The following is a 144,179-nucleotide window of genomic DNA, read 5'->3' as shown; positions in this document are numbered from 1 at the left end:
TCCTATCTGGAACTGATGCTTACTCATACAAATGAATTTTTTCTTCAGTTAGATGATACTTTGTTGTCTTGAGTTTATAATAAACACACAATCAAAAAATAAAATAAACATTTTTTTCTGTTGTATACATAATCAATCTCTTACAAAAGAGACAGGTGCAACAAATATTACATGTATAATGTTCCGCGCATTATACTTCCTATACACGTACGTACATTTGTACCTTGTCCCTTTGGGATACACACATAGATACATATACATGCATATACCTACATTTGTCACGCATAATATCAGTAGATAAAATGTATTATTACATTTTCAACAGGGAAATACTGTAATAAAAGTGATATCCTGTCACAATGTGAAAGTATATCAAAATGATATTATGTCACAGTACGTGTGATAATATCAGAAGTGCGGTAAAACTGTCGATTTGCCTTCCCATAAAGAAGAGTGTTGCAAAAGTATTCCTTGGACTATTAAATTTATAATATATAGAGAAACTAAATAACCAATCTGACAGAGAACACATGTAAGACTGCCAAAGTCCTCAAATATGTTGCCTAAATTCATATTAATGTACAATGTTTTAATCTCTTAGCTATGACGTCTCAACCGTTCAACTATGATGTCATGTACATGTACATGTAGCATATAACTGTGTATACATAAAAAGAGAAATTAATAAACAGAAAATTCGATGTTTGTAGTTGAATATGGGATTTATTTCACTCATGAGACAGGGTTTTTTTATATATCAAAATTCCATATTCAACTACAAATTAAACATTGAATATCCTCTATTTACATGTAACATCATAACCTTATGAATATCTATATTTTCAGACACAGTGATGTTACTTAAAAGAGTACCCCTTTCTGTAAAAATATAAGCCATCGTTATGATAACATACAACAATAATAAAAACAATGAGCTCAATAAAACAGTTTTCTCCAACTTCACAGTGTCCATTTTTTCCCGGCCAAAGGTATAATTTCATCCAAATTTAACAAAACATAGAATGTGCGTGGCACCAGCAAGAAACTTGACTGTTTAAACGCACACAAGTTTTTTTTGAATGTCGTAAATTATTTTCTAAAACTTTTAATAAACTTTGCCGTGGAATGCATGGAGATAACTACATGTAATAGCGAATATCCATTTAACAATACAAATGTGATGCAAAACAAACATAGACCTCCGAAACTTCAGAGGTGGAATCAGGTGCCATAGGGGATTGAGTATCTCCTGTCGAGTCTTCACACCCTCCGTGTGCTTCTTGTCATGATCGAAAAATAACGAAAAAATCTATCGACAATTTAGTTCAGTCATCAATTTTGCCGACTGAAATTCGTACAACATAATACCGTAAATCTGGACATCTTTACTGTAGATAATTTTTTAGCAAATTTGCGCGTGCATTGCATTCGCAAAAATATTTTTCTTAAAAATAAAGCAACATATGAAGAATTTTTTTTCTGAGAGCTCGTGTCTTTTTTTTAACTCGGAGAATAGGCGTCGGTAAGCACTCGTCATTTTTAAAAGAAACCTGTTTATACTACTATAACTACAAGTTTAATTACCGGTGACTGTAAATTGCCCTTATTATGTGCAATATCGTCCGATGGTTTGACAAGCACTGAGGCGGTATGCCCCTTTTAAATTATTTTACCAATTAAGAGAGAACTGATATTTTATCTAACCGTGTATCAACACGGGCGATAACTCGAACTCAGTGCATTTACTAAAGAGTTCCAAATCAAAATGTAAACACGGCGTGTAAAGAGGAAGGTATAGTTTTAGCTTTATTGTGCCCTAAAAATGTGATGACATAAAAAAGTTTTGAAACTGGCTTAAATATTAGTTAAATAAATCACTATCATAAATCAGGAAAGAATATGGCATGAAGGTTTACCATTCTGCTAATATGACGTCATTAATGTGAAGCATTTCTCTATTTTCAACAGAAAGAGCCTCAAAATGGCACATTTCAAGGGTGATTTTCCTTTAGGAAACAGTGTCCACAGCCGTCGCCCACGTTAATTTTTTGATATTTTGTGCAAAATTCAATAACAAATCACATATCTCAAGATCTTTGTGGGCGATGCCTGTGGACAATGTTATCTGAAAGAAAATTCCATTGAAAAATTGGTGTCTTCTGCAACTTTTTAAGAAAATACGGGAAAATGCACATGTTTATGACGTCATAATTAGCATTTAAAAGCACATGTGAGAAAAATGATTTGTATGATTTTTTTGCATTGAATTTCAATTATTTAAAAAACATGAGTTTTCAACTTTTACACCAGTTTCATTTTTTAGAAAATCACAGGGCAAAATTTGTATGGAAACCACACCTTCTTCTTTAGGTGAAAAAAAACCAAACGTTGAGAAATTAGTTAGATTTCTTACTTCATTTGGATTATATTTTAGGTTAAAAGGCATATACAACCTCTAAAATGTTTGTTATAATCAATTAAGAATTTTTTTTCAGTGCAAATCCTTTTACATGTATTTTATCAAAATTGTTTCAGAGCGATTCTGCAATTTCTTGCCACGTTACGAGTAAATTGGTGGCATTCTAACTGTGCATACTAATTCGAAACAATACCTGGTTTGAACATATTCAGTGATTTTTATTTTTAGCGCCAGTGAGATTTCGCAAAAATTTGAAGCGTAAAAAATAATCAACAGGTTTTTGACCCAAATTCGCAAAAATAAATCGACGTAAAAATTTCCAGATTTACAGTATTTCTATCATTACATAGAAACGTTATATAGAAATATTAACAGATTTTACATTGTTGGAATGCAAATAAGGCAGAAGGTGCCAATGAAAACTACAGACCCATTTATGATTTATTATATGTTTTTAAAGTTTATCCTGCAGTCATCTTCTTTCAACCAAAAATCTGAAACAAATAATTGTATAAGATAATTGCTATTCACATATTTTAAACTGGTTTTTATTGTATATTTTCAAAAAACGTTCTATAGATAACGGATGTCTTAGCAAGAAATATCCATACATCCATTCAAAAAGGTGCAAATAGATATGGATTGAAAAGAATCTTTTAAATGTGACTAAAACATTGAAATTATGAAAAAAAAAAGAATACTTCTCTACAAGAATACCTTTTTAAGAAAATAAAAATACCCGTGAAATGTCAATTTCATTTACTACTGTATCATAACAAAGAAAGATAAATGAAACAGACAGGTGATAATTTTTTAAATCATACTTCAGGACTTGGGTCTGATCTAGGAATTATTGTGTCTGTTTTATATATTTTTCTAACCTACAATGTCACCATCCAATTTTTATATAAATATTTTGTTTTTCAAGCCAAAAATACCAGCATTTAATGAACAAGTTGAATATTTGTAACACATGTTATATGTAAGAGTTATAGGGAAACATACCTCTCTTTCCTGTAACCATTTTGCATAGAATAACTCACATGTACTTACTTTTTGCTCAACTCTTTTAATTTACTTACTAAACATAGGTAATCAGAGATTACAAACGTCACTCCAACGAATTTTGTCTTTAAGTAATGAAAAGTCCCACATTAACGGTCCTCCAAACCATGTGACTTGTGACGTATATAGATAAAAATACATACATGGCATGATCATGTAGTGACCGATAAAAAAATGTTCGTTTTTTTAGTAAAAGAAGAACAGACGTCTTGGAATATGTTACATCATGATTAGTACACAACAGGTTCCGGGTATGATGAGAAACGTTGAGGTTATTTTTACGTTCAGGCTAATCAACCGAGTCTTTTTTGATATTTGAAATTTCGGCACACTAATCTGCGCGTTTTAATAATGCATTATCTCATTGTATTTTTATATATATTGATAAAATAGTGTGCGTTTCTAGTTTCCCTCTTTTATATCTGTCCAGTTCAGTGGCCAGTAATTACTTCATATACATGTAGTATGAAATTTCGCATTGAAATGACTTACCAAAGTTTTTGAGTCCCTGGCAACAAGAAAGATAACTCTAAAAAGGAACTTTGATATCAAAGATTTTGATTTTTTTTCTACATCAGTGCATTTAATTTTAATTCAATTTTTTGATGTAATCTAATAAAGTAATGTTTTTTCTCTACAAAAGTCCTTATTGATTTTTCTCGAGATGTATTTTAGAGAAAATGAGTTTTATGTACTTTTTATAAATAAAATAATTTATGTAAAAAAATATTGATCGAAGTTTTTATGGTTATTTTGTGAGCTTAAAAATATACGAAACGGTAAGACAAATTATTATTATTGAGCATTACTTTTAATAAGAACATAATATAAGAACATAAAGCTGTGGGTATGTGGAGGACCCTTAAATTTATAAACTAGTTAAGTACATCCCAAGATGCATTTTTATGCAGTTTTGCAGTTTGGGAATAAAATTATATCAAAACATTCAACTTGTTATCGTTAAAAATGTGCTTCAATCGTGTTAAATTACTGGCCGCGACTGATCTAAGTAAAAAAAAAATAGGTGGCAACTCTTTCTACTCCAAGCACTCAGAACTTTTCAGTTAAAATTGTTGATGTCTTGAAAAAGACATTAAAAACTGAGCCTGTTGTCACGACGTTAGAATGATAAAAAAAAAACCTTAACTGCTAAATGGCCCCGAATGCCACATAAAGGTCTAAATTTGAAGCCCTAAACCGGTTTTATGGTGAAAACCCTTCACAAGTGAAACATTCAAAAACGGGATAACATTAAATCATATTTGCAAATTTGCTTCATATGAGCCTTCAAGTTGTTAGTGTTCGACTTGTGTCCAACCCTTTAACGTGGTCAAACAACTGGAATATGCAGGCAAAATCCAACATCCAAAGCAGATCAGGTAATGTGCATCATCCTTAGATGCTTCATCCATTTTTTGTCAAGGTTTAGATTGATTGATTAATTAGTTGTTTATTGTTTAACGTCCCTCTCGAGAATTTTTCACTCCTATAGAGACGCCACCACTTGCCGGTGGAAAGCTGCAAATTTTTGTCCTAAGCTCGGCACTTAAGGCCATTGAGCAAGGAGGATCTTTCTCGTGCCAGAACCTATTGCGGCACGAGACTTCGGTCTATACGGTCTCATCCAAAGGACCGGTCTTCACGTCCCACAGTGGGATTCTAACCCACGACTTAAGGATTGACTCCTTACTTCGCGACTCTAGAGCAGACGCTCTAACACTGCGCCAAGCTGGCGACGTCAAGGTTTAGAAAATAGTAATTAGAATAAATTTGATCCTACAGCTTAACCATAGTCTCTCATTTGGAAAATGTATGCCAGTGTCACTATCTGAAGAAAGTCCACTGCATCCTTTAATGCATCGTCTTTGTAAAATTGATCGAAATAGGACTCATAGTTACTTTAGCATAAAGATGCTCCAAAACAAGTACCAATTGGGTAAATATACTGTAGGTATTACCAACAATCATTTCCAAAATTATAGATCTAAATTCATATTTTAAAATTTCCCTTCCTTATTACCTCAAAACTTGAAATCTGAAAAGCCAAATTTTCCTGACGAAGGATAAACATTTTTTCATTAAATGATTACCTTCTTTGTTAGTTGAATCTTGATCATACATTTCATAAACGTCATCATACTCCAACAATTTTGCTTCTTCTTCATTACACGTGTCACAATCTGGAAACCAAATACAACAGAATATACCAATACTGTTTGCATAAAAAAATAATAAAAACTAATTACGTTTTTGGATGTGTCCGTTAGGGCGAGCACAAATTCACTTGTAATGTTGATCCGAAGCTTCAAGCTTCAAGTCGCACAGGACTGTGATGTCACAAAACGTAAAGGAGCTCGTCAGAGTTTACAGTTGAGCGTCTGGTTGCATGAACTCTACATGTACGCATACAGGCCTAGTGCGCTTTTTTAACGGAAGATATTGTAGGGTTTTTTTTTCTTTGAAGCTTTCTACAAAGTCTTTTAGTGTTTCGTTATTTATTCATTAATAATTATCACATGGAATCCTGGTACCAAAGGAATTCTGACGAATATTTTATTTTAAATTATCTCTTGTTCTTACACATTACTCTACCGAGCTCCTTTCGCGAGCAGCAAATACTTTTGAAAAAGACATATTTATTCTATATAACTATTGAAGTAATCTAAAGTGTCATAATGCTTATCATTAAACAAGAGGCTCCTGGGCCACATCACTCACCTGCAGAACCTGGGTGATGCAGTTCTTTATCAGCTTTCCCGTCTTGTTATACCAATTGCGACCCCCTACCCCCTATCCTGTCATGATTGTAATGCTTTAAAATCTAAATTACCCCCAGGACGCTTCCACAAAAGTCTCAGTTTTCCTGGCGCAGTGGTTCTTGAGAAAAAGATTTTTTAAAGATTTATTCTGTATATCTCTATGTTAAACCAGGACTCCCTATTGTGACCCCGCACTTCTGCTGGGGTCATGATTTCAACAATAAAAAAAAATTACACTCCCCAAAAATGTCTCCACATAAATTTTAGCTTTACTGACCCAGTGGTTCTTAAGAAGGTTTTTAAGGATTTTGTTTTTATATTTCTATGTAAAACTTGGATTACCTATTATGGCCCCACCCTACCCCGGGGGTCATGATTTTTTTTTAAATTTTAAATCTGTACTACCCAAGGACGCTTCCACATCAGTGTCAGCTTTCCTGGCCCAGTGGTTCTTGAGAAGAATTTTTTTAATGATCCCGCCCTATATTTGTCTTTTCTTGATTATCTCCCCTTGTAATGAGTCTCGGTCCTTCATTTTTAACAACTGAAATTTTCCTTTACGCAAGGATGATTCGAACCACCTTTGATTAAAATTGGCCCATTGGTTCTTGAAAAGAAGGCAAAAATATAAAAAGTTTACAAACGGACAAAATGTGATCAGAAAAGCTCACTTGAGCCTTCGGCTCAGATGAGCTAAAATCATTAAAAATCTAATTTTTGAAATTAAATTGTGCAAAACTATCATACAAGCTGCAGACAATTATTGTTTGGTTAATTTAACCCAATTTTGGTTTAAATCTTTAATTATTTAAGCATGCAGTGTTCACCTGATAAATATTTGTAGCGAGATTCCTTATCTACAGAAATTTTCAACCATCTTTCAGCATCAGTGTCTTTTGGAAGAAAGAGAGTAATCTTGTTTTCGCCCCGATTAAGAATCTGATTAACATATATTTTAATGTTGAAGATTTCTGCAGCAGCTTGAATACCAATGTCTTCATGCCAGTTTCCTGTAACGTTCATTACCGGGGGATTTTTCTTTGCTAGGTATTCAACATATTTAACATAATAAGGTGATTTACGAATTTTTTCTTTGAGCGCATCAATTCCATTTTTACAGTCCTCCATCTTGCAGATACATGTCATAAGGTCTGTATTTATTTGAAGGTGCTGAACTTCTGTTTTTCTGTCTTCAAAAAAATTAATATTTTTGTTATTCAATTAAAAAGCATAACAAAAGACAGATGGTCTATTATTTCAATTTCAAATAGAAATGATCATGATACAAATTCGTATTTGAATAATGAAAAATGCACATTCTGTTCTTATAAACCTTATCTAAGAAATTATTAAATTTTTGAATTATGAAATATATCTTTCATAAAATTTCATTTGATAGGCTTAAATTCAAAGAAATGTGAACACAACTTGTGATTACAATAATACGCCTTTTTAAAACACATTAATGGACCTTTTCTTACAATCATATAGGTAGATCCTGGTCAATAATATCAGCCTGGGAGTTAAATATACTTATTTTCAAATATGTGTTATAATGGCTTTTATATTGGAATAGAAATTAAAGTCAAGCAGAATTAGAACATTCAGAAAAAATGTATTTCTTCCGTGTGAACTTCTTATTCTCCGTAATAGTAGTATTCTGTGAATGTACACACATGTATATCAAACATTAAGTACATGCAAAAAGTAGCTAACACATAATTCTTATTTGTTTATCAAATGATAGCCTTCTTTTTTCCGACAGTAATATTCTTTTCAAAATATTTTAAAAATAAATTATACATTTGTATATTTGTTCTTATTGTTATCCTTTATATATTACAGTTATCTGTTTATCTAACTCAGATATATCCCCTGCTTTTAGGCAAAGATTTTTACTTACCCCCCGTTTACACAGAGCTGCGATTCTACGGCGATCATACCGATCAAGTCACGATCTGAATAAGTTCCGGATCGGGGCAGATCACAGTCGATCGGTGTCTAAACTGAGCAATTTGGCAAATTATGGTCTTCGTTACGACCGTGCTACGATGTCCCTACGTCAAACGCGTTGCTAACACGCTTCTATTACGATGTTACGCAGACTGTTGCCGTGTTTACTGCGTTTACGCTACGCTGCCACTACGACATTGAAGACCATACTACGAAACTACACAGACCTAGATGACTGTACGGCGATGTCGCTACGGTGGTGCCGATCATATTACGATTGCATTACGCTTCTAGTAAGATTTTGACGGTGATGGAATTTTATCGTGCAACCGCAGATTTTTGCGGCCTTTTCCACATTATTTACGGGCATTTTCAATTTTTACTGTAACAAGATGTGAAAAGTCTCAATTGCAAATGATCATCAAGTATAGTGTCACCCCTTACATGTAGTTTTCAGATGATAATTTGTCAAATATCAACGCTATAAGAACAAACTTCTGCCTGATAGGTCGTGATATGGTCGGCGTAATGTCATTGTAGGTCTTTGTAGGATCTCCAGGAACGTAGAGATATCGTAGTGAGAACGTAGTACAAACGCAGAGGGAGCGTTGTATGAGCTTGCTTGTTAATTTCCTACGCTCTTACGTCGTTTTTACTACGATCACGAAGATCTCTCTACGATGATTTCGCGCTGCTTGCATGATTACGGCGCTTCTACTACGCTCCTTTCACGACTTAACCCCGATTCATGTTGGCCACGATCCCGCTACGCTTGTTTTGAACATGTTCAAAGTAAGCGTGATGAGAGCGTAGAGCTCTCCGATCATGAAGACCCTACTGCGATCATACTACGCTTATGACGACTCCACGACGTTTCTCCTGCGATTTTGTTACGATCGGCCACGCTTTCGACCAAGGTTTGGTTGTAGTAGAAGCGGCGTCTATGTGTGAACGGGGGGTTAATATGTATAGCAGTAAAGGTGGTATCGATATTAGATCTAGCATTTAACGCGTTTAGCGCCTACTGTGACATGAGACCCCTTCTTTTATTTGCATTAAAAAACTCTGAATTCACTTCTATCTTAGTTTCGTGCGCTTGGCGAAAGAGCAGTTACTTACCTTTATTTAATGTCCTGTTGTGATTCGGAACAGAAATAATTTTTAAAGCAAAAACCTTCCAGATAAACATACCTTCTGATCTAGAAGTCATTACTTCATCAGTTGTATTTGTAAAAGCATCATCTTTTGTATCTTTTATTAAACTTTCATTTCCTGGATTAAGTTAAATATATATATATATATATATATATATATATATATATATATATATATATATATATATATATATATATATATATATATATAAATATATATATGAAATAATTTAATCAATTCCAAGAAAAATCAAATTAATTCTAAAGAGTACATGTACAATTCACAAGATACATAGTTCAGATATATGCACTAATCTGATTCATAATATATTTAAAACACAATTGAAATTTCTATTTTCTTTCAATATTGATAAAATTGTGTTTAGGTTATGTGTTTTAATTATAAATATGCATAAACTATTTCTTTCAGATCTAATAAAAGATGTATCAAATCCCTAGACTGCTTTGTTGAGGAAGAGTGTATATGCTGGTTGGAGAAAGATTGATTGATTGTATACTGTTTAACGTCCCTCTCCAGGATATTTCACTGATATGGAGACGTCACCATTGCCGGTGAAGGGCTGCAAGTTTAGGCCTATGCTCGGCACTTACGGTCTTAGAGCAGGGAGGGATCTTTATCGTGCCACACATGCTGTGACACGGGGCCTCGGTTTATACAGTCTCATCCGAAGGACCGCCCCAGTTGAAGAAAGAAAAAAAATTACAATAAATGAAAAAAGTTCCGGTTTCTTTCCAAGGAACCCTATCCAAGCAAATTGAATCCTATAGCTGGAATAAAACATTCAAAACGTTACAGCCTTTCTGCAATTTGATAAATCTTACTGCATATATATATTTTTTCTGAAAGAAAGTTCCGATAAAACTTCCTATGTCTAACGTCTTGGCTAAGCTTAAAACTCAGAGCCTTTTTACACCAACATACCTTTTGATTCCAAAGCCCTTACTCCAGTTTCATTTGAAATGTCTTCATTTGCTCCATTATCTAAGAAATTCTCGTTTCCTATTTCAGAAAAAAAAAGAAGTATAAATAATTTTATCGATTCCAAGGAATTTACACAAAAAAAAAAAATATGTTTAGTGGTTAAAAATCTAAAGAGAAATAGTACAAATATAAAACGCAATCACTACTGAGATAACAATTACTAAAATGAAAATCACATAATTTTGAAGAAAAAATTAATTCCTGGATCCAGCCAGAAATATCTAACCAACGGCAATAAAACCAGTGGAGTCTAATGGCTTTAAAAATTTCGCATTCAAAACGTTATAATTGTTATACATATACTATATGCATTACAATGTACTCTGAACGACACTTTTCACTACATTGACTTGAGGCTACTCGTATATAAAATGCTGATACGATTTCTAACATGTTTTCACCTTTTTTGACATAAAAGCTTACTTTATTTATATATACTGACGGAAAATTAATTGATCTTTTCAAGCTGTTTCTATTAAATATATTGCTTTCTTACGTACAAAAACATTTAAGCTTACAAATACAAATGTATTTTCAAAAAACATTTCTCAGCATGACGTGTTATAATATTTACCTAATGCATTCCTTTTCCTCTTTCTATACTTTCGAAATAATAGAAATAGCGCCAGAACAATTATAACTATTATACAGATCGGAATTATGATTTCCATGAACAGCTCTCCTTCTCCATACCGGTATCCTGTCTCTTGCTCTTCATATCCAAAGATTTTTTTTTGTCTGAAAGAAGGAAATTCAATAAGAGGTACTGATACGCTATATTTCGTAAACAGCTTGAATTCATATACATGTAAAAATGCAACATCGGTAAGAATTAGTAAAGACGAAACATTTTATTAAATCACATATTAGTTTTACATACCATCTCGTCAATGTAAACTGCGAATAAACTGGCTAATATACATGCTTGTTGTGTGTATGAAACAGTTTTTATGCCCCCGTAAACGAAGTTTCGGGGGCATATAGTTTTTGTCGTGTCTGTCTGTCTGTCTGTCTCTCTGTCTGTCTGTCTCTCTGTCTGTCTATCTGTCTCTCTGTTTGTCTGTTTGTCCGCAAAAACTTTAACCTTGCCCATAACTTTAGATTTAGTGGAGCTATGACTTTCATATTTCATATGTGTATTCCTTGTGACAAGACCTTTCTTTGGGTACCACCAAATTTGACCTTTTGACCTTGACCTTGGAGTTTGACCCACTTCTACATGAAAATTTTAAAATTTTACTTTGACCATATCTTTTAAACAGTAGACACCAGGACATTTATACTTCACATATGTAATGTTTGTTAAAAGACCTTTCACTGGATACCAACAACTTTGACCCTGTGACCTTGACCTTGTAGATTTCCGTACTTGTGAAAAAACTTTAACCTTGGCCATAACGTTTGAACGGTAAGGGATAGAGCTTTCATACTTCATATATGTAATCCTTGTGAGAAGACCTTCCATTGGATACCAAGAACTTTGACCCTTTGACCTTTGAGATTGACCTACTTTAAAAGATCAAACCTTGACTATAACTTTTTAAGAGTTAGGGCCAGTGCTTTCATACTTTACACATTTGATCCTTATGACAAGACCTTTCTTTGGGAAACACCGAATTTGACCTTTTGACCTTGACCTAGGAGTTTGACCCACTTTTACATGAAAATTTTAAAATTTTACTTTGGCCATATCTTTTGAAAAGTAAATAACAGGACATTTATACTTCACATGTGTATTGTTTGCTAAAAGACCTTTCACTGGATACCAATAACTTTGACCCTGTGACTTTGACCTTAGTAGATTTCCTTACCTGTGAAAAAACTTTAACCTTGGCCATAACTTTTGAACGGTAAGAGATAGGGCTTTCCTACTTCATATATGTAATCCTTGTGAGAAGACACTTCATTGAATACCAAGAACTTTGACCCTTTGACCTTGATCTTTGAGATTGATCTACTTTAAAAAAAGCAAATCTTGACCATAACTTTTAAAGAGTAAGGGCTAGTGCTTTCATACTTTACATATTTGATCATTATGACAAGACCTTTCATTTGATAACAATAACTTTGACCATTTGACCTTGACGTCGGAGTTTGACCTTCCTTTTAAGAAATTGAACGTTGACCATACCTTCTGAACGGTGAGGGCTAGGGCTTTCATGCTCTACAAAAGTATTTTATGTGGCAAGACCTTTCATTTGATACTAATTACATTGACCTTTTGACCTTGGAGATTTTTATAATTATTAAAAAAACTTTAACATTAGCTTACTTTCAATTTCACAATTGTTTTCCAGTGAGAATACCCTACTTTTGGTACCAATTAATTAAATTTGAATTTAAGAAAAGCTTAATCTTTGCTATGTTGCCATACGGGGGATCAGTGTTTTACAAACACATCTTGTGTTTCTTGAAGCGGGGGCACATATTTTCTGAATTAGCGTGTTTCTGTTTGTGATGTGTGTTTGTTTGATTTTTCTCAGTCAGAGATTTACGAGATCAAATGTAATTTTTATGCCCCCGTAAACGAAGTTTCGGGGGTATATAGTTTTTGTCGTGTCTGTCTGTCTGTCTGTCTCTCTGTCTGTTTGTCCGCAAAAACTTTAACCTTGCCCATAACTTTTGATTTCGTGGAGCTATGACTTTCATATTTCATATGTGTATTCCTTGTGAGAAGACCTTTCTTTGGGTACCACCAAATTTGACCTCTTGACCTTGACCTTGGAGTTTGACCCACTTTTAAATGAAAATTTTAAAATTTTACTTTGGCCATATCATTCAAACAGTAGACACCAGGACATTTATACTTCACACATGTAATGTTTGTTTAAAGACCTTTTACTGGACACCAACAATCTTGACCCTTTGACCTTGACCTTGTAGATTTCCGTACATGTAAAAAAACTTTAACCTTGGCTATAACTTTTGAACGGTAAGGGGTAAGGCTTTCTTACTTCATATATGTAATTCTTGTGAGAAGATCTTTTATTGGATACCAAGAACGTTGACCCTTTGACCTTGACCTTTGAGATTGACCTACTTTAAAAAGCAGACCTTGACCATAACTTTTAAAGAGTTAGGGCTAGTGCTTACATACTTTACATATTTGATCCTTATGACAAGACCTTTCATTTGATAACAATAACTTTGACCCTTTGACCTTGACCTTGGAGTTTGACCTACTTTTTAAGAAATTGAATGTTGACCATAACTTTTGAACGGTTAGGGCTAGGGCTTTCATACTATACATAAGTATTTTATGTGGCAAGACCTTTCATTTGATACTAATTACAATGACCTTTTGACCTTGACCTTGGAGAAACTTTAACATTAGCTTACTTTCAAATTTCACAATTGTTTTCCAGTGAGAATACCCTACTTTTGGTATCAATTAATTAAATTTGCGTTTAAGAAAAGCTTAATCTTTGCTATGTTGCCATACGGGGGCATCAGTGTTTTACAAACACATCTTGTTTTTTAAATAATACATGTCCCAGTAGAAGCAAAACTTCAAATGTCTGTGAAAGAAAGAAAATCAGCTCGTCAATATATACCGTTATAATTTAATAACTCAATTTTCTTTGTATCCCCTAGTCAGAATAGGGTCAAGTCTCCAATACTTTTTCCAACTCATTTAGTTTCATAGAAATGCAAATCTGTTACAGTTCAATAAATATATAATATTTCACATAAAAAATAACTAAAATACTTCTATTGTGTTTTTTAAAAACCGGTTTCTTCACCATCTCAACTGATTGTCAAAAAAAAACATCTATTTCCCCATGCTTATGTTGCTTTTTGTACTCTCAGACAATGCTAATGTTGATCCTAAAGATAGATGAATGCCTAAGTCTACTTTGTGTTATAGATATTAGTTCCCTGTTCAAGATGATAATGTCACATATGCATGAAGAATTATTGAAAAGCACCTACAACAAACAAACAATTCATAAATTTTTCGTGAAAGAGAGACCCCTGAGAATATAATTGAAATATACCACCACATTTAAGCAATTCAAAATTCCCTCAAGCTCCGCAAAGAGGGCGTGGCTTTTCGCGGGACAAAAATTTTCCTTTTTCATAGGGTGCTTACGTGAAGGCAGTGATAAACTCTATCTTGAAAGGTCTACTCAATAACAATATTAAACTTGAAAACAATAATTATATAATATAAAACTAGTGATAATGTGAGCTCATGTGATATCCCGGCCTCTCATATAAATATAATAGCAGTGTTCATGTTTTGCAATGGAAAAACCAAAATGTCAGATCAACATTTTTGTCAAGTAAAATAGGAGGTGCACAATGGCAACAAATAATACAGATTCCGTGAAAGGCTCATAAAATTATATTCTGTTGTAAGTAAGGAGTTGCGGATGAGAGATGGATACCCCAAAGCGTTACAGACGAATTGACAGCTATGCAGACGGACTGACTGACATCCTGATTATCATATACCCTTCCGCCTTTCAAGCGGGGGTATAAGCAGGGGGCTCATAAAATGATATATCACTTCACATATTTTTATAATAGCAAACTCCATGTTTTGCTCTGGGATACCCAAAATAAGCCTCAGATAAAAAAAAAAAGTAAAATAAAAGGTACACAATGACAGTATGTAATAACATTCTATGAAAGTATCAATTATTTTTATTCAGTGGTATAGAAGGAGATGAGTATAAGAGATAGGTGCCTTTCAATATGATAAATACTAGAAATGTCTACGTTTTGATATGAGAAACCCAAATTGTGCCTCCGATCAAAAAGTAAAGTAAGAGGTGCATAATGGCATTATGTAATAAAAGATCTGTAAAAGTATCATTAAATTTCATTTATTGGTATTTGAGGTATCAGAGGCGTAGTCACAAACTTAAAAGTGGGGGGGCACAAGTCCAGAAATTCTTTAACAAGCAAAAAAAAAAAGAATTAAAGTTCCCCAAACACGAAAATCCTATTTCGTGGGGGGGGGGGGGGGGGGGGGGGGGGGGGGGGGGGTAGTGGCCAACTTTTTTTTCAAATGCAAGTTACTTTCAATTTCAATTTTTGTTCTTCATTAAAAAGTGGGGGGGGGCACAGACATACTCTTGCCCCCCCAGATCTGAAAGTGGGGGGGGGGGGGGGGCTAGTGCCCCCGCTGCCCCCCCTGTGACTACGCCTATGGGTATTCTGGATAAGAGATGGATACTCTTTAATATCATATTTATAAAATGCAATTAAATAGTGGTATTAGAGAAGTTGCAGATAAGAGTTGGGTACAGCAAACTGTAACAGACGGGCGGACGGACGTACAGACGGACTGAAGGACATTCCGATCAGTATACATGTACTACCCCCCCCCCCTCCCTCCCCAATTACCAGGCAGGTGCTTAATGAAAATAGGATAATTGTCAACATAGATGTATTTACAACACAATAAGAAGAACAGAATTGATTATATTACGGTATCATACGTTTGATTTGTGGTATTCCTGATGTATTGGTCTTCCCCTGCACTTGAAATTTTAAACCAACTGGTATGCGATGTTTTTTTCATAGTTGACTTCTGTACATCATCCATTTTATAACATTCTTGATCTAAAATGAATTTTTTATTTATCATTTATAACAATGAACTTTTGCAAAAGATATGAAAAAAAGAGGACAGTAAACATTGACTATCAGTTAAGTTTAACTAATTCGTCAAGTCTGACTTTTCTGATCATTTTCTGAACAGGAAGTCTAGACTTTTCATTTCAAAAATTAAAAAGTTAGTTGAGAAAACGTAGTCATAACGCCCTTCGTGTGGCTTCTATATGTTTCCACGGCAACCAAGAAATGTATTTTTAGAATATTGCAAACACATGTTCATCTATGACTAAAGGTTAGTTTTTCATTGAATTATTCTTTTTATGATAGATTTTCAGGCTTGAAAATTTGACTTTTGATACGATGTATAATTGAAAGGTTATTTAATAAGTGGCAATAAAGTAAAAAAAAAATGGAGAGTGGTTTGTATAATTTTGTAAGTCTAAAGTGTATCTAAAAGGGCTAAATAAAGATTCAAAGAAGCTGAAAATCCAATCTAATTCAAAGTAGTAGTACTTTCATTTCATTAGAATTTTAATAGGAAATGAAAGTACTAAGTTTCCACTTTATTTGATGTTTAAACATAGGTAATCAGAGATTACAGAGCTCACCTCAACGATTAAGTCACACAATTAAACAACAAAAAGTGTACATCCAAAAATGCAAAATTTATGAAATTTTGATTTGATACTTTGGAATTAGCTGCAGAACTGTAGCTCTCCAAAATATATATATATATTGATAGACTGGAGAGCTACAGTGTCACCCACTAAAAAAACTGTATATTTATTGCGCACGAAAAAGTGCGCTCAATGCGGTTCTCGACTTATTTCTCCATGTGTTTAAAACTATCATCTCAAAACATTACTAACAGTGTGTTACTTACATATTTTTCACTGTTTCCACAATAAAACATTCTTTGTAATTGTTTTTAATTGCCTCCTGGCCCTGAAATTGAGATCATCGGAAATTTTGCCTACTTATACTGCCATTTTTGTTTGCAAGATAATTCTGTCAAAACGCTTCCTACATATGTAAACAACAAATGTGATTGATAGAGGAATAAGGAATTATTAAAATCTAGCTTTTTTGCAATTGAGGTAAGAATTTGAAAGAATGAATCCAGAACCGATCGCACTTTTTTGTGCGCAATAAATATACAGTTTATTTAATGGGTGGCACTGTAGCTCTCCGGTCTATCAATATATATTTTTTCGGAGAGCTACAGTTCTGCAGCTACTTTGGAATAGGCCTATATAAAAACTTCAAACTAGTTCTTCGACATAAAAACCTAATTAAAAGCCAGCTTCTGAAGCAACTTTGAGAGTTTTCATCCCTTGATGCATCATTTGTGCAAGTTTGGTTTATATAAGCCTTATAGTTTCTTGGTAATAGACCTGCACCCATAACTTTAACCAGGTCCATTATCTTGAAAATGTAGAACAAATTCAGCATCTGAACATAATTGTGCATCCTAAGATGTATCATCTATGCAAGTTTGCTCTAAATATAGCTCAAAGTTATTTGGAAATGAAACCTGTATAAAAAAAAAATTACCTTTTCACTAATCCAGAAAATGTAGGTCAGATTCAGCATCTGAAGCCAGCCTTGTAGAATGCACCCTTAGAATTATAATCAATGCAAGTTTGGTTATCGAAGAGCTCAAAGTTACTTGTAAATGAATCCTGGACCAAAAACTTTAACCTGGTTACTCAACCGGAAAATGTAGTTCAGTTTCAGCATCTGACGCAAGACGGTGGTATGCATCCTAAGATGTACCATCCATGCAAGTTTGGTCTTCATAGGGCTCATAATATCTTTGAAATGAAAACAGCACCAAAAATTTTAACCAGTTCACTCAACCGGAAAATGTAGGTCAGGATCAGCATCCGAAGCAAGTCGGTAGTATGCATCCTAAGATGTACCATCATGCAAGTTTGGTCTTCATAGGGCTCATAGTATCTTTGAAATAAAAACAGCACCAAAAACTTAAATCTGTTCACTCAATCGGAAAATTTATGTCAGATACAGCAACCAGCAAGTCGGTAGTATGCATCCTAAGATGTACCATTTATGCAAGTCTGGTCATTATAGAGCTCATGGTATCTTTGAAATGAAAACTGTACCAAAAAAGTTAACCTATTCACTCAACCGGAAAATGTAGCTCAGATTCTGCATCCGAAGCAAGCCTGGTAATGTGCATCCTTAGATTATTATCCATGCAAGTTTTCTACATAGGCTTATGGTTACTGGGAAATGAGACCTACGCCAAAAACTGCACCAAAAATGTTAACCTGGTCGTTCCTTTGCTGAAATTGCAGAATCTGAAACTTTTACTGGTACAATGAAACCCACTAGAAACATCTTCCATGCATGTCTAATCAATATAGGACATAGAAGTACTTAAAAAGAAAACTGCTACAAAAAAACTTAACCTTAAGGGGACGACCATTTGATCCTGAAAGGGGGGGGGGGGGGGCTGGCAAATTTTTTAGAGACGAATTATTTATTTTCATGCCTGTCGAGGACAGATTATTTATTTTCAAGATTATCAAGGACAGATTATTTATTTTCTTCTATATTATCCCACCGTACCTTGATCAACTGATTCTAAAAGACTAATCATTTATATACCATATTCGGATACAGAATTTGGGGAGGGGACAGGTATAACTTTGTTTAGGCAAGAGGTCTTGGGCCGCCGTAAGGAGCCCAGTGGGTCCTGGGCGAAGCCCTCGTGGGGGCCGAGGGACTACATCCCCCCAAGCTCTTGGGGTTTCGTGTATTTTAAGAGTAAAACCAGGCACTATTATAGTGGTATTGGTTATTATGAACCAAAGTATGACATAATTAATACTGGTCATACCGTACTTTGAATGAACTTCAGGGAGCAAAGCCACCTGAAGCTCTTTGGTTTTTCAATATGTATAAGAGCAAAACTTTTGTAGGAACTGGTTAGATGTGCACCAAAGTATGACATTATTAAGTCATATCATACTTTGAATGAAAAGGGCTTAGGGGCGAAACCCCCTGAAGCTCTTGGGATTTTGTGTATTTTAAGAGTAATACTAGGCACAAAATCATTGGTATTGTCCCAAAGTATGGCATTATTAATATTATTATTATTCGTATCATACTTTGAAATTTTAAGGGAGGGCCGGGGTTCATACACATGTACGTCCCCCTTAAATATGCCAGTGTATATTTTGTATTAATTTATCTGGAAAGTATAATTATTTGACGAGAAAATATATCTTATGTGGTGTATAAGAATTGGTTTGTATTTTAAGTTATTCATCACACCAACTAAGTGCAAATTGTCATGTTGATACTTAAGTATCCAGTCTGGTAATCTTATTTTAAATACTATTTGGTTCTAAAATGGCGAGCGAAGCGAGCCAAAAAAAATTGAAGACTTTTGAGATTAAATTAGACGTAAATAAAAAGTGTATTTTTATAATATTTAATTATGAACATAAGTCAGGGTCAGATTATATATTTTCTCTGTAGTGGAGGACAGATTATTTATTTCCAACATTTTCAGGGACAGATTATTTATTTCCAAAATCTGCCAGCTCCCCCCCTCAGAATCAAATGGTCGTCCCCTAACCCGGGACGCCGACGCCGACACCGACGCCGAGGGTATTACATCAGCTCCCCCAACTTCGTTGAGGTGAGCTAAAAAGGAACATAAAGTGTTAGCCAATAAATTTGTATATCTTCAGGACCGTTTTATGCGTAAGGTGAACCGAGCTCTTTGGTAATCATGCTTGCCAAAATGTATAAAGCGGTTATAGAAAATAACTCTTAAAACAATTGCATGTTAAACTTACATTTGTAGCCCTCAGACGAATAATATCTCTTTTGACATAACTGACATGTTCTTTTGTAATTTGTTTGTACACGTGCACCACCTATGTTGAATTCAGCACATTTTTTACCTGCAATGAACGAGATTTGATTATTACACATTTAATTGAAACGTGTGCGATCTGCGATTGTAAAGGTTTGAAATTGTACGGTTTGAAATTAGAATGACACAATGAATTCGGAAAGGAATAAGGTATAAAAATACTTGGTTCGAGGGCAACATTCATTTGTCGAACACAAGAATTAAACAGTGTGCCCGATGATATTAGGTTGGAGGCAAACATACTGGTTGTGGTCGACCATACGAAGATGCTCGAGACCAGTCAAAAAATATTTGATTGTACCATTTACTTCTAATAAATAGATCTTTACCAAAAATTTTAATTCTTGGTGCACAGACTTCTATTGTGCCATTGGACCATGGATTAATAAGACAATGGTAAACGAACAACGACTTGTCCGTGCAGTTCTGTGAATATGTTTCACAATGGAAAACTTGTGCTCGTTTTTCCCATTCGGATTTATTTACTGGACAAACGAAACCTTCTTGGACACTTTCCAAAGAATGATCACACACCCCTATCTGAAATAAATAAATAAGTAATTTTGTTACTCATTTCTAAATACATGTATTTTTAATCCCTTTATATTCTAGTCCTTAATCGGTTACTTTTTTTTTTGTTTTTACGTACATTATAATTATAGAGTTTTATCTCCTGTACAAAATCTTGAGTTATATATTCTACACTGAAATCTATAGTGTTTCATATTATGCATTTCTAAGAATCACCGAAAAATTATGTAGGAGATAAAATAAACATTTACAATAAATACATGTTCATATGTATCTGCTTACATGTAATATGTATATAGCTTTATATAATTATACGTTATACATGGATGTCAGTTAGAAAAATGATTACAGCTGCCCTCCGAATCTGTAAACATGAAATGGTTCCAGGACAGGTTAACAATATAACCCTTAACAGAAACATGGAATCCATCTTCATCTCAGACCCAGTGTGTACCCTTTACACAGGCACTGATGCCGTGTTTCGGACACTTCCGCCTGTCCTCGTCAGAAGGGTGGCCAGCTAAAATATAAGAATTATTAGATTTTATTTGTAAAAGTACGTGTACATATTACCTTAATTAACAATATATTTTTTAAAAAAATATATATATACAATGGATGGGTATTATATTCTAGACTACATATAACATTTATTTTTCCTCAGAAAAGGAGGATTGATTTTGTTTGTTTTTGTTTTTTTTTTTTTTTTTAAATTGAAATCATTTTCAGTTAAGTCTGATTATGTATATATAGTTAAACATTAAAAAATGGCTGAAATTATATGTACTAATAATTACTCACTCAAACGTTACTCTTATTTTGAGGATTTTCTTTTACCAAGTAGAAGGAAGTTTTCTGTGTCTTAACAAAACCAATGTTTATAGTACCTGTATTCATAATTTAAAAATATATATTTCCCAATTTAATTTTTACAAATAGACTTCTAATGGAATTGGCTGATTGAGCTTTACTTTCAATGTTGTTAAAATACTATTTCTATAAGTAAATCTTTATCGCAAACTTTATGATAGCTGATTTACATTAAAAGTGGCAGATCATCTTTTTTTACTCCATGAGGTGAATGAAGTACACCGCAACGCACCTGCATATATTATAAAATGCATAACGCTTCATCAAAAAGAGAGGTAGATCTTGTAAGAGGAAGGATGACAAGTTGGTATATTTGCCTTTCTTCTCTGATTTAAAAAAAAATGCTCTTAGTCATAAGTATGTTACTCAGTACTCGTTTCCTAGCACATCCCTTCCAGATCTATAAGAAAATACAATTGGAACAGTTAACAAAAGGACAAAAAACAATACTAGTCATTTGAGATACATAAGTTCGCCTGTTCTTGAGATTTTTTTTTTCTTAATTGCAATTATAAGATTTCCACATATGTTGCCCCCTACATCCCAACAACCAGGCTTTGTGATTTGCCTTAACTTTAATTTGCACTATCGATTTGAAGATGTTTGTATAAATAACATACTAAAAATGCTGTTGCTGTTCTTAATGAATTTTTTTTATCCTATATAAACATCCAGAAGTTGAACTTTCATCCCCTACTTCAGATTACATTTGCAATTTGTTGTAACACTTCGATTCGTTATCAGGTCCTCATCATATCCCAAGACTGCATGGATTAAAAAAATTTGAATTTACTCTACCAAAATGTTTCATGTATTAAAATTTACATTTCCAATGTCTTAATTTGAGATAAAATTACAAATACTCAATGTACTTTATTTCTCAATCAATTAATGTACTTCTTCATCGATAGGCGCAGTTAAAAAAAATCACGTGCAGGGCGGCACAAATAGCTTGAGAGAATTAAGCGGGGCTTGTAACATGTGGATTGGTGAAATCAATACCATGTATATAAGAAATAACTGTCAGATTTTTCAAATTTATGAAATTTATGAAGATGACCAATCGATTGGCTTGAGTGGTAATTTTATGCATGAACGCCTTAGGCAATTATGCAAATCATCCCGAAAGTCAATCATGATCACATCAAGAAATCGAAAACTAGACAATTATTCCTTAAATAATCTGGACCACCCTTGGCTAGAGAAGATGAAAGATCTGTAGCTACTTCGATTCGATCTTGAGATTATTCTTTTTAATTCTATACACATATCTTTATATATTTTCAAGTAAAACATGTCATTGATCGTCTGGATGAAAAAAAAAAACATTATAACTCTCCTTCACAATGATACATGTTTATGAACATTGGTAATTATTCACTGCCTGTGGATGCTCAATTATTTTATTCAAATGACCTTTTGAACTGTTCTTACCTGGTTCTTACCTGGTACATGTATCAAAACGATTTAATGATATAAGACTTTATCTGATCCTAAACGATCCCCAGTTACTCTATCGGTTAATTTTTGTTTACCGACAAATTCCATTTGAATTTACCCCCTATAACCAGCCAATGAGATTAATGAGATTGAGATCAGCCAATGAAATTAATAAAAAAAAAAATCAAAGGACAATCGCAACCTCTCGGGCCTTTCCGACAAGCCAAAAAAAGCCACGAGGTGATTCGATTTTTCAAACGAAGAAAAAAAAGTATTTATAGGGTTTAACGTGGTGCATTAGAGAAAGCAGCATTAAATTTGGCACATACATTTTTTCTTATTCAATGATAATCTAACGGTCTCAACACTCCTTTTTTTAAAATTCATTTCAAGGCCAATAGCTATTTCTCAGCATATCATGCCTGATCGACGACGTGGCCGTTGGGAGAATGCATAGATAAAAATAAATATATACATGGATAGATTGTTGAAAGTTATTTTAAAAAATCTTATGCCACTGAGACTGAAACTTATTTCTTTAACTTAATATTCGATCTGAAGAGCCGAATCATACTGCGTACGAGTACCAAATTCATAAAAAAAAACTATCTAATTATGCATACATGTACTTACCGAATGAATGTACACATATTTTGCTTTTTATCTAACTAGGTCATCATGAATGAGGTTTCAAGCAGATAGAGCTTTACACGTCATGCGATAATCGAAGTTGTCTCAACATTATTTAAACTAAGGATCGAATATCGGGCAGCGCGAAGGCAATTTTATATTATAAATATTGATTTTTTTAATCCAGACGATTTTTTAAAATGATTTATACCTCATGAAGGATCTCATGTGTCGTAAATGTTGAAATATTTAAAACTAGCAATAAAACGTTAAATTGACAAACTGTAAAATATATAAAGATATAAATTTAAACAGTTAGACAAAACACATAGGCCCCTAGTTGTGCGCTCGGCTTATTATTTTAAAGATAAATTAATGATTGTTTTGTGTTTCAATTGTCGATAAAAGATCAAAGGATTGAGGCAAACAAAAGCCTATTTTTTAAAGAAATACGTAACTGGTATAGTGTTCATTTTCGATACACCTAGCTTTTTATTGATCTCAAATACAAAAAAAGACACGTAACTACTTTACCGGGTTATGTAAATTTTTTCTGCAATAGCTGCGACCGTTCATTCCAGTAACAACAAACAAAGAAAGCATTTTATTGTTTATATTTATATCTGTTTAAATAATCAATTAAAGAAGGATTAAAAAGATTAATTTTTGTATTAATGATGCGAACGTCTTTATACGTTTCATTGATGGAACAGCAACTGATTAAGAAATCTGTATTGGCGACCTGCCTACTGTAGTTTATGCAGTGATGAACGCAATGGGGTTTCTTAAGAAATAAAGAAGAAAATATTCAGTGGATGTAAATATAAATGTATGTTAATTGCACAATTATTGGTAGCTGCAGATCTGTAGCGTTATGGTTTTATATTTACATTTGCAAATGTTTTCCTTTATATAACACTACTGAAGGCAAGCGTTTTTATAACTGTATAAATACAGGTACGGGGTCAAGAGGTCATAGATGTGCGTTTGGATAAACGTTCGACGTAATTTATCTATGACGTCATAAAGGGTTGACGCGCGTTTAGTGGATTACGTACATGCCTTTGGGTTTGAAAAATTAACGCATTTCACACGTTAAAAGTGACAATCAGGCAAAACATAAAGTATGAATAAGTCACAAATGTAAATATAAGTAATAAGGTATCATTTTTAAGTTTTATTGAGATGTAAAACGGGTTGGCACATGATCAAATCTTCCATAAAGCCTTTATTTCTTAAATATATTTGTCTTTGACCATAACGCTACAGATCCCATAGTGCAAAAAAGGCGCACTTTACGGCGCAATATTTTTTGCGCTCTTTTGGGGAGAATTTCTCCACTTTCTAGCTTTGGTCAATCAACTACCTTTCACTCCCTAATTCTAGGCACATTCTGTAGCCAATATGTATAGTTTACCCACCCCCTTACACTTATAGTTGTCTCTACTGGCAATAAACTCGCTGGATATGAATTTTCAGTAATCTAACAAATAATTTTAATCAAGCAAGTTTATCACTTGTAGAGACGACTATAAAGGTTTTGGAGATGTCTAAAAAAAATATTAATTAAATAATGTGAAAGGTAGTTGATTGACCAAAGCTAGAAAGTGTCAGAAAACAACAGTTATACTTTTTTTTTTAAACCACCCAGTCTTCAGCTACAGTGACATAACGTAATGGATTTGGTTATCGATTTGAATATAAGTGAAAAAGATGATCGAGAAAAAAAAAATAACTACATGTTGCTGTTCCGTCATTGCAAACATCAAATTTATTTGTCATTCTGTTCTTGGGGGTGTTTACATGTATGAAGCGAATTGATTTCTGACCAATTATGAGCTTTAAACAAATTTTTCAAATTTTTTTTTTTGTAAATAATGCGTACCTTCATGTGATATTCTCAAAGAAAGGTGTCATCTATTTCACACTCCAGCTGATAACAATAATTATATTATTTCATTATATTTTGACGCTAAAGTGGAAGGGATTCTCTTCATCTGAATAGTTGTAAAGAATTCTGAAAAAGAAAAACATAGAACTTCAGTCAAATTTAAAGATTTTTTCCAATGCAGCTAATGGAAAAACCGCTTTTATTATGTTACATATGAAATAACATCATTTTCCTCTTCCGCCTCTTATGCATGCAGTCAGTACTTAGTAATACATGTAACTCGGCCTCGGAAATGAAATGGGCCAATGGCAATCACTTCAAAGGGGATATTTAAATTCTGAAATTCTTTGGGTATTTTTACCACGTAATCCCTGTCCCATTTCACCTTTTACATCTGTTCGATGGAGGAAGTATTAGATCTTGAACAGTATTCTGTCTTAACAACTATTTGCTGATAGATCGTTCTTTCGTTCACAATTCTTATTTTCGTATTAAACATCAACTGTGTCAGTGTGTGTTTGAAAATTATTTGACCGCACGTGATATATGTTTTGGACGTTTAAATTTTTATGATTCAGGTAAAAACTTTTAAACTGGACTTTAGAGAGGGATGAGTGAATGCTATACACTCACTTTTTCACTGCAACAAGCTAAAGAATAGATGCCTATTCTTAAACCATTATACATGTAAGATACATTTGCAGTCTGAATTAGCGTGTGGATATTAAGAGTTAAGTATGCTTTATTATCTGCAAGCCATACGATATAATGTTACACATGTATATATAAATGATTTTTTTATTTCCCACAAAACAAGGTTTAATTAAATATATATGAGATGTTGTGTTCTGCGTAAAGAAAAAAAGCAATGTTTGTTTACCTTGACAATGTTCTACCATCAACTATTCGACTTCTTAAACAGAAGAGTTCCAGTCAGGTTCAAAATTGTATATTAATGAATATAAAATATAAATAATGGTGAACTGCGCTTAAATGCATACCCTGCAACCAACATTGTTTTTATTTATTGATCAATATTATTTTATTTACTTATTTTTTACATAAATTGGGGGGGGGGGCGCCTAACAATATTGATTCATCTTATGTTCTTTAACGTTTCAGGACGTACATGTAGGGTCATCAATGAAAAAAAATGTTTTGTTCAAAAATCAAAATCCAGCACTTTATATGAAATATAATATTCGTATATAGATGTACAAACTAATGAACAATTATGACTGAAAAAGTGAACTTGTTAATTTTTCGTTTTTAGCAAGGTTTAGATAAATATAAAAAAAAATTGAAATACTTCAGAAATTTTAAATCCGCATGAAATTGGACTTTCGGCTTGCACGAACATTTTTACTATAATTCACCTCGAGTATTTCACAATGTCATGTTCTAAATATTGAGATACAAAAGTCCATAAACGTGATCATTGTTTTAATTTTAGATGATGAACATAATTCATGTACCGTATATGAGTTGCATATCATAAGGTTCATTAGTTTACCGGTAATGACACATTGATGGATAAATGCAGGAATAAGCGTCGCTTTGTGCCTTAAATTAAAAAAAAAAATCCCGAATGATATATAATATTATAAAGAATAATTTTTTATTACATTTATTTCATTTTATTGTATCAAATACTTGATTATTTATGTATTTTACATGTAGAATAAAATAATAAAATTTAAGATCAAATTTAAGAACTAATAGAATATATATTTTCATGATTCTTGGTAATCTATGTACGTATATAACATGCAAGTTCCCTTTTAGAGTTATCTTTCTTGTTACAAACTATAAATTGAACTGGCCTGAACAGAACAGGAAAGCCAGCCACATTGTTTATGAACAATTATGAAAATATTATCATGGGTATCATTGAATGACAATTTTCAAAGCACACTTTGTTGGCGTATCGCACTGGATTGAATAGACAAGTTGCTTAAGTGACTGTTCTCATAAACATATATTGTACTTGTTTTCTGCGATTCATTACAAAACCTTTCCATTGATTTTCTTTCGGTTACAACATTATCATGCTATTTGTTCATTCATAGTTCATGATAAAAAAAATCGCGCTCCTATCACTGCGTATTCTTCCCTTAAATCTGCTACTGCATATGATCTAATCAAAAATTGGAGAATTTATCTCTCCACGCTAAACTTTCCTTTTTTCTTCAAATTTCTCCATAATATTGAAATGTATAATATAATTGAAAAGTTTCAGAAATTAAATAAAATATTACCGGCCACCGTGGTATTTTATCCTGAAATGTTGTTTTAGCCTAACTCTATTTTCGTTTCTAAGAAAAAAAAAGAAAATGGATATGATTTCGCTGAGTACAGATCTAGCATGTTTTTTCTAGCATATTTCATTTAGGCACAATCTGATTGAAACCAGCTGTTCTGATACGATACGGCTGTACTACGTATCAGAACAGCTTATTTTAATCAGATTGATATCAGTATATTTCCAAGGACTCTATATAGGTGGCTAAGCCTACGTATATATTTTAATACAGTATTAAAGATACAACTCAATTTGATTTCGTGATGACACCAGTTTTCTACCCACTCTGTATTATATGGAGGGTTATTTAGAAGACGTATATAAGAAGCGCTGTCATATTCACTCTGTAACACCCCCCCCCTCCCCCCTCCACAACCTCCAACAACACACAAATCATTTCCCGTTTATTCTGGAGATAAAAGAAAAGAATTTAACAGCTCGCTGAAATTTATTCATGATTTGTATTAATCTAGACATTCTAAAGGAAATCAGATCAAGATAACAATATGATATGGTTAATCCTTTGAACAATAACTTGCTAATACATTAAAACAAGATGTGTTACGGTGTTGCTGAACATAAATGCAAAGGCGGATTCAGGCCGACGAGCCGGGCATCCCCTTTATTTTGTTAATTTTGTTTGTATTCTCTCGGAAGAAAGCTCTGTACTTTTTTCAATAAAATCTAATTTTTTATCCTTCTAATCGAACGTTATGGAGTACATACTATAATTTTAGCCCTGATCTTCCTTTTTTTTGTCATTCTGTTTGTACCCAAAAACTTTAACCTTTTCAATAACTTTTTGGCGCTATGTTTTTTGTATTTCACAAACAAATCTTGTTTGATCAATTTTCAAACAATCATAGAAAATGCATAGAGTTTGCTTTTTTATTGGGATTTCTTGGCAATGTTTCCGAGAATTGATATTGTTTAATATTTTTCATCTTTCCTTTTTTTTGTTATCAATGCACTCCTACAAATCACTTTGTATACAATTGCATTAATTAATGTTAGATACAGTGTATATCATAATGACCTGACTTTCCAAATTAAACTGAAACTCAAAGTGCTAGAATGCACCATTTAATAAAATTATTACTTCTTTCACTTTAAAAGCAACTACTAGACTAAGTGTATAACGATCTACTTTTCTTTATTTTTATTGTAAATAATGTAAGAAAATGCACATGCATAACATGCATACTGAAAAAAAAAATCCAGCAATATTACAAAAAACACAAGAGAAAAAAATACTTGTTAATAACTAACCTTGTCAGTCAATTGCACGCAGCAATGTATTTCCGGAAGCTTTTGTAATGCATGTATACTTTCCTGTCATTGTTTTCAGATGTTAACTTTGTAACACTTTTTCGTATAGATAAAGGCGATGCCAAACGGTGAGTAGCGTATTTTACACGATCATGACAAAGTGTACCCAACAGCTATTTTTAGTCTGCAAGGGATGTTTTTTCATCGATGACACCTGATCACATATCCGTTTGTAGAATTGAAGTAATTGCTGTGACAGAACTGACAGTGTTTGTTTATCAATGGGAATTTTGAGCAATATTAAAAAGCATCATCTTCACATTTCATACATCGTGATTCACACTCAGAGCCAGCATCAATCACAGTAACTGTACATTGACAGGATTTTGAAAACATGCCCATGTATGGAGACTTACGCTCACCTGAGTAACTGTTGTCTTGCTGTTTTTAATCAAATTTACTCCCTTGTTAAACCTTTATTAATACCTCCCTTTACCCCAAAATTTTGAACAATTTATAACCATATCTATCTCAAAGAGCTTCCAGATAACTTAAAACTTCTCTGCTCCAGTGGTTCATGACAAAGGGATTTGTTGTGATGTCATTTTATTTTTCTAAAATTTCATTACTGTATCTCTAAATGAAAGGGAATTGACTCTTTATTTTAACAGTTTAAAATTCTCTTCACCCAAGAATGCTTTGTGCTTAGTTAAAATCGGACAAGAGGTTCTTGAGAAAATATTGGAAATTAATAGGCGAGCTGATTGACGGACAGAGGATGGGCAACAGGTGGTAAGAAAAGCTCACTTTTACTTTCAGCTAATGTGAGCTAAAATAAATACAAATTACCATATGAATCTTTCTCTTTTTTTACATTAAAATAAATTCATACATGCCTTTCGAAAATTGCCATTAAATGGCGTCTAGAGAGAGAAAAATGCCCACAATTACTTTTTTCAAAAAATCGATCATATATAAAAAAATCACTGAAATGAAAGAGTTCTCATACACAAAGCTAATTTACACTTATCTATACGTAAGAAGTGCATACTCACGTCTAGCACTCCCAGGAAGAATAATGAAAGGGAAATTGAAAGGGAAAGTTTTAAACACATGAAGGTCTGATAAGCCTACAAATTATCTAATGGAAAACCTTGAATCTAGAAATATGCATGTCGCGGAACTGCATTAAAAATTAGGCTTATTGTGTTTTGTCCTTCGCCCCAATGTCAATGGTTGAATTATATTCTCTCTAAAAGGGTAATGTATTCTGGAAACTTATCATGCTACATGTATGTACAGTGCATTATTTGACAAGCGAAACAAATAACATATTGTTACAATTACTGATGTTGGGAAGAACAATGTACTTGTTTTTAAGTGGCATTAATATCGAAACGAAACCGAAAGGCAGCTAGATTTACTGCGAAATTCGGTGATGTAGATCAAGGTTAAAGTTTTCAGCATATGGAAGTTTGTGACCGATTTGATATTTGGCATCAATATATTATGATCTTGAATTACCTATTGATTAATCGATTTTTTAGGCATGGAAAATGCCTCGCAGGTAGTTTTTTAAAAACATCTAATAATACATGTTAAATAAATAAAGTAATTAAATCAATTATATATAGTTCATTTCATACTTTAACTGTTCATTGACAATTATTTATGGATCGAGTTTATAAACATCGGGCTCAAGTTCCATATATTACAAACTTGTAAACAAGAGTTAACCGGAATTTCACAGGTACACTTTGTGAAACGTAACAAAATGTATAAGCGTGAGTACAGAAAAGTATTATAATACAAAAGTATTATAATACTTGCATTATACTACAAATCTCATCGTGTATACCGGCCTTTAGACGAACGAACCAAAATGATTAACATAATTTTTTGGTTTCACTTTAGCGTTATGTCAAAAAATCTTTTCATCTGAGTTTCTTATCAAGAACGAATTCAAGATACAAGGATCAATAAATCACCATTGTGACAGCTATACAACACCCATACATCCTATATATCATTAATATGGCGACTTATGTAATTATGTTTTTTTTTTTTTATTTTGCTTCTGTTACATACTTATTGGTGTATGTGCAAACGGACCACTACTTAATTTTATTTAAATAAACTTAAGTGCTATTTAAACAATAAGCATTGTGCATATCTATATGATATGCTTTACTTCGCTGAATAAACAAATTGGCTATGAAACATATAACTTTGGGTCAAAGAACTAAACTGCTCCAAATAGCTAGGCTGCTGCCAACACTGAGTGTGGAAGACAATGTAACTGCATGAGGAACTAGTGCTAATTGTAACGGGAACCGTTACAGATGTTCCCCAAACGCTCCCCAACTCCTTTTTGGTGCCATATTCCCTGTAAGCTTGATTAAATAAGACAAACTCTGTGCATTTTTGACTTTAATAACGTTTTCTCAGAAGGATACCAATTATATTCAAATTTTAGCATTTCACCCGCGCGCATGTGAAATCAATGCATGTGCGTTATGATCATATCATCTTGTCTACACTATCTACATATTTTAATATACGATGTATTAAAGCATTCAGTCCAAAAGTATGAAAAATCACTCTTTCAAGTGTATTTTTCATTTCACTCGTTCCAAATGCACGCACGTGCGTGCACGTGCATGATTACCATACCTTCTTGTAGGAGTCCCTTATATCTCTATATTCTAAATCCCATCCTGTTTGGTTGAAAAACAAAGGGATTTATAGCCATTTCAAGTTTAAGCCAATCAGATTGCAGCACACGTACATGCGTGTGATTTGATAATTTTTTTTCTATATCATATTTTAGGATATCCTAATGTATGACTATGTTTTAAATTACAAAGCATTTCGTAAAAAACAAAGCCATATAAACAAATATAGCCATTTAAAGTTTCACCCAATCAGATTGCAGCACGCGGGCATGCGCATGCTTTCATGAAAATTCTTATATATCATGTTGTAGATCTTAATAATGTAGGTCTATTTTCAAAATTTCAAAGGATTATGACAAGAAACAAGAAAGATATTGAGATTTTAGTTTCAGCCAATCAGAGCGAAGCGCACGTGCATGCGCGTGAGATCTTACTTTTTTGACCATGTCATTTTGTCTATGCTTCTAATATATACTTTTGATATGAGTTTCAAAGCATTTCATCAATAATTTAAATAGTTACGTCTGTATCAATTATATTGGGCATTTCTCATGTTGCACGTGCGAGCTCTTGCAAGCACATGTGCATGCACATGCTTTCATGACAAATCTTATATTACAGGCTGTAGATCTCCCTAATGTATGAGTATGTTCAAAATTTCAAATGATTTTATAAAAAAACAAAAAAGATATTGAGACTTTAGTTTCAGCCAATCAGAGCGAAGCGCACGTGCATGCGCGTGCGATCTTTCTATTTTGACCATGTCATCTTGTGCATACTACTAATATATCCTTACATTATAAGTTTCAAAACATTTCGTCACAAAATAGAAAAGATACGGTTATATCCATTATATATAGGTCATTTTCAGTTTTGCACGTGCGCGCTCTTGCAAGCACGTGCGCGCAAAATGACCTTGATTCCGCAAATCTACATAACATGCCTACTTACCCTAAAAAGGTTTCACCAAAGTCGGATGTGTAGTTTACAAGATCACTCGCGTACAAAATTTTCCCAGGAAGAAAAATAAGAATAAGAATAATAACTAGAAACTCTTGTTGCTACAGCAACAAAGAAGGTCTTCCGTTCTCCTCTATTAATCTGTATGCAGGATGTTTTTTTTCTATTTTAAAAAAGACAGACATATAATAAACTAGTAGACTAATTGTTCAGTGAACAATTATCGACCTTTCCACCTGTTTAAGTATTTCAATATCATTTGGGCTGAAAAAAGTAGAAAAAAAGCAAGAAAATAAATAAAACAGCAAATTTCATTTGTCTACTACGATTTTAGATCGGGCTCGCAGTTGGTATAAATAAACTCTAAACAGACTTCCTGGATTATACGAGTCGACTCGGGGATAAGCACGAATTCATTGATCGACTCGGGGATAAGCACGAATTCATTGATCACGCAAAGAGAGCACATTAAAAACATTGTAACACGCTCCTACATGTATGTGTATATATGAGTTTCAATGAGATTGTTTTCGAGTTAAGATGTAAGGGGTAGGGTCTGATTAAAATTATGATATACCTAATAATATGAATAACATGCATTTGATCTGCGCATCAAGACGGAAGAGTAAGTGAAAACGTTGTGAAATGTCCCATGTGCTCCTGCATCATATGTGCATTATACATGTATTAAAGAGATGTTTGAAAATAATCGATTTGAGTTGTTTTATGTTTGAAATGGATGGCGATAAATTATTTAAGAGCATGTGAGAAACATGAGCGAGAGATGCAAGGCAGTTTTTAATTATGGAAAAGGAAAACAGAGAATCGGGTTCGGGTTTTAACACTCCTGACCGAAATAGGCATGAAATTCAATGTAAGTAGCATAAATAAAATCCCAAACATGTAATTCTAGATGGGAAACACAGGGAAGAAACGTGTATTTCTTTTTACTATGCTGAAAGTCGCTATTTCTTGGGATTGTGTTATTCTAGAAAAAAAAATCAAATTTCAAATGAAATCAAGATTCATTCTATAAATATTAAATCCAAATAAAATTGAAATAAATTCCATACACTAAAGAAAGCAAGAGTACTTGGTATTAAAATGTCGTAATAGAGCAGAAGAATCGAATGATATTAACAAAAATTGCAGAAATAGCCAATACGGGCTTTAATTAATTTTTATGCTCAGCAATACAAAATCTCAGACAGAAAAAAATGCAGATTTTGCCGATTTTCACTAGAATTTCATTATATTTAAGAGACTCACCTTAAAACTCTTAGGACACTTTCTTTAAGGTCTTTTCTAGCTTTTACTCCGAATCTTATGTCGATATACTTGTCGTTTGACTTGTAGACATTTTCTCTATACTGCTGTTGATTTTTTTTTCAAGAAAGGAGGGGGGGGATAAAAGCATTTGTTAGAGTAAGAGTTGCAAATACCTCAACGACATTAAACTTGATTGTCACCTTTGGATCAATAGGGTTTATTTATCAAGGTCAAGGTCATCCAAAAGAGAGAGAGAGATAAACTTGAGATTAACACTTGAAGCTGAATCTAGATAAAGGTAATGAATATTTCTTTTTTACTTTTTGAGTAAGGGGTCAAAGGTCAAGGTCAAATATAAAGGTCAAAGTTATTTGGATTTTAAGCTTAAATCGACAATTTCTCTAGTTTTCCAATGACCTTGACGTACTCTTCAAGGTCAAAGGTCAAAACATCTCATGCAGTTGTGAGTCATGGATATTTTCTCTACACCACGTCGTTCAAAGCGAGGTAACTGCAATTTATATAAGCTATCTAAATTGCGTAGAAATTGATTTGGTATGGAAAAAATCGCTATTTCCTAGATTCATTCAATTAATATTCAATGTAAATAAAATTGAAATAAACTCTACATACAAAGGAGATCAAGAATACTTGGTATTAAAATTTCGTATTTGAGCAGGAGAATCGAATGCTCCTGACAAAAAGTGAAGAAATACCCAATACAAGCTTTATTAATTTTCATGCTCATCAGCATTTAAATTTCAGACAGAAAAAAATGTAGTTGTTGCCGATACTCATTAGAATTTCATTATATATACTTCAGAGACTCACTGTTAAACACTCAGGACACTTTCTTTGATGTGTCTTCTACCGCAATCTTTAAATTTCATGTCGATCTGTGTCGTCGTTTGAACTGTAGAAAATTTTTCTAGGTTCCTTTTGATTAAAAAAAAGAAAGAAAAAAAGGGGGGGGGGTATATAAGCATTTGTTAAAGTGAGAGATGTAAATATCCCCACGGACTCAAGCTTGATTGTGACCTTTGGGTCAATGGGGTCAAAGGTCAAGGTCATTTATCGAGGTCAAAGGTCAAGGTCATTCAAAAACCTTTTAAACTCGGCTTTAACACTTGAAACTGTATCAAGCTAAATATAGGAAAAACTCTTGGGTAAGGGTCAAAAGGTCAAGGTCAAACATCAAACTCAAAGGTCAAGGTCATGTGGCATATATAAGCAATGTAAATACTTTTTCAATGACCTTGACCTTTAAACCTAGATCTGGCTATGTTAACTACTCAGTTTGAGAATAGGAAATCAGGAGACCAGAAATCAATTTTTAACAGATATTTGTAGTTACTCTAGACATTTGCAGTCTGAATTACATGTTCTAAAATCATTTCAAATACTTTTTCTATAAAAGATATTTATGGGATAGTATGATACTCAATTTATGCAGTTTTTCTCTCATAACCGGAAGTTGCCGTTTTTGTTTCTGGTGGGACGGACATATATCAGAACAACCAATAAGATGCAATAATGTGATGCCGAGAAGTATTCTTTTATCACTTATGACGACCGGAAATGACGGCGAACGATCTTAACCTTAAGAGTTTCCTTACTTATCAAGATCTATTACTCATTCAAGTTTGGCGTCTCCATCTCTTACCGTTTCCGAGATCTCTTTGTGATAACTTCTCATATTGAGGACAGAAAATCACGCGACAGGAAGTGAATTTTACAAAGATGTTTGAGGTTACTGTAGACATAAGCAGTCTATATAACATATCTAAAAATCACTACAAATACTTTATGTATAAAAAATATTTATGGGAAAGAAAAATACGCAAATTATGTAGTTTTTTTCTTATAAACGGAAGTTGTCATTTTTGTTTCCGGTGGGACTGATGTATTTCAAAAATACAAATAAGATGTTATATTGTGATGCAAAAAATGTTTCATGCAAGAAAAGTTAAAAATTTTGATTTTTGGATCACTTCCTGTGACGACCGGAAGTGACGGCGGACGATCTTATCCCAACTGAATTTGCCTACTTATCAAGATCTACCACTTATATAAGTTTGTTGTCTTAATCTCTTATCGTTTACGAGATCTAGCTATGATAACATTTCATTTTGAGGACAGAAAATCACGCGACCGGAAGTGAATTTTCCAAAGATATTTGAGGTTACTGTAGACATTTGCAGTCTGAATAACATGTCTAAAAATCATTTCAAATACATTACGTATAAAAAATATTAATGGGAGAGAAAAATACTGAAAATATACAGTTTTTCTCTTATAACCGGAAGTTGTCGTTTTTGTTTCCGGTGGGACTGATATATTTCGAAACAACAAACAAGATGCTGTAACGTGAGGCCAAAAAAATTTCAAAAAAGAAAAGTTGAAATTTTCGATTTCTTTGATCACTTCCTGTGACGACCGGAAGTGACGGCGGACGATGTTAACCCAAATGGGCTTGCCTACTAATCAAGATCTATTACTTCTATAAGTTTGGTTTCTTAATGTTTTACCGTTTCTGAGATATGACTCAGACAAAATTATTTTGAAAAAAGCGGAAATCGGACATAACTGACGACCGGAAGTAAATTTTAAAAAAATGAAAAAAACGCCTGGGCGTATTTTCATTCTCTATCATCCCTGAAATTTTCAGGAAAATCCGTCCAGCCATCTCTGAGAAATCCGTCTGACCAGAAAACGGCAAAAAAAAAATAATAAAAAGAAACAGTAGAATCACTATAAGGTCTTCCGTCTGAAACGGAAGACCTTAATAATAAGAAACAGAGTAAAAACAATATGTTCCCCAACTTCGTTTGGGGAACATAATAAAGCTACTTTTATTGTAATCTGTGCGCATGTGCGGTATGTCTGAAGTGAGGGGGTTTAGTGATATAGCTTTGTCAATCTACTTATTTTCCTTCTTTGTTCTAATATTAGTAAATGTAGATGATGTAACATATTGGAGACGTAAGGAAGTCCATTTAGGACCTACAAAATATATTTTTGAATTCGATATAACGAATTGTCGAATTTGTAAAAACGAATTTTATTCGTTATAATAATTTCTTTGTCAAAACGATTTTGATCTGTTATAACAAATTTATTGAATTCGTTATTAAAATTCTAAGAACTTATGTATTTATCAGAAACAAGTACGGTTTAAACACCCAACCGTGTGACTCACTTTTGTAGCATTTGAATTAGCCACCAGGAAAACCACTGAGGATTGAATATCTTTGTGAAGCCATGACTCATTACCTATGATTATATCTGGATTAGAATTTTTTAGTCTGCCTTTTTTTTTCGCTGATCGTCAATTGAAAACCATCACTCTTTAAGGTACATCTGATCCTTTAAACTTGATGTAATTTGGTGACTGTATTAATTAATCCTGTACGAGGAAAGATGAAGTTTTTTCATACATTTTTCATTGAATGGTGATTCATTTAAATGTTCTTAAATACTTGTACTCAAACATGAAGTGCATGTTGCAAGATATTGAAAACCACGAAGACCGCATCCCCATCATGATGCATCATGTAACCCCTGTTAAATAAATGAGTTCGTGTCTAGATACTCTTTATGATACCATATACTGCATGAATCACAGCAGACATCTGCAGTTTTCCATGCAAAGCTCTTTTATGGATACTTAGTAACCTTGTGCCAGGATGGGAATCAGGTGTATACGAATTAACGATCAATATTATAGAACATATGATAAGTATAGTAGGGATTGTTTTCTGCTTTGCAGATCTAAAAGTTAATATTAAAAGCCGCAGCTTTTCCTGAGTTGCATTTTACCGCAGATGTTAGCGTGTTAGTTTCACAGGAAAATGATACTAGCCTAGGGCTTTTTATTGCTAGGTATCGAATCCCACAATTATTTTTTAATAAAAGAATAATTGTGTCATTTTAAGCTTAGCGTTATATTTTGTTAAAAGAAAAGACATGTACAAAAGGTGATATGTCAAACATATCAAACGTTTTCTGAAAAATCATGGATAGACGTTTACATACATTCATGTATATGTAAATTGATACATAATGAGCTTATAAAACATTTGTCAAAAAATTACCTACATAAATACTTTATAATTTCGTGGACCGGTAGTTGTGTAAAACAATATTTTCCAGACCATTAATGACAAGTACATATATTTAAACAATAAAATGCTTTCTTTGTTTGTTATTTAAATACTGGAATTAACGGAAGCAGCTGTTGCAGAAAAAATACATAACCCGCGTAAGCGTACGTGGGTTATGTAAATTTTTTCTGCAATAGCTGCGACCGTTCATTCCAGTAATAACAAACAAAGAAAGACATTTTATTGTTTATATTTATATCTGTTTTAATCATTTAAAGCAGGATTAATAAGATTAATTATTGTATTTATAATGTTTCATTGATGGGACAGCCACTGTAGTTCATGCAGTGATTAAAGCAATGGGTTTTCTTAAGAAATAAAGGAGAAAATATTCAGTGGATGTAAATATATGTTGATACAGAGCAAAGCAAGCACCATAAAATAGACATGGTAAAAACCATTGGCGGTCATATGGAGCACCAAATTATCAAGGAACGCTATGGAGAGCAGTTTTCTTTTTCATGTAGGTTGATTTTTTTTCTTTGTCCCCCCCCACTTCCTTTGCTACATCTCTGAACTCGCATCATTCAGTTTCCTAATTAAAAGTACTAACATGTACTTACATGAATCATTTTGCACTTACAGCTGGAACCTTCCCAATCTAGAACCAACCCATGTGTTCGATAGCAGGCCGATAAGGTATTACTGTATGGTAGAATTAAGACCGATTTTTATTGCAGAAATAATTTGCAAAGGTATAATTAAAGCAACATGACTCTTATCACAGAATCTAAATGAGGTTTAATGCAGGGTTAGTTTAAAACTCTTTATATGCGATAAAAACAGGTAATACGATTCTAATTGCAGTTAAACTTGTGCACACAGCATGCAAAGAAGATAATAGCAAACAGTGCAGATATATACCCTTGAGTTGTAAACGATACAAAAGTGTATTTAAAGAAGGTATAAGTAGAAGTTGAATTCTGGATCTTAAATTAACCTATATTGTCGACTTTGATAGTTAAAAAAAGGTACAGTTTCTTTAGTACATTTTATTAAATTAATATCATAATTTTTTCCGCCACTTCATAAACAAAACATATGCTGAGCATGTCAGAATGATGTAATGTCAATGCTTTTTTCATGTATTATCTCCTCTCGATCGCTAGCTAGCAACACTGTACATTAATATTTTTATTGCATTACGGATACTTGAAACTTAAATATAGAAAAGTGGGTAAATATAACTATTTGCCGAGTATGCCAGACAGGCATAGGACCAATGAGACCTAGAAATAATCGTATTTTCTCGGCCTTTTATTACACCTCCAATGTTTTACCGCCAAGACAGCGCTAGGTAGCACCATCAAACAAACTCTTAAATAAATTAATGTTGTAAGACCTCTTGTATTAATGGAGTATGGAGTTGAACTTCATTGAATGTAAAGATATCACTATAGACTTAGGGACTTTCAAGTCCGTCTATCAAATACTTAAATAAATTGGTTCCAAACGACTTCCATTGTATCAATTTTTAACATACCGTGGCTTTCGAGGTTGTTTTCCCGAATCCTGATACATGTAGAATAGCCCAAGAAGATACGAGTGGATCTAAGATAGGAGGTTACTAGAAAAAAAAACACAACGACATCTATTTTCAGTCTAGCTATTTTTATAGTTATATTGCATTGCCCACGTGAAAATTAATAGTAAATGACAGATCAATAGTTACAATCTGATTAGGTAGCAGAGGATATTTTTTTTGCAATCAAAACTTTGACTTAATATTGAGCTGCTTTTAAAATGTGCATTGAAAATTTTCTCTACATGTAATAATAGTATGAAGTAGTTCCTTGAATAATTTGAAGCTTTTAGGAATAATACATGTACAACTTACACAATGTGCCCTAAAGATGGCTGAGGGACGAAGCTCAAAATTTCATGTAAATCAAGCATATTTTCACTACTTCTCTGCAGTCGAAACTGCTTCCAGGCCCATGCTCACGACCGAAGCTACCACACAAATTGCAGAATAACATTTGTACATACCACTGAACAGCAAGAGATAATGACTCAACCATCTCATTTCAAGCTACAATTCCTCCTATGAATTTTTAACTGGCTTGCCTGTCTGATATCCGATACACATTTTAGACAGGCAATACCAGTCTAAACTCTCGCTGACATAGAATTTAAATTGTCGGGGAAACCAAAACAGATCACCGAGTGCAGTTCTCTGCATCTGCTTTTGATGCAACGGTCACAATATTTTCCACATACAAAACATAATTCTTTTTTTTCTTATGGACCTATAATTATCTCACACCTTTCACCTCGCCTGGGGGATTTTTAATTAGTTTGCGAAGATCCTATCACTACATCCCTACATTACCTAGATAGAAGAAATCTGCAACATTGTTTCACTGAAACTGACATATTTTAAATGTTCACTCACTGACTCAGCAGAAAACTGCGGCTTGTCTGTTTATAGCTCTGCTGCATCTATTTTTAGAATTCCTTATCACTTGTTGGGACAAACTGACCCACATGTTTCTATATTCACATGACCAAAACAGTGGCTTGAATCTTACTATGTGGTGTGAATTTTACGGAAGCGTATTAGTGCCACGCAATATTTTTTTTTAAGTTGGTAATTCCAACTTTAAAGTTGGAAATTCCAACTTTAATCTTGGCTTTTCCCCTTTAAAGATGGTAATTCCAACTTTAATCTTGGCTTTTCCACTTTAAAGTTGGTAATTCCAACTTTAATTTTGGCTTTTCCAACTTTAACGTTGGTAATTCCAACTTTATAAGTTGGAAATTCCAACTTTAATCTTGGCTTTTCCAACTTTAAAGTTGGTAATTCCAACTTTAAAGTTGGTAATTCCAACTTTAATCTTGGCTTTTCCAACTTTAAAGTTGATAATTCCAACTTTAATGTTGGCTTTTCCAACTTTAATCTTGGCTTTTGCAACTTTAAAGTTGGAAATTCCAACTTTAATCTTGGCTTTTCCAACTTTAAAGTTGGTAATTCCAACTTAAATCTTTATGGTTTTTCTAACTTTAATATTGGTTTTTCTACCCGCTTTTCTTAGTTTTTACTTTTGTTTAAAGTATCACAAACTTAATAAAAAAGGAAATAACACACTGAAATAGATTTGTGTGTAATTTATCATTGCAATCTAGGGGTAGGGGTCGAAATTGGCGGGGGGGGGGGTAGAAGAGCGGACGGAATTATGGGGAGTTATAATATGGCACTTTTATAATGGAAAATAAATATTAGCACATTAAAATGCATTGTTGAACTTTTTTTATCTGTGTTTCTTTTATTATTTTTTTGACCTTCCTTATGACCATACATAAAACTTCCAACTTTTACTTAGAAATCTTTATATTCCTTAAAGTTCTCTTGCGTAATTCTATTGAGAATAACTTCATATAAATTATATACACAGTATTGCGTACATGACAGGATTTCAACTTAACCAATTACAGATATTAGCTATTTATCATGTATTGTATGAAAGAATGAGACAGCAATTAAATACTCAATGTATAAACAAATTTTATTTAATCAAATGAATCATTTTCTGCTAAATTATATACAATATAACTAAATGTATCAATATCTATTCCGTACTGGCGCGGATTCAAGGGGGGGGGGAGCACCCCCTACCCCTAGATTGCAATGATAAATTAATAAGTAAATGCATAATAAAATCCTTCCTAAAACGTTAAAAGTTAAAGTTGGAAAAACCAAGAATAAAGTTGGAATTTCCAACTTTAAAGTTGGAATTACCAACTTTAATGTTGGAAAGCCAAGATTAATGTTGGAATTTTCTACCTAAAAGTTGGAAAAGCCAAGATTAAAATTGGAATTACCAACTTTAAAGTTGAAAAAGCCAAGATAAAAGTTGGAATTACCAACTTTAAAGTTGGTAAAGCCAAGATTAAAGTTGGAATTTCCAAAATCAAAGTTGGAAAAGTCAAGATTAAAGTTGGAATTTCCAACTTTAAAGTTGGAATTACCAACTTTAATGTTGGAAAAACCAAGAATAAAGTTGGAATTACCAACTTTAATGTTGGAAAAGCCAAGATTAAAGTTGGAATTACCAACTTAAAAAAAATATTTCGTGGCACTAATATACTTCCGTAAAATTTAGTAATATTATAGCTAACCTGTACAAAAAAGGATGCAATAAAACACTGTTGTCATGGAATCTGCAATAGTGACTAAAAGTATGCCCACAAAAAATATATGCAAGGAGTTGAATTTGTTAGATTTTCCCAAACCTTGGAGAGATATTGAAAAAGTGTCAAGGATGGATGAATGCTTGTAAACGGTTCATTGGCGGATCCAAGGGAGGGGGGGGGGGTTCCGGGATTTGGAAGCCCACTTTATTTTTTGTCAAGTGGAGAGAGAGAGAATGAAACATTTTCTGAGAATAAATAAAAATACATATATTTGTACGTCTAACTTATGTATTGAATAGATAGATTCTCACACATTAATTTTCTTCCACTCACTATTCCTTCAAATGATATGATTAAAACGGTTCTATATTATATGAACCGTTTTAATCATATCATTTGAAAGAACTAACATGCAACTCTTTGTTTTAAACACAACCCGCACCCACCACAATTTTTTTTCAAACGCCAAAAGAAAATTCTTTGTACTCTTTTGAAATGCTGCAAATCCATTCAAATTTAATTAAGCCTTCAGTAGTTTTTTTTATTTTCTTTTTAGATTCAAACTGGGGGACCATTTCAATAAAAAAATGGACGTAAACAGATATTATTTACCGAACCCTAAGATCTTCCATACGTGTGTGTGAATCTTTGCTTGAGAGTGTGTATGGGGGAGGGGGGTTATATGGACAGTACAACTCTGGAACCCCTCTTTCAAGAGTGACCGGATCCGCCTCTGAAACGCGAAGGATTTTCAACGAAAATGGGTATTATCCGTAAAATAATACTGGATATTATAGTATCGTTGAATCCAGAGTATCTAGTCAAGGCGGTGTAACCACTTTATAAAACTTGAACAATGGGATGGCATATTTTGCGGAGTCAACTTTCACCTAGATGCAAATGTTTCTAAAGGTATCACCAGTGAAGTCAGGATTAATGCGCACTGGAAACAAATACCTGTAGAGCTTAGTACATTTCATGATCTGCACCCAGACAGGCGTTTGTTCTGCTAAATATTTTTCATAATGTTGGAAACATTTGCATCTTCTTTATGTTTAAACCCAACACAACAGAACTATTAATTAAAAGTTGAATGTGCATGTAGATCTATGCATTGATATATCTGAATGCTTGTATCTCAGTTCCTTTTAGTCCTGAAGAGTTAAGAGATAATAAAGTACTTTTTGGCTTTCTCACATTTCAGAAAGCTCTTACCATGAGTCACTAAAGAATTGAAATTAATATAGTTTATTGCAATTAGAGTGGTTTGTCCTTTTGATGAAAAATAGGAATTCAGTTCATTACATAATTAAACATTAGACCACGGTAACATAAATGAAGAAGTGAAGAAGATGTGTTTGTGAAACACTGCCCCCCCCCCACCCCCTTGTGGTAATATAGCGAAAATTAAACTTTTCTTAAATGCAAATTTACATGTAATATATTTGTACCAAAACTAAGGTATTCTTACTGTTAATATACAATATAATAGTGAAATATGAAAGTAGGCTAAGGTTAAAGTTACTCCATAAGTACGGAAAACTCCAAGGTAAAAGTCAAAAGGTCATGATTTTTGGTATGCAATGAATAAAAGGTCTTTCCACAAAGAATACATATGTGAAGTATGAAGCTTTAGCCCTTCAAAGGTTATGACAAAGGATAATTTTTTTAAAGTAGGCCAAACTCCAAGGTCAAATGGCTTGCTATAAAATGAAAGGCCTTGTCATAAGGATTAAAAATATTAAGTATGAAAGCACTAACCCTAAACCTTTAAAAGTTATGGTTAAGATTTGCTATATAAAAGTAGGTCAAACTTCAAGGTCAAAGGTTCAAAGTTTTTAGTATCCAATGTAGGGTCTTCTTACAAGGATTACATATGTGAAGTATGAAAGCACTATATATCCCTTACCATTCAAAAGTCATGGCCAAGGTTAAAGTTTTTTCATTAGTATGGAATTTTGCAGGTCAAGGTCAAAAGGTCAAGTTAATATCCAATGAAAAGTCTTTTCACAAAGAAAAACATCTATGAAGTATTAATGTCCTGGTATCTTGTTTTCGAAAGATATGGCCAACTACCCTTAGGCAAATTTTAGGGTCAGAATATGAATAAAAAATTCCCAAAGAGACAAACAATCATGTTCTTTCCAAGCCTCCGTCTATATGTACTTTCAGTACTTTGATTGAGCATCATATTTCAATAAGATATACAAGGCCAACAATTACCTTCAAATGCACTCTAATATGCTAGCTATAAAATTACCTATAATATGTTTTCAAACCTCAGGTTTCTCTATTTTTTTTTTCTATTTTTTGACCGGTACTTAATCCGAAATCCTCTGCTTCCTTAGAATCGGATCTTTGTATATATGCCCCGAAATTTTAATCGTTGTAAAATGACCATCAGAATTTTGGAACGTAACAAAAATCTGATTTTAATCAGATTAGATAATTTAAACTGTTATTTCATTTCCGACTTTAAAGATAACTGAACTGTAAACATTCTAGTTCCTCTCTCTCCATTTCTCTTCTCATTGCCAAGTGCTGCATTGGCTTCTTAACATCTTTCCCCGCAGTCACGAATTTTAACGCATATACCATTTCCTATTTCTAACGCAAAATCACGCATTTACCGTTTCCCCGCAATCACGCATTTTCACGCACTTTAATAAGTTCATTTAATCTTCAATTTATTGCCAAATTCCAACTATTTTATACTTGCTTGAATCTCATAATACAAGAAAAGTCTTTTTCTTATTAAAATAATATTTCAGAATATTATTTACGCTAAACTTTAGAGAAATTTGTACCCTGCTATAAAGTGTTTGCGGGGAAATGGTAAAGTAATATTTCTATGACGCGAGCATTCAATGTAGATTGCATAGCAATTCTGTAAGTTGTAAAGAGTTAAATTTGCTCTAATGATTAATTGTACGACGGCGTATCCGTGCCATATTACGACGGCGTATTCAGGCCATATTGACAAAGTAATTTTTTTATAAATCGTTTGTACTATTTATAAAATCGATTGAACGATTAATAAAATCGATTGAACGATTAATAAAATCGTTTGAACGATTTTTAAAACTGTTTGAACGATTTGGAATATCGTTTGTAAAATTTATAAATCATTTGAACGATTTAGAAAATCGTTTGAACAATTTAGAAAATCGTTCGTACGATTTAAAAAATCGTTTGAACGATTTTTAATATCAATTTGAAAAATCGTTTGAGCGATTTGTTAATTGATTGTACAGTTTGTTTAATCGAATGTACAATTTTTAAAAATCTTTTCTACGATTTTTAAATCGTTTGAACGACTTGTTAAATCGTTTGAACGATTTGTTAGATCGTTTGAACAATTTATTAGATCGTTTGAACAATTTATTAGATCGTTTGAACAATTTGCTTATAATCGTTTGTACGATTTGTTAAAATCGATTGTACGATTTGCTTAATCGTAAGTACGATTAAAAAAAAATCGTTTGAACAATTTTTATTTGATGTTATTACACGTACATATAATGACGTATTCGTGCCATATTGACAATGTACAAAAAAAATTAAAAATCGTCTGTACATTTTTTTATATCATTTGTACAAATTTTCAAATCGTTCGGACGATTTAGAAAATCGTTTGTACGATTAAAGAAATCGTTTGTAAGATTTTAAAAATCCTTCGAATGATTTGGGAATGAATGATTCAGCAAATCGTTTTTACGATTTAAAAAAAAATCGTTTGTACTTATTTCTTGTTATGAAACGTAGAAGAGGCGTGGTAGAAAACCTGCACACAAGTAGGACAAAACAAGGTATCCACGACAAGTTAAACAGGCTAATTCAGAGAATTCGTGTCCCCCGCTTAGGGAAAAAGTCTTACCCCCCTGACTGAATTTGCGGAATTATTAAATGTATACTGAAGCAAATAAAATACATGTATGTCAATATGCATATAAAGATTTGATTGCTGATTCTTTATTATGTCTATAGAATATTCTTTTTAAATGGAATATTTATCACACTGTAATGATGATTTTATAACCTCATAATTTTTTTTCATTTCACATGCTGAATACTATCATTTAGTAAAAAAAAAAAAAAATTCGGAAAAAAATAGATCGTCCGGGATTCGAATCCCTGGACCTCTCACATGTGAAGCGAGAAACATACCACTAGAACACGGAATCGCTTAACATGAAGGGAAGTGTATATGCAGAAGTCAAGTCACATACATGTATATATTCATGTTCGGTATTGTCCGAATTTTACACAATCCATGGTGTTTGATTTATCTAGCCTTTATTAAACAGTTCTAATAGATATTATAAGAACATAAAGTCCGCCAAGAACTACGCAATAACTCTCTTATGCCCCTGTGCTAAAAATAGCGACATGTAATACTATATATACTAAAAAGAACAAACGGGGCGGGACACTTTGAGAGAGGTCCTAAGGCGTTTTGGTATAAAATTACATTGCATAAGCTCAAATTCTTCTTGAAATATCGCCCGGAAATGTTAGTGTTACACACAGACAGAATGTTTAAATTAACGACCTTAAACTTTGACCTTTTGGCCTCAATATCAATAGGGGTCTTCATTAGGCCACATGGAGTTGTTATGTAAAATTTCATTGCAATAGCTCAAATGGTTCAAGAGATATCGTGTGGAAACGAAAGTGCTATAACAGACAGATTTTACTTATTTATGACCTTGAACTTTGATCTTTTGACCTCAAAATCAAACGGTTTCTTCTCTAGTTCATAGGGAGTTGATATGCAAAATTTCATCGCAAAAGCTCAAAGGGTTCTCGAGATGTCATGTGGAAACGAAAGCATTACAGACAAACAGAAAGACGGACAGACAGACGGACGAACCCAAATTAATATCCCCCACTTTTCAAGCGGGGGGTAATAATGAATGACACGAAGAAGGACAGAGAAAAGTTGATCAAAGGATATTTGAAGATTGATTTCATTTTTTTTTTTTTTTTTTTTTTGGAAATTGGACAAACGATTTCAAAAGCTGCACAAACAATTTCACAAATTGTACAAACGATTTAACAAATTGTTCAATCAATTTAACAAATCGTACAAACGATTAAACAAATTGAACAATCTATTTCCTAAATCGTTCAAATGATTTCCTAAATTGTTCATACGATTTTATAAATCGTCCAAACGATTTTATAAATCGTTCATACGATTTTAAATTTTATTTCTACATTGTCAATATGGCACGAATAGGCTGTCGTAGTTTACTGATAACGAATTTAAAAAAAACAAGCTAGGAATAGACTGCATAACCTTGGGATAATGATACAGTAATACATGCACTATATGGGATACAAATAATTACTTTCGAATAGAAAATCGTATATGTTTCTGCATAGGAAAACTGAATTGAATTGATAATATTTTATTGACACAGTCAAAAGGATCGGACACAAGTTTCGTAACTTACATGTTAATATAGTCTTCTCCTAATATATAATATTTTGTGAATTTGCAAAATAAGAAAACTAGTACTACCCCTACGAAACGCTTAACCGTTTTCAGTCCGCAGTCCGGGCGGACTGAGACGGATTCCGGTTAAGTGCTAGGAGGACCAAGCCGTACTATAGGCGGACCTAGAAAACGTCTAAGCTTTAACCGTTTTCCGTGTCATATCTTAGGTGGATTCCACCTTAAATCCTTGGTGTATTTTTGTTAGACGTTTTCCGACTTAGCTCATAGACGGAATCTACATTAATCTTAGGAATGTGAACAATTTAAATTATGACAACATGTTTAACTCATCTAGATGACCTCGTTTTCTTAAGGCAATAATGGGGGAGATACTCGTAAAAATTAATAGTCAAACATTACTTTTAATACATTTATTTGACTTCGAATATTATGCTTTTTATAACATTTAATACTGCTTTTCCTAGAAGAGAAAGTTTTTTGCTGCCATATTGTATATATCAGATATACGTTTCCAATGCGCACCTGCTTGATCCCCCTCTACAGGGGCGGAGGTTTTCAGTTTTCTCTTTGGTTGCATTGGTTAGTTTGAATGCAGGTTTTGAAAGTGTAGACTGTTGTCAATTTGGTTGTTGAATTTTTATATTTCATTCAGTTTAAAAAGGAACTTAGGCAAGTTGTATGCCTGTAAATCATAAGTTAGAAGATGGTCGTTCATTCTTGTAAAAAAGTGACTCCCATCAAGCCACAAACATCGTTTTCACTTAGATCCGACACTAATTTAGTGTTTTGGCAGTGTGTAACAGGTCAAATAATAAATAAATATTATAAATAACTAATCATAATTAGTTATATAATTAGTTATATAAGTCCGCCATCATCAGGAATCCACTTATATATGTAAATCAAATATTGTTTATTTATTCTATTTTTGATTTATTGTATACCGGTAAGTTTTTTCCCCATCGTAGAACCGGTTATGGAATTTCCGAAGGTCATGCTATGTTTATTTATTTTATAAACATGGATGAAAGTTGATTGCAGAAATATGCAGGAATGTTATAAGTTAATATATCAGTGAATTATCTGGTTTATTACATTGTAATTGACCAGTAAGTGATGTTAGTTTGGATCTTGTTAGGAGATCTCCTAAATTTTTATGATTTTTATAAGCTATAATTGGTTTGTCTTTGAATATTTTTTGAGATCGGGTTCTCTTGATAAAGTTAGCCAGTATTTCAGTAATTTCTTTCAGATATTACAAATGGCTTGGTAATATTTTGTAACCTTGACCAATGGTATATTAGAGTTACTGTAAACTTTCTTTTTTTTATTTAAAAGGTCTCCTTTGTAATTTTCCAGAACATTGTTCATTGAGTTATTTGTCTCATTTTCATTGTATCCTCTTTTCAACAGAGAAAGTTTGAACTTCTCTTAGAGAGCCGACCAGAGTTAGACAGTACATAGGAAGGTGCCGTTCAAGTACTTGAAAGGCACCTTGCTATGTACTGCCAAATTCAAGAGACACAAAGTATAAAGATTCTGTGAAACATGGATAAGAGACTGAATTAAATATGTTTACCTAGGATACAATGTTTAGTCTAAAGAATATATTTACATTCAGTGTGATAATTTTATTGCAAAGAAAATGTTATGATTGATTCAGAAAAAACATATAATTACTTCACATGAGGTATTTTTTTCTCAACTTACCTCGAGCAATATTATACAGAAAATTCACAAAGATTCCTATCAGAACAGAAACACTTCAGTGCAATGTATACACACGACACAATTAGCCTTTGTTTATAACATACTCCCATACAGTACGTAAATATATCGTTATGAAATGCTTGTTTACAAAGGCTCTAACTGGGACTCGCCAAGGACATCATGATATTAACAAAATGCAAACTCAGTCACTTAAAATTGATGTATTAAACAATTCTAGGTCACACATAGATATTGACTTTCATTAACATTAACTTTTATCTAAAGTACTACAATTCAGATAAGATTTCTTATCTAAAGTATACCAGAAAAAAAGATTAAAATCACTATAATACGACAGCGTACTATGCCATATTACGGCCTGTTCGTTCCATAATAACAATGAAGAGATTTTTTTTTAAATCGTTTGTACGAATCTTTAAATCATTTGTATGAATTTTTTAATCGTCTGTGCGATTTTTTAAATTGTTTGTACAGTTTTTTTTATAATCGGTCAGACGGTTTTTAGCCGGGCTTATTGCTCAAAGAGCAATTGCCGGCTTATGGGATCTTGTTCAAGGCAGGATGTTGACCCTATAGTCGCCATTTTAAAATTACGTGCAAAAATATAGTTCATACTCTCAACCGCTTTTGAGATAATACAAACGCTAAATAAAGCATAAAAAATAAAACGAAGTTTTATCTAAATAAAATAAACATAAGTAGTAATGACTTTGAAAACTTCATAAGTCAAAGAACAAAGTTCATTAGGATTTTTGATAATCAGTGTTACCGTAGTTCTCTACACATACGAGGCAAAGCAGGAGAGGGAACCAGACTGGCCTGTTTGTTTACATTCAGCTGCGGTACCAGATTAATTCTGATTCTGACAAATCGGACCGTGGTATTAGGATTGAAAAACTCACTGTCAGTGTCTTATCATTTATACATGTATTGATAGTTTTAAAATAATTTTTTCATCAGAATATAAACGTGATTCATGTAAGAAATCCATTCTACTCTGTAAATGAGCCCAGCAAAAACACACTTTAGTGGTAAATCAAATTAAAACAAAACTTGTCAAAGTAAATTATACATCGAGAACAATTGTTAGAAAAATTAATTTCAAGTGCAAGAAAAATGTTTTTCATAAGTGATTATTGAATTAAACTGTTGAAGTTTATGTGTATAGTATTTTTATGAAATTCTTGAGGTTATGTTTTTAAGGTTATACATCAACGTTAGGTATGCTCTGTGGGTACAAAATATGTTGAATTTTAAATAGGGTGAAATAACCATGTATCGGACATATACCTTGCTTCAGACAACTTTAAGCAATAAACTCTCTTTCAATTTCAGTGTTACTTGTACTTATATTGTTTCTGGCTTGAAGCTGATGATTTAAATTTTTTGATAATATCAATTGTTAATTTTGTGTTTTGATAAAAATACCCAAAAGAATGACCTTGAAGTTACGTCATGTTTTACATCATCAAAGGAAAATAGCCAAACAATTAAGATTTTGCCATTTTTAAAGTTATCGTTCTTTAAATTCGACTTCCGCGGAATGAGTCGGACTATGGTGAATATTTGTCAGGGATGGGTAATTTTACATAAATTATAAAGAAATTTCACTTTATTTTTTGTTTATTTTTTTATAAGAGCTGGTTTTTACTAGTATACTCTTTTCACCGTACATCGGAAACAAATTAACCATGCATCGGACACTTTCTGATGCAAAATTGATCACTACCGTTTTCATACAGAACCCAAATGATAGTTGTTTTTTGCGGAAATAGAAAATAAAAACTCTAAATTTAGAGTCAAAATACAAGTTGATCGATATATCATGTCTAGAATCTGGCTCAATTTCTTTCTACAAACCAGAGTATTTTAACGCATGAGAAAAAGGCGCGAATTACAGCATTACAAGCATTTTAAAGCCTTTTTAAGGCATAGTAAGGCATCATGAATCTTTCCATATTTGTGCAACTATATCGTCAAATAAATTTCATTTGAGGCTTATTTCTTAGATAAAATATAAAAGTATATCAAGCATATCAAGGATTTTAGAGCACTATGATAAAGGTATGATATTTTCCCGTTCCAAATTCCGTCTGTCTGATGCATGGTTAACAATGTCCGATCCATTGTGAATTCTGAGTTAATTTTAAAAACTCGATTTTTGATAATATTTCTCAATAAAAAGCATATAATTGTGTCCAAAATTTATATTTTAATCGCATACTTAATGTTAAGCTCCATTTTAATAAATTTCCGTCGTTAGCGATATCGCTAAAACTTGTTGAAGTACAAGAGTGTCCGATGCATGGTGAATTCACCCTATAGTGAAATGATTTCTATTTAACCCAAAAAAATGTTTTGCACAGGATCTTGAGCTTATTTTAATTTTTTGAAATTAGAAAACGGAAATTGACATCGTACACTAACTTTTCGAACAATCCTCGTATTTTACGAAAATTGTCTTGCCACATTTATTACCTTTAATAGATCCGGCAACTTTCGTCTAGGATTATATGCATGTAACAAAAGATCACAGGCACAAGTAACCTCAGATGCCCATGCAAAGGATAAAACCAGAGACCTGTGAGAATGATTAAGCGATGGAAAATTATTTCATATCACATATCGCATATGAAATTTTGGGGAAAAATGAGTGCCTATGTCCTACTGACCACTTCTGAATTAAGAAGTTTTGCTTTCAGCTACATAAATACTAGACTAAGTATATCTCAAGGGCTTACAATAAGGAACAAACTCATTTTCAAAGTAGTCTGTTATATACTTTTAGTGACGGGCTACGAAAAGAGAAAAAACTAGGTTAAAGGTAGACGACACTTTCCTCAATAAATACTTTTTCTCAAGAATTTGTCATTGAATTGAAGCTTCTTCAACCTTTCTTGAAAAATTTAGGTTTCTTACCAGGAATTTTTGCAAGATTTCTAAAGGATATTTTTCCCTTTGTACATTATACATGTATTATTTCAAAAATCGCAAACCACTATCCTTCCATAGGCAGAGTAACACATAATTTATTATGTAGAGATCAGACCTTTTACCCGAGCAGTTTGTCTTCAGACCGAAATCTAAACAATCCGTACAGTTAGTTCATCATATATTTACCATACAGTTATTATTATATTATTACAAGGATCTTGGTTTCTCTATTATGTGAATAGGACATAGACGCAGTTTCAGTCAAAAAAAAATCCATTTGTCATGTTTACAAATTCTCTATTAGCTATCGGTATTCCTAATAAGCATAAGAAAAATTATTTTTCACTTTCGAGATACAAGGTAAGTTAAGAATTTAAAACCTTTCTTATCTAAACAAATCTTGTGACATGTTTTCGTTTACATAGGTTAAATAGCAACATATGTTTGTTCAAAGCAGATTTTTTTCAACCAAGGAGTTAAGTAAGTATAAATGTGATTAGAGGGTTTCTAGCGACTTGCTGACGTTCGTTTTGTTGTAAATATGGTATTTTTATATATGTTAGCAAAAACAAGACACGATCCTTGTTGACATTATGAAGGATTTTAAGTTCCGCATCTCCTTCGTAAATCAAGAAATGATGTTCATATTTTTTGATGAACATTAGAATTATTTTAGAAGAAAAATACAAACATAAAAATTGGTTTTAAAAGCTTCAGTTGAAATTGTGTCCATGTCCATTTAAAAACTATTCTCCTGTTCTCTCTCAAAATCAATTTTGCCTTGTATAACTGGTCGATTGAAAATCATATAATGAAGGAATAATGCTGATCACCCAATCAAACATGTAAGGGGAAAACTGCATAGTAATACAGTGTATACAATGTACAAATGTTGTGTTATCCATTAAGAACCGAAACCATCCTTAATAATTATATCATTAAATCAATTATTTATACAATTAATTTGGCAATATAATTTTCCCTTAATAAAAACGTCACTAACAACTATTTCTTTAAAGTTAAATTATTCAAATGTTCTGTAAAAGGAAATACTTGGACAAATATATCTTATTTGTACTTATCGTTTAATTCTGGAAAATACATTCCCCTAGAAGATTGATTTTAAAGTAAAAAAAATAATTAGATTGATATTTCCAATATTCATGATTGATAATTCAAATTTATTAATATTTGAGATATAATAGGTTACTCTGTAAAATTTAACGGAATCGGTGCTAACAGAGGTCAATTTAAACAATATTTATTCATCAAACAGAATGGGCAACATGTTTAAAGCCTATTAATAAATACCCTCTCTATACATCAGGTCGAGGTTACAATACAATGAACAGAGTGGCTATTTACATTCTATATTTAGATATGAGATCACAAAGGTCGTGAGAGAAATCACACCTCTTGATATACAGAATGATTTGTAATATGTGTAAAAATAATTTGTAATATGTGTAAAGTTTTACACCTCCTTGACTATACGAGTGAAATGTTGTTTTTTTTATTCAATACCATTTGATTGTATATATACACTCGATTACTTAGTATATCATTTCATTTTTTAATTAAAGTGTCATAAGTGATAAGATATTATTACGCACTGCAACAAATTCTTTTGAGCTGAGAGAATGTTTTATTAAATAAGTCTATTCTTCAAGTTATATAATTAAATAGAAATCCTAGCAGTGTGACGCTAAATGTAAATGACTTGAAAATAGTTTGAAAAATTAAAATTTAACATTTTGAAAACATGTCATATTTCATCTATCGTAATGCTATGCACATGTTATACGTATTAAAATAAATTCTCTTTTCATTAATCTTATTGTCAAAGGAACCAGCAAGACAACTCTTGTTGTGGTATTTGGCAAGGTTTCCTGTATTACCGTTCCTGTATCGTTAATATCTAATCAATAGGTTTTGTTGATTGCAGATATAACAAACGAAAATGGAAACAAATTATACACAAAAACATTCCTCCATTATCTTTGGTAGGTTAGGTATCAGAATAAACATTATACACTGTTTACATGCAGTAAGTATAGTTGAATTAGTCGATTTATCCCCATATTCGGAAAAAAGCCTACAGGAGATGTTTTGCTGTATACATGTATGTCGTTGGAAGTTTTCCTTTTTATTCTGTTTTGTAATTCCAAGTATAAACTACAGTGTGTGATAAGATGAATTATTAATGGTTAATGGGATAGAATATAGCATATGCATTGGTTTTGTGGTAACTGGGGAGAATGAATGAAAGAAAGTTTGAATGTGTAATATATTTGTAGTTTCTAAAAATATGGATACCTTTTAATTATTGTAGATATGTATAACGAGTACCTGTGAAGTTACGGCAGGGTTGGCCGGTCAACAGAGGAGGGATAGTTTTTTCTCTGAGACAACTGATTCCATATTTGGAATGTCCATGTGTCTGTGCTTCTCGTCCTAATCTAGGATTTGTATTGTGTTTTGATGTTTTGTGGCGTCACTCTTTTCATTAAATCACAGTACATCCTTTGTCAAAGACCTGCAGAATAATATACATTTTAGCAAGGATCTAAGGTATGTCTAAAATGCATTTTCAAGATATCTTTAATTCAATTAGAATATATATATATATATATATATATATATATATATATATATATATATATATATATATATATATATATATATATATATATATGTATATAAAGCACTAAAATGACCAACGACACGAACAATAAAAATTGTCAAATTTTCGGGACGCCCTGTCCCTTCCTCAGGACAAAGAAAAAAGTTAAAAGGTCATAAGAACAAAGGAAAAAGAAAATCAAAAGCAACCAGCACTACTACTAAACTACTAAACACTATATATTTACAAACTTAGTTACTTGTTGAATTGGAAATTTTTAAAAAAAAAAAAAAAACATTAATATTTCAAGAAAGAAATCCGGACCGCTAAGAAATACATCCGGTCTATCGGGTATGCTCGGGTGAAGTGCGATTTACATAATTGAACGAATTGATTATGCTAATTAATTACGACAATCAGTAAATCGTACATTGTTTTGTTCTCTCAATATGGCGTAACTTTACTTGATAAAGAATAATCAAAGAAAAATAATACAGCAGGGATATTTTAAAATATGAATTATGATCTATTATAAATTTTGAAATATTATAGGACTTTAAAGAAATTAAAGAAATAAATCCGGACCGCTATGAAATACGTCCGGTCTATCGGGTATACTCGGGTGAAGTGCGATTTACATAATTGAACGAATTAATTATGCTAATTAATTACGACAATTAGTAAATCGTACATTGTTTCATTCTCTCAATAAGGTGTAACTATACATGATAAAGAATAATCAAAGAAAAATGTTACAGCAGGGATATTTTAAAATATGAATTATGATCTATTATAAATTTCTAAATTATTTAGGACTTATTATCGGGAAAAAATAATTAACAAAGGCGTAAACAATTCATAGTTATGTGGGTTGTTCGAGAGTTGGTGACGCAAATTAATGTAGAGTTAGCACTAAATTGAGAGAATAATCCTGTTTAGTATCTTCAGGAATTGGTGAAGTCATTCAGTTTGTTAATGCCATTAGGGCGGAATGACTTCAGTCTGTGCATCCAGAACTTTTCCTTGCTTTTTCTCTGAGCGTCTGTCCATCTTGGGTTATGGTCAATCACCACTACTGTCATGTCTTCCCATTTGTGACCCTCAAGGTTGAAATGTTCCCCAACAGGTTCATTGAGTTTTTTGGTCCTAATGGTCGAACGGTGGTTATTGACTCTCCTGCGGAGATCTCCTGTTTCACCAATATACTGTTTGGAGCAAACTTTGCAACTGATGAGATAAATGCAGTTGTCAGTATGACAGGACAAATTCCCTAGTATTTTGTAGCTGCGGCCTGTAACAGGGCTGTCAAAACTGTCTGTGTCAGTGCTGTGCTTACAAAGAAGACATCTTCTGTCAGAGCAAGTTTTAAAGCCCCCGTTAGGTAATGGGTTGTCCAGTCTGGTTCTTACTACCATGTCCTTTAGGTTCCTTGGGCGTCTGTATGCAGCCAGTGGGGGTTCTTTAAAGACCTCTGCCATTCGTTTGTTTGAATGGAGAATTGGTAGGTTCTTTTGAAGGATACCGCTAAGGTTCTTAAGGACGGGATGGTATGTGTTTACCAGAGGGACCCTGCCGCTATTTTCTTTCTCCTTGTAGCGTAATAGATTTTGCCTGTCATATCCCGCCATCTCATCAATAGCTGTTTGTACGGTGCGGGCATTGTAGCCTCTTTTGCATAAGTGGGACTTAAGAAGACCACTTTGCTCCTGATATAAGGCAGGGGAGGAACAGATGCGTCGAATTCTGGTGGCTAGACCCTTAGGCACTCCCTTAAAAGTGTGTGGGGGATGACAGCTAGTGGGCATAAGATATAGGTGGGAGTCTGTGGGTTTGGTGTGGAGACTGAATTCGATTTCACCGTCAATCAGGGTAGATGTAGTATCTAGGAATACGTTTTTCGAATTAGATACGTCTACTGTAAATTTGATTGACTGATGAAAGGTGTTGGCAAACGTAATGAATGCCTTGAGGCTCTCGCGACATTCCACCCACTTCATCTCTATATCGTCAATGAAACGCAACCAGCTATGGGGCCTAAATGGTGCTTGAAGTAACAAGTTGCGTTCCAGTCTGCCCATGAAGACATTGGCATAAGACGGTGCCATTTTCGTACCCATAGCAGTGCCATTAACTTGCAGGTAATGTTCTCCATTAAACATGAAGTTGTTGAACTTGAGAACATGTTCAAGGAGCTTAGCAAGGGACTCGGTAGAAAGAACTAGTATGGATCTACTATCCCAGACTTCTCTACAGGCTTCGATTACCTCATCGTGCGGAATATTGGTGTACAAAGGTGTGACGTCCATAGTCACGAGGAGGGTATGATCTGGGAGGCCAGTAGAGGGCGTCTTGTTAAGGTAGTCCGTGGTGTCCTTAAGATAGGATGGCAAACTTTCTACGTGTGGACGGAGATGTAAATCAATGAATTCAGAAATTTTCTCCGTGGGGTGTCCAATTGCGCTGACTATGGGGCGACCTGGCATGCCTTCTTTGTGTATTTTAGGAAGCAGATAGAATTGTCCTGGTCTACAGTCAATAGGATTTAAGGTCTCATAGATGTTGATACCAATCTCATTTTTCTCAAACATATCGTCAAGAGTTTTGGTAATGGCGGTGGAGAATTCTTTAGTAGGGTCAGAGTCCAGTTTCTTATAGAAACGTTCGTCTGAGAGTTGTCGTTGGGCCTCCGCCATGTAAGTCTCTTTATCCATTACTACAACTGTAGAGCCTTTGTCTGCTTTCTTAATTACAATGTCATCCCGATTTTTTAATGATTGTAAGGCAGATCTCTCCTCCTTACTCAAATTGTCGGGAGTTTTGTCTGGTATTGAAAGGAGCTTCTCTATGTCTAACTCAACGGCGTCAATATACGACTCAAGCGCGCCGCACTTGCCCGGTGTAGGTTCCCAGGCACTCTTGGGCTTATAGAGTTTGTGTTCCTCTAGGTCGTGTAAATCTGGCTTGGAAGAGTCGTATGAATTTGCTTCGGAGTCTTTTCTAGAGAAGTGCTCCTTCAAACGAAGTCTCCGGAAGAATGCTCGGGTGTCCTCTCTGACTTGTTTTTCGTCGACCTCATGTGGCGTGGGGCAGAAATTTAGCCCCTTTGAGAGAAGTGAGGTCTCCGATTCGGAGAGAGGAGCACTAGATGTATTGAGCACTGGGCAGACGTCAGGAGTTTGTATGGGTCCGTCCCTCGCGATTGTCTTAATGCGCTTGAAGCGTCTCGAGCGGGGTTTACGTGTTTTGTTAACTCTGACCTCTGACCAGTTGTTCCTAGACTGTGGAACACTGTCGCGGAGAAATTTCTTTTTTTGAGTCTTGTTGACTTTGTTGGTTAGGGCCATATTATAGGTGTCTATAATATTATGGGCTTCGTTAAGATCGGCCTGGGACATGATATCGTTGAGGGATGATTCTAAAGACTTGATCTCACTCTTCAATTGTCCTAACTTGTGGATATCCCAAGAAAGACAAAGTGACATCAATTGTTTAGAACATCTCCTTGTAATAACGTCCCAGCGTTCCTGGAAGCGTTTGGAGATTGGCCCTATGTTAGGTGTAACATTTATCTGAAAGCCTTTCGGTATAATGTCACACTCTAAATAGGTCTGTAAATTGGAGACCTGGTGTTCAGTTTTTATAGATTTTTGGTGTTCTTTCTTTAGAAGTTTGAATGTTGAATTATCTTTAAAAGACATATTTGAAGGAAAATATAATGGCCAAAATGATAACAATACTTTTAAGTTTTTTGTCGTATGAAGTCGGAAGATTCAACGAACGATTGTTCTGTACTATAACGTATTTCGTAGATAACTCGTGCAAGAATTCAAAAATTTAAAAAAACGAATGGTACATGAGTAAAACTCGAAAGGGAAAAGTGGTAAGAACTAATTAGCAAAGGTTGGAAAAAAAACTAAATAGTAAAAAACGTAAAATGACGAAAGATATAACCAAAAATAAATGAAAAGAACAGAAAATATAGCTAAAGAAATGATGGATATACGGGTGGATCTGTGAAGATACAGTTGGCGAAAAAGGATATATAAAGCACTAAAAAACCAACAACACTGTATATCCTAAATGTCGGATCCACCAAGTAGATACAAGGTCACGGATGGAAATTAAAAGCACTAAAATGACCAACGACACGAACAATAAAAATTGTCAAATTTTCGGGACGCCCTGTCCCTTCCTCAGGACAAAGAAAAAAGTTAAAAGGTCATAAAAACAAAGGAAAAAGAAAAACAAAAGCAGCTAGCACTACTACTAAACTACTAAACACTATATATTTACAAACTTAGTTGCAAGTTGAATTGGAAATTTTTTTAAAAACACTATAATTCAAGAAAGAAATCCGGACCGCTAAGAAATACGTCCGGGTATGCTCGGGTGAAGTGCGATTTACATAATTGAACGAATTAATTATGCTAATTAATTACAACAATCAGTAAATCGTACATTGTTTCGTTCTCTCAATATGGCGTAACTATACTTGATAAAGAATAATCAAAGAAAAATAATACAGCAGGGATATTTTAAAATATGAATTATGATCTATTATAAATTTTGAAATATTATAGGACTTTAAAGAAATTTAAGAAATAAATCCAGACCGCTATGAAATACGTCCGGTCTATCGGGTATACTCGGGTGAAGTGCGATTTACATAATTGAACGAATTAATTATGCTAATTAATTACGACAATCAGTAAATCGTACATTGTTTCATTCTCTCAATATGGTGTAACTATACATGATAAAGAATAATCAAAAAAAAAAAAGAAAAAAAGCAGGGATATTTTAAAAATATGAATTATGATCTATTATAAATTTCTAAATTATTTAGGACTTATTATCGGGAAAAAATAATTAACAAAGGCGTAAACAATTCATAGTTATGTGGGTTGTTCGAGAGTTGGTGACGCAAATTAATGTAGAGTTAGCACTAAATTGAGAGAATAATCCTGTTTAGTATCTTCAGGAATTGGGTCTAGTTTACGTTCATTCTGGTGAAGTCATTCAGTTTGTTAATGCCATTAGGGCGGAATGACTTCAGTCTGTGCATCTAGAACTTTTCCTTGCTTTTTCTCTGAGCGTCTGTCCATCTTGGGTTATGGTCAATCACCACTACTGTCATGTCTTCCCATTTGTGACCCTCAGGGTTGAAATGTTCCCCAACAGGTTCATTGAGTTTTTTGGTCCTAATGGTCGAACGGTGGTTATTGACTCTTCTGCGGAGATCTCCTGTTTCACCAATATACTGTTTGGAGCAAACTTTGCAACTGATGAGATAAATGCAGTTGTCAGTATGACAGGACAAATTCCCTAGTATTTTGTAGCTGCGGCCTGTAACAGGGCTGTCAAAACTGTCCATGTCGGTGCTGTGCTTACAAAGAAGACATCTTCTGTCAGAGCAAGTTTTAAAGCCCCCGTTAGGTAATGTATATATATATATATATATATATATATATATATATATATATATATATATATATATATATATATATATATATAGTATAGACATATAGTATAGACATATAGTATAGACATATATAGTATAGACATTGAACATATCCTCGTATGTTAAGCTCCCCCCTTTTCACAGGTACGTCTTAGTATAGGTTAAAGGAACAGGGAAAGTAGTGGTGTTTGGAAATTTTTTGGTATTGAAGATCAATCCAACCCCCCCCCCCACCCCCCACCACGAAATCGGATTCTTGTGTTTGGGGAATGGACATTTCCCTTTTTTTTATTTGCTTGTCAGGTTTTTTTGAAGGTACAAAATTTTCATTTATACTTACCCCCCCCACACTTTCAATTTGCTTCCGACGCCAATGGTTACAACTGGGGACATAAAAATAATATAAATGCTATGAGCATGATTTGTTAGCAAACACGAGGACTAGACATGTCGCAACAACATATATGTACGACAATATGAAACACATATAGATATATATGATATTAATACTAACAATGTAGCCTATTTAGACAATGGTGATGATTATCTGAATTATCTACCTTACATCAGTAATATATTACATTATCACCAGTAAATACAAGGAACAGTTCTCCAGTACACGTGTATGCATTTGCAGCTGTCTGGACATATCAGCAATTAGTTAATTAATATATGTATAATCATATAGAAATAGAGAAAAGGTTAAATAATCAAATGTTAAAATGTCATAGTATAATGATATTATATAGAAAATGTAATGTACTCGTACGTGTAAAAAGATAATTAATCATTTATAATCATACATGTATTATAGAAATAGTGAAAAGGTTGAATAATAAAATGTTAAAAAAATAAATATAATTTTTCACTTCACATTTGTTCAGGACAATATATTGAATTTGAAATGAAAAAGTCTAAATTTTGGTAGAAGACTCAGGTTCTAAAATTTACTTAAAAAACTGTTCTGAAATTTGAAGTTATTTTATACATCTAAAACCATTTACTTAAGCGATGAGAAGGTGGTAAAACGTTTTCATTTATATTTTTTACATTACTAAACAAATCCATGTGCCAACTTCGATATGCTCTATATAATCATTTGTTGCCGATTTATAACTATGACCTATAAAAGTCAATAATATAGGAATGAGGCTTTATTGATTGTGAATAAAATTTTCTTCACTCATTATAAATGTAATGCATACTGTATTATTTTTTCACTTCAGGATTTATGTTTCTTAGATTTCATTTGTTTTATCAGGAAAATTTGGTTTTCATGATAGTCAAATTACTTTCTTTTATAGTTGAAAATTAACTGTAGAAAATTGTATTTTTTTATGCAAGTATCATGTAAACATTGTTATATATGATCACGTGATTTTTCTTAAACTTTCATGTGAATTTTTCTGTAATTGCGTGATATTTTAAAGCGAAAATCATTTCAAATAATTTCATAATCCCATGAATTTTTCCTTCCCGTCTTTTCCCAACGAAAAGTTTCACATGAAAATTATGTGAATTTTATGAGAATAAATGTTGCCTGTGTGGGAGTGAGAGTTAGTTACAATGTATATACAAGATCATGATTTTGTAATAACTTTAATATTTGTAAAAGAAAAACTATAAATAATTTAGATTTGTAATGTCAAATATGTCATAATATCATTGATAACAAAAAAAATATATCTGTGAGATTTCGATCTGCATAATTTAATTGACATACGGAACATTAATAAACGTCCTTTGTAGACATTTCGAGACGTCAGGAAAAAAGTAACTGTAGACTCAATACAAATATGTGCAAAATACAGAAAAACAATCTGTACATGTATATACCAACATATGTAGGAAGAAATTCCTAAAAAGTATCACAATATAACATATCGATCTTGAATTAAACAAAAGTAACTATTGGCACTCAACAATATTGCACATTTCTATCAATTAAGGTATTTCGATTCAGATACACGTCTCTACAAATACCTCGAAATTTAAATACAAAGCTTACAGAACTATGTCATAGTCCGCTTGGAAGAGGTAAGAGGTACGAAACATCTGCTTTTCAACAAGTGATAAAATCTGGCCTTTGTGGGTTTTTATCCATCCAATATACGGAGAATAATATATCATTAACAGTATGATGTACATGTATACATATCGGGGTAGACATTTCTGTGTGCCAAGAGACCGAAGGAACGGATCTTGTGATTCACTTCTGTCCTATGTTGGCGTATGCATTAATTATTCATTTTATGTAAAGGATGCAGTATCTCTTCATAAATCGCTGATTAATATTCAACTTTTTTTAAAACGAATGTTCGTTTCATTTTAAAAACTTCGTTTTCACATTCTAAACTTTTTTATTCGTCTCCCATATCAAACTCATCCTGGTTGTCTTTCATGCCTGACAATGGAATGTGTTGTTTCTGTGATGTAATTCTTTTCCTCACCACACAAAAGATTGTTGTAGCGATGATGGAAATAAGACCAAGTAAAACGATGGGTCTTTGAAGATAAATTTTTATCTTAGGCATACATCTTTTCAAAAATTTAAAGCATTTATTATAAAACTAAAGTACCCTTACCCGATCCATTGATCTATTGACATAGGAAGCTTATTTTGTTTTGTGGAACCTGTAGGTGTTGATGGAAGTCCTTTGAAGCATTCATTGTCTATAAAAAAAAAAGACATAAGAATTTAGCAGTTCAGTCACACCTTTTTCTTTTGTTAAATATAAACCATTAATTTAAGAGGGAGAGATTTTAAAAGATATTTTTTTAACCAAAATTTAAGAAATGAAATGTCCTCATACATTTGATATATTGTATAGGCAATAAATACATAATGGAACTTCAACGAAAATGAAAAATTGAACCCAAAATTTGTTATTGTTGAACTTTTGTCAATCAGAAGCTCAAAAGTTCTAGAGATTTTCAAATCAAATCTGTTTCAACTACAAAACTAGAAACAATGTGAAAAAAACTCACAACGAAAACTCTCAGTTGAGTTATAAACAAAAGGACAAGAAGTGCAGGTTCTATTTGTTTTGTGGTGTTCCTGAACTATAGCTCCGCCTAAATTAAATTCTGCACAAAATTGTCCTGTAACAAAAACCAAATATACATCTATAGAAAGTCCAATTATTGTAAGATTAACTGTTTTAATGATGATATATAATTAAACGGGACAAAAAAGCAATGTCCTTGAATAGTATCTTTTATTAATAAGATGGTAAATCTTATCTATATTTGTTTAAAAAATGATTTAAATTCCATGTAAATGATTAATTTCTCTTTAAATTGTTGTGATTAAAATTATCAACGGAATACAAACCTATAATTTTTGTTGACGGTGCACATATTTCTAAAGAGCCGTTACCCCACTCATTCAAAACACAATGGTAAACAAAATCTTTAGAATCTTTACAATGGTTAGTGATATTTTCACAACCAAGTTCTTTTGCACGTGTATTACGGGTTTCCGTATCGTTAGGACACAATCTCTGGACTATTGTGTCGGAAGACACTGAACATGATAGCCTCTGAAACGGAAGAACAAAAAATCCAATATACATATGAACACTTGAATACAAACTATATTAATAAAAAATAATAATTTTTTGTGGCCTCTTTGTTTACGCCACCTTCTTGTTACACAAACTTGGTAATCATTATATAACATTAGCGGGGATAAGCACTAAGTCGCAATATATCATATCTAGGTTGAAACTAATCATTATTAGGCATTATCCCAGCTATAATTTACATGATTGTATGTAATATTGTATATTTATCTGTTTTTTTTTCACTTTTGTCAATAAATGACATTTTCACTCAACTCAAGTTTTCGTGTCTTCACTAGTGTTTCAAGTAACAAGAACAAGCAACGAAAAGGCTTTTCATATTGTGAGAGTTACTTTTATTAGTGGAAAAGTTGTGGATATAAAAAATAATAATTTTTATTGCATATTACACCCATTTGAGTTAAGCAATACATAAAAAAAAATAAAATGAATGAGAACAATGAATTATATTTACAATATTCATATAGAAATTAATCCCATAAATGTTACATCGGTGTGGACCTTCTATGTCTCAACTCTAATGATTTAGTTTTATAAAAGTGCAAACAGCCGGTATAACTTCAGATTTTAGTATATATTCAAGTTTCTGTGTAGGTGATTTGGGGTAGAATTGGGAACGATTGTTTAACATAGCTTTTATAAATACATTCCTTATTTGTATATTCAAGCTAGAAGAGAGAAATGAGATTTATCATCAATAGTATTTCATGAAGAACATAATCTTTTTTCTCGAGGTATAATGACAAAAATAACGTGTTCTACATGTAATTAAGAAATTGTTTTGATTATCGTTTGCTGTTTGTCTATATTGATCAATTGTACCTGTTGTCCACGTCTTTTTCTTTCCTTCCCTTCATTTCTAACAAGACTTTCACATAGAATGGCAGTCATCAATAGAAAGCATATTGTGCATGTTAGAAATTCAGAGTAATGGTTACACCCTCTTTTCATACTATGATGGACACCTTGCTTTGTAGAAATTAAAATACACACCCTTTTTATATAAACATTTTAACCAGTTCATTCGAATTTGATTAAAAAAATAAAACTAAAATTCAATCACAAATATAGATCAAATAACATAGTTGATAACGAAATAAAACAAATTCTTCTTTAAATTTCCTTTTTTTCTTACTTTGAATTACTTTGTAATATGTTACTACATGAGACTTTCAATATTATAAAACATGTGGAGAAAAATAAATGGTGAACATTTCATACCTAATTAGACTAGGTGCTGACAAACTTTAAATGGATGATTTTCCAATCATGCCTTTTTAAATGTTCAGTGATTACGCAATTGATAGCCTACGCATGTCAAAAAGACATGTAACGTTACAAATATATGTATTACGCATCCAGTAATACTGCAAATTGAGTATAGTCATGCGTCGCTTTCTTTTTCGATATTCGTAACTAAAAACAACTCTAAATATAGACTATCTATATGTTATAGGAATACACATCTAAATTTATCGGTAGTTTTTAATTTATGTGTTAAGGAAGTGAATACAGTGTTCCTGAAACGCGGAAAAAATCCCTACTTTTACTTTGAATTTGTTGATTTTTTTTATCTGCAAAGGAAATCTGGGAGGTCGCCGAAAATTATAACCAATGTAAAATTTTACGAGCTTTTATTTGAGGGCTACCTAGTTCATGCTTGTATGAAATCGTATGAGATATGTCAGTAAACATTGGGAACTCCTCAAAGATGAAAATGAATCCGATTAAGTGTGTGTGTTTTTTTTTGTTATACTGTGTTATTTGTATGGAATTATACTACAGATATAAAGGGATAGATTATGGGAATATGTACACTCTAAGTAGCTATAGTTTAAAAGGCTAACATAATGAAATATTAAAAGAGGTTTATATATAGATAGATCTTTTCATATATAATTTCTAAATGGTGTACTTTATTTATATTTACCTGAGATTTAAACCTATGAGTCATTCTTTCAAAACGCCTAACCCGAACCATATAGGTATTTTACCTACGCTTATCAATATGCGTCAGCTAAAATAGGAAATATTCGTTTACAAACACCGTCTGTATCAAATATACCACATGCCATTAGGTGATGTTTAAATCTATGATAACTTTGGATTGTATGTAATGTAACTGGATATGATTGAGCCGTGTAAAATTCTTTCAGTCAAACTCATAACTTATGCAGAGGAGAGCACTGACACAAAAACGGACGCCTTGATTAGTATTTTTAGCTGACCTCAACGAAGTTGGGGAGTTTATGTGAAACCATCTGCGTCGGCGTCACAGACAAAGGTTAAGTTTTATGGAGCAGCTTTCTTTTTAAGTACTTCTATGTTCTATATTGATTAGACATGCATCGAATATACTTCTAGTGTGTTTCATTGTACCAGTAAAAGTTTCAGATGCTGCAATTTTACCAAGGGGGTGACCAGGTTAATATTTTGGAGAGGGTCAACATTTTTGCTGCAGTTTGTGGCGAAGGTGTCATGTCCAAGTAACTATGAGCACTGTCAAGACCATAAGTGCATGGATGAAACATCTTAGGATGGAAACTACCAGAATTGCTTCGGATGCTGAATCTGACTTACATTTACTGGTTTAGTGAACAGGTAAAATTTCTGGGTGCAGGTTTCATTTCAAAATACTAAGGGTCCTATGATGGCCAAACTTGTATGGATGGTACATCTTAGGATTCATACTACCAGACTTGCTTCGGATGCTGAATCCGACTAACATTTCCGGAATGAGTAAACTGTTTTTTATGCTGGTTTCATTTCCAAGAATCTATGAACCCTATGATGATCAAACTTGCATAAATTAAACATCTTAGGATTCACACTAATGAACTTGCTTCGGATGTTGAATTTGACTTATATTTTCCAGATAATGGACCACGTAAAAGTAATGGACCAGCGGCTCATTTCATAAAAGAACTTACACATGTACAAATAAGACAAAAAGTTTATTCTGCTGATAACTTTCCCTTTTACGTTGATTTAAAAATTGCTTAATGTTTTTGAAAAGAATTCTTTTGCTAGCAATTTCTAACAGAAACATCTATTTCATAGAAGTGTACAATAAACTAAAATGTTTTATCTAAGTCGTAGTTTCTTTTGTAAAACAGGCCACGGGTTTATTTCCATGAAATTATAAGGCTTATGTAAACCAAACTTGCACAATTGATGCATCAAGAGATGAAAACTCATAGATTTTGAATTTTTGGTGTACACTTGTTGTTGGTTAATTGTGTGACTTTGCATCACTTAAAGACAGGCAACTAAAAACAACTCTTAATATATGCTGTCAGTATGTTAAGGAACACACATTTTTATCATTGGTCATTCTTTGATTAACGTTTAAAGGAGGTAAATATAGTGTTCCTGAAACGTGAAAAAATCTGTACTATTACATCGAATGTGTTGAAATATGTTTTTTTTTATTTTCTTTCGCTGATATGTGATTGAGGAAGTCTTTTCTGCAAAGGAAATCTGGCATGTCATCGAAAATTTTAACCAATGTAAAAATTTACGAGCTTTTATTTGAGGGCTACCTAGTGTCCAATGTCCATGAAAATAAACCTTAAAGTTGACCCTCCCCCATTCTGGATCAAAGGTTGTCCCCTAACCCACGCAGTCATATTATGTAGTTTTTAAACAGGATAAACAAGTATAAAATGTTTTGTTCACCAGGCAGAAATATACTTTTGATGATTGGGGGAGTTGCATAGAAATACAAATTGTCTGTGAATCAAATTAAAAGTTATCGGTTTATAATTTCCCTGGACTCAGATATGATTTAACCTTATAGCATATAGCCCTCCCCCCCCCCCCCCAAGCAGATTTTTTCAACAGATTATTATTAATTAAAATTTGGAAATAGCGGATCTTTTGCGTAGACCCAGACATATTTGAGTTAAAATATTTTACCATCTAATTTCTTTAAGAATGATGTTGCAAAGTAAATTAATTTTTTTCTGTCAACTTCTCTGAAAAAAAGTCACTGAAAACACATTTTGACTGTTACTTGAAAAGTTCAGATTGTTAAATATGGTTTTTAAAATGTACATTTAGGAGCAAGGAGTAGTTTACTATAACAACAAAAAAGTGTCTTTACATGCTTGTAGCACAATTCTCTACGTACAACAAGTCTTGCACTCAATATAGAAAGTGCATAGTCATTCAAGATTCTTAATTGCCTTCCTTTACATCAATAAAACCTGAAAACCGTACTTATAAGCATTTTCACATTAAGCTAATGGGAGAATGTAATACTAGTTTCAATAAAATACATTTTATGTTCGGGATAGAGGTCAGGATACAACATTTACATGTACCAGTAGTATTCCGAATACCCGAGTATAACTGCAATTATTAACAAGCTTTTTCAAAGAATATGTGTCCCCTGCATAAGGAGATATTAACTTGTGTAGATTAAGGTATTCAATGTATAACGACCATATTTTGTACCTAAAAAATGAATGGTCTGATAGTTTTAATCATGGTAGTATTTTGAAAATGTTATCAAAGGAAAATTTTCAACCAAAGGAATTTACAAAATTTTGATTATTGTCCAATTAATTTCACCTTGAAATTTACATTGAAGTCTATGGGCAGCGCATGTTTTTGTAAGATATTGTAAAAAGTAATTTGAATTTCAAACAAATCTCTTGTTGAAAATATGCATAAACCCACTCTTTATTAAAATATGAAATAAAATAAATTATTTACCGCAGAAATTTTGTGAAATCAAAAATTTTCTTCTTTTCATCAAGGGCAGATAACTCTTCAAAAACTTTTGATGTGCAAAATGACCTTCTCCTTACTAATTATAAGGCTTGTGAATTTGGTTCATTTCACTTTAATCGTTATCTAACAATGTGCTTTTAACTAGTTTAAAATTATCTGAAATCAGTCAAAATCCCTTCGTTATACATTGAATACCTTAAGAGAAGTGGGAGGGGGGTGTCGGAGGGTGGTGGGGGTAGGGGATGGGACACTTAAAAAGGGTTTGGCGGGACCATAGGGGGTTATGATGTAAAAAAAAAAAAGCTTACCTAAATGCTTTTTAAGATATCGCTTGGAAATGAGAGGTTTGCATACACTGTTTTTTTTACCTTGACCTTTTGACCTAGAAATAAATAGGTGTCTTTTTACGCCAAAGCGAGTAGTGATACATAAACTCAATTTGAAAAAGATCGTAGATCTTAAGATATCCCATGATAATAAAATGTTAAAACAGACAGGGGGGGCATATTTTAATAGACAAAAATCGAAAATAAATGTCTATTTTCTCCCACTTTTAAAGTCATTTACAGCTAAAACGGTGTATTTTATTAATACATATATATGTTTTACTTATTTGCAGAAAACATGAGAAAAAATATACGGAACATTTAATTAAATCCAAGATTTTTTTCAAAATATGGTGATGCTTGAAAGTCCGATTTCAATGGAAAATATCATCATCTCCTTCCCCCCCCTCCCCTTATTTCAAGAGTTGAAATAATGGATAATGTACTATTTAGCACTTGTATTAAAATGATGAATCAAATACGATTAAAATGTTTTTTGAATTAAACAAAGATTTTATGGCTAAATTGCCATTAATATTGAATAAAATGGTTGCAAAATGGAGGCGGGAATTAAGAGTTAGTGTGCGTAGTTCTTCATATACCACTGTGACCTTGAGCTTTGAACTTCTGTCCATATGTGCACACATTCAAATGATGCTAATTATTCTTGACCAGAACTGTAATTTTATTTCTTCATTTGTTGTTTAAAACACAAGTATTAGTTACATGTATGACACAGAAAGAATCTTAAGTTTCCTTAAATATCTATCTAAATCTGCCAAATTGACCTTGACTTTTGACCCTAAGTCATGAAAATAGATTTTTTTTCTCTTTGTTTTTGCTATTGTTTACCATATATCTTAATTTCTTTTAATCCATTTTAAAATACACAAGCAATTGTATGGATCCTGATTGTATCTACGTATTGTACTTTTCTATGATTTTTTAAAAAAAAGCATAAGTTTGTAACCATGGTAACATGAAAACTAAATATGAATACCAAGTGGTTCTTTATAGTTTATAGTAGAACTATATATGGACTTTCAAACCAATGTATTTATTTTTTCCCAACTGTCCGCAAAAATTTATACCAGGCTTTTAAAAATAGCCTAAAATCTACAATTTCCCCTCCGCAAAACCCTACTTTAAAACGGGGGGATATTTTTTCTTTAAGGTAAAGTTGCTGCAAAACTAACAATTGTCTAAAGAACTATAAAATGGTGTATTTAAGCAAAAAGGCAGAGTCATGTCAATATCTTGTTCTATTAAAGACTTTTATTAAGTCCAAAAAGGGTCATTTTTCATAAAAATTTAGCGGTTTTTAGGCCATGAAAAATGTATTTGGTTGCCATGGTAACCATGGGCAATAGCAACCATTTTATTATGATTTTAAGTTTCATACATCAATATAGGAATGTGTGACAAGTTTCATAAAAATCCAAGACCATGCGTGCCACACTCCCTATATAAGAGTTTAAATGCTTACAGAAAATGCTATTAATGTATGACTGTATACATGGACAATACATGACGTGTGATACATAATTTAGAGCAATTTTGATGACTATAAACATATCTACACCTAGTTGCAGAAATGTGATATCATGAATTGATATTCTTGTCCTTGATCATAACGCTACAGATCCTTTAATGCAAAAAGATAAATAATTCACGGTGCAACATTTTGTGTGGAAGGTTTGTGAGAAATGTTCGAATTTCAAGATTTGATCAATGAACTAACTATTACTCAACACTTTAGGACAGAATTTAATTTAATTGTATATTTAAATCATCTCCCAAAAGGTAATCTAGTCTCTACATATAGACAAATTAAATCACTTGTTTTTGTGTTTGCCGGATGGCAGAAAATTCAGAATAAGCGAGTTTATTCATTTGTATTAATAGACAACTACATATATAAAGGGTTTGCATGCAGGTACATGTACATGTATAATTTTCACGATATTAAAACAATTTGCATACAATAAAAGATCGAGGTTAAATTGAGTAACCGATGCTAAAATTAAATTGAGAAACTCTCCCGAATGGTCAGCAGAAAATTTATAAGGTAAATTGCATATTATTTTCCTTACAGGATCCAGATCTGCAGCTTATCTCCACTGTATCTCACACCGTAGGGTTTGTTAAGGTGACAAAGAGAAAATACTTTGACTCTAGAATAATTGTACTGTATTAAAAAGCAAATGTATAAAGAAAGTTTTAAGTGAATATGTATACATGATGTAATATATAAAATTCTCTTTTTATGCATTTTGCAGCATAAAAAAACTCTAATATGTATGAGGAAATTGATTTGTGTTAAATATGTCCGTTGTCACTTGTGAATACATGTACATTAAACTCTGTTAAGGGTGTCTTAATGATTTGCTATTTGTGTCATTTTCGTTATCTTGTTATAAATTTTAATCAATAACAATTAGAGTGAAATTGCTTTTAAATGAACATTCTAAGGACATAATATATATTAACGTTTTTTACTTCATCGGAATGTTTTCCTTCACATATAGTTAAATTGTAATGACATCCTAATTAAATTGAGGAAGTTAAAAAAATAAACCTTATAAACATGTAATAATATTTTCAATGACTGGATGAATTTTGGTGGATGGACATGTACAATGTGATACGTATTATTTTGTTCTGCATTGCTATTGTTAATGTATCTAGGTCTGGAAAACAAAACGGTCCCTGTAGTTCGTAAGTAATTGTTCAGGAGTGTGAATTGTAAATGTTTAGAATGCATCAAAAATTGCAAAAGAATTATGAATAATATGACAATGATAATGTAAGAGTGTTGCTCGAAAAAAATAAATTTGTTTTGTTTATGTGTAATTGATGTTATATTCCATTCGATTTAATACAAATAATTTACTTCATTTTTAAAATCAACATGGTTCTTAACCACAGAACACTCCCAATGACTGTGTAACGTCAAAAACAAAGTGTCAAGAGTTTCTCAGATTTTTTTCCCTATACATTTTACTCAATATATTCCAATATCTACTTAATATAATTAAAATTTTAGTAAAGAACCAAAAAACCATTCGAAAGCATTAGAAAATCAATTGATACATGTCGGTTGGCGTTATGCATGAACCCTGAAGGATCCTCAAAGGATATCTGGTTGAGATCGTATTGATAGAACTGCAGCACCTTTTCCCCAGTAATAACTTGACATCGTCAGTCTCATACATTTTACTACTCTGATCAATCTTTCAATGGAGATAGTAACATATTAGTTGAAAATCATTAACTACTTTGAACACATTATGCACAAGGAAATATTTAACTTTATCAGGAAAGGAGACCACAATTGGAATCTATAGATGTAAAGTATATATTAGGAAATAACATGGTTCAGGATTACAGTCAAATAGAAATACAAAAATAAAAAACAGTGATAATTCTAAAAAAAAATATGAGAGACAAAATGAATGCTTAATAGAGCAAATATAAAGCACAGCACCTGGTTAGGAAGAAAGAGCATCCCTGTCAAGCAATTTCACCTGTAGTGGGATTTACGTATTAATCCGGTACAAGGAGTACTCCATATTTAAATTGAGATATTTAAATTAGCAAGGAAAAGTTTTACTAGACCAGGTTGATAAAACTTGTAATAAATCCCTTTGTAATAATTATTACACAATAAACTATGTTTAAAAATCGAAGAATGTTACATCTTGTATAAAAGAAATGTCCTTGTGAATGATATGAACTCGAATCTGTTGAGCAAAACAGACCCAAGGATGGATTCTGTTTACAAACAATTTCATACAAGAAGAATTTAATTTGAAATTTATGCAATACTTGTAACATCAATCTCTTTGTCAGAAGGTTGACTCTGTTTAGAAACTGGTCGTTTTCAATGCGCTGGAAGTATACATCAAATGCAGGTGATGTTGAATTATTGTTTCATAAATAGAGGGTGCAAAAACCACATTTTTCATACATTTTGATAAATAACTATTATACTGTAGTTGATCGCCAACACTAAGTAAAACCTCAAATATGAAGTAGATTTGACAGACCGTATCATGTATTTTTTGTTTGTCGTTGGAATATATCCAGTCAACTTATGGATAGAAGCAAATCTTGTAGATTTATTGAACGTCGATACTGAGTTGAAAACCACAGCTAGAACGTTTTTCTTCTCATGCGGAAGTGCTTTTGCAAGCGTGCTTAGTAACCCAATCACGATTCGTTCCATGTGGAATTTACTATAATTTAGTATTCATTTTGTTTTTTTATACTACATGTACGATATATATGTGTTCAGGTACCTATAAAAATTGAATTTCAGAATGGACTCATTGACAAAGTATTATTTATCATATGTAATAACATGCATCAGTGTTAAAATGTATGAAATACATCTGTTTAACATCATATGAAAATCAATTAAACATATAGGCGATAAGCTGTTCTTTTGGAGGGATGGGGAGTTGATATTGGTGAAGATCGATGTACTTTCATAACATAAGAATCACGTCTCATTACTTCACTCTCCTTTGATACCCGCCCCGCTCAGCCACAAACATTAGCATTCCCTTTGATTGATTAAATGTATGATGTTTACATCACATTCGAAAAATTTTCACTCGTATAGAGACGTCACCAAAGTATACTGATTAAGGCTTCAAATTTTGACCTAATACTCGGCACTGGAGGCCATTGAGTAGGTAGGGGTCTTTATCGTGCTAACGCTTTCCATGACGCGGGACCCCAAGAAGAAGATACAGATTGGGCTTTAATGTGCCCTAAAAATTGAATGGTCTTAAAAAGTTACGATATTGGCTTTAACAATAGTTGAGTGGATGAAAATGATCAATCATGAAAGAATATGGCATGAATGAGGTCCTTTCTGGTAGTATGACGTCATTAATTTGGTGAATTTCTAAGTTTCATGCAGAAAAGCCTCAAAATGACTCATTTCTGTACTTATTTTCCTTCAGAAAATAGTGTCTGCCACCGTCGCCCACTTTAATTTTTGGATATATTGTGTAAACTGTTATGAAAAATCACATATCTCAAAATATTTCCGGGGATTGTGGCAGAGTAAGCTTTCTGAAAGAAAATTCCACTGAAAATTGATGTCTTCTGCAACTTTTTAAGAAAATACGGGAAAATGCACAAGTTAATGACGTCACAATTAGCATTAAGGAAGTCATATAAGAAAAACGATTTGTATATTCTTGCTGCAGGGAATTTCTACGATTTAGAAATAATGAATTTTGTTTTCTTATATCACTTTTATATTTTAGAAAAATATCGGGCTTACTTTGTATTGAAACTGTATCTTCTTCTTTATAAGGTCTCACCCGGAGGATTCGCAATTTTTCCATCAGAGTGCCGAGTGAATAACAAAGGAAAAGTTGTTACGTAACCCTTTTTTCATCCACGTAGGTCATTTGCGGCTGAAATTCGTACTCACAACCTTCCGATCATGGAGCAAACGCTGCCATTTTCTTTGATGTACATGAGCAACAGTCGGGAAAAATCACTTTTTAAATGAGTACATGTAGCATTACATTAAAACATGTTTTATTGATATATGTTCACAATTACAATTCAAAAAGGAAATCAATAAAAAAAATACAATTAAAATTACAATTCCTTTAATATTTATTAATACATGCAATGGAACCTTAATTACAAACTAAATGAAATGGAATAAGAAAAAAAGTATGAAAGACATAATTTCAACATTGATTGATTGCATGTTGTTATACATCCCATTGGAAATTTTTTCCCTCATAAAGAGAATGAATGTGATTGGCCTTAAATTTTAAAAAAAAATTTTATTCGGTGGACGAGTAAGGAGAATTCTTCTTGTGTCAATGCCTACATTTGTACCAAAGCATTTGTGACGTCTCTTATTCGGCGCAAAAAGCAAAATCGAATGGAATCGAACATGATCGGAAAGATCGAGTTAAATTTTAATGGAAGCACCAGTTGATTTTATTTTGCTGTGTATTTTTATTGATGGTTGATGTTTGTTTTTCAAAAAATACTGTGTTTTAAAGAACCCGGATTTGAGAGTATTACACCTACATATTAGAATGTTAAAATATTCTGCATCTATGAAACTAATTGTATCATTTTGATGCATTTGTGTATGCTCTTAATTTATTAACAGAAATATTTTGTTTTGATAATTCTATAATTCCGTCACCAGGATGGAACATGGCTGTTGTTCAAACACGTATTGGGACCCGGATGATCAACAATGTAAACGTAAGTTATGACTTCTTATCATGTTTAAATGTTATGTGGATAGTGATAAGGCATGGTTCTCTAATTTTCGAATCATTGTGTAGTGTAATTGTAATTAATATCTTTTTTTCTCATGTATAAAGAAACTCATACAATTACATGAACGCTGGACCAAATCTTTCTTAAAATACCTATAATCGAGATTTTTGTACATGTACTGCTTATTACATTTTAAAATTTTCAAAGATTTTTTTGTAAAATCAGATGTACTTAGTAATTTATATGTTTTTGGTGCAAATCACATTGAATAAGACCGTACATCATTTATTTATTTATTTATTGTTTTTATTTTTCATAAATATATATAATTTTAGCAAACATTTCTTTTCAAATGGCAAAGTCCATTAAATAATCAGATGTTAAATTGATATCTATATTTTGATTTTTTTTTTTTGTCATTTTGTTAGCATGTACAGGAGGCTATGTAGGAAGAAATTGTGGGAAAATGTGTAAATATCCATATTACGGAATGGACTGTCTGCAGGAATGTCAGTGCAATGAATCCAATTGTGATTTTCAAATAGGATGCCAACTGTTAACAGGTATTCTGTATAATCTAAGCACTGTACAAAACCCAAACATTGCAAATTTGACCACAAAATCAATTATTATGTGACGACAACAAACAGGAGATACATAGATAATTTATGTTCAATCTTTAACAGTTGCATGTAAGTTTATATTCTCAGCTTACCTAAGCGAACATTTTCAAATAGGTTTTCTGATCACATATCGTTCGTCATCTGCCTGTCTGTACGCCTATTATCTCAAATGCATTTAAGACGTCTTCTCCTAAAACACTGGGCCAATTTTAAGCAACCATTCCACACTAAATCCTTAAGTAAAGGGCATTCAATTTTTGTCAAATAAATGACAAATCCAATAAAGGGAAGGATAATCAAGAAAATTAAATTGAAACGATTTAATAAGTTGAGTGTCCTCGAAATCTAATCAAGAAACAGTTGACCTGAATAATGAAATTTAAATGAAATTTTCCTTAATAATATAGATACTTCTTTTTTTTTTATATAAAAACAAGACCCATTGGTTTTGTTGTTGCCACATAGGCAATACGTGTTACATAGGGATAAAGAAAATGCAATGTTTCAATAAACATATACCTAGGGCCAAAATTCCTGATAACTCATACTCGTATGTAAGGGAAAGTATCTTAGCAGAGATCAAATTCAAGTTTGTTCAAATCCTGATTGCAAGGATGAGAAGATATCATAATAGGCGATTGTTTTGAATAGGAAAGAACTTCGGTAATAACCAATATTTGCCAAAATCAAACTTTGACGGAGAAATATTTAATTATGTTCTTAATCAGGGGAATATATGCTGACTTCAGAACACTGAATATTTTCATTAGCAATGACGTCACATGTTTGAAAAGACGTCACAAAAATGACGTAAATCTAAAATTGTCATGATCTGTACAAAACAAATGTATATTTTACGTCGATTTCTTTAGAAAAAGTAACTGAACGAAGATCTGATTAGACTCAATATTTTGATGTCATATGTAGAATGATAATGTCAATGAAATATGTAAATATTGCTCCTGAGCAAACTTGCGCTCTATAAATTTTAAAGCTAAATTTGCTGAAATTTTGTATATTTTGTATTCTTTCTACAATATGATATAAAATCGAACTAGTTTGTGAGTCATAAAAACAGAAATTGTCAAGAAACTACTTTTGAACTATAATATGATATGTTAGTTTATATTTCTCATACAATAAATATGAGCACATTCCATGATTTTTTTCAAATTTGACATTTGTGGGGAAAAAGATATGCATTATGCCGCATTTGGTTCTGTGGAAAAATAATATTCAAAACTTTTTTTCTCAAGAACAAGAAAGTGCTGATATGTTACATGTAAACGTACACTAAAGGAAAGTGTTTACAAGGAAGGCGGATTCATACATTTTTTTTTTAAATCACAAACCCTTAGATTAGAGTAATAAGTTATTACACTTTTTTAAGATGTATAAATATTTTGGGAAAAAAAATTATCTTGCAAAGGTGGCAAAAAATTTAGAATTTCCATAATAAATAAAGATTTAAGATTGCTAAAATCATGACATTTGGGTCCAAAGTAGCGCCACACAGACAGCCAAAAGTTAATACAGGGATATAAAGAATATCCGTGAAACCCTCTTAAAAACAACAGTCATGATACATATTTTAATGTGGAAGCATTATGAATTCAAGTTTGTTTATATTATATCCCCTGAGGCAAGGATGTGAAGGGCAGGTTTTCTCTCATAACATCCAGACGCCGTATTGTTAAGGCCTTCTGAAGCTTTAAACGCGCTAAAAAATGAACACTGAATTGCAATTGTCGACTTTTAATTTTATTCGTGAATTACAAACTCAGAAACGGGCTATTTATATAGAGAGTTCTCTAGACTATATATAAACATATTTGATAAAATATCAAATGACCTTGATGATCACGTGACGGTCATTTTTAGTTTCATGAAAAGTTTCACATAAATAACTTCGGCGCAGCTGATTACATGTTACACAATTTTTATTAAATTTTTGTCATGAAAATAATCTCGACGTATCCTTGCGAACTCGAAATGTGCTTGGGAAAATTTATACTATTTCACTGGTACAAGATATTTCACAATAACCTCAACTTACCGACAAATTTGAGGGTATTTTTCACGAAGTATTGTCCTATGCTTTAATACAAAGCTATAAAATATTTTTCCCAAGCAAGATCCACGGAGGTGAACTCCTCTTACAGATACGTGTAACCACAAAAGATCTCATTAACAAATAAATACTCATTAATAACCTGGTCAAAAATTTTTCATGCACATATGATGAATTCCACTTCTATCCAGAGGTATAAAATACAGTAAGTGTCAAACATCTATTAGTTTCGTAATATTTTGAACACGCTGAATTTAAATAAAAGTAAAAAAGCAAAGTTATTTAAAATATTCGGATTTAAAAGATTAAAAGATAGATTATAGCGCGTTTTTACACATGTTTCAGAAACATTATAATATGCCGATTCAAACAAGGTGTAACGTTAATGACACTCTCCCTAGCATGACAGCTCAAGTATACATGCCAATCGGCAATCCTCGGCTGACTCCGCCAAGCTCCATTCGGCTGCATTTCATTTCCGGAATTTTTGGTATTTATCAACTTTTAAATTCCGACATTTTTTTTTATGTTTTCATTTCCGACATTTTTTATGTTTTCATTTCCGACATTTTTCAAATTCATATGTAGTACTTTTAGTAACAGATTTGAATACCTTACTTATGGAAATTTAATGTAGAAAAAAAATCATAAATAAAGCATTGAAATCTATTATCGAGATATAAAGTCGTTATAACGCATTAAGAAAGTCGTAATAACGAGATAAAAAGTCGTTATTACGAATTAAGAAAGTCATTATAATGAGTTAAGAAAGTCGTTTTTACGAAATAAAAAGTCGTTATTACGACTTATGAAAGTTGTAATAACGATATAATAGGTCGTTAATGGAGTTTTATGAAGAGACTGACTTTTACAATTGACGAATGACTTTTACAATTTTAACATAGACAAACTCCAATCACTAAAATGTAAAAGTCAGTTGTCAAATGTAAAAGTAACTCTCTTCATAAAACTCCATTACGAGATACAAAGTTCGTTATTAAGACTTGAGAAAGTCGTTATTACGAGATTAAAAGTCTTTATTACGACCTAAGAAGGTCGTTATTACGAGATAAGAAGTTATTATCACGACTTAATTTTTTTCCTTCATTTTCTAATTTGACCCTTGTAGACTTTCGTAGTGAAAAAGTTTATGCTCGTTGAATTATTTTACCTAGATTTAGTGCTACATGTATGCATAAATGTGTAGATGTTTTTTAATTTTATTTTTAAATATTTTGTAATAAATACTCTTAAAATTTCATTTTCACTTACTTAGAAAACATTGAATTACCGCACATGTAAATTCCGGAAATAAAAACAAAATTATGTCGGAAATGAAAACAAAAAATGTCGGAAATGAAAACATAAAATGTCGGAAATGCTATGCATATTTCCGGAAATGAAATGCAGCGCTCCATTCAAACCTCGGATGTGATACGTGGAGGAATACGCAAAAGATCCTTAAATTTCTCCGCGGGAAACTGCCTTATTACTCAATTTATATTTTGCTCTGCATAACGTTTTTCGAAAATGTTTCTTAACTTGTGCAATTCCTTATTGTAAACAAGTTTTGATTACAACTTCATCTTAGTAGACTTCAAAAGCAAGAAAAATCTGTTGAGTGTGCCACAAAATAACTTTGATTTCAAATGTATGACATTTGAAAAAAAATTGAACAAGATCACATGACTGAATTAGCAAGATGGTAGATCACCGTTGACGTCCGAGGTTATGTGCGAGGTGCGATTATGAAAATATGAGTTTTATATACAACATATTTGACTTTTTTTTTTATTATTATTTTGAAATATTTTTTTTAAAAATATACATTTCATTTCTTTTTAAGATTCAACAATATTTGATGACCTTACATCTACAAAAGGAGCTGCGTTTGAAAAAAATAACACTTTACCTGACAATTTTACTCACAGTGCAAAAGGTTCTGTTACCAACTACTCATCTGTGAGCTATAATATCACAACAAATTACACAACAGATGGGAAAGAAAGTCCGTTATTATATCTGATTGTAGTTTTAAGTCTGCTTTGCATTACTGGTATATCTGCCTACTTCATCTTTATAGTATACATGAAATGGAAAGGCCATGTTCACTGGCAAATGTCAAAAATATCTGGACCAGAGTCAGCACATTATGAGGAACCATGTGATCTTGTTCACCTTCATATTTAACGCATGCTACAAACAAGATATTTTTATTAGTAATTTTAGGTGTGAAGTTTTGCATTTTGTCACAACCTATTATGGCTGCTGCGCTCAAGGTAAATAGTACACGCCTCCTAGCCACAAACTTTACGACAGGAACTTTATTTGATTCCCTGATTGGTTTCTCGTGCAACAAATATTTCCATGTCAATGTTGATAATATCAATTGATTAATCACACATCGGCGGCTTTTTTTTACCCTGGGTGCATCAGTCGAAAAAGATGGTGAGGTACTGCAAAACTTAACACTTAACTTAAATTGACTATACTAATAATTGAATTTTAGACAATATGAACAGGGAAAATGCACAATTTATAGAAAGCTTAGTTGTAGAATTATGCATGTGAATAGAGAGGGCATTTAGCCTTAGTAATGTGTGTCAAATTAGATACTGACAAGTATTTTGTATAAGTCAATAAAATGATGATCAGTGACTTTTTCACAATAAATCTTACGACTAAGACTAAAATTTTACCACTCTGTAATTCTTTATTTAATAAAGATATTTGTTTTCTAATTAAATACCCTTTGATCACAAAATACTATCATGATGTCTTAGACAAATAAGATTTTAGCAGCTTAAATATTTCTTAAAAATTGGGAATTTTTTTTTTTGGTCTTAAGGAGGCTATTTACACCATCTTTTTATGATTTTGTACTAAAATTCTAGGGACGAAATTTACAAGTTTCTTTATAATATGACCCATATCTTTAAAACGATTTAAAAATAGACTAAACATCCGATATTGTAAAAAGTGAAAACAAATTAAAGGAACGGATTTATTATACGTAAACCAAGAAGGGTTGTTTTAAGTAGAAAATCAAAGTACTCAGAAGTACAGAGAGCCGGGCTCATTTACAGAGTAGAATGGATTTCTTACATGAATCACGTTTATATTCTGATGAAAATGTATTTCAAAACTATCAATATAAATGATAAGACACTGACAGTGAGTTTTTCAATCCTTATACCACGGTCCGATTTTGTCAGAATCAGAATTAATCTTGTACCGCAGGTGAATGTAAACAAACAGGCCAGTCTGGATGCCTCTCCTGCTTTATCTCGTATGCGTAGAGAACTACGGAAATACCTGATTATCAAAAGTCCTTACGTTAATGAACTATGTTCTTTGACTTATGAAGTTTTCAAAGTCATCACTAGTAATGTTTATTTTTTATAGATAGTTTTATTTTTGTTGCTTTATTTAGCGTTTGTATTATCTCAAAAGCGGTTGAGAGTAAGAACTATATTTTTGCATGTAACTTAGAAATGGCGACTATGGGGTTAACATCCTGCCTTGAACAGGATCACATAAGCCGGCAATTGCTCTTTGAGCAATAAGCCCGGCTAAAAAGAAACAACAGCCAAATCATTGCTAAACAAGTGATGTACAATGTCATAGCGAAAGCAGTGAGCTTTATCAGTTACAACATGTACGTATATGGAGGAAAATCTAGTTGAAATCTACAACTTTGTTCAAAAACAGATTATTTAATTCCATTATTTTCTGTACTCTTGTGTTTTATATATCTGCCTTATTATTATAAATATATATTCTTAAGATTTAACGCTTTATTCTGAATTTTTTTTTTATGTAAAAAAGGTTCATTACGCAGCACAGTTAAGGTTACAAATGGAAATATCGGCGATTTTTGAAGATAAAAAATGCATACTTTATAAGAAGGTCAATTCCTTTTTCAGGACTTTATTGATATCAAAATATGTAATGAGGTTTTAGGTTTAGACCTGTCACGTGATGTCGACGTCATATGATTTTTGCAATTATACTAAAAGTCTTGAAGTTTAGAGGTCATCGATAAATTCCAATATTGCAAGGGCATAAGCAGGTTAAAATCTTAATTTAATTTAAAATCATTTTCAACACAATATGTAGTTTGTAAAAACTGCTTGAACCTATATAGATTCCTTATTTTAATTGCTAAAATTTAATTTGTTGGACGACAGGTTGAATCTTTTGCTGGTAAACTACATTAAGGATGACGTTTACTCAGGTTTCAGAAATCAGAGAGGAAATTTTATAAAGTATGATATATTGAATCAAATATTGTTCTAAATGGATGAAATAACTAAGTTTTATCTCAATATCAATTTAAAAATTTAATATGTTAGTACTTAAAGAAAATATACATGAACAAAACTCAATGTATTGCTATGCAGAGGGAATTCGGACTAAATTTGTAATTTTTCATTTTTTCAAAATTTTTATTTCTTGCAATATAAATCACAAAGTAAAGGTTACATGTATTTTAAGACATCATTTTTCAAATTTGATTTGTGCTTAAGCTCATAAATTATTTCAAATAAAAGAATGCTATGAAATAAAGAAATTGAAAAACATGTACAAAAACCACTGAAGTCAACATATCTCAATAATTTGATCATTGACGCAATATAATATTAATACCATGAAAATGAGGATAACAAATGTAACCAGAGGCTATAAATAATTAAGAGTTCTTGTCAGTCAGATTTTTGCAATATTTGATTAGATATAGGGAAAAAAAATAAATATGACAGAGGAAATACGGACTGTAATAATTATAACCTTTATGACCAAAACTCTACTCATTTCTTTATATGGAGCAACTCTGTTCCATTGCTATAATATTTCATTATTTAAAGAGTTTTGTTGCTTGTAATATTTTGTGAGTGAAGAAAAAAGGGTCATAGTGTGAAAAATTGAGGTATTTCCCGAGAAATATTCAGGGGCCCTTAGCATGAAAACGTGATCATTGACCTAGTTATTTGAAATGAAAATTTAACACAAGAATCATAGGTGTACAATTTGCAATAGGTGGTTTTTCGTTCTTATCAGTGGAATTTTTGGTCATCTGAGTAAAGGTATACCTTAAATATAGCTATAATTAATTTATTTACAAGATTTCACAAGGTTCGCAGTACTTTTCAAATATCTTAATGCTTCTTGTGATGAAATATAAAATAAACTGTGGGTGTAATGTGCTTCTCAAGTCACAAGGTTCTTTGTGAAACAGACAACTGATCATCAGAGAAAATTTATGTGAATGATTTGCTGACTTTTTCCTGTTTATTTCAGCTGTTATTGTTAAGTTTGGCCACATACATGTAAATATATGTTATAGTATTTTGATGAACATTTCAAAAAATGCCAATAGATGTTTTTATTTTTTTTATTAATACTCTAAAAGAAACTGATTCAAAAACGTTAGTTACAAATACTTTTTTGAAGATACGGCAAACGCCACTTCTGATATTAGAATCGTGATATTTTGTTTTCAAAAGGAATGGGAATGACAGTGAAATCTGTTAATTTTTCATAGACAATCACAGTACAAAAAATTAACTGAAGGCCACTTTGAACAGATTTTGGTCCTGTTAACTTATTTAAAATTAAAAGCGCGTAGTTTTAATAAAAAATGCTTGCACGAAAAAAATAATACTTGAACCCTTGGTGAGTCAATCTAAAAATTGTTAAAAGATCAAAAAACACATTTTCTCTGCAACATTCAAGAATATTTCAAATTCACGCAACCTGTTTTTCAGTACTCGGACTCTTAAAAATCTTTGATGTACAAACTGAAAGCACTAGATCTCCACTTTAATTTGTGAATGTGACAAAGTGTACGCGTATAATTAAATGAATAAACATCTTTATCTACACGGCCACTATAAGCATAACGTGAATCTGAATCTGGGATTTTATTTTCGAAATAGTGTCCTTTTTTGATTATTAAATCAGAAATTCATATAGTAAATCATATTCAACTTTAATTGTTGATTGAATATCAAAAAATACAATAAATAGCATTGTTTCAAGTTATCATTGGACATAATAGGGTTAAAGAAATTAAAGTTTTATTACATTTTTAACATACAAACGTTCATTTCTGAAAATTACTGAATGATTTTGATCATAAAATTCCTGAATGATGATTTATAATAACAGCCACAATTAATAAATTTGAGGAAATTACAACATTTCCAAGGCATTAATTTGACATTCGAATATGAAAAAAAGGTACGCAAACGAGGAATTCAGGAAGACACTTAAAATTGTCTAAAAACGCTGAATGCATTTTTTACTCTTTTGTTTCTTATAACTTATTGGAAAATTAAAATTTGCATCATTTTACGTAAATAGATGAAAAAAATATTGGTTTATTACAAATGATTTATTCTTTTCAAATAATGTTAATAAATGAAAAATCGAGGCATCAGGAGTTATATAACAATTATATGGAAATTATTGAATTCCTTATGCAGCTTGGAAAATACCTATAGGTCATCTGCAATTTCTATGTTACAAAATGTTATTATGATATTGTCAAATGGCTGATGTTTAAGTATGCTAGCAGAATGATTCGGGGAAATCAGTTAATAAGCTGTTTTAAATATCATGAGTAAAAGTGAGAAAAAAAGAAAGTTTTCCCTAAGATCATGACTGTCAAGCTTAAATTAGGTTACCTGAGTGGAAAGTATTACTCAACTTCCAGGGTAATTTAATCTTGTTTTCTGAATTAAAATAAATGTATCAGTTTTTGCATATTCCAGTATAATGTAAAGTATCGGTTTCATTTTGAATTCCGTGTAATATCGAATGCTGAATAAGCATCCAATCTTTTAAGATATTAGGTTTTGATAAGGAAATTTAAAAGACAAGTAAAACCGCTGTGTTTCGTAACCGACTGAGTAAGCTCAACACCTGTGCCTCTTGCCACTCCAATGTGGCTTTTTACAAAAGAACCTTTATATATTAGGTTCATCTGACTTATAAATCACTGATCTGTATAGACATTTACCTGTACATTGTAAAACAGCGTTATTATGTGCATGATGTTTGGGTTTATTGTAGCGACAAAAATATTGTCATGATACACGTTGGTGTTTATTCATTTTAAATGAGTGATTGACATTTTAATTGAAACAAATGTATATTAAAAATTAAATTTACCTACTTTGTACTTTAGGTGGACTTTAAATACCACATATTTTTAGATTGATTTCTTTACTCATCGCCGACCCACAAAAGTATATGCACTAACAATGACACAAAACAAAGCAATCTCCATTGCCAGTTCAAACCGCAAGCTATTTGTGGTGTCTCAAATATGGATGTTGCAAAGATGTAATATCTATTTTTACTTTATGTACACAGGACTTGTGGTCTATGACTTAATTTCGAAAACATGCAAAAAAAAATCCGTTTAAGATTTGACACCAATTAGAACGCCTACACCCTCAATCAGCATATCAATATTCATTTCAATGTTCAAGGATCCGAAAAATATTTTGGAAAATCTATAGCAAAGCATGACCAATCCTGTTTTTCTATTACAAGATATACTGAAAAGTACACATCTTTTAGCTGCAACTCCTCCTGTACCACTAAATAAGACTTATTCACACTTCCACAGATTCTGTATTGTAAAATATCATTGTGTACCTCTTATTTTACTTTTTGTTATAATACTTATTCCAGAGCAAAACACGGGTTTTGTCATTATAATCATATGATTATGGGAGGCGAAGTATTATTTAGGGAGCTGAGTGCTCACAGTACCTCTATTTGGGGGGGGGGGGCTTTTATTGGAAAGATTTTTCTTCAGTTTTTACGTCTATCTCTATTTGGAGGAGGGGCTTTTATTGGAAAGATAATTCCATTATCAAAACAATTATATAAATGAATTCAGATTAAATTTGAATAGGAAGGATAAAGATTTCGACTGAAGAAACCTTCTACCTGTGTTCTTGTTCATGGTTTTGTAAAGAAATACTACATTGCCAAATGATGTTGTCTATACTTAAATCTAAGTCCAGAAAATTGGTTTATACATTTAGTATATTTTTCAAAGTGCCCTATGAGTCCATATAAGAAATTTTGATGTACCTTTGCATTTGCTTTCAAACTTTGGGATATTTGTTTAATTTTTACACACTTTGATTACTGGTCAGAAGCGTAGAGCATATGCGGTAGTAAAGTGTCCGTCGTCTGTATGTTTGTGTCTGTCTGTCTGTTTCTGTCTGTCTGCTTTTCATAATTTTACTCCACTTACAGCTTTGATCTGATTTTAATATAAGAAACTTGACACGGAAATGGACTACATTAAGACACATAATTCTGTATATCGATTATTTCGATGCATAGTGCTGTTGTGGTTACAAGAAATAGAAATTTAAGAGTACTAGAAATTTATGTGACGTGCATTAAAATCACCTCCTACACTTTTGACTGATTTCAATATAATTCGACAGACAAGTAGACGACACTAACACTACATAATTTTGTGTATCTGTTTTTGATTTCGTTGAACGGTATTGACGTGGTTACTAAATATATATTTCTGTGAAATACTGTCAAAATACTACTGCTCCTACAGTTTTAGGCTGATGTAATCGAATATTTGAAACATATTCGTGTTTTTATTCTCCATTTAACATGTTATTTCATGTGACGTAAATATAGTTCATAAAAAAGACCTTACATCGTTAATTTTAGGGACCCCCCCCCCTTTAACTGATGTTGGAATTCATGAATATTGTAGATTTTGTCCCAATGTTAGCTCACTTTTTTCTCAAGTGCCTAGTTTTTTTATAGTGAGTTTCAGCACGCTTCTAACAGAACGTTTGGTGAAAAAGTATGCTCACACCCAGACGATTGGGCCTCGTTAAGTTTCAATTTACTACTAATAAAAAGGGCCATGTTGTAAGGGTAGAAGAGTATGCATTCAGAACCCTTTTACTTTTTCTGAGAATTAGGGAGGGGGGGGGCATTCAAAAGTTCTGAAAACTGTTTTATAAAAAATTCATCGTTTCACGGAAATTTTTGATTTTGATATCGTTGGAAACATGGGAATGATCACAAAATATATGCATATTGTGACGTCACTTTGTAATTTTAATGATGCCATATATTATTCCGACAGAATATCGCATTTTTATCAAACATTACAATGAGACAAATTTGTCTGTTAAATGTATTATTTTTATAATTTGCCAAATGGTGTTGAATTTGCCATTTATATCGATCATATTTATTTCTATGTTTTATAATAATGGTATGTCATACGATCATTTAAATATCGACATAATTTTATGTTCGAATGTTGTCCAAAAAGTTCGTGGACATGAGAATTTTGTTAAAATTAATGGTTCTATATATATCTTTTGTATATCAGAATATTTCTTATTAAATATATGATGCCCTTGATTAATATGTGCACAGCTTTTGTCCACAGGAAGGTAACACTCTAACAATTTTTGATCTGCGAAGGTTGACGATATTAACTCCCTTGAGTTGAGCTTACATTTAAATAAATATTAACGTTTCTATAGGAAAATGATAAGCGCCAGGAAAAAAAAAACCAAAATCGTGTCTCTAATTTTACAGAGTAATGTATTTATACATAAGATATTTTTCATATTAAGCTGTCATCATGGTTAAAAAAAATATTACATCTCAAATGCATAATTTATGTCATGCGCATCTAAGATCTTGAAATAAAAAAAAATACTAGAGGTACTGTGAGCGATGAGCTCACTAAATGATACCCATGCCTCCTTAAGGTTATAATCGCAAAGTCCATGTTTTGCTGTGGCCGTGAAACCCAAAATATGTGTCGGATAAAAAAGTGAAATAAGAGGTGCGCAATGGCAATATGTAATAAAGATTCAGTGAAAGATTCGTCAAATTTCATTCAGTGGTATGAGAGTAGTTGCGGATAAAAGATAGGTACCGCAAAGCGTAACAGACGGACGGACGGAATTAACTATAACTATATACCCTCCGCTTTTCAAGCGGGAGATCTATAAGTTTCCAAAACAATTTTTGAATGCTGTGTATATAAATAGAAGTGTGTACAGTGTATATAAATAGAGGTTCCTCTAGGCAATGATTGCAATACATGTAGATATCAATGGACAAAGACACATGTATGTGCTGTTTAGTTTGAAATTCAATCACAGTAATTATATTATTGATTGTTTGTTGTTTTACGTACCAGTTGAGACTTTTTCACTCTAATTCCCAGGAGAGACGTCCAAGTGTAGTCATATATTTTTTTCAGACTGATTTACTCAATATTCTAACGCCACGTAAAATAACATCATTTTGACGTTACCGAAAATGACACAAACACCGCGCGCAACGTCATTCTTTTTATTTCCATGAAATTTTTTATTTTGTTTATAAAACTGGCAATTTTCTTCATTAATATTTCGGCAATTTTCTTCATCAATATTACAGGAGGGGATTTAATGAGAGGACCGTGTGAAAACAGGTATATAGAGCTATGTTTTTAAACACTTATGTCCATCTTTCTGCCATTTTTTAAAATGTTAATTGTTTTTTTTTTTAGAGATCATGGATGTTGTTCGGGGACGATATGTAACAAATCCCAGCAAATATGTACAGGTTTCTTTTTTAAAAAAAATATTTTTTTTAATATGGATTTCGTGAATGTTGCATTTTTCTAGTAGCCAGTTTTATATTGTGTTATATTAGATGCACATCCAGAGTCACATTGTGTATGTACATGTATTATGCTAAAAAAATAATTAGCAAGGACACACTTATAAATGCATTTTGATTTGAAAATATTTTATTGTATTATAAATATTTACAATTGCATTAGCACAAATTGTAAAACGTAATTTCCCCTCTCTCTACATGAAATATCACAAAAGACTGAAATAGACATGTTCAACTGTTAGCGCATAGTAAGTTTTTGAGACACCTATCTAAGGTGTACTGTTTTTGTGAATATATCATTTAGCACTTTTGGAAAGATATCCTAGTTGTGTATTTTTTATCTTAAAAAAGTCAGTTTTATAGTTTGCAGACCTGGTTATATCGGAGAATTCTGAAATATCACATGTAGCTACCCTCTCTATGGTATGTTGTGTCTCATGACGTGTTCTGCTGATGAATCTAAAGACCACTATGGTTTTAGAACTGGATGTTCCAATGAAGGTAATCAATGGTTTTCCAAGGTCGCGAAAGTCTGACATATTTGCTTACGTAGTACGAAATATTAAGTGATCAAGAATTTTGGCGCTCTCTGATTGGTCTAGACGACTTTTCCTAAGATGTACCTCAGATTGAATTCACCGGGATGTTTATTCGAGTGTTCCCTCTTTACCAACTACAGTTTTGCCTAAGCTGTTATCGACCGATCAGATTGTGTCTTTCAAAGTGTGAATGTAAACAAAACAGGTGCCAATTTTGAAATAGTTGTTAAGGTTTTGAAATATAATTAATTACATGAATACAGTGCTGTTACACTTTACATTCTGTTATGAATGTTTATTTTCGACATGTTCGATAGAGACATAAACGACAGTGTCAAAAGTGTTGTAAAATTCCTGATTAAATAAAATGGTTATTGACTTTTAAATGTGGTCTATTCGTGGTCTGGCACGGGTTGACCAAGGCCGAAGATTAAACGTCATTAATTGTATAGTGTCACTGACAGTACTATAATCACCATCTCTCATTTATTTTTTTCAGATGTTACGGGCATTTCATCATTTTTACTTTCAACGTAGTAAAATTATAAAATGATTTCTGATGTCAAAAATATATGTACATGTATATATTATTGCGTATTTATGCTATCCACATATTGTTTTTATCAACATCAGTTATCAGGTGAATTCAAGTTAATTAACGTACCGGTATTATTGAGATGCAGCAACTTCTATCTATAAATCAGGGTGCTCCATGAGCTGTTTAACTGCGTTGCTCCCGACACAGTAACGATTAAAATTTTATGCATGTAACTCAGTAAAAATTTTGCCGACACAGTAAGATCTATAATAATTAGAAATTCTAAACATTCAAATTCTCTCTAACTGAGACACTAATTTAACAAGTATATCGTCTTTCAATTATAAAAACTAGAGCAGTTAAACGCAAGGGCTTCACCTTGCATAATCAATTATCCCCAAGACCCTCATCGGATTTTACGCATGACGAACCAAGGACAAATAATTTGTTTTCACACTTCCTATTCTACCTTTTCCCTCTTTTTGAAAATCAGGTAGAAAAAGGTAAAATTTCTTGTGGGAGTAGGTGGATTTTTTGTGTAAACAAATAATTAGCCGAATAAACATGTCATGACTGTGAAAACAGTAATTATTAAACCACTTTTGGAATAGAGCACAGGTAAATTTGTAAACCAATGAATTTTTCATAAGACTTTCATTGATCTTTAAATTGAAATCTGGATTTAAATAACTATTTTTAACAAAAAAAAATTAAAAAAAAATTCATTATAAATTTACACATACTTAAGTATATATTTCAATGAATTTAAGTATATTTTTAATTATATGTTTCTGTTAAACTATTTATTTTATAACTTTAGTTATTTATTTTTTTTCATATATTTATTTTTTTTTTCAAATAAAATAAATATTTATATGCATTTTTTTTTTCAGATAAAGTATGTATTTTTTATAGATAAATATATTTTCTTAAAATGTACAAAATACTGGTAAAATACAGGTATATCTAAGATGGGATGTAATTATTCTAATTACTGTAAAAACAAATCATAACTTATCAAAACATCTATTGTTATTTGCAAGTGGGAATAGGTGGAATTGAGATTTTTAAAAAGTGGGAATAGCTAGAAGACACCCATGTTAGGGTTAATTGGTAGTTGCAATAGAATACATTGTATTTTTTTTTTCAAAATATTTAATTATGTTTTTTCTATAGAGCCAGGGCTCTAGAATTATTTTAGCACTGTAAGTCATACATAACATCGTATCGAAGTCATTTTATTGGAGTAAATAATTTCCTAAAACTTTTGAACGTAATGTCATGTTCAAGGAACTCTAAATATGTTTTACTGTTCTGAAGTTTGGTTTTTTTTTGTAATGTGATAATTCACTCAAGAAAACTGACAATCAATCATGGAAAATTTACTTTCAAAAATGTCAAGTAGTACGTATCGATCAGAATTTCCTCTGTTTTTCAGAACATGGTTTTACTTTTATCAATTTGTACGACCATACCATTTGTGTAATTAATTAATGTTTTTTAAATAAGTCTAATGTATTCTGTTGAAATTTTCATAAATTGTGATTTACAACGGGAAGTTGCGAATTTCATGGCGAAAATACAGCGAAAATTTAGGTCTTTGCGTTAACTCTGCAACACAGTAACATTTCAAATGATGGAGAACCCTGATAAATCATCATGTTTTGTAGTGAAAGCTATCCCAGCATAAAGGATAAGTTGTCTTGCATAATGACTAGAATTATTGTAGTGAAAAGTACTACCTACATGTATTCATAAAACCTAATTTCGTGCAAAAGATTCAAGGTACCCTTCATGAAAAACAGATATTTTTCCGGAATACATGGTCGGATAAAGGGTGAAATAAAGGTTCTTGATACATGATGTGTAAAACAGGCATATATGCCTGTGTTCATATATGGTTGCAAAAATCCTGTATTATTTATCAAATATATCACAAGACCTTTTTTGAATATGTTTCACTGGCATTCATAGCTGTTTGATATTACCCTGTATGTATCAGTGATTCTCAAAATTAAACAATATTCTAAATGATATATTTGGCATGAAAAAGGTACAACATGTAGTTGTCATTTTTCAGTTCAGAGGTAAGAATTCTTGTCAACAAATTTACCCAAATTGCATGATCTCAGTTTGGTCTTTGAGTCATTCCCCCACCAAAGAGAATTGCACTTACAACAACAATATACAAAGGAGTAACAGTATCATTTTAATCTGCGCAGCTGCAAAGAACAAAATAATCCAAGTCAGTTTTCTTTTCAATAAATATTCAAGTAAAATATTTCATTTCAAATTTTCTTATTGGTTTTCAAAGACAAGAAACGTATCCTATACAAATTCGTAAAAACGTACAAATAATGATAATAAGAAGAAGGCACCGAAATACATTAAAAAGATCATCAACATGTATCAACATGGAGATTCCATTAAATCAGCAAGTATAGACAGGGCCGCTAAGTCTAACTTCTGCTTGTGGAGATAAATGTTTTGCTGTGTCTGCTTTTATGTTTCTCTGTGCACACAAAAAAAATATTGAAACCCATCTTTTTAGGGAGGCATTTAGTTCATTTTTTTTTTTTTTAGAAAAGTTGATATATACTTAAAAAAAAAAGTAATGGGCTAATTTTAACTTACCACAAAGCATTCTTGGGTGAATGGAATTCATTTTTTTTTTTAAATAAAGGGACAAAGCGTATTTCAAGAGAAGATAAATCTACAAATAGTCAAAATTTAGTGGCATAATTTAAGAATCTTCTTCTCAATCACTACTGTGCCAGAAAAGATAAACTACATAAGATAACCCTCAGGTAGTGAAAATATGTTTGTTTAAATCAACCCCCCCCCCCCCCCCCCCCGGTTAAGGCGGGACCACAAGGGTCGATCAGATTTTTAAATAGGAATATAAAGGAAGAATCTTTAAAGGTCTTCTCAAGAGGAGCCAAGACATGATTTTTCATAAATTGAATTAAGCATCCTAAGGTAGTGTAGAAAGAAGTTCGTTCAAATCATAAACCCCACCCCACCCCACCCCTCCACCCCAAAACCGGGATAGGACGGAGCCATAAGAACCGATAATTTGTTACAAAGAAAAATTTGGGGGAAATTTTTAAAACTTTTGAAAAATTAAACTCGTATGTAGACAATCTTTGTGTGAATATATGCTTTTTTTCAAATCATGACCCTTGCAAGTTGGGTTGGGCCTCAATTAACTTTCAATTTTTTTCCAAAGGATATTTAGGAAAAAAAATCCTAACAACCACACAACCATGATTGGACAATTTATATGTAAGCCCTCTTATGTAATGTAGATTATTTAAGTATGTCTAAATTATTTTCTCCTAGTGGTAGAATGAGGGCAAACATCGATGATGAATCCTTCTTTGTTTGTTCAATCATTATGACGTAAGAGAAAAAAAAAATTGGCATCGATAACCTTTAAAAAATAAATGAATAAATAAGACATCAAGCAAGAAATCCATGGACCACAGTGCTTACCAGGTTTTGGCTAGTTCAGTATTTTATGAGTGGCATCAGCCTATCCTCTAAAAGGGGAGGGTACATGATTTGACATTGAAGCCACAGTAATTTAGTATATTACCCCCCCCCCCATTTTATTTTTTTGACGATTAAACTCTTTTCTCAGATGCGTAACAATAGCTTTAGGTTTAACGAAAAAAAAACTACAAACGAAATATCGGCTGCAGCATGGGCGGAGGTTCTAAATTAAACCTTATGACTTAAAATTTAACAGCAAAAAAAATAATAAGCATTGTATTAAAGAAAAAATCATACAATATTGATGAATTGTGGTCCCCGCTTTCTTTTTCTTTCTTTCTTTTTTTTTGTTTGTTTGTGAGAAGTTATTTTTAAGGCATTTTATGTCTAATATGTACGTCCTATCAAATGTAATTTAGGTACCACCTAAGCTGTACAAACCCAGCCTGTGTACTGTAATGTAGGAATGTGCAGTTAAATAATAATAATTCAAACTAGATGCGATCTCGTTGCGAGCAACGAGGGGTCTTCCGTCCGATTCAGGAAAAAAACTTAAAAAATCAAACTGAAAAGAGATTCAAAATTTTGATTAAAGGAGGATTGAATCAACGTGAATGCATTTTTTTTCTCTTTTATTCCCAACGCAGAAACCTTCAAGCTATAAAGAATAGAGAGGTTTTGTTACAAGTAACGTAACAACGTGTACGTGTAACATTTACGCACACGTTCTGTTTGACATCAACATACATAAGTACACGTGTACGTATAAGCAAATTTCGTGATTGAACAGTACATAATTGAACGGCATTGTATTTATTATTTTTAATTTAGACAAATCAATGGTGAAATGGAATGTATACTTAATCTAATAGATATTACACACTATGAAATATTAGCATATGTATTGTCATCTCAATGCAGTGAATCGCTCTGTACAAAATTGTCACGTAGCATCTACAGGATAATAAGTACTTTTCAATTCTGCATCACTTTAAAAATTGAAGCAATCATATAGATTATTTAATTGACGATGAAAAAAACACATTTTTTCACTTTGTGGAGTGGGGGGGGGGGGCAAAAGAAAAACTTTTGAAAACTATAAAATGTGAAGGTTTAATCATTATAATGTCTAGAAAGAAAGCATGGACAAAAATTTAATTCATCAATCCATTGTTAAAACACAAACAGACACCGCCCCCTTTTTTCAAATACGCGTCTGCTCTAGATAAATACAAATGATAGTACAAAAGAACAAAAATGGAAATACAATCTCAACAAATACTTGAGGTTACAAATAGGCCTACTACCTACAACTTATTAAGCGAGGGGTTATATTTGTTTTTTCTTATGTCACTAGTAGCTGTGGATGTGAGAAAAAGTAAGAAAATGCAATTTTTTAAAGCCATTTATGGCGTAACTGATCAAAAAATATATTTTTGAAAAATACAAAATTAAGCAAAGAAATATATACTGAAGGGAAAAAGAAATGCAGGGTAAACTTTTGAGGTGAATTAAATTTGTTTTTCTTAAAAAAAAACTTTTTAGTTTTCCTATCTGACTTTTAAAATCATCTTTCAAAAAGATAAAACCAAATTCTCAAATGATTTTGTGTAGTTATTCATGAGTTATTGAAGCTCAATTAACGATACCCCCCAAAAAGGGAAAATCGAAAACTCTCATTATCTTCAATATCCATCTCGTGCATCTGTCAGAGTCTTACTTCTCCTTTGCATGGAATTTCATCAGAGTGTTTATCTTTTAAACTCTGGCTATATTTAGCATGGGTAACCACGCAAAAAAATAAGTCAAACGACGCGCGCATGCACCAGTGAGAGGAATACAACAGTAAGTTGACCGGCTCAAAAAAAAAATTGCGGAATTGTTTTCTTTTAAAGTTCGTATGAATGTAATGATTATAATCGTGTACACTATATATGGCTGTTTTTGTGGTAGTAAGGTGGCGATTTAAGAGATGACAGGATGGATAACCCGCTCGTAACATGGCTCTGTTTCGCGTTAACGTCAGCGTCACGGTTGATTGAAATCCACTCCAGACCCTCTCTGACAACGGCTAACAAGTTTTATTGGGGAAAATTTACAAGAGACTGCTTAGTATACCGTTGTTGCTTTTTTCATTAATTAGGCAATTCAAAAACAAGACCCCATTGCACTTCCGTAAACTGGGTCAAGAATGCAATAATATCACAATGTCTCTTAATATTGAAAAATGATTTGCATACCTCATATGCATCAAATAATGCAACAAGATTTGTGAACAAACACGTTGTTCAAATTGCACGTGTTTTGGGCTTTTTAGCGTTTCTCCTACGTGACGGCATAAATTTTACTCTTGAGTAGTTCTGAATACTGAATTTGATGCACAGTAACTAAATTTCCAATCTGACCAATTGTCGTAATTTTCGGTCATGTGGTCAAATTTTTATCGACAATTATGCTACCCTGCGTTTCTTTTTCCTCTCAGTATAGTTAATACATTTAAATTAAAGCTTTTCATACAATTCTGAACACGGAGAACACTTCGTGTCACCTAATCATACAATTTTATCTTCTGTATTATGTGTTATTTAAATCTTTTGTATTTTCTTCCGAGCCGGAGAAAATTCCGAGAATCCAAATTGAATTGTGATATCTTTATAACGCAACTAAATTAGACTTTGTAATTTACGGAAAAGTTCTATCTTTATATAAAGTAATCATACAAATAATAAGTTCTTATAATTTTAGTCTAATAATTTTCAGTGTACATACGCCATATATGGCTTTAATTCGTTTCTCCTTAAGACAGGAGGTACTGACGACGAACGAAAGGTAGCGTCCTGGATAGTATATATCACGATCTATAATCCCTGTAAGTTTCATGTTGATATCTTTTACCGTTTTTGAGTTTAATCGTGGACAGAAGGTCTTCTGTGAAGACGGAAGACCTTAATTATTATATGAATAGGGTATCTTGAATTGGACATTTTCGGTTGGGTGAACTTCTACTGCACTACCGATTATGGACAAAGAGTATGGAAACCACAAATAGGAATTATACAATGAAAAAAATAATACAAACTCGTTAGTTTTAAACATTTAGATTATATCACCTTTAGATTTAAAGAAGTTCTGAATTGAACTAGTAACTAGGTTTTTCCTTCCTCAGTGTTCTACAATATTTCAATTCAGATCTTTGTGCCTTGAGTACTATTGTAAATTCTGATTGAATAGCAAAAGAATATACTATGCCTTTCAATTTAATAACTGAATTTGTCACACAATATAACCCTTTTTCAATCAGTCCTTCCCGGAACTTACACCTAGCGCCTTTCTCAGCATTGGTGCCTATTTTTATTATAAAAGTGTTATATTCAGCATGATTTGCCCTTACTGAGTCAAAGAAAGGGACCTTTAATCAGTCATTCTACAATAAATGGACCAATTTAAGATATAAAACATGAAAAAACAAAATGAGCATCATAATTCTCTAAAGGACATAACAGTGAACTTGAAAAAAAAGTAGTGTCCACAAATCTGACATCGTTAATTTTTTTTACATCGATTTTAATATTACACTGATTTTAATGTAAGGCTACTAAGATAAATGCTTAATTCAGTCTTATTGATTTTTGAATAACGCTGAATTTGACCATTTTTGTGTCTAATGTTCAGTATTGAAAGCTAAAATACGATTTATAAAGCAATAAAAGTTAAAATCTCGGCGATAGGAAAAATCAAAGCTTTTGTTAGGATATTAAACAAAAGGATGAAGTTTTGCTCCTAAAATAATAAAAAAAGTGTATTCCATTAATGCAAAATCTTTTCTGAAATATCGTTACGGAAGTTAACTTTTAAAGAGAGACAACAGGTTTTCTGTAATTCATTTTGTTATTTCAAAAATGTAATCGTCTACAATAGCTGACTCGCTACTAAAATCAAAGATGGAAGGTTTCGATGTCACTTTTAGGTAAGTTTCAGTTCTTTTTGAAATCTGCATTCTGTTCACGTGATTTGGGGGAAAAATGGGGACGGAAATTATTCAATTTTTATAGACATACAATGATTTCGCATGAAAGAAGATCCATACATTTCTGTGCAAGAAGTGGTTTGATTTCATTTTATATAGGATGAAAAACTTTTTTTTCAATTTATCGCAAACTGATTAATTTGGGACTCTTTTACGGCCGAGATTTCCATCTTGTTATTGTAAATAAATGAAGCGACACGAAGATTTGCAGTTAAATTCGTTTTTCAACATTATTTTTTTTCTTATTGAAACTATAACTGCACATATATATTAGGGAAATTTTTACAAAACTATGTGTTAAATCGATCATAAAATTCAAAGTCAATATATCAGAACGGTGTGTTTGTAAGCGACATAGACAAAAATATTAATACATGAAGGATATGGAAATAACGAACAGTATTCAATCTCAACGTCCATGAAACAAATATACACAATAAGAGCAGAGCAAACACGGACCTCCAAAACATCAGAGGTGGGATCAGGTGCCATGGAGGAGTGAGCATCCCCTGCCGACCGGTCACAAACGCCGTGTGCTCGTTGTCATAATCAGGAAATAACGGAAAAAATCCGTGGTCAATTCAGTGTACAAATAATGGACTAACTATTGGTATGAAAAACGTCAGTCAGCATTTCATTCAATGATAAATTGTATTTGCTGACAAGGTCATTGTATCGACCATAGAATTTACGAAATGATGACTTTAAACGAGACTCCTGATATTCTTGTTTCATCAACTTGCTTGTCAATAATTTACTCCGTTTAAGAAATTGTTCATACGTAGAGCATGCTCTTGCGTATCAAATCAACTGAGATATAAATACTCCGTATGCAGGCGATGAAGGTATATTGCTGCATAAGTAAGGAAAGTTGACGATAGAAAAGTTAAAGTCATGACGTTTATCATATAGCTGGGTTGTTAGATTACCATTTGTGTCTTTTTCAAGTAAAATATCCAAGTATGAAGCAGAAGTGTCGGACTCTGGTATCTTTTATCTCAAGCTCACCAGGATATATCGTGTCGACGTAGGAAGGGAAATTATCATTATTAATTGACAATACGTTGTCGATATATCTAAATGTCGAGTTGAAGGCCACAGCAAGTGTTTTCTTCTTTTCACGCAAAAGATTTTGCATAAATTCTGCTTCATATGAATATAAAATTAAGTCTGCTAATAACGGTTTTTGTACCCATGGGAATTCCAATAGATTGTTGGAATACCTGGTCTCCAAAAACCACATAGATATTGTCAATCAGAAACTCAAGCATCTTCTTGATGTCAACTTCAGAGTACTTATGTGTGCAATCAGAATCTGTTTTAACAAAATAATTTTTCAAATGGCCGATGACGAGGTAAGTAAACTTACGAGTTCCATTTTTGTTGAAGAAGCAGCTGTCAATGATATCAAAAAGCCTGGATTTTAATTTGTCGTGGGGAATTGTTGTGTATAAAGTTGAAAAGTCGTAAGTTTTTATGCTGTTGATTTTTGTAAAGTCTTGTGATTTCAAAGTGTCCAAAAGTACATGTAGGTAATGATTATGACTGTGATACCATACATCGATCTGTTGTAGAGAGATCTATTGCAAAGTTAAAAGTAAATAATACTATGAACAGTGTTTGGCGTCATTCCAGATCTATTCTTCTAAGTGTTGTAGAAATAATTGCGGGATAATTTTTGTAAAAAAGAAGTACATGAATAAAAAAAAATTGAAGTTTGAATATTTATTGTATGTATATTACAATTACAATGTATGATTCAAAAGTTATCAAAATAAACTACGCAACGTTTTAATGTGGATAATGAGCCCCATACTTTAGATCCCGTAGTTACTATTTCGTAAATGTTCAAGCAATCGCGAGGACAGTGATAAAAAAAAATATATTCAGTGACAAATTCAGTTAATAAATTGAATAATGTAGTATATTAGTTTACGTTTGCTATTCAAACAGAGTTTACAATATTACTCGACGATTTGAATTAAATATTGTAGAACACATGATGACGGATAAGCCTAGTTACTCATCCAATTCAGAACTACTTTTAATCTTAAGGTGCTGTAAACTAAATGTTATAAAAATTAAACGTCATTTCAATATAACGAGTTTGTTTTATTTTTTTTCATTTCATGATTGCTATTTATGGTTTCCATACTCTTTGTCCATGATCGATAGTTCAGTAGAAGTTCACCCAACCGAAAATGTCCATTAATACCGTTGCCGCTGGATTCGAGTCATGTGTACTAAGTATGATTTGTATGTTGGCAAAAAAGGATAATTTCTTTTAATAGTGTTGAATTGGTTTTGGTGTTTTGGTTTGTTCTGTTTTCTTTTTATTTCTGAGGGCGCCTTTAAATTGAAATATTTCAGAACAAATAAATAAATACATGTATCAATAGAAAAATACATCATTATCAATTTAACAATATTTGATTTTTTCTAAAGCAAATGAAACAAAAAAAAATGAAAATCAAATTCATCAAAAAACTAGTATTTTCTTTTTGTCCTTACTACATAATTTCCATGCAACCATCTTCAAGTTCATTATACATTTTTTTTTATATTATTGTTACTTGTGATTATTGACCGATATTTTAGTTGATAATTTATTTAAAGGATGTGTGTTACTCCCCTCAACTTTGCATTTTCCGTTCAAGGGTATTAAAAAGGGTCTATTTTCATGTTTGATGGGCCAATCAAATATTTCCGTCCTCAATGCTGTTTTGTAACGTTAAAAATAGTATACTGAACAAGTGTTTATGAAAATGTGTGAAAACATATAAAGAGCAGTTGTTTCTCTTCTAAAGATTAAAATCTATAAAGTTATTCATTGCATCTTAAAATTCAATGTAAGCTTATTTCCTGACCCACTTTTATTTCATACTCCAGACGTAAACACACGTATGGTTCCAAGTGATTAGAAATGATTCAATATATTATATATTGATCTATTTTCTGAAAGTGAAAACCGAAAACACAACTAAATGTGATGTAGTGTATATGAAGGAAGTTACTTAAAAGAGAGATGTTCTCATTGAAAATCATTTCAAAACAAATTTTTTTTTTATTATTTTATTTGATACGTTCGCCGTAGATGCCCAGCTAAATCTTTACCAACCAAGCATGTAAAAGAAATATAGCCAATAAAAAGTCTTATTGGTCGCGTAACCATAAAGATGTTTAAAATATTTTTTTTCAATCATAATTAAACGAATTGAATTATTTTATACCTTTTTTGAGTTTGGAATAAGATTAAATAAAGTTTTCAAGGGCAGTAATAAACATTACTTGCAGAAAAAATATTACACAGTCAAATAAAGTTTAACTATTCTTTCAGATATTTTTACACACCGATTTTCTTCATCTTAACTTGAAGGGTTCCATATCTGTATGCATGCCATAGGCGTAGTCACAGGGGGAGCAGCGGGGGCACTACCCCCCCCCCACTTCCAGATCTGGGGGGGGGATAGTATGTCCCCCCCCCCACACACACACACACGCGCGCGCGAAATCGGATTTTCGAGTTAGGGAAACTTTCAGTTTTTTTTTTTTGCTTGTCAAAGAATTTCTGGACTTGAGCCCCCACCCCCACCCCCCACTTATAAGTTTGTGACTACGCCTATGAATGTGAAAAAAAACATAGATATGCAGGCTTGTGCATGTGCCTACCTAAAGTTTTGTCTTTTCAATGCAGAAATCTTTATTTTGTATAATTGTATTAAAAAAATCAGCTTTGATAATTTATAAAAAATTAAATTTAACAAGAAAATGAATTAAATGCTTCTTCAACATACCCAGAGGGTGAGGAAATCGTTATTTATTCCTTCGGGGCGTAGTCTTTATTGGTGATTTGCCATTTTCGAGGATATTTTAAATAGTCGTTTTGTAGGTACAAAGCAAGAGGACCCCACACTTTTTTCCAAACGCATTCTTACTATGGGAATTTTAATTAAAAGGTTGGTTGCCCCCCTCCCCCCCCCACACACACACACACAAACACACTCTATGTTACAGGAAATTTATACAACGGAAAAGTGAAAAAGGGTATTGAGAGAACTTGATACTGAAAAACTTATCACAGCTAGAACGATATTAATCAGCGTTAAATGTCTGTAAGTATATTTAAGTATTTTCTTTTATTTCTAAAGGAAACATTTAGGTTTTCGAAAAAAAGCATAATTCACTGTTTTTTGAATTCACAAATTTATTAAAGCTGTGAATGTAGCAATAATAAACACAGCGAGTTATTTAACCACAGTATATATTACTGTAAACTAACTTTGATTCGCATAGGAGAAATTTTCGCGAGGTTCGCGAGAGCCTCATCAGCACGAATATTTCTCGCTTCGAACTGGTCCTCAAAGTCTATGTGCCTGTTAACAACAGATACAAAATAAGCCCGATTTCGAAAAATTATCGTTGCAAACTTATAACCGGTAATTCCCTGTAAATCGCGAAAAAATTCCGCGAATAAAAGTTGGTTTACAGTATACAGTACATTTGATACAGTATATTTGATGTTTTTAAATCAGGATATTTTTAAATTTGCTGATAAAAATAATTACGTTCTATATTGAATATTTTATATACGAATGCATACTCTCTGATTGGTAAAATAAGGAAGAAATTATTTGTTTGACATCCTTCCTTCTTAAAGGAATAAAATAATGTGTTCTTTAATAAAGCATTTTAATATCAGATATATGATGAATTTTCTCCTTACCGTGCTCGTTTTCTGTCTCAGCTCCTTTTCTCTCTCTCAGAGGGGACCTTGCGTGGATGAAAGGTATGAGTTGGACTTTTATTGTATTTGCGTACATGTATAATGAATAATTAACTTATTAAAAAACTAAATCAAATTAAATGTTATGTGTTTTGCAATATTCACTTCAAAGTGAATGTCAATAAAATGTTTAGATTGAAATTTTTTTAAGGAAAATACATAGAAATAAATGTTGTAATACATACTAGTATTTTAAAAGAATCTTTTCTTCAAAAAATATATTTGAGCAGGGAGGACGGGTGCTGTTCTGGAACAACCTGGAATCGTAGTTTGCAAAAATGTACAGGTAGGACGTTTATTACTTATTTCGCTAAGCGAAATGTTTTAAATCAATTACATCAATAAGCAGACACTCTGCAACCGTTTATTATATGTGGGGAGTACGGGTCTATATCATAAAAAAAACTTCAAATAGAAAGGAACGCCTTACGGAAATTCGGGACCAAAATGACATCTTACTTGATTGAACAGACTGTTTACAATCTTTAGAATGCTCATTTAAAATAAAAATGATAGACGAATCATGTATTGCATAAATTAGCCAACGTTACTGACTATTGTTGTTGTCCCTGTCAAATCATACTAACTAGACGGTGATTCTTATATCACAGATGAAATGCAACATCGGATATTTTGACAAATGATTTTGATATACACGTATTCTCAATTAAAATTTCTACATATATCTGTTATTAATTTAATGAGTCGTCATACTTGCTTCAATCTGTCAGAGTTATTCTAATTTGAAATGTTTAATAATTATTAATTATGTTTAATTATCTTAATGAGCCATGAATGATATGACCAGATGGACTGCACTTTGTGTGACTTAATTATTGTTTATTCAAAATCACAATCATTAAATCCACTTGTAAATCATATGTCATATGTCACTCAAAACTCAAAACTGTCCATTATGAATCCTGTCTATAAATATAAATTTTTGTAAACATTCGGAGAGTCTGAATAGGAGAGTGCTTGCCCTTGATACTGTCCGACCCAAGTGAAAAAAGGTCTTCAAATCAAAAGGCGGCCTTATCTTCATTAGGAAAAAAGACTATGCGACAAGCATTAGCATCAGAAGTATGTGGTACTTATATTTGTATTTAATTCTAATAAACAGTAAATTTATGTGTATAGAATGTTGTTGCATACATTGTAATAATACGAGGTCTTCCGTGACAATTTGACAATTTCAATCCACCCCTCCTATTGACGTCAAAGACAGCAGCACAAGAAATGCATACACATTTGATCTACTTTAATATATATATTCAAATGATGCTACAGCAATTGATTAATTCATTTTCTTCATTGTATACATTGTCTTCGACAATAAGTTTTATCCGCCTTGCAAAAGAGTTGTACCCGTAAAGCATCGGACATGAAAAAGCTAGTTATTATGATATAAGCTTGTAATTCAAGGGAACACTAAATAAAGCAAATATAACAACTTTCATGCCTTACGCCCTCGATTTGGAATGTCCAGAGTTGTCAATAAATTTCAAATATGATAACTTTTTATTCTCCATGTCACTTTTATTTCTAAGATTGTATTGCGGGGTATTTTGGCATCAACTGTGAAGAGACGTGTGAATTTCCATATTATGGGATGAAATGCTCAGAAAATTGCAAATGTGATAACGAAAGTTGTCATTTTGCATTCGGTTGTTTAAAACAAGGCAAGTAATCAGGATAATAAATATGTTATTAATTTGTAGAATAACAAAATTCACCTAGTAAATTCAATAAAACTGAATTAGTGTTATTTACATATCTGTAAATAAAAATAAGTTCATTTTGTTTGACATTTTATATATTATATATAATGTATCTTATGAAAGTATGTATCTCTTTTGCAGGAACCGATATTGTTTCAAGATGGTCAACAATAAAAAACAAGAAAATTTCTACTTATCCTTCATCAGCCATTACTACAGTCAGGCGTTCACTCAACGTCAGATCTATAAAGGAAAGCAATGTGTCAATCTTGCAAATGATATTGATTATTTGTGGAGCATTACTTTTTGTTGTTGGGGTTCCCTTTGCTTTTTTTACTTTCTATGAAAAGATATTAGTTGAACCTGTTCAACAACCAGGCGCTGTCAATAAATCTTCAATTTATGAAGAAGTGCAATGAGTGCGTATGACAATTGTACGCATACATTTTTAAAAATCGCCCGATAAACACAATAGTTTTAAATATTATGTAATTTGAAGTTTGTTCATACTAAGATATCGCAAATTTTCTTAGAAGTTCATTTTTGTTGTTTTTAAGGTATGAAGAGAACCACGAATTCATTCCCACCACGTAATGTAATCTGTTTTATACATAAATACTCAACAAATCTTCATCAATGAATTCAAATCCCCCATGAAACAAGAGTTTTTTTTCTCAAACCACAAAAAAATTGACCCCACGAAAATAAGTGATTTTACATTATCTGGGGTGTTTTGTTGTTGTTATTGCAATATACATGTATACGCATTATCACGGTTCTCAAAATTCTAACACCAGTTCTTCACATTTTTGTCCGACATTCAAACATCCACCTAATTAGAGAAAAAACCCCTCAACGATAAGATAGGGTTAATCGTTTTATAATATTTGACCTTTTTTTCTCACCAACCCAATAAATAAAGGTTAGTTTTGCACTCTATTTAATAAGTTTTGCACACTATTTCATATTATCACTTTAAATTTCACGCAAAAGTCTACAATTGTTGTCTCGCAGTCACTCAATAGATTCAAGACCTCGTACAATATTTGATGAATATAGTTAGTCGTCTTCATCATAAGCAATCATAAGATAAAAGTATTTTTCAATTCATATCTAGTTATTTATTTTTCTACACAGAAATTTATTATGAGATATTACATGTAAAACTGATTTTTTTTACAATGTACATGAAATAGCATGATCCTCAGGCAATGTTTTGTTTTAAATGGACCTTCTTCATACCAATTGTAATGTAATAATCATGTGAATTATTTTTTCCTCAAAAACCTTACTGAGAGTATAAATTTTAAAAGAAAATTTTAACCACATGGATATAACCCAAAACAATTTGTATGTTATTGGGTTTATTGAATAATATTAATATATAATAATAAATTCAAAACATACAATGAGCTAAGGACACTGCTTTTTGCACCGTTCAATACTATTTTATAACTAAGACTTCTGTACTTATGACGTCATATATGCAAAATGTAAAGAGGATCTTGTTGTTTAACTTCTCTCTCGGGAATTTTTACGCATATTGAGACGCCACCTTTTCTCGATGGACAAGCTGCAAATTTTGATCTATACTCGGCACACACTGAACAAAAATACGTGACAACATATATCCATAGCCATTATGTAGTTTCCAAAATATATATATACACTGTATAATATAATAAATTCAAAACATAAAAGGAGCTAAGGACACTGCTTTTTTCAACGAAGGGCGAGGTGAATATTGTACTTCGAAGATGGCTAAATCATTGTATTGACCTCAAAAACCAGCAATAATTGTTTTATTATATGATTTACTGATAATTGATTAAATGATACAGCTCATTACTTGTTTGCATTTTATTAAGTGCTAGCCAAATACAAGAGAGTAGCAGAATTAAAACGTTCATAAACCTTACCAGGCGTATCAATTTGAAATTTTTTTAAAATCAATTTTAGAAGACATAAAAGAAATATATAATGTCAGTCTTTCTATAGGAAAGATTTTGAAAGGAAGAAGTATTATCAGGGAAAACTGACTGCCAAAAAGTAAAAAAAAATAATGTTCAGTAAGTGTTGGAGGGGGGGGGGGGGTGTCCCTGCATACCCTCTTAATTACCACCCTTACCTAAAATATATATTTGCTTATGTTTTGTTCACATGAAAATACAAATCAGTGTCGTTTAAATAGCTTTTTAAAACAATTTGTATCAATTTGGAATTCCCCAATCTATTTTTAGATCAATGTTGAGGAAATAAATCCTTGTATTGACCTGGAACGTTACGTGCAGGTCAATACAACGTAATATTTTTCTAACATACCTGGATCTCTGGATCTCAGGCAATCAGAGAGATGGAAATTATTCAATCATATAATAAATATATATGAATATATAAATATACATATATTTATTCATGGACTTTTGATATATATATATATATATATATATATATATATATATATATATATATATATATATATATATATATATATATATATACGAGGGTCATTCAAAAAGTTCGTAGACTTTTTCCCTGACTTTTTCATTTAACGTCATTTTATATCCAAATTTAGTACAAATATTTTAACAACAGATTCAAATAAAAAAAAATGGAATGTATCTTAATATTTATCAAAATTACCATGGATTTAGAACATCAAAAATGGGGTCACGGCCAAAATTGAGTATTTTTCTAATTTTCACTTTATAGTATTTACAGCTATACCTCTAATAAATAAAACTGAAACGAAATAAAATTTACATGTTTAAATAAAGTATTGTTCTATTAATTAAAATGAAATCAGGTTATGTAATATCTCGCTCCGTTTAAAAGATATTAGTTTCTAAATACATAAGGACTTGATTGAAAAAGGCAAAAAACCATGACGTTGGAGGATGTCACGGATCGGAGCAGCAAGTAGCAATAAAATTAGACTTTACATTCAGGAAACTTCTTCTACAAGCTTAAAAATCCTTTTAATCCAGGATCTGTATGAAAAATGATCTGTGTATTTGTATTAAATTAAAAATACAATTTTTGAGTGGTAGCGAGTTTGAATCGGACGATGGATGGTCTGTAAAGAAACAGGTTAAAGTTAAAAATATTGTTAAAAGATTTTAGGAACGTCACTGAACGTGATGTGCGCTTCAATGTTGCAGAATTAATAGAGTTGCATAGTGATTTAAAGAATTTGAAAAAAACAACATTCTTATTCAAGCTGTATGTGTACAATTGTTTGCAAACTAGGTGTTAAGTGTTGTGGATATGTGTGTTTTGAATGGAGAAGACACTTCAAGACTGTGTTTGAAATTAAAAAAAAATTAGTATACTTTTGACAAACTCTCTGTGTTGTTGTTGACGTTACAATATTGGTTAACCGTGCTCCGTGGTAACAAAACATGCTGCTTTAAATGTTGGCTAGCATGAGTTCTATTTAATCAAATGGAATGAAACTTCACACTTCGACAAAATAAATGTTTATGTTTACGAAAATGTATCGATCTATCATCTTGAAATAATAACATGACGATGAGAAGCATTGTCTACGTATTTTTTGAATGACCCTCGTATAAAGTTAATATTTTATTTACATTAAAATTGTTATTATGTGATATAAATAAAATGAATACATAGGTTCATACAGTCTGACTTAAAACCACTTTTTAAGAAAAACCTTTGTTTTTATTGAACTTAATGCTTAGGTATCATATGCTAACACACAATAATTTTATTGTTTTGTTTTTCTGGTCAAACCCATTAAAACCGAAATATGCAAATAATATCGCTCGGCAGGTTTGTGTTGCAATATTAGCACTTACAGGACAGATGTTAATTTGAGTACCCGGCTACCGATACTAAAAAATCATTAATTTGAGCTATTTTTTAGTTGGAATAATTATTTAAAGTTATGTGGAAATGTTTTAGCTACATGTATATAGTAAAGGCGTTGAACTTATATTGGTGAGTATTGACACTCGTTACATGAAAGTGCTCAAATGCACTCGCAAACTCGTGCATTTGAACTGCCAACGTGTGCTAATATTCATCAATAGAAAGGTTTAGCATGCTCACTTGTACGTGTACATGTATGTGTAAACTACAAGTTAGAATTACACGTACACGTTAACAATTTTGTCTTGTTTAGCAAAGTATAACCTGTACTTGTACTTGTAAGTTTTTAAATGTAAAAGTGGTTTACATTTAAAAATCATCCGCAAAAGCAATACTTTTAATACGTATATCACCGTTCTACATAAATATATGCATGTACTTATGAGAAAAAGATTGTACAGATTTCTTATATTTTTAATCGGTCACAGTCTTTTTCGAAAATCTAGATGTTGTAATTTTAACTCCCTGTAAATTAACATTTTTTCAATTACTGACGTTCAGTTTTTATATCAGTATTTACATTAAATATTCAGGTTTCAGAAAAACGCACACTTTTTGAAAAATATACATCAGTGAAAAAATTATAAGCTATAAGTTTTAAATTACGTGTACTTGGCAATGTACACGTAATTTGCGTAATAAGATACGTGTAGATAGTCATCATTAGCAAAAGTGATGACGTAATGCACATGTTTCTGGTTTGCTAAACCTCTTTAATATAAGTATGATAATTCCATATCATATTGAACAAACTTGGGTTTTGAAGATGTTTTCTTTTATTAAATATTTATAATGAATTTAATTGAATAATTATAATATATATATATTTAAAAATAAAAATCATTCACACAATTAAAATCTAACACTACAGTATAAAAATGTTGATATTTTGTGAATAAAAAAGTGTACAATTAATAAAAAAAAATAATTAAAGTATTACTGTTACATCTGTATAAGCATAGTTAAAAGGAACTAAAAAAGTAAAACATTAAAATTTTTCAAAGTATAATGTAGGCATGTTGCAACCACTATTGAAATAACGACCACTATTGAAATAATTATATCAATAGTGCTAGAGGGTGCATATCAATAGCAAACATAGTCCGTAACCACTATTGAAATACGACCACTATTGAAATAATTATATCAATAGTGGTTGAGGGTGCATATCAATAGCAAACATAGTTCGTAACCATTATTGAAATACGACCACTATTGAAATAATTATATCAATAGTGGTTGAGGGTGCATATCAATAGCAAACATAGTTCGTAACCACTATTGAAATACGAACACTATTGAAATAATTATATCAATAGTGGTTGAGGGTGCATATAAATAGCAAACATAGTTCATAACCACTATTGAAATACGACCAATATTGAAATAATTATATCAATAGTGGTTGAATATGCATATCAATAGCAGACATAGTTCATAACCACTATTGAAATACGACCACTATTGAAACAATTATATCAATGGTTGGTGAAAATGTATTTCAATATAAGAACAATAGTTTCATCAACTATTGTCTTATTGATAGAAGAGTTTTACCGCGTAATTTTGATTTTTTTTTACCAAGATTTCACTAAAATGGGATTGGGAGTAAAAAATGTTTTGATTTAGATTAAAAAATAAAAATGTATAGCTAAATAAGGATAATTTCTTTAACTCTAGAAATTTATTATATTATTTATTATATTGTATCTCAATTTATAGTCTTTAAAGTCGCATATATGCCCTATTGACCAGGTGTACTATGCATTATTAATTTACCATTTTTAATAAAATCAGACTAAAAGATACACCAACCCAGGCATCCATATTTTTGATTTCATCATCAGTTGTTAGATGAAGATTTAGATAGTTATTGAAATAATGATTTAAAGTGATTAAAATAATTATTTTGATAGTTGCAAGGTTCCTCGTCACGACAGGCATCGGCACGGTAAAGATCCCTCACTGCTGAATGGCCCTGAGTTCCGGGTAAAGGTCAAACTTTGAAGTCCTTCAACGGTATATGGTGACGTCTCTATATGAGTCGAAAATGGCCGAATGACGTAAAACAACAATCAATCGACAATGGCAGATAGATTTTTGTATTTCAAAAGTGAACATTATTTGAATAGTTGCTGAAACCTATGGTTCTTATATTGAAATGCATTTTCACCCACTATTGAAATGATTATATTAATAGTGGTCGTATTTCAATTGTGGTTACTAGCTATGTTTATTATTGAAATGCACTCTCAACCACTATTGATATAATTGTTTCAATAGTGGTCGTATTTCAGTAATGACTACGTACTATGTTTGCTATTGATATGCACCCTCAACCACTATTGATATAATTATTTCAATAGTGGTCGTATTTCAATAGTGGTTACGAACTATGTTTGCTATTGATATGCATCCTCAACCACTATTGATATAATTATTTCAATAGTGGTCGTATTTCAATAGTGGTTACCTACTATGTTTGCTATTGATATGCATCCTCAACCACTATTGATATAATTATTTCAATAGTGGTCGTATTTCAATAGTGGTTATGAACTATATTGGTTATTGATATGCACTCCCAACCACTATTGATATAATTATTTCAATAGTGGTCGTTATTTCAATAGTGGTTGCAACATAGGCAGTCACTTTCTGTACATTATATAATCTTTTACTTTTTTGAATTTCTTTATGTCTTACGAAGACAAACATGTCAGAGAAATGTAAATTTCTTTCTTTCTAGAGCTTTAAAACCCTTATTATGTGTTTTCACGAATGTAAATGAAGACACTATGTTGAAAGGTAAACTGGCCCATGTTTTTCTTTTAAATATTAACAGAAACAAATGTAAAATGTAAGTCTGTAATATACTTTGATTATTTTTTTTCTTTTATTCCTTGTTTTTATTTTTGAAATCAAATGTAATTTTTTTCTAAAATAACCACCACCTCCTTAGAAATAAGAAAAAATGTATAAGTATAAGGAATTTGACGATAAAAAAATACTTCCCGTCTTTTTTAAAACAAGAAGTCACTGTTCCTGGAAAACATTTTGTAATTCTATTCTTATTAATACATGTATATTAAAACAAATATTTTTTTAATTTTAAAAAAAAATACTTCAAGTTATCCACTTGTGAAATAAAGAAAAGTACATGTGTATGCATGTTAATCTGCATAAAACACATATCTTGTCCGACTTTGCTTGCTTAAAATCAGCGATAGCGTCAACCAGTTAGCCGTATTTAAAAATGTTACATAGTTTAACAATATATGTATTTGCTCTCCTCGATGGCATCTGACCCAAATCCGAAGTATGTGGGTCCTTATTTGCTCTATTCATATTTCCAATGTGTTGTGGACTTTTGATCTTGAATACTTTCGTTATCTCCACATGTTTCAAACAGTACTGTTTAATATCTATTTACAACATTTTTTAGCTGTTTGTATCTCTGCTAATCATGTATAAGATTTTTACAATTTCTTAGTTTTTCTATATTTTTAACTACATGTACTAGTATTTATGCCATACTTTTTTTTCGTAAACAATGCAAAATTAATAAGATAGCTCAAAGTATTGATCCATGTACATGTATCGTAAGTATTGTGTAATATTAATATTAATAAATGGTAAAAAGTATTATGTAATTAGATTTTATTAAAGTGATTGTGACATAGTCTTCTTTTTCCAGTTTTAAAAAGCGAAAAACTCTTCTTGTCTCCCGAATATTAATGCGATAAACTGACTTTATTATATTGAATCATTTACAATGCGAGAAATAGTAAGAAATAAAACCTTTTGATGAGAGCAACGTGAAAGTGATTAATTTGTAACAAAATGCATTTTTCTGGAAAAGCTCTTCAACGATATGTGTCTATATAAAGGCGTTTCAAAGAGAAAAAATGAAAATGAGATGATAACAAAAGTTATCAAGTGAAAATAAGTTTTTAAAAAATCTATTAAAAAATATGGAAGCGCTAGGCATGGTCTTTATCGACCAAATAAATTATTGAATAACATATGGTATAAAAATTTCAATTTTCATTTAAAACAATTTTGTCAATAATCTGTACATGCAGGAGAAACATAAAACTTTGAATAATGCAAATATTCTATAAAAATTATTTTAAAAATTTAGACATAAAAAATCCCCACAAATAATAAAAAACAATATTGCACATATCACGTATTTTCAGTAAATATATATCTAATAAATTGCCTTTGTAAAATATTTCCATAAATCTAGGTATTTTAGCGTTCAATATCTGCACATTTTATTGAACGATGAGTTTTTATAAATTATTACATTAACGTATACGAGTAAACCCGAATCATTCCGAATACAAGAGTTCAAAATCGAACGCCAAGTTGTAAACAAAACAAAAAACTCCTCTACTCAAATTCTCCGTTTAAAGAATTGGAACAGGGTTAGCAGAAGTGATCATGAATAAAACAAGGCATAAAATAAGGCATGCTGCAGGACAAAGCGTAAGTCGTTTTTTTTTTATATTTCAAACACTTTTTCGAGACTGATTATCTTATATTAGATATAAATTCAGATGTAACTATCAGAAATATCCCACTCCCTTCAAAAATAAGATAATTTTTTTTTACAAATTGATCAACAAGATATTGGAAAATTAATAGAACAATTTCAAAGTAAATGTAAACAATGTTCTGAAAATTTGTCTTACACATAAAGATTGAGTTTGACTGAATTCCTTTAAGAAAAAAAAAATGGACAGGACCTACTTATTAAATATAAAGATTACATTAAATTTCTTCTGTTGGAAGTCTTTCTTGTTCACCAACATCAGATCTCCCATTTTTTTTGTGACCTAGAATTAAGGAGAAAAATTTTCTATACATCATTTCTTTTTAATATATTACCTACTAGACACATTGTACATTGCTGTTTTCAACATATTATTAGTTTGTTTCAAATCAACATCACATGAAATGTAATGTAACTTGTAATGGTCTTTGCATGTAATATCTTTTCAACAAATTCGTTAATTCTTTAAGCATCGATCTCTGGTCTTTATTTTTAACGAAGACATTGACGTAAACATGATTTGTGAGAAAGAAGATTAATTTGCCTACCGTACATGGGGTGACACATTTTCCTGCGTAAGAATAATATTCCAACAACTAAAAAGATGACAATTGACACGAAAGTTATGACACACCCCACAGCTACTATTAAAGTAAAAGTATTGGTTTCCTCATCATCACTTCTAACATTGAAATTATCTTCAGTATCTTCAACAGCATCATTCAACGACCTGCACGAGAAATAAAAAGGGTAAATACATGAAGACAAAAAGAGACAAAAATAAGATATAGATAAACTTTTAGCATGTCAATGTTTACATCAACAGCAGATGCTACTTTATCCTTTCTGATGAATTTTGTTTTAGATTTATTTTGTAAATGTTAACTTACTAGTTTTTTGACATTTACAGCAATTGCAAGTGAGGTTTTTATTATAAATACATCAAAATGAGTCATTGCTAAGTTAAGCAGATGAATCTTCATTTTGTAAATGTTCTCAAAAAGCTGAAAAGGATTCATAAAAGGAAGAGTGTTATATTGTCTGCCAAATTACTAGTACATGTACCTGTAGTTTTCTCAATTTTCTTTTTGGACACGATATAAACCGAAGCTTTGTTTTGTTTAAATGCATGTATTGAGTCTACCTGAGCAAAAATTTCATTCATTGTCATATTCTTGGGAGCAATAAAATTATGCCCAAATACCTCTGCCACGTGCCAAATGCATCTTCAGTGAAATGAACAAGAAGAACGACGTTAGGTTGACCTATGGTAAACGCAGCAGCAACATCTAAATGCAATTTTGTGTAACAAATACGAAGGGCTTATAATTGGCCGCAGAAGCAACCGATATTTTTATTTGTGTTAAAATGTGCACAAAGGGAGTTTTCAATGTCTCGATGAAATATTTTTTTATAACAAGCATAAAAGTTATGAATAAAAGTTTTACAAATTATCTTTATAGTTTGTCTTAATGGTTGTTACTAGGTTTGAATACGTTTTCTCATTTCTTATCAGATATTCATTAAATAATGATTTATAAAAAAAAGTTGTTGCATGAACCCAAAGATAGGTGTGCATAAGTTATAAATTCAAAACGTATGGAGATTCTGAATATGAATTACTTGCCTAAGATTATAGATAAATTGGAAAATATTTAAGAACTGAATTGAGTTTTGAAAACATTAAAAACAGATGCAAATGACATGATTTTTTCTTGCACTTATGTAATACATGACAAAAGTTCAATTATATCAATGAAGTTTGTACGTCCTTTTTTGTAGCACTCAAAGATTAATGATATATGTGTTGCATTTATTTTGTAATTCTGTCAAACTATCCTATTTTTATATTCTTGAATTTGTTTTCTACTCCTATTCAAAAGTTATGAGCGAGGTTAAACTTGTTGCTGACAGTCAGACAAATTAAATAAACGGACTGGGCAAAACTACACATCAATGAATCTTCGATCAAAGTGGCAATAAAATTCACAAGCAAGATGCATGGTACCATTTCTATACTTTAATTCTTAGTATGATCAAACATTGGTTGTGGCTTCCATATTTCACATGTGTTTTCCTTGTGAAAAGAAATCCCTTACGGAACCACAAAATTTATCTCCTGACCTTTCACCCACTTTTACAAAACAATTCTAAACTTTGGCCATATTTCTTTTAACTTGTGCTGTTTTCATACATGTATTTCACGTACATGTATATTCAATATGACATTTTAGAATATATGAATATTGTTGACCTTGTCCTTAGAGTTTGACCCACCTTTAAAAAACTTTAACTTTGGCCATATAACTTTCGAGCATTTAGAAATAAGGCTTACATATTTCACAGATATATTCCTTGTTACAGGACCTTCTTTTGAGTACCAACAATTTAATTAAGGGGCATCAGTGTTTCAAAAACAAATCTAATTATTTTTGTATTTTTTTCTTTTGATTCTTTTTTGTGACATTTTTATAAATGCTTATAAAATATATTTTTGCAGCCGATTTGATGCTTTGCATGCATGTTTCTTTTATACCACGATCCTGGAATATATGAGAAATGTTAGATAATATTTTATGTGTTTTTTCACGAGTCGTATACAGCTTTTAAAGGAGTTAAGTTTCGTGATATAATTTTTTAAAACTCCTTTCAATAATATGTTATTTGTTAGATATCATTCAATGTATTCAGAATGCTCTTTACTTAATATACTTTAAAATTCCATTGCTCTTTTGGCTATCAAACAATACAATTTTTTTCATTTACAAATCTACACAGTATTGAATTTTCCTTATAATTATTATCAAAATGCTACTGGTACCTGCCATCATTCTTTGTAACAATAACCACTTGTGTATTAGTCGAAGTTTCGATTGTTTTTTCTTTGATTGTACTCGGCAGATTTCTAGGGAATTCTAGTTTGTAGCATTCATCGTCTAGAAAAAAATAGTATAATTACGTTTCAAAAGAATTGACATCCCTTTGAAAAATTCAATAATTCCAAAATAAAAAATGTTCAAGCTTATTTGAGAAGTACACAATTGTATACTTCCTTCCAATACAGAAATAGTGTGCTGTAAGTGTTTAGAAAACCGAGTGCTCTAGTGCGATGTTCCTGAACTGCTACATGTCGGTGACAGATTCCGTCTCGAGTCAAAACCCTGGGCTCTGGCGGAAGTAGATATCCATATAAAGCAGTTGTTTTTTTTCTGCTTTCGATACTAATATTTTTCGCTAAGTTAAGTTACGTTAGTTTAAGATTTATTGTAAATGTGGATAAACTAAACTCTTTTAGAATTTGAAATAGGAAATATTAAGTAAATGATCATTTATTTGATTTCATTGAAAACGCATACTTACATTTGTAACTTTCAGATGAGTTGTATTTGAATGGACATGTTGCACATTTACTCTCTAAATGTTCTTGGAGGAATTTACCTCCGGTCGTAAATTCAGTACAACGCCTACCTAAAGAAAATGATTGAATTTTTTAAATATACCATTCATCCTTGTACAGGTCGTACATGTGTATATTGACCTCACGATAATCAAAGTTATTTGCGAGATAACATTGGACAAGAAAACAAGAAACAAAAAACAAGCAATTGCACCAGACAAAGTGTAATACTTTATAACACAAAAAAATAACAAATTAAAGGTTGTATTCACCTACAATGTTTAGTGCAGGTGTGGAAATAACTCTTTGTATATTTCTATTAACCAGACACTTTAAAAATATTATTCGTGTAATGAAATTAAAAATATTCCTTACCAATGATTTCCACTTCTGGTGCACACAGTTCAATGTATCCATCACCTTTTGAATTCAAAACACAGTGGTATTTATATTGGGCACGGGTTGTGCAGTTTTGTTGTCGACTTTCGCATTTAAAAGTTTTAGCTCTCTCTTCCATTTCTTTTCTGTTTTGGGGACATTTTGTAATATGGATTGAAGCGATATCCACTGATTCTGGACACGGATATTTCTGAAATATAATTTTCTTTATGGCCTGTAAATTTTTTATATGCAAGTATAATTCATTTCATTTATAGAATTCTTATTAATTGTTAAATTTCGTACAGGTATTCAAATGTACTCTTATATTAAAAAATAAACCTGCATTATTTTTTTGTAAATAACGAAATTATATAAAACTATATAACAAAATAAATTCCCACCGTTCCTCCTTGAGAACTTCGGATTGAAGAGCAGAGTAAGAGTACTGCGGCCAATAAAAGGTACACATTGAATGGCATTCTTTTATTCCTTATTTTTCTTTATTGGACTGTTGTGCATTTCATACTGAATAATCATATTTGTCCATTTTTGACTGAAAAAAAAACAAGAAAAAAATATTAAATGTGACTGTAAAAGGGGGGGGGGGTGGAGTGGTAAGGGAAAGTTCACTTGCAAATATTTTGATTTCATTTAATATTATGGTGACTAATCTCTCTAAAATTAATAGTTTTAAATATGCGGTATAAGATGTAGTCCTTTCCATACACATCTAAGAACCTGCGAAACCACTGTACAAAAAAATATTTATAATTTTATTTATACTTTTATTAAGATGTAAAGTAGTTTCTCAGCCCCATACCTTCTGAAATGAAATGAGATAAAACAGGTTTCAAGATCATCAATATCTATTTTGTATAAATGTGAATTTATGATTATTAAATTGTTGTATGCAGCAATGATACCATATACATGTACAAGATTTTTTTTCCCTGTTTTTATCAAAATGTGCGCAATCAGTGGAATTTTAATTCATATAGTTTATTTTGAACACTTTATAATTAGTTTATTATATGTCGAGATGTTTTTCTATTGTTAATTATTTGTATGAACTTGTTTATTTATAAACCGGAGAATAAGACACAAAACTTTCCATTCTTCAAACTATTACAGATTATATCTTCTGTAATTAGCTGCACCGTCGGCGTATGAATATATATACGTCATGTGTCACTGCATAAAGCTAACTATAAATACACATTGTAAATATTTCTGACGTGGTTTTATTTTTAGAATATATACAAGCAACGCTGCTTTGATATCGTTGGACACGCAGTCATTGATGGCTCGTCAGTGATATTATATTAATAGAGAATCAACACGACGGATATAGACTCAGAGAAAGGTTACAACTGCCTTAAATTACTTACCATGACATTATCAACGGTATTATAACACTGAACGGGTCACTTTGAGAGGGTAAGGGGGAAGCTTCATATTATTTCCCCGAATAGGTTTGGTATGCATGAATGTAAACAATGTCAAGAGGATCTGGGGTTAACAGAGAATGTATCAGATTTACGGATGCTAAGTATAGCCACTAAATGAATGTCAAGATTCTGGCCTTTTAAATTTTGAAGCTAATGACCGGTCGGGTATTTTAGAGGTTTTATCTCAATTTACTTTTAAGAAATTATGAGAAGGTTTGAACCCCGTAGGAATCCCCTCTGCCAACAGCCTCTTAACGTCTAACTGAATGATTTTTGATATGATCTGATTTTTAACAAGACAATAGACCTAAGACAGCATCGTGGCAAAATTTTACTGTTTGGGTATTCTGAAATAAGAGTATCTGTATGAGGAATAAAGAGCTTAAAATACAGAATTTTTTTACTTCATGCAAGGGATTATTTTCTTCAAATTGCTACGTCTAAAAGCAGTATTTAAGACGGTTTGCCATGCAGAAAAAATATATACATATTCCGATTCCACACTTCCATTGCATTTATAATGTTTATTCTTCAGAACTTTTTGAAAGATTTATTTAAATATAGATCTAGAATGTATGACATCAGCAACTAATTTATATATTTTGACATATATAATCACAAGACTCAGTATCTCGCTAGAAGGGCTAAACTTTGAACCATTAAAGACAATAGGATTATCATTTTTGCAGATTCAAATTAATATACAAACATAAACACAGTGCTTTTAATGTAACTTTGCGATAAAAATATTGTAAATAAATATATTTTGTTTCCTGTCTAATTGGTATTATACATGACTTTACATAGGGAATACATATATACATTTATTCGATCTCGCAGATAAAAATAAATGAAAAAAATCAGGATGTCCTGTCTTTCTAAATAATAAAAAGAAAAATAACTCTCATAAGTTATTTTCTCCTCGGGAAATACTAAATCTGTCTTCTCCGAGTTCGTAAATTCAATCTTATGACAACACTTACCGGTATCATGTACTGCACATGAAGAAATGGAACAATTTAAAGGAAAATTCAAAAATTTAAAATGCACTCAAAATTCAAGATTTTAACAATTTTTTGACCAACCAGAGTAACGATTGTTCGACCATGAAAAACATTTTTGAAGTCATTTACAATCTTGAGTATAAAAATTCACGAAGAAAACAATGGTACTATACATGTAATTCGTCAGTTTCAAGAAACAATACAATTTGTTCTCATTGCCTGGATTCATGCATAGTTGTATGTGACTTCCAGTTCATTTTTAAAAGTATCATGCATGATTGTCTTCAAACGAAGACATGTGCATTAAGTGCGTTTTTAAAAATGTACATAAATTCTTCGTGCAATCAAAAGAAATATTCTTATTTAAATGATCGGGTGTGGGAGGGAATCAATTTACAATAAAATCGGTTAATAACCGGAGTAACATTCTGTATCATTTACAACCCATTCCTTCTTTATTCTTTCCATGCATTCCCAGCCCCTTCCTTATACTTATTTCTCTGCACATTTTTTTCTGTTTTAGATCACCTGAGTAAACTCATAGAAAGCTGCATGGGATATTACTACATGCACAAACTATTTGTGTAATTTTTGAAATAATTATATCGAGTTTAATATGTTGCAGATTTCAAAAAATTAAAGACACCGGAGATCATTTATCAGTCTCACACACATTCACACCTCCTCACATACACCGAGAGATAGAGAAAGGGAGGTGAGATACATGTACGTAGATCTGTGCATCAATTAATATTTTAAAAAGAAAATATCTGCTTTATATAACACATGATGGGCATGTACTCATTTTCAGGAAGAGATCACGAAGCTATATCAGATCATTAAAGTGTGATTTCAATTATAATCCAATTAAAAAGGGAATTATTTAGCATATGATATATATCGGGTGAGCACGATGAAAATATGTATTGTTAATAATCATGCAACTGAATATTGTATAACCAACGTCAAAAGTTATTTTTAACTTATAACATGAAAAGAGATTCCGTGTAATTACTGTAAATATGGATGTGGAATACCATCCACAAATTCTCTTACAATGTTAAGACTGGTGTACGACAGCGTATTCGTGCCATGTCGACAAAGTAGAAAACTTTGCTTAAGAAGAACAACGTATCCATGCATAGTTTTAATAAATGACACGATGAATGGCAGAGGAAAATTGAAGAAAGGTTATTTCAAAATTGGTTTCACCTTTTTGGAAAAAGCACAGCTCCTTTAGCAAACTCACTGAGTTTTTGTTAGTGAACGAACGTTGAAAAGGACAATAACTAAGGAGAGGAAACAGATTTAGACGAAGATTGTACATTAACATAGGCCCAACTTACGACAAGTGACCATAGAAACATTGTGAATGAAATTGTGATATGATGGTATACTAATAATAACATTACATCAATATCCATACAGTTTTAATAACCAGTATTTATGTACCTGTTATAGTCAGAAGAGAAGGGACTTCTCTATACAATAGCTTTACCAGGTTTCTTATCCAGTACGCTTCTGTTCCAAATCAGAAAAAAAAATTGTTCAAACGATTTAACAATTGTACAAACGATTTCCTAAATCGTTCATATATACGATTTTCTTAATCGTTAAAACGGTTTTCTAAATTGTACAGACGTTTTTTTTTTTAATTGTTCAAACGATTTAAAAATCGTACAAACGATATTTAAATTTTTTCTCTACATTGTCAATATGGCACGTATACGCTGTCGTACTGGTGGGATATACGTTCATTTAACAAATATCTATTCTTGGAGAAAATATAGCTGTTTGGATGTATTATTACTCATTTTGAGTGTAACAAGTGTAGTTTTTTTAACAACCGTGTTAGGAGTAAAACAATACATGATTAAATAAAGGAATGTTTTTAATTTTGTATTCCTGGAAAAATTCAAAATATAAAAAAGATAAATTATGACATATACAGAGTAGCTTTCTTAAGGAAGACCAAAAAAAGTCAGTATTGATCTACAAAAAATTAACATCATTAACTTTTAACAATTCACCAGACTTAAAACTAAGTCATAAAACGCAGTCATAAAACTTACATAAGCTCACCTGATTTCGGTCAGACTTTTTCTCTCATTTAAGGTAATTCCACCCTCCTATGATGTCATAGGTTTTTGCAAAAACTGTAATTAATTTAAATTCATACCCATTAGAACAATCTCTCTTGGTAGAATGCTTTACAATAGGTGTAATAATAAATAATGTAAAGTTAAAGAATTTAAAAAATAAACATTTTCTATATTTAATCAATTATTCAATCTTTAAAAAATGCTGACAAGGGCAATAACTCCTTCTAGGGTCTCTTCATTCAGGCATTTGCTTTATTGTAAAATAGTCTCCATAATATTCACAATTCAGAAGTATCTTTTAAGTAGGAAATATTTAGAAAACACTAAGCATCAGAATTATGCATTTTAAATAGTTTTTACAAATTTTTCATAATACTGTTTACAAAAAATGTGCGATTTTTTATGTTGACATACACTTCTGTTTATTTATGTTTAGCATCTTAAATAATATGGTGACCTATACATTTTTGTAAGAATTTGAAAGTTTAAAGTATATCAAATGAAAATAAATGCAGTTTTTGTACTTTGAACCTATAAAATTGTGAGGGTGGAAACACCTTAACGGTTAGATTGAGATCAGAACGTGAGTTCGCCTAATTTTTTTTGTTCTTGAGTCAAATTTACTTTATCATGATATGTACTTACAAAATAAAATTTTTTAAATAAATCACAGCCAAAGAAATTTCTGGTTCTTCGCTTCAACGGATATATAATGTCCACACAAATGGCACATACACTGTACTAATAATTTTACCCACATTATACCATACAGTATACTTTCTACTATCAAGAAAAGCTTGCGTTATCTTTAACTTGGAAAACAGCCACTTATTACTAAGTAACATGAGGAAAACACTTAAAAAATAACACAAGTCACTTGTGAACAGCGTAAGATAAAGTTAATGGTTTCAAACAGCACATGTTTATGGCACATTATATAAATTTTAACCCATTGCATTCGTATGAAGAAGAAACAAGCAAATTCAAAGAATTACGGTCCCCCGCTTTCGGTATCTTTGTGGGCAAGATATCATTTATAGGGTCAAGGTCAATAGGTCAGAGTTTTTTGGTATCCCATGAAAGGTCTTGTCATAAAGAATACACATATTTAAAATATGAACATCCTAGTTTCTACCGTTAAAAGTTGTGACCAAGCTAAACGTTTTTAAAAAGTAGTTAAAACTCCAAGGTCAAGGTCAAAGGGTCAAAGTTCTTGGCATGCAATGAAAGGTCTTCTCACAAGGATTACGTACCTGAATTACGAAAGCCCTAGCCCTTACCGTTTAAAAGTTATGGTCAAGGTAAAAGCCTTTTCAGAAGTATGTTAATCTCCAAACTCAAGGTCCAAAGGTCAAAGTTGTTGGTATCCAATGAAAGGTATTGTTTCTAAGAATACATGTGTGAAATATAAAAGTTCTTGTATCTACCGCTCAAAAGTTGTGACCAAGGTTATAATTTTAAATATGTAGTTAAAACTCCAAGGTCAAGGTAAAAAGGACAAAGTTCTTGGTACCCAATGAAAGGTCTTCTTACAAGAATAACATATGTGAAGTAATAAAGCCGTAGCCCTTATCATTCAAAAATTATGGTCAAGGATATAGTTGTTTCATAAGTATGTAAATTTCCAAGGTCAAGGTCAAAAGGTCAAAGTTGTTGGTCATCCTTGGAAGGTCATTGGAAGGTCTTGTCACAAACTATAAATATGTGAAAAATGAAAGTTCTTGTACCTACCATTCAAAAGTTATGGCCAAAGTAAAAGTTTGGAATTATTTAGTAAAAGAAGTTGAAACTCCAAGGTCAAGGTCAAAAGGTCAAATTTGTACCCAAAGAAAGGTCTTATCACAGGGAATACACATATGAAACACACAATATATTGTCAGTCCGTGCAGTTGTGGTAAGCAGACTGTGACGATTGAACGCACCCGGTGAATTCAAAATATAAACAATAACAGAACTCGAGCCCTGTTTACAAAAACTGTGTACATAACACGAGTGTGCTCGATTTGCTAAACTCTGTACGCATCTCTTAGTTCGGAATGAAGGTGTTTTGCTTTCTAACATTTCTACTCTGAATGAAATTATTTTTCTTGATAAAAGTTTTAATATTTCTCATTAAAACACATCAAAATTGCCACTTTTCCTAAGGATAAAGAATAAAGTTAAAATTTGTGAAAGTGCAAATATTTGTCAATCAAACCAGCCAAAAAATTTAAAGTTTTTATAACTTTTAAATGAAATAAGATTTTTAATTAATTTTCGTGTGAAATGCTATAAAAATATATAATTCGTGATATTATACAGAAAAAATGAGAAAATATTACTTCAAATCTGTGTCCAAGTACCTTTAATGTCAGACAGTTAATTGTTAATATGCAATTCATACGGACATGTAGAATCCACCCCTACTCCCATAAGATTAATTTTTAAGTTCATAATACTATGTAATATCAAAATAGTTTAATATGCAATATCGAATAAGTTTTAATTACTTCTCATCAAATTCATTTTAAAACTTCGGAAGAGCTATTTTTAATCCAACTGGCCTACCCATTTGGCCCAATACTCAAGGGATATAGATAGCACCGATGCTCTTACAGCTACTCCTCACACTAAACTCATTAATTTCTCTCTCTAATTTGACATGCAATTTTCTGTAATCAAAATTCTTCTTGAACAGTGCTTGATAATTAGAATCCTGGGAGTGATGGAATTTCTCTAACATACATTATATTTGTTATAGATTGCTGTCAAGTATATGCTAAAAAAATAAGTATTTTCTTGATTTAACATTTTTCTAATAAGGTTAGTGCAATTGTTTTTCATTTTTTTAATGTGTAAATAAATAGGAAAAAAGACCTTTTTTTTAAATTCCACTTAAATTAAGGGTCACAGTGATCTTATAATAGGTAGCGACACACCTTCTTCCTAAGATGCATAAACTGGCCATGTTTGATGATTCTAAGTCTATAAGTTTTTCTTAAGACGGGCGTATGAAAATATACCTTTTATGTAACGAAAATACCTTATTGGCTATGTACATGTTACCTGAAATCAAAGTTCAAAGCTCCGAGCTCCGAGCGCTTGGTGATGAAAAGAATAGTTGATAACTTAATTTAATCATGATCGGGGGATAGAACCCGTGACATTTCGAACGATCACTGAGCGAGCGCTCAATGGAATAGATTACGTGATGGTTCGAATTCTACGCGAAAACTCTGGGGAATTACTATAATTCGGACAATTACAGCCCTTTGATTCAACAACAGCAAAATGTAACTACACTAAAATGTATGTATAGGATACTGGTAATGGTTTTATTTCCTCTCAATCAAATTTCCTTTTCGCAGAATCAAAGCTATATAAATAGCCTACAGGGACGGGTTTAAGCCCCCCCCCCCCCTAAAATTGTCACAGTTAGCATAAAATATAGTTTTGTCGATAAAATGTTTAAAATGTCTACTCGGTACACCTCATTTTTACCCTATACAAAATCTCTAGAATCCATGAGGCGGCCCCAAGACCCCTGGTCTATATCTTGCGCCCCCTCGCTAACTTCAATTCCTGGGTCCGCCCCTGGCGTATTTGAGCTAAAAATATGAGAATGATTGAAGATAATTATGTACATGTACATTGTATTCTCGTTCAAAGTAAAATTCTCACCGATTTAGAACTTGCCAATGGATAATTTCACTTTTCTATATATCACAATTAAATTTTTAAGTTATTGTTCCAAACTTTAAGATACAGTACCAGGATAAAGGAATATCTGTTTATTTTTCTGTCAATTAAATTCGCTTAATTAGTGTTCTCAATGCCTTGGTATGAAACTATGAATTGAGTTTCTGACATTTTGGGTTCGAGACTTTTATATGTTTTTGCCAATAAACGTTAAGTTTAATTACTTTTGTACATTATTTTTTTAATTTAATCTGCATAGCACATTCTTTTAATTCTGATACATTGAATATATCAATAGGATGTTGTTTTGTTTTTTGTTTTTTTTTTTCAAGAAAACCCAAAGTTATTTTTAAAGTAAAAAAAAAATCCCGTATTTTTCTTTAAATTCCTGTTTTCTAATGCATGAACCTTCCTTTACCAGAGTTTTTGTTCATATGGATTTATAAGAAATATTAATACATAAAGACACCAACGAGGTTTTATGAATAATAATGTTTTATATCAAAAAACATGCTTATAAACTGAATTACTACGACTCCATCTGAATTAAAACCGAAACTAAAGCTTGCATGACACAGATTGAATTTTGATGTGAAATTACAGAACTGGAATGTGAAGGTTAAATCTACAGAGTGAAAAAAAAATTATGACATAAATCTCGTGGTCACCTCCCAAAGACAAAACCCAGATATCTCTTCAAATTGAATGAAGGGTCATAGATATAATATTGAAGAAAGTCAGCTGCCTCTCCCACCCAAAATAAGTTTGGGCTAAACAACTTACTGCATGCTTGTCGAATTAAGTGGCACGCCCTATTAAAAAAAAAATACCCTTACACCCTGGATTCATTCATGAATTAATTTTAAATAACCTATCATACAGTACACTAGGACTGAGAGCCAAGGGAGTGGCAATATTTACTTACCTCTACCTTTCCGATTACTTGTTGCTATCTTAGTCACTTACATATGTTTCAAGTAGATATCTAAAAATGGGATTACATGAAATGTTCGTCATTTGGCAGACATGTGTTTGGTTGCTATTATTACATTTTCCGCTGACGTAGTGAATGAATTGGGGAATCCAAAACAAACTAAAAATATCGAAACCTGTCGTTCCAGATATATTAAGCTTCCGCACTGCCTCTGTCAATGTTTTGTTTACAAGATTCTTCAAAAATTTTTAATAACCTTTTTAAGGATTTTTGGCCCCAACTGAACGTCAGTGATACTGATTTCGGCTCGTTCATCCGTCTTTCTGTCTCTCCTGTTTCTTCACTCGTATCTGTCTGCCTTTCCAGAAATTTTTAAACTTAGCCCAAGGAAGATTTGTTTTTAAGCCAAAAGGGGAAAGGGCAATGTCATATATGAATTCAATTATTCTGTCTGTTTAAAAACTTTTTGTTTCCGTGCACGCATTTTTAACCTTTCCTATAAATAAAAAAATTCGCTCAAGGAATAAACAAGGTCAATTGATTTTTAGGCCAATTTATGGCAAAGGTCAATGTATAAAACTTTCGTTTCCGTGCGATATTTTACGACCTTGGCCTTTTGACATAAAATATATAGAGGTCTTCCTTTGGTCATAGGGAAGTTTGGTTTGAAAGATAAATGCATATATGCTTCTCAGGTTATCACCTGGTTATAAATATTAAAATTGCGTAATATTTGAAATAGAAAACAACTGTTTGCATCATGACAAAATCACACACAAATAAGCAAAACGTACGTATCATATAAATACTGTAATCACAATCCTTAATTAGAGGGAATTCTAACTGTAACATCAACTTCAGGCCCTTTCACCGGGTCCGTAGCAGTAGACAATACCATTTAAATGATTTAATGAACATTCTATCTACTACAAACTACGTTTATTTTAAACATGAGCTACAAGATATAAAAAAATCTGTGTGCGCTCTCTTCATTTTCATAGTAGGGAATTTTTATTTATTCCCCAACTTTCCCATATTTTACCAATATCAAATATCATCAGCTCTCATTCATTCATTGCAGCCAGCGTGGGGATATTAATCTGACTGCAGACTATGTTTACACTACACGAACAGACGGACGGTCAAACAGACAGACCGAAATTAATTCTCCAATTTTTTAGTGGGAGACACAGAACTTATTTATTCACGAGTAAATATCTGAAAGAATACCCAATTGCTGTCCAATCTGATAAAACGATAGATGATTCTTTTTCTTTTTGATGTCTATTTAACACTTTCATACATTGTTCATATTGTCAAGCCATTATTATTTTCCCTGAGTTGTCGACAGATTTATTCTTTATTTTCCCGAAAAGGACAAGTAGCGCACGGCTGGTATGACCGGTCGGCAGATGTTGTTCACTCCCCCCACCCCTGGCGCCTGATCCCGCTTCTGATGTTTGCTTCTCGCCTATTTTGTAATTGTTAATGGTTAATGAGCTTATGAAGGGGGACTAAACCAACAAAAAAGGTAAACCCCAATTTTCCATGCCTATATTATGTATATACATGTATTTGCCAAAAAAGTGGGGAGGGGGGTAGTGTTGTAGAGGTACTTTTATTTGAAATAATAAAAGTTGAAGTGATTTTAAATGATATAAAATAAATATTAAATATAAATTAAATAATTTAAATAAAGTATTAAATAAGTTATAAATGATAGTTTTCCGTTTAAGTTTATTTTTTTCTTTCTTCACTAACTTGGGTATTTAGTTATATAGCTATGCGCCCCTTTGGATCCAAACCTGTACATACACTTTTACATGACCACATACATATCTATTGGTCAGTTTTTGAAATGCTTAGTTTTATTGGTTAGTGTTTTGGTCTTTGTGGTGTATTGAGTTTTATTCAGTTTAGACTCTAGAATTCAGATTTTGAATAGAGAAGACATAGTTTATTCGTTGCTGCAGACTTTGAATCTATTTCCAAAGACTTGAGACCTTGGACAATTCCAGAAATGTATCTCCATATATAACGAATATGTAAACTTGCATTGGATACAGTTCAATTCCATAAATTGGTATGTCTATCTGTTTTTTTATGATATGTAAAGAAATATCAAAGAAAGATAACTCTTCACAAGATTGTAAAGTGTAATTGCGTTATAAGAGTTACCTCCCTTTTATCATGTATAAAGTATATACTTCATGTGTTATCATTATAGAATGATGAAAATTAATTGTAAAAGGGAAGACAGATAATTTGTTATATTTTTATAATCGGAATGTTTAATTGAAATACTATTTTGTACATATTTTTATGACGCAATTTGTATATTGCAGGACTTCCATATATATTCCATTATATTCATTATTTAAATATTCCATATCAGCTAAAGATGTCATCGTAATAAAAATATCAAACTTCAACTGGTGTTTTCCATCATACTGCAAGGAATACCCGCTACAATAGCACCCCCACCCCCTCCGGTTTCGACACCTATGTCACATATTCATTGTCTTTCCTTTTAAAAAGGTGTGGCCCTCAATTTAACGAACTAAAATACCTTAAGTTTTCCCGAGGATTCTGTGATATCTAACCAGTAAAATTATAAAGACGATGAAAACATACTATCTTCAATCAAGTGTGGAAGAAAAAAAAATCAATTCGTATTGAGCGTATTCACATTAAAGTATTTTATAAAAACATTAATTTTTGCTCATTTTTTTATCGTATGCTTATTTACCTTTGTTGGATGATGTATCACCATAAAAAGGAAATGGACATCATGATGTTTGTCGTAAAGCAGACTCCTTTAGTCTTGGCCGAAAATGTCCGTCTACATGTAGCAGGAATGCCATAGAATATTAAATTAATTAACATAATCAGGTTTTACATAAAATATACAAGTCATGTATTATGTTGTCTGCTCAAAATCTGTCTAGTCATATAGTGGACTTTTGAGTGTATTTACTGTTAAATATATTCATATTTAATTATAAAAACAATTTACCGTTTAAAAGATATTTTTTTGCAATTTAGAACAAAATATATTATGCAAATTTCTATTACGTAATTAGGAATGACGCAGAGCTTCTATCTTGAGAAAGAAATCAATATGTGTATGCATTATATGAATGAACAATAAGACAAGAAAAAAAACCATGGAAACATGTATGTAATTGAAAATTTCCAAAAACAAAAAATAATTTAAGCTTACTTCTAATTATACTAATTACATACATTTTACCTAGCACACAGAATTTCTTCTACTATTCTGTATTTTGCCATCTAAATACAAACATCGATCGTATGATTTGTGATTATCTTTGCCAATAAATGTAGTTTATTCTCGTATTAAATACCATTGAATAGACCTTTCTTCCAGTAGTAGTGCTTTTATAAAGGGGGGGGGGGCGCTCTGTGAAACGTAATTTTGGCCTTGTGGACCACCTGAATATCATGTGACAGCTTCTCAACAATTGAATTGATTTTTTTTTTAGATACCCCGGATGACCAGGTGCGATGCAAATCAAAACTCTGGAAGAAAATCCTTTATGCTTATAAATCATAATTCTGTATGTAGTTAGTTTGTTCAATACCTAGAAGCAGGGAAAAAGATTTTGAAGGAATGCATTTTTGCTAAGTTATTAATCTGGCCCCTCCCCCAAAACTATGTACAGCCCCGGACATTTTTATTACAAATATTACTAAAATATTACATTGGCTTCATAAAACATAGGTACATAAAAAATACGGAAAGATTTAAATCATTGAAAAATGAAGTCATGATATTAAATGTTTGTGATGTTATTTTAAAGTAAACAACATTCCGAATTTTACGATGTTGACCTAGTTAACAGGTTTGCTTGTGTGAAAATGGAGATAACACTCGGATAATTTTAGAACTACGAGGAATGACGGAATTAACCCCCTTGAACTGAGATAACATCCAATGCGAAGTTTTCTTGGTCTTTTTACAGAAATATAATTATACACACATGCACACAATATATATATTGTGGGCGGATTTATATATATTGAATATATTTATTAAAATTTTGCATTTTTACTACGTTTCCGTTGCTGGAAAGGTTAGAATAAATGTTAAAAAAGAGATTTTTCTAGCAGGATTACTACTCATTTTTTCTCCATATTTGACATTCACATAGTAAAGTTTAATGTGTATTTACTTGTCATACGTACACACAGTGTATAAATTGTATATATTTACGCACACACAATATATATATATATATATATATATAGTCATTTAAGTTCAGCGTTCATTCCTTGAATTACCGACTCGTCTGAGCTTGTTTTTTGCCAAACAACACAAGACATGTTTGTTCCAAAAATATGTCATTTATTATGAAATGACAACAAAATTATAATGTAATACATAAAAATGAATTAAAAAAAAACTTGGAGACAATGTTACATTAAAACACAACTCCTGAGAAAAAATATAATACAATTATGCAATAACAATTGCTCTACATAGTATTAGACTGTATGCGTCACATATAAAAATATATAATTTGGCAAAATTGGTGACCTCAGAATATGGCCAAAAAAAGGAAAGGCTACAAGCATTTCCTGTCATATTTTCATATTCTGAAATTTAGAAGCTTATACGTGAATAAATACCTAATTAGCTCTCATTCCTCGAAATAATGCGTATTAATTGAAGGTATTCTTTAGATTTATCATCATACATGTATATATAGTTAATGAAAGTATAATGGGAAATTCGAAATACATGTAAGCGAGAAAAAGAACAAGCCAAATTAATAGATTCTTAGCTAAAATATGATCTGTACATCATGGTGCATGTAAGTACCTAGTACAAAATTAATGTATAAGGTTTGAATTATAATTTTTTTCTAATTATAATGAATTAAGGAAATAAAATTTCATCGAGAGTTATTTTATTCAAATGAATATGAAGTAACAATCCTCTATTTGCTAATGCTCCCCCCCCCTCCCCCACCCTCCCGAACTGAGTCAATCGCCTAAGGTTCCACCGTGTACAACTGATCATGCGCTGGAAGTCCACCGTGTACAACTGAGTCAAGCGTTTGAAAACCATCGTGTACCGGAAGTATTACTGAGTCAAGCAGTTCCGTCCTTTTGAGCATTGTATTAAGCATTACAAGCCAGTACAGTAGCACACAGCTGCAATAATGTAACCCTCTCCGATCTTTTTATATCTGATGTTTTCTGGAAAGGACTACAATTCCATCGCCTCTCCGTAATGGTGCAAATGAAATTTTTTTAAAATACGGGCGATTGAAGGCAAAATAATTATTTTTACATTCAACTTACTTCTAATAAGACGGAATTTTTATTCACTGTCAACAACATAGCCCGATAAACTCGAAAGCCATGTAAAATACATCTGCATGTTTACCAGCAGCAGCCATGACAGTTCACGCATAACGTACTGAGACTTTCGCTTGAAAGAGCATAGTTCACGAAGTGCAAAAATCTGCTTAGCTAGTCATCAAAACAAGTGAAATTTCCTGACATTATACACTAAGATTTGTATGTTGTAAAACATGTATTTTTTAAGAATATCTTTTCTGGTTTTCTTTTTACAGCCGTTTCAATATACCGGGTAGCATTGTTTTAATTCTTAAATTCAATGCTGTCAAGTAATTACGTTGAAATTATATGGTTCAACACCGTAACGTTGATGTTTTGTCTAAAAATAATACATATACGTTAATGGCATAAAAATCACCAACATAGGCCATTCTTCAAAATTTAAAAATTTTAGAACAATATTCCATGAATTTTTAAGAAATTCTGAAAAAAATGGTTTTTATTTACATGTATATGTAATTCAAAGAAATGAGAACTATTTGTTACACCAAAAACAAAGTGTCAATCTATCATATCTGAGTAAAACTGTATTTTTAAAGTAAAATATATACTATAGTTGCCATTGAAACGGATTTTTAATATTCTTAAATTTGCTATTATATGGTCCTTCGGCATACAAACTAAAAAAAATATAGAGATTTTGTCAGAGAATAGACAGGTGTTACTGAATAACGAAAAAATAAAGCTAAGAAAATATAATTAATTAAAAATGAATGTTTTTAGTTAAATCACCATTTATTAAATTTTCATTTAAAGATTGCGCTGTTCTTCCTTAATATATAGTATTTCCTGAACATTTGAAATGTACATGTACACAGTTTTTACATGTAATACACGAAAAATAGTGACAATTGACGGCTATCTAACGCACAAAGAGCAGTAAAACGTTGAGGAAAGAAGCCAGAATAGTAGAATTTTAACCATAATTGATGCAAAGCATCGAATCGGCCGCAAAAATTAGCTTTTCCTTTCAATAATATAAGTACAAAACAAAAACACAAGATTTCCAAAGTTTTTAAATGATAAATGTTCAAAAGCAAGATAATCACCATCTTCTCTAGCCTTTAGGGCTTGCGAAGGTGGATAAACGGAAATGACACGTAAACCAATTATTTTATGTTAATTATTAATTGAAATAAATCTACCAATGAACGATAAAAACGTTATAATCAAAGTGAAAAATTCTTTCAAACTTCCCCTTCTTTGATTACACTGCAACATGTGCGTGTTAAAAAGAGGGTAGGGGGTAAAACTACGCCTCAATGTTTAATGCCTTTATGAGGTTTTTTGTCAAAAAGTGGGAGCGGGGCTAAGCCCCCCCCCCCCCCCCCCCCCCCCCCCTTTCTCCACGGTTTCGACGTCCATGTGACAACACCGATGTTCTTTTAAAAAAATTTTCATAGTGAAAAAAAATCGTTGTGTCATTTGAAACTTATTTATCTAGGATTAAAAAAATCAATTCTTTAAAAAAAAAAAACCTTTTTCAACATATGAGACATTTCCGCACTGTAATTCATATCCGGACACAAGTTTTGTTCTTGGGGAGCAGTTCTTGCAACAACTTTGATGAAATCCTAAATTAATGAACATCTGATGAAAAATGAAAAAACAAACTGAATCCTCGATCATAACCACTATTAAGACAAAGTACGTAGTGACTTTTAAAAAAAAAATATTTATGACTTTTATGTTTTATCACTAAAGAATATTTCATCAAGGCGATGACAAAATAACGCCTCAATTATTAAATGCACATTTAACTATAATTAACTTGGATCGTGTCCATTATGATTTCTCCTGACTATGTTGGACTTCGTGAGGACGGACAGCATACTAACATAAACATGTAAATGCAAAGAGTAGAATAATATTACTGCGTCATACAGCTCCCGCAGCATATGGTTATAGACCACATGTCAAACGACATATTACCTTACCATACCCTCCTCGGATACCATGTTGAATGAATGAGAGACAAACGCCCTATCTATGATGTTATATTCTATACGTTATTTCAAGAAAAAAATATGACAGACAGTTAAAATAACCAGTTCAATCCGTTTATGATAATGCATTTGGGATATACCGGTATAATGAATTAATTCAAAGGCCAAATCACGAAACATCAGTAATGTTCTTAATTTTTAATCATACAGATTTTTAAAAATAAACTGTGAAAGTGCAATTTAATTATTAATTTCTTTTTATTATATACACAATTATAGTATCTTTATCTGCATTGCATATATAATTGTCTTATATAGAAGTACTAAAGTTTTCTGCATCAACTTGTTATTTGTTACACATCAATAATGATTTGTTATACATTAAATATGAGTGATACTGTTGGGATCCGGACACCACTACTCCCCCATTACCCTCACTCTCTATTAGCTTCTAATTTTTTGTCCAGGCTTTACCTCCCTTGAGAATATACTATAAACTGGCATGCTAATCTTGGCTGCCCTCTTTTCCTTAGACCTGAAGTTCAACAAGTTACATTTGAGAGGATTAACTCAAGATAAAAAGAGTTAAACAAGTAGAGACTTCCTTTGACTCTTTTTCATATGGTATGAAACCGAGACTGGAATTACCTGCAAACCACAGGGGCCAGTAATATACTGTTTTTGATTTTACGTAATCACCACTCGAATACTTATACAAAAAGGATTTCTTTTTGTATACATATACTGATTATGTAAAAATAATTGCATTCAGTATAATTTTCCTTATCAAATCCATTATAAATCCACGACGTTCAAATTTCTATAAGACACGCGAAATCTTGACACCGTATGTTAAAATACACAGTAGGAACTATATGCATTTTCAATACTCTAGAAACACCAAAATGTAAAATGTTTTATTTCAATTAAATGAAAAACTACAACCCTGAAAAATTAATGGAGGAATTAACGTAATTTGCGTTAAGAATTAATTTGTCACTTTTTTAATCGCAATGTTTGTTTGCATAATTTAACTTTGCAACGTCATGCACTTAACGTTATTTGACGTCACAAACGGCTCTTACGTCTATTAACTACATTAGTTTGGGGGCGCTTAATTCACATTAAATGTGAAGGAAAATTAGAGAATGTAAATATAAGCATTGAATTTATTTTTTTTGGGTGTCTTCAGTCCTATAACACACCTCGGCGTCGCCGTGCCGACAAAATTATCATACTGCGCGGTATTCAATTTGTCGGCACGGCCAGGTGTGTTATAGGACCGAAGACAGCCAAAACATGAATTCAATGCTTAATCAAATACATATGTAATAGTTACATGATGACACGAGATGATGCATACAAAATATCGTTGAGTTATTGCACGCGAGGAGGCGTTAGCCTCCGAGTTTGCAATAACGAAACGATATTTTGTATGCATCATCGAGCTGTCAATCATGTAACTGATTTATCCCATGACCCTTCATTTGACCTCTTCCCATATTAGGTATTTTCTTTGCATCAACTAATAAAGACTCTGAATCAGAACCACGTGATAGTCTTAACGCGAAGGGTTTTTGGTATCCAAGTAACGGATTTACAAATTTGGTAAATTTTCTTCGTACTGTACCACGTGAACATTTTCTTGAGATAATCAATTCATTTGTATTCTATGGATTTGGAGAAAGTAGTAGAAGGGGTCTATAGCGTAAAGAATCGCCGTTTTTGCAGCAAGCCTACGACGAGGATAATTTTCAATCGAGTCAAGCAGTTGAGATTGTATGAACTCAGGCGATCGGATTTAAAAATGGCCCATGTGGCCAGGACTTTTATGAATTTCGATTTACAGTGTTGTTGTTTGGGATCATTTCCGGAATTGAAAATTTGAAACGGGAAAATTTTACGGAATGGACTGAAAATACTAGCTATACAGATTCGGAAAATATGTGTCGGTCAGTGAAATAAGTGCGCTTAAAAAATCAAGAAAGTAAAACCACACGCCGTAACACTTCATCAGTTCATGGGCAGTCAACATGGTTCAAGAGTTCAACGACTGGAAATCTCAGCGAAACAACAACTTGGTGAGTTTAAAATAATTCCCGAATTACTCACTTTTATATACCAAGAACTTTCGAACACTATATCATGTTTTGTACACTGTAATTGAAGCCAGGGGCGCATACGGATTTCCCTACCCCCGATCGAGGACTTTATATCAAATCTGTTCCGATATTCTACTGTACATGAGAGCAAGGTGTTCATGAAATGAACTTTTCAGAGGATGCCCAGAAGGAAACTACCATTGAATGTGCGAATTTCTGTAGGAGATGAAGCTATCCGCTTCGAGAATTGCTCCGCCAGACCATATCAGTGTCTTTTTTTGTAAAGATTTGTGCATTTTGATTTAAACTGTGTTAACTATCTGTATTGTGTGTTTTTTCTTGTTTCTGTTAGTTCATTAAAATCTAGAAACGAATTATTGTCTCATTTGCATAGCTCCTCCTACATCTAGGGTATAACTGTTGGATATCACTAGATTTATATCACATATGTGATATTTAATATATCACAACACTTTTGTTGATATGAGAAATACACCCTTGTGAAGATCAAAGAAAAATTTGTCGGTCATGGGATAAATATTATTATTATAACAGTAACCTTATCCGAAGGGTCGTATCACGTTTGATCTGATGATCCGCGCCTGTCAGCGACACGTGATACGACCCTTCGGATCAAGTTACTGTTATAATGATAAATTTATTATATATACCCCCTCATACACACCCCTACTAATGTGTTCGGAACCTTTTATTTTTCGGTGTTCTGCAAATTATAAAACCCGATGAGTTCAGAGTAGCTCTGGCAGTGGCTCTGGCGAGAGTTAGCGAGACTTCAGCGAGATAGGGTAAATTATTCACGGAAATGTGGTTAGGAAGTGACTAGCACGTGGAAGCATGGTAAACAGAAAAGTTATGTTGCGTTTCAGTTTTCACCACCCTAGAATCAGCTGATAATATATGTAGAAATGTACTTCAATCAATAGATCTCTTTTACATTCATTCAAACTTACATAAGCTAGTAATCTCTATAATACAATTTTCTGCAGTCAGGAATTAAAATTTCTTTTTGAACAAATATTTTTTTGCATGGGAACCGGGACTATATTTTTTGGCGTCAGATTAGCAAATGAGGCACCAGTATGATTTTAACTGACCAATCAGATGAATGAGTATTGCATTATGGGTTACTACGAATACTACAGGAATTTTAGGCTTGAAAAAAAGGAAAATATTATGGTAAATGAAAAGCATTTTTAAAAATATTATTTCATGCTTGTAATAACAAACAATTCATTTGTTAAATAAACGGCGGAAGTCTAGGTTTCTGAAAGTCATACTGCACAAGCGATTTGCTTCTGTTTAATTCCTTTGTTGTACTATCAGTAACTACAATTGCCAGGTGAATTCCCTGGCCGAACACGTGATCACGAACGTAAACAAAGTTTTGTCCATTTAAATGCATAAGAGATGCTGCTCGTTTTCCTTACCCTTGAAGCGCTGGTGTTCTAAACTAGACACAAACTACATAGTTTCTTATCTTTGTATTTTGTTCGTTAGAACATTTTTTTTTATTTTGCACTTCCATTTACATGATCGTAGATTGACCTGAACTACGTGTTCGAAAATGTAAACATGTATTTGGCGTAAACGTTGCTATTCATTCAACGATTGGTCAGCTGCTCGTGGTATGATCCTCTGTGCGCATTTATAACAATAGCCAAATAAGGCAAACAAAGGTTTGTCAGTGTAGATGATAGTGCACATTTTTTACAAGCGAATCGGTCACTAGTGAGCTTTAATTTTCGCCGAAAAGTGTAAGATATATTGTTATTTTAACACCCCCTACTTTAGCCACCCTTTATCAGTTGAAAATCATGAAAGTCTTTCAGAAAGGTCTGGAAACATTTATAACAGGACATGTTTTCAAAAGAAACAGGCTATAGCAATATCATGTTTACTGCCAATTTTATTTATAAAACCGGTTCTACCCTATAACCTTTGAATAGATCAACCTAAACCACGTGTCTTGAATTTAAATCACAATAACATTAATAGGGGTGTACATGTAACTAGCAAAATATAGCAGAATAAAACATAAGAGATCAATTGAATAACATTTATCTATGAAACAAATCATAATAGCAAAGGCCTTTTTAACCCCTAAGAAAAATAACGTCATATTTCTGCGTACTACGTCATCAGTTTCAGAGAGTGGTGATATGGATTCAGAAAGCAACATCACGAAGTCATGTGTTAGCGTAAAAGCACCAGTAAAACTGGGTGATACACATGAGTTTATAATGAAGTATGTTACAGGTCCCTGTGCTGCAAACATATAAAAGAGCTGTCACTATCTTGGTACATGTAGTAAGTTTAAACTATTCGTTTTTATAATCTACATTGTATTAGTCTAATAAAGGCCCATCACAAAAATTACACGCGATCAAAAATCAATATATTTCCTCAAATTGTTTATGTAAATAGATCTATTTGATTTTTCAACTCGAATATTCTAGGGTCAATACCTCATTCTTATGTCATGTTATAAACTCTCGGATCGGAAAATATATTTATAAATAATAATATTTTTTTTAATCAAGCTGGCTTCTTGAAATGCCAACAGCAGTTTCTGGATAGAGCTTGTTATGGTTTTGTATGCTTGTATCTTGACTCAGTCAAATATAAAAATCATTTTTATCATTTGACTTTTGTGACGCCAGTCGCTGCAGACTTCACGACAATTACATTCAGATGTTTCCGATGTAATTGTTTATGTCAAAGATGTACTCTAGGCTTAATATGGTGACAATCAGGAGAAAATAAAGTTTCGCAGGTGATCTCCCTTTGATTACATAGTGACCATGAAAACGAGGAGACGGGATCGGGAGATAAAACATAAATACATTGAATGTAAAATAAATAAGATTTGGGCGATTGAATATCAATCTTTTATAAATATTTCAGCATAATCATTGATAATTTAATCCTAGATGAGCTGCGCTTGACTAAAAAGTCTTGTTTTAGGAATGAAGCGCGACATAATTGCATCTTCATGCAGTGATGCTTATACAGACTCCGAGAGATTTTCGTACTTTTTTGCATCAGAACATAAAATAACTTATAATAATTTGTACATTTGCATTTAAAAACTGATTAAAGTTTACAAAAGCAATATAGAATCCTGTTTATTTTTAATTTATAGGGTCCCCCCCCCCCCATTATTTTCACTTTGGTGGTCGGTGGGAAGAGATTTGAATCTAACCAAAATTTAAAATGTCTATGTGGCCACACCCCTCGAACAAAATAAAATAACACTCTACTTGTTCATTCTTTAATTCACTTTTTAATGATGTTATTTTTTTTTTTGTTCAAAGGGTAAATTTTGATTAAAAGAGGCAAAGTCCACGTTGTTTGACACTTTAGGCACAAATATGACGTTATAAAAAAGAATTGGCGTAAGTTATTCAAGTTTGAAAATCTAAAAATAATATATCCGTAAATAATTTTCTTCTTCCCCTCACTTCAATTTTCCTAAAATCATTTGGCTGACTTAGCCCATTCGTGGATTAAGGTCTTTAGAACAACTAAAAACGCAAATGTAGTGTTTAAAAATGACTGTGCTGAAATGTATCACAAAAATATCAATAATTAAACCATTTTAAAAATTATTTGTACGTAAACAGCGATATTTATGGTTAAGATAAGGTAATTCCAAAAGGATCCGCTCCTATAGATTTTAGATTTTTCATTGGCTGTCCCAAGTTGTGATGTTGACATACAGGGAAAATAACCGATGGGTCGTTGTAGATATTTTTGGATCGATTTACATCTTGTATAATTGTAATGTTTTGAGCCGAAATACATGTACGTGCGAGAGCGATCCACTGCTGCATTTGCACCATTACGGAGATCCTAAGGAAAAAAAAAACCTCAAAAAACAATCCCCCCCCAAATAAAAAAAAAAAAAACAAAACAAAACAAAACAAAACAAAACAAAACAAAAAAAAAAAAAACAACAACAAAAAAAAAAAAAAAAAAAAAAAAAAAAAAAAAGAAAAGAAAAATGAGAGGGCTATTTTATTGCAGCTACGTCTTACAATGTGATCTTGCTGAAAGGGTTAATTTAAAAACGATAACTTGCTCTTCTGTGATCAACTTAAGAAATAAAAATACATGCATTATCTTTTTTTTATAAGTTGATACTTCTGATATACAGCACATGGAATAAACGATTTAGCTATTTTTTGTAAAACTATTCTTGATTCGTTTTCATACTAGAAGTACATGTACTTGGAATGTTTACAAGCTTTAAATGATATTTTTAACAACTTTTAGTACATATACTGTCAAAACGATTAGGATATCTGTACATATTTTGATTTGTTTTATTGTTACACTTTTATTGTACCAACATACCCCAGGGGGAGCTTTAGTGAAATAAAAGTTTTTTTTTTAAAATGTCTGATGTTTACATATATATACATGTAACGTAACAAACATAAAAGGAGACAGAATGCAGAAGCAGTCCACTGGGTACAATTATAGAAGCATGCACTTCGATCCCTTCAGCACCATTATAAATGTACAGTGGATACTCCACCCTCTTATATGGATCTGTCATGGCCACAAACGACAATTGGTGTATGAGAAGAAACGTAGGTACTTTGTATACACGTATACAAAATTATATTTAAACAAAAACAAAACAATCTGTTAATCCGCACATGTAGTAATTGAATTTTTACTAGTTCTCATTTATGAGTGATAAAATAAGTTATCTTTTATTAAATACGTCGAGTACATTTAATGATGTATTTATTTTATAATAATTCTGTTCAATTTTAGTATCGTTTAATTGCCTGATAATCTGTCTATTTTACGGTCTTTGTTTAATTACATGTACAACTGCATATGTATACATTATTCCTGAGACAAAGAACAATCAAAAACTGTATGAAGTAAAGAAAATTTCAAATTGATATACGTGACAGAAAAAAACCTTCTCTTTATATACATGTATATCAAAATTTTTTTACAGTGATTGCCATATTTTACAGTGTCTGATTTTTCATACATTTATCTATATTTTTTCACTCTTTATGCTTCCATTATATTATATTTCAAATTGAGATATTTCAATAATGTCCTACAACATATTTATGTACATGTAATTATAATTGAAAAGCAAGTGTATTAATTAATCACTATCGCTTTCAAATTATTGTTTTTAAAAGTGTAAAAATTATGGATGTAAATAATAATTTGTATCATTTATGATTGAATTAGTTCAAATAATATGAAGCAATGCATGAATCCAGTCCCCCTTTTTTTATGAAAAATTCGAATACAACCAAGGTCAATAAAGAAGTCACTTAATGTATGCTTCCAGCAAAAACAAAAATAATTTAGTGATAAAGCAACCGGGTTTAGTACGAAGACATGACTGATATTATCTAAATTGACCGTGTAAAGGTATTCTAACCTTTTTACTGTCCGTTAGATTTGTACCTTACGGTCACTCACCGTGTAAAATTGATCAACTTTCCTAAATCTGGACACCCACATGTAAATGTAGATCAGCGTAAACACCTCGAGATATGTGTAAAAATCTTATCTGATTGAACATATATACAGACAAGTAGATCATATTATTGAAGTGAATCGTCGATGGGTGAAAAACTGATCTACTTTTTCCAAATTCTTATTATATTTACAATTAAAACGTCTAGACTTGAAGATCAATCTTATAAAAAAAAAAAAAACAAAAGAAAAATTAAACAAAAGAAAAAACCAAACAAACAAACAAAAACCCGAGAGTAGATTATACTCAATTTACTTATAATTTATATGTAGAAAAAAAAAACAATTTCGTACATACAGAAAGACTAATGGGCACATGTGTTCAATGGGTTCAATATTTTCAAAATACAGAATTATGATGCAGAAAATTTAAGTAATATCAGTTGTATTCAATAGTGAACCATTTAACAAGAATGAGAAAGATGTCATACAGAAGAAATTTAACAATATTTAGTCATTCTTCAGTTAATGTTCAGCTTTACAATTATACAGTAAAATGTACTAAATATTTTAATTTTCAAATAAGAATCAGTACTGCTACGTTCCCACTGTCGTGCGGTCAGTTGCGCACGTCACTATACATCAATCGTAGTTGATTGCAGAGTTTTTATTGAATTTTATACCAATATACGAAGAGATGCGTATAGGTGCGTTTTCATACGTTTCGTTACGCTTTCATGCGCTATGGCCACGATGGATAAATTTCATGTGATGCGATCTCTGATGATCTGACTACCGTTCGGTTAAGATGAATGACGTCCCGATAGGATTATCAAGATTTAGTCCAAAAAGGACATCGATCTGTCACAAATATCACGATCCGAGTTCTCGATTAGAAAGGATCTCTTACGTTTTTATACGTACTCTTACGATATAATACGTTCATTGCGCACTCTTGCGCTAATGTACGATAGAATTAGACGTTCATTGCAATGTCTTTCACGATCAGGATCAAGATAGAACACGCTTTGATCTACGACTGTATCCCGATAGACATATACAAATCTGGCTATACTGAATCCGTTATATTTTATCTATTGAAAATTAAATTAAACATAAACATACAATCAATGATAATGGCAGAAGTAAAATAACTTCATAAAAGTGGTGTTTGTAGTGTAACTATGGTCATATGTTACTGCTGTCAAAGTAGAGCAAAAGCAACAGTATAACTGTTTTCTTATCTTTTTATTTTACTTTTTCACTGATGTTGCCTCTGATCGAACGGGTTCAGGTTCAGAAGAAAATGGGATCTCCTCTCTTTCTTTTTTGTACCTATTTTATGTGGCATCTTTAAAATATTTTCCCAAAACTCAGACATTTTTTTTTAATCGGGAAAGAAACGCGTTCCATTTTCCCGTTATTTTTGCACTCGTAATATAGCGTGATTGTCCGCAACAAAGCGTTAACACTCGTGTTTAATGGCGTTTACTCTCATACGTCCGTATCAAAACTTCTCTGAGAGGGAAAATATCCTGTCAGCACGTGAGTATTAGGGCCACGCAAAGCGCGCCAGATAGTGACAGAGTGTACGGTATCGCATCGAATCGTCATTCGGCGGGATTTTTGTCCTTTCCGAGATCGATCCCGATGATCACGATATGAAAGCGGGTGCGTATCATTACCGCTACATTTTCAAAATTTTCATTACCGTTACATAGTCATTACCGCTACAAAAAACCTTACGTTACCGCTACATAAAAAAGTATACATTACCGCTACATTGCCTCTTTTGTTAGCCAGCCACTTATGCGTGTACAGTACAACCTATACATGCATATATAAGACCCGTTTCCCCTGCTCACCACGGGGAGGTGAAAGCAGGATTATGAACAGGAAATTTCTTTTTTTTATTAAAATCAACCAATACTTTGAAACTCTTTTCAACGCATCTCCACAATTTCAAGTTTTTGAAAGTCTTAATTTTTTTAAAATTTATAACCATCTATAAGTAAGCCTGCATTCCCTCGATTTGTAACAAACTTCTCAATGGTGGCCAAAATGTTCAAGTGACGCTAAATAATTTAATTTTGACTGCAGAGTTATTTATACATATGTTCTCATTCTGATAACATAGAGAGTGGATTCAGTTGATTAGAACTCATATACCGAACCATACTGGCTAAATCGATATGTAGCGGTAATGAGTTGTTTTTGGCTGATTCAGTATGTAGCGGTAATGAGTTGTTTTTTTTTTCGGAAAAATGTAGCGGTAATGATCGGTCCAAAATCTGACAAAATGTAGCGGTAATGAGTTGAAATTTTTGGCAATGTAGCGGTAATGTTGACATCCCATGAAAGCCAGATAAGATGCGTTTACTTACGATGCAGCTGAGGTCAGTTACGATGTAATGTGATTTGATGCGATGATAACGATTAAAATCTAATCGTGTTAATCGTAGAAATATTTTTGACATTCAAAAAAAAAAATTCACGATCAACGCGATGGTCACGAGTGAACACAGGATTTGATTTGATTTAATACGAGCACTACGATTTGTCCACGTTCGAGTCCCCGATATCAATCGTGGCGCCAATCGTGATAGTGGGAACATAGCATAAACGACACAATGTAATGTACCTTGATATTATGATATTTTAAACAAAATAAAACTATGTAATTCTAACCTAAAGTCTGTGGAAATAAAAAAAGTGACCATAATTATTTTTTTAAAAAATTAACCCACCCAGCCACCCACCCACCCTGAGGACCTCAATCAGAAAAAAAAGCTTTAAATTCTGGAGCCCTTTTTTTGATCGACTGGTATATTCTGCGATGAGGCTCCTGTATTGATCAGAATAATGTTATACAATGTATATTGTCAATTTTTATAGACAACAAAAGTATCGTCTACAGTGTAATACACTTGTATAAAATTTTATTTGCAAATAATTACACATACCGGTACATGTAGGTTTAAGTTTTTTGGTATGGATTTAAGGTTTCAGAAGTTACAAGAATTCAGAATTATATGTTATCTATAGGTTTAAAAAAATAAACATCAGAATTGCCTTTCTTTTAATAATTTACGAGATACACATTATATTCACTGTCATGAAGTACATTTTTAAATATGTAATATTTTTTTTCGATTTTCAACCGAGTAGAAGCTTTCCGTAAATCTTCTTGACTAAAGCCTCGATCATTCAGTCGCAAGCTTTTGTCAAATAGACCTAAGCGGTTTGACGATCCAGATCTTACTTCTTTTAGTTTCCGGGCCACAATTAATGAAAACAAATCTGTTTTTCTTGTTCATATATGATAAATATAATAAACATTAACATATTAAACAAACAAAATATGAATATACATCTGTGATGTTTCTTAAATTTTTTTTGAAACTTACAAATGTAAATCATTTTTTTCTGTAAATTATAAATGGGTTAATCGTTCACTTTACAAGGACACAGAATCCACGGAATTAACTACGCAACACATAAATTACCGATAAGAAAATTCTAAATTCAACTGGTGTTGAAAAAGGATAAATATTTTTTTAGAAAATATTTGACCCTAGTATAGTCTAAAAGATACGTTTATCAAATATCTATGGTCGATAAAAAGGATCGACTCCCTCGAGACAGATGAAATGACCGTAACCTTTATAGCTTTATGCTTAGTTCTAGTAAATTCAAGCATGGAAGGAAAAAGTTGACATATTAACCTATTAACATTAGAATAGAATGCTTTTAAACTATCTATCTTAATGGCTTAATTCAAGCAAATTTAGTATAAAAAAATTTATTGCGGTCAACACACATTTCTGATTATCAAAATGTGTACTTCGTATATACATGTATACTGAACAAAAAAAGAAACGCATAATCAGAATAATATGAAATTCTTAGTTTTCAGTTTAAACCTTGTATTATTTAAGCATTTTAAATGTTGTGATAAAAATTGAAATTGAAATGTCAAGTTGAGGCCATTGTGCCCCCAAATTCAAGGGGCATAACAATATGTACTGTGCAAAATCTCAATGGTAGTGAGTTTCCAATGTACGGATATCGTGGGGGAATATCATCTCATTTTAGTAAACAATTTATGCATTTTTATCATTTTTTCATAGCAATTGTAGCAGCAGATTTTACAGCAAGTTCTGAATCGCATGAGGTGATTTGGCCTGCCTGGTTGTGGTTACATGTGGATGGCCAGATAGTGGTCTTCAGAAGTTTTAAGGTTGCAAAGCCCATTGATTTATTTCAAATACAG

At 32.0% G+C, this 144,179-nt stretch overlaps 6 protein-coding genes and 3 long non-coding RNA genes across 17 annotated transcripts; 4 read left to right on the top strand and 5 right to left on the bottom strand.

Annotated features, from left to right (window-relative positions):
- Window positions 1-5,500: 5,500 nt before the first annotated feature.
- Window positions 5,501-10,333, bottom strand: LOC134273503 (uncharacterized). Its single transcript, XM_062755699.1, has 4 exons — window positions 10,294-10,333; window positions 9,388-9,468; window positions 7,071-7,433; window positions 5,501-5,664 (listed from the first exon to the last, which is right to left on the bottom strand). Exons 2-4 carry the CDS (start codon window positions 9,404-9,406, stop codon window positions 5,501-5,503), a joined length of 546 nt encoding a protein of 181 aa, XP_062611683.1. The 5' UTR covers window positions 9,407-9,468; window positions 10,294-10,333.
- Window positions 10,334-15,784: 5,451 nt separating this feature from the next.
- On the bottom strand, window positions 15,785-20,878 carry LOC134273502 (uncharacterized). The gene is made up of 4 exons (XM_062755698.1): window positions 20,712-20,878; window positions 20,161-20,371; window positions 19,752-19,859; window positions 15,785-15,927 (listed from the first exon to the last, which is right to left on the bottom strand). The coding sequence occupies exons 1-4, from the start codon at window positions 20,796-20,798 to the stop codon at window positions 15,785-15,787; spliced, it is 549 nt and encodes a 182-aa protein (XP_062611682.1). The 5' UTR covers window positions 20,799-20,878.
- Window positions 20,879-21,531: 653 nt separating this feature from the next.
- Window positions 21,532-39,825, bottom strand: LOC134273497 (uncharacterized). 2 transcript variants are annotated; one of them, XR_009993408.1, is made up of 4 exons: window positions 39,669-39,825; window positions 39,315-39,398; window positions 25,188-25,319; window positions 21,532-21,632 (listed from the first exon to the last, which is right to left on the bottom strand). It is a non-coding gene; the product is annotated as an uncharacterized LOC134273497 (long non-coding RNA). The 2 variants fall into 2 exon arrangements; XR_009993409.1 differs by lacking the exons at window positions 39,315-39,398; window positions 39,669-39,825 and adding an exon at window positions 27,452-27,788 and having other exon boundaries at window positions 21,533-21,632.
- A 14,678-nt stretch (window positions 39,826-54,503) lies between these two features.
- LOC134273507 (uncharacterized) lies at window positions 54,504-103,410 on the bottom strand. 4 transcript variants are annotated; one of them, XM_062755706.1, is made up of 6 exons: window positions 64,984-65,072; window positions 64,585-64,731; window positions 63,513-63,720; window positions 63,167-63,280; window positions 62,764-62,851; window positions 54,504-54,630 (listed from the first exon to the last, which is right to left on the bottom strand). In XM_062755706.1, the coding sequence occupies exons 2-6, from the start codon at window positions 64,711-64,713 to the stop codon at window positions 54,606-54,608; spliced, it is 564 nt and encodes a 187-aa protein (XP_062611690.1). In that variant the 5' UTR covers window positions 64,714-64,731; window positions 64,984-65,072; the 3' UTR covers window positions 54,504-54,605. The 4 variants fall into 4 exon arrangements, 3 of the variants coding, with proteins under 3 accessions (XP_062611690.1, XP_062611689.1, XP_062611691.1); XR_009993414.1 differs by lacking the exons at window positions 54,504-54,630; window positions 64,585-64,731; window positions 64,984-65,072 and adding exons at window positions 62,037-62,683; window positions 101,807-101,853; window positions 102,052-103,410; XM_062755705.1 differs by lacking the exon at window positions 54,504-54,630 and adding an exon at window positions 62,037-62,683.
- On the top strand, window positions 67,181-81,055 carry LOC134273496 (uncharacterized). 2 transcript variants are annotated; one of them, XM_062755695.1, is made up of 4 exons: window positions 67,181-67,271; window positions 75,022-75,080; window positions 75,527-75,661; window positions 79,639-81,055. In XM_062755695.1, coding segments are annotated over exons 1-4 (540 nt in total). In that variant the 5' UTR covers window positions 67,181-67,269; the 3' UTR covers window positions 79,983-81,055. The 2 variants fall into 2 exon arrangements, with proteins under 2 accessions (XP_062611679.1, XP_062611678.1); XM_062755694.1 differs by lacking the exon at window positions 67,181-67,271 and adding an exon at window positions 71,046-71,543.
- LOC134273509 (uncharacterized) lies at window positions 88,234-89,156 on the top strand. The gene is made up of 3 exons (XR_009993415.1): window positions 88,234-88,293; window positions 88,372-88,427; window positions 88,848-89,156. It is a non-coding gene; the product is annotated as an uncharacterized LOC134273509 (long non-coding RNA).
- On the top strand, window positions 101,639-105,763 carry LOC134273508 (uncharacterized). Its single transcript, XM_062755708.1, has 4 exons — window positions 101,639-101,869; window positions 102,097-102,152; window positions 103,417-103,548; window positions 103,729-105,763. The coding sequence occupies exons 1-4, from the start codon at window positions 101,751-101,753 to the stop codon at window positions 104,004-104,006; spliced, it is 585 nt and encodes a 194-aa protein (XP_062611692.1). The 5' UTR covers window positions 101,639-101,750; the 3' UTR covers window positions 104,007-105,763.
- A 342-nt stretch (window positions 105,764-106,105) lies between these two features.
- LOC134273506 (uncharacterized) lies at window positions 106,106-110,275 on the top strand. The gene is made up of 2 exons (XR_009993412.1): window positions 106,106-108,499; window positions 110,133-110,275. It is a non-coding gene; the product is annotated as an uncharacterized LOC134273506 (long non-coding RNA).
- A 322-nt stretch (window positions 110,276-110,597) lies between these two features.
- LOC134273505 (uncharacterized) lies at window positions 110,598-124,996 on the bottom strand. 4 transcript variants are annotated; one of them, XM_062755704.1, is made up of 7 exons: window positions 124,978-124,996; window positions 116,222-116,373; window positions 115,815-116,028; window positions 115,403-115,510; window positions 114,864-114,978; window positions 112,591-112,772; window positions 110,598-112,325 (listed from the first exon to the last, which is right to left on the bottom strand). In XM_062755704.1, exons 2-7 carry the CDS (start codon window positions 116,297-116,299, stop codon window positions 112,261-112,263), a joined length of 762 nt encoding a protein of 253 aa, XP_062611688.1. In that variant the 5' UTR covers window positions 116,300-116,373; window positions 124,978-124,996; the 3' UTR covers window positions 110,598-112,260. The 4 variants fall into 4 exon arrangements, with proteins under 4 accessions (XP_062611688.1, XP_062611686.1, XP_062611687.1 ...); XM_062755702.1 differs by lacking the exon at window positions 124,978-124,996 and adding an exon at window positions 121,020-121,161; XM_062755703.1 differs by lacking the exon at window positions 124,978-124,996 and adding an exon at window positions 120,355-120,428.
- Between the last annotated feature and the right edge of the window lie 19,183 nt (window positions 124,997-144,179).

This window comes from Saccostrea cucullata, unplaced genomic scaffold, assembly GCF_032062105.1.
Source record: "Saccostrea cucullata isolate Sc308-1 unplaced genomic scaffold, CSIRO_AGI_Scuc_v1 ctg1311, whole genome shotgun sequence".
Lineage (NCBI taxonomy): Eukaryota > Metazoa > Mollusca > Bivalvia > Ostreida > Ostreidae > Saccostrea > Saccostrea cuccullata.
Note: the sequence above shows the minus strand (reverse complement) of the source record. Positions and strands in the feature narration are given on the sequence as shown.

Excerpts from the sequence above, each read along its gene's own strand:
- LOC134273502 (XM_062755698.1), bottom strand. The coding sequence starts at position 20,798 with ATGAAGATGGATTCCATGTTTCTGTTAAGGGTTATATTGTTAACCTGT. Across the intron at positions 20,372-20,711 it reads TACAGATTCGGAGGGCAGCT|ATAGGGGTGTGTGATCATTC; the intron begins GTAATCATTTTT and ends TATTTATTTCAG. Across the intron at positions 19,860-20,160 it reads ACCAAGAATTAAAATTTTTG|GTAAAAAATGTGCTGAATTC; the intron begins GTAAAGATCTAT and ends CGTTCATTGCAG.
- LOC134273505 (XM_062755704.1), bottom strand. The coding sequence starts at position 116,299 with ATGCCATTCAATGTGTACCTTTTATTGGCCGCAGTACTCTTACTCTGC. Across the intron at positions 115,511-115,814 it reads ACCAGAAGTGGAAATCATTG|GTAGGCGTTGTACTGAATTT; the intron begins GTAAGGAATATT and ends CATTTTCTTTAG. Across the intron at positions 112,326-112,590 it reads AATGTGTCACCCCATGTACG|GTCACAAAAAAAATGGGAGA; the intron begins GTAGGCAAATTA and ends CCTTAATTCTAG.
- LOC134273503 (XM_062755699.1), bottom strand. Across the intron at positions 5,665-7,070 it reads TCGCTACAAATATTTATCAG|ATTGTGACACGTGTAATGAA; the intron begins GTGAACACTGCA and ends TTTGGTTTCCAG.
- LOC134273507 (XM_062755705.1), bottom strand. The coding sequence starts at position 64,713 with ATGAAAAGAGGGTGTAACCATTACTCTGAATTTCTAACATGCACAATA. Across the intron at positions 63,281-63,512 it reads ACCGTCAACAAAAATTATAG|GACAATTTTGTGCAGAATTT; the intron begins GTTTGTATTCCG and ends TTTTTGTTACAG. Across the intron at positions 62,684-62,763 it reads TCAATAGATCAATGGATCGG|ACCCATCGTTTTACTTGGTC; the intron begins GTAAGGGTACTT and ends TTATCTTCAAAG.
- LOC134273508 (XM_062755708.1), top strand. The coding sequence starts at position 101,751 with ATGTGTTCTTTAATAAAGCATTTTAATATCAGATATATGATGAATTTT. Across the intron at positions 101,870-102,096 it reads GGACCTTGCGTGGATGAAAG|GGAGGACGGGTGCTGTTCTG; the intron begins GTATGAGTTGGA and ends ATATTTGAGCAG. Across the intron at positions 102,153-103,416 it reads TAGTTTGCAAAAATGTACAG|ATTGTATTGCGGGGTATTTT; the intron begins GTAGGACGTTTA and ends TTTATTTCTAAG.
- LOC134273496 (XM_062755694.1), top strand. The coding sequence starts at position 71,452 with ATGGACATGTACAATGTGATACGTATTATTTTGTTCTGCATTGCTATT. Across the intron at positions 71,544-75,021 it reads CAAAACGGTCCCTGTAGTTC|GATGGAACATGGCTGTTGTT; the intron begins GTAAGTAATTGT and ends TTCCGTCACCAG. Across the intron at positions 75,662-79,638 it reads AGGATGCCAACTGTTAACAG|ATTCAACAATATTTGATGAC; the intron begins GTATTCTGTATA and ends TTTCTTTTTAAG.